The sequence below is a fragment of the Cucurbita pepo genome, chromosome LG01, assembly GCF_002806865.2.
Source record: "Cucurbita pepo subsp. pepo cultivar mu-cu-16 chromosome LG01, ASM280686v2, whole genome shotgun sequence".
In the NCBI taxonomy this organism is placed as follows: Eukaryota; Viridiplantae; Streptophyta; class Magnoliopsida; order Cucurbitales; family Cucurbitaceae; genus Cucurbita; species Cucurbita pepo.
This window is the reverse complement of record NC_036638.1, coordinates 16,572,937-16,703,576: the sequence shown is the minus strand read 5'-3', so window position 1 is coordinate 16,703,576 and position 130,640 is coordinate 16,572,937. Positions and strand designations below refer to the sequence as shown.

The 130,640-nt window shown below is 35.0% G+C and overlaps 10 protein-coding genes and 2 long non-coding RNA genes across 30 annotated transcripts; 8 read left to right on the top strand and 4 right to left on the bottom strand.

The window, feature by feature from the left end:
- The first annotated feature begins 833 nt into the window (after window positions 1–833).
- LOC111781259 (V-type proton ATPase subunit C-like) lies at window positions 834–4,892 on the top strand. The gene is made up of 11 exons (XM_023661759.1): window positions 834–1,079; window positions 1,169–1,237; window positions 1,417–1,544; window positions 1,658–1,757; window positions 3,129–3,196; window positions 3,269–3,410; window positions 3,636–3,752; window positions 3,852–3,977; window positions 4,062–4,145; window positions 4,226–4,305; window positions 4,662–4,892. The coding sequence occupies exons 1-11, from the start codon at window positions 966–968 to the stop codon at window positions 4,762–4,764; spliced, it is 1,131 nt and encodes a 376-aa protein (XP_023517527.1). The 5' UTR covers window positions 834–965; the 3' UTR covers window positions 4,765–4,892.
- A 2,562-nt stretch (window positions 4,893–7,454) lies between these two features.
- Window positions 7,455–8,545, top strand: LOC111811530. The gene is made up of 2 exons (XR_002817555.1): window positions 7,455–7,539; window positions 8,255–8,545. It is a non-coding gene; the product is annotated as an uncharacterized LOC111811530 (long non-coding RNA).
- Window positions 8,546–34,634: 26,089 nt separating this feature from the next.
- LOC111778280 lies at window positions 34,635–35,106 on the top strand. The gene is made up of 2 exons (XR_002812509.1): window positions 34,635–34,714; window positions 34,809–35,106. It is a non-coding gene; the product is annotated as an uncharacterized LOC111778280 (long non-coding RNA).
- A 17,334-nt stretch (window positions 35,107–52,440) lies between these two features.
- Window positions 52,441–77,603, bottom strand: LOC111811604 (zinc finger CCCH domain-containing protein 46-like). Its single transcript, XM_023698537.1, has 11 exons — window positions 77,591–77,603; window positions 73,183–73,187; window positions 67,797–67,802; window positions 56,486–57,230; window positions 55,833–56,003; window positions 54,970–55,155; window positions 54,809–54,888; window positions 53,692–53,931; window positions 53,485–53,602; window positions 52,920–53,081; window positions 52,441–52,833 (listed from the first exon to the last, which is right to left on the bottom strand). Exons 3-11 carry the CDS (start codon window positions 67,798–67,800, stop codon window positions 52,761–52,763), a joined length of 1,779 nt encoding a protein of 592 aa, XP_023554305.1. The 5' UTR covers window positions 67,801–67,802; window positions 73,183–73,187; window positions 77,591–77,603; the 3' UTR covers window positions 52,441–52,760.
- LOC111811595 (putative pentatricopeptide repeat-containing protein At5g08310, mitochondrial) lies at window positions 65,508–68,626 on the bottom strand. The gene is given in 4 exon segments (XM_023698528.1): window positions 65,508–68,256; window positions 68,259–68,393; window positions 68,395–68,478; window positions 68,570–68,626. Coding segments are annotated over 3 exon segments (2,637 nt in total). The 5' UTR covers window positions 68,455–68,478; window positions 68,570–68,626; the 3' UTR covers window positions 65,508–65,814.
- LOC111811612 (E3 ubiquitin-protein ligase RING1-like) lies at window positions 71,012–76,899 on the top strand. Of its 12 annotated transcripts, XM_023698607.1 has the most exons (5): window positions 71,012–72,246; window positions 73,860–73,905; window positions 75,550–75,622; window positions 75,977–76,048; window positions 76,635–76,899. In XM_023698607.1, exon 1 carries the CDS (start codon window positions 71,271–71,273, stop codon window positions 72,222–72,224), a length of 954 nt encoding a protein of 317 aa, XP_023554375.1. In that variant the 5' UTR covers window positions 71,012–71,270; the 3' UTR covers window positions 72,225–72,246; window positions 73,860–73,905; window positions 75,550–75,622; window positions 75,977–76,048; window positions 76,635–76,899. The 12 variants fall into 12 exon arrangements, with proteins under 12 accessions (XP_023554375.1, XP_023554392.1, XP_023554385.1 ...); XM_023698624.1 differs by lacking the exon at window positions 73,860–73,905; XM_023698617.1 differs by lacking the exon at window positions 75,550–75,622.
- A 3,951-nt stretch (window positions 77,604–81,554) lies between the features above and the next one.
- LOC111783450 (transcription factor TCP21-like) lies at window positions 81,555–83,277 on the top strand. The gene has a single exon (XM_023664414.1). The coding sequence runs from the start codon at window positions 81,725–81,727 to the stop codon at window positions 82,520–82,522; it is 798 nt and encodes a 265-aa protein (XP_023520182.1). The 5' UTR covers window positions 81,555–81,724; the 3' UTR covers window positions 82,523–83,277.
- Window positions 83,278–87,240: 3,963 nt separating this feature from the next.
- Window positions 87,241–97,885, bottom strand: LOC111788109. 5 transcript variants are annotated; one of them, XM_023668306.1, is made up of 17 exons: window positions 97,711–97,885; window positions 93,634–93,763; window positions 93,466–93,560; window positions 93,193–93,372; window positions 92,989–93,055; window positions 91,989–92,155; window positions 91,820–91,886; window positions 91,668–91,741; window positions 91,519–91,582; window positions 91,105–91,433; window positions 90,640–91,006; window positions 90,421–90,521; window positions 90,254–90,294; window positions 89,526–89,718; window positions 88,092–88,236; window positions 87,803–87,936; window positions 87,241–87,470 (listed from the first exon to the last, which is right to left on the bottom strand). In XM_023668306.1, exons 2-17 carry the CDS (start codon window positions 93,674–93,676, stop codon window positions 87,321–87,323), a joined length of 2,217 nt encoding a protein of 738 aa, XP_023524074.1. In that variant the 5' UTR covers window positions 93,677–93,763; window positions 97,711–97,885; the 3' UTR covers window positions 87,241–87,320. The 5 variants fall into 5 exon arrangements, with proteins under 5 accessions (XP_023524074.1, XP_023524102.1, XP_023524093.1 ...); XM_023668334.1 differs by having other exon boundaries at window positions 90,254–90,291; XM_023668325.1 differs by having other exon boundaries at window positions 90,635–90,998.
- An 884-nt stretch (window positions 97,886–98,769) lies between these two features.
- LOC111777864 (probable prefoldin subunit 5) lies at window positions 98,770–106,273 on the top strand. The gene is made up of 5 exons (XM_023657596.1): window positions 98,770–99,038; window positions 99,249–99,352; window positions 99,863–99,940; window positions 104,927–105,006; window positions 105,899–106,273. Exons 1-5 carry the CDS (start codon window positions 98,831–98,833, stop codon window positions 105,900–105,902), a joined length of 474 nt encoding a protein of 157 aa, XP_023513364.1. The 5' UTR covers window positions 98,770–98,830; the 3' UTR covers window positions 105,903–106,273.
- Window positions 106,274–109,306: 3,033 nt separating this feature from the next.
- Window positions 109,307–118,816, top strand: LOC111788066 (superoxide dismutase [Fe] 3, chloroplastic). The gene is made up of 8 exons (XM_023668219.1): window positions 109,307–109,475; window positions 111,975–112,070; window positions 113,748–113,939; window positions 115,080–115,251; window positions 116,221–116,294; window positions 116,370–116,396; window positions 116,494–116,517; window positions 118,397–118,816. The coding sequence occupies exons 1-8, from the start codon at window positions 109,383–109,385 to the stop codon at window positions 118,520–118,522; spliced, it is 804 nt and encodes a 267-aa protein (XP_023523987.1). The 5' UTR covers window positions 109,307–109,382; the 3' UTR covers window positions 118,523–118,816.
- A 2,993-nt stretch (window positions 118,817–121,809) lies between these two features.
- LOC111810137 (transmembrane protein 53-like) lies at window positions 121,810–125,869 on the top strand. 4 transcript variants are annotated; one of them, XM_023696752.1, is made up of 6 exons: window positions 121,810–121,884; window positions 123,025–123,193; window positions 123,292–124,169; window positions 124,282–124,387; window positions 124,869–125,074; window positions 125,457–125,869. In XM_023696752.1, the coding sequence occupies exons 3-6, from the start codon at window positions 123,421–123,423 to the stop codon at window positions 125,725–125,727; spliced, it is 1,332 nt and encodes a 443-aa protein (XP_023552520.1). In that variant the 5' UTR covers window positions 121,810–121,884; window positions 123,025–123,193; window positions 123,292–123,420; the 3' UTR covers window positions 125,728–125,869. The 4 variants fall into 4 exon arrangements, with proteins under 4 accessions (XP_023552520.1, XP_023552493.1, XP_023552509.1 ...); XM_023696725.1 differs by having other exon boundaries at window positions 123,289–124,169; XM_023696741.1 differs by having other exon boundaries at window positions 123,269–124,169.
- A 108-nt stretch (window positions 125,870–125,977) lies between these two features.
- Window positions 125,978–128,106, bottom strand: LOC111810160 (GEM-like protein 4). The gene is made up of 4 exons (XM_023696763.1): window positions 127,692–128,106; window positions 127,535–127,603; window positions 126,531–126,808; window positions 125,978–126,370 (listed from the first exon to the last, which is right to left on the bottom strand). Exons 1-4 carry the CDS (start codon window positions 127,831–127,833, stop codon window positions 126,194–126,196), a joined length of 666 nt encoding a protein of 221 aa, XP_023552531.1. The 5' UTR covers window positions 127,834–128,106; the 3' UTR covers window positions 125,978–126,193.
- Between the last annotated feature and the right edge of the window lie 2,534 nt (window positions 128,107–130,640).

Genomic DNA, 130,640 nt, shown 5'->3' with positions numbered 1-130,640 from the left:
AAAAAAAAAAAAAAAAAAAAAAAAAAAAAAAAAAAAAAAAAAAAAAAAAAAAAAAAAAAAAAACTTATTAGTTTTAATGAAAAAGAAAAAATTTATGGATTAACTTGTTGAGAATGCCTAATATTTACAACGCTTTGATAGTTAAAGGTCAAGATATTGCCGGACATTGATGGAAGAAGGACGAATGTTATGAGAGATTGGACCCGTTCATCAATCAAATGATCGGCTGATGGGGGAGTTTTGCCGTCGCACGTTCCAAGCCTGGGTGGCACTATGTAACTCAATCCGTGTTCTCTGAGAAATACCGGAAAAGAAAAATCTCTATTTGACAGGTTTCTTTCTCTACCTATGAATTTCATAGGACCCCGAAATGAGATATTGGAAGAAGATTTTGGCCTTTAGAATGACGGAAAGAGATCGAAGCTCTCTCTTCTGACGATGAGGAGCAATTTTGCGAGTCTACGAAGCTTTGTCTCACTGCTTCTCTCCTCTGAGAGTCGAGCCGATCAATTTCGATTTGAAGAAATAGATTGATATTTGAATAACTCTACTAAAATTTATTTAATAAACAAAAAAATATAACAAATATAACAATAGAATGATATGTTTTAGGAGTAAAATTTATTAATTTTTTAATTTTTCCAAAAAAATATTTTAAAACTTAAAAAAAAGAAAAAAAAGAAAAGAAAGGGAAATACCAAAAAGAAAATAAATATACGAATCATGGATCTAGTGTCTTACACGTCCATGGTGAAAACAGATCTGAGCCGTTGAAAAATCTTCAGATCTTGAGATGAAACTGTAAAGTTATTCCTCAGTAAAATAAAAAGATGAGAGAAAGGGAGAGAGAGAGAGAGAATGGGAGAGAGAAAGTCTTGATCTCTCGGCTGCAACAGCTTTTCTTTCTTCTCTGCAATTCTTCACTTCGTTCATACTTCCACAGCTAGCTTGGTAACAAAGCTGTAATGGCGAGCCGATACTGGATGGTCTCTTTACCCGTTCAAGGCTCCGCTTCTTCCCTATGGAATCGTCTCCAAGAACAAATCTCCAAGCACTCTTTCGATACTCCTCTTTACAGAGTACGCATTTCACCGCCGAATCAATCTTCAAATCTGTTTGATTTTTTGTGATTTTACTTTTTTATGTTGATGATTTTTCTTTTGTTTAGTTCAATATTCCTAATCTCCGCGTTGGAACGCTGGATTCGCTCCTTTCCCTTAGCGATGATCTCCTGAAGGTATTTCTTTCTTTCCTGTTTTTTGATTCAATTGTTGTCTATGCGTATTTGAATTTTCCAAAGCGATTTATTTTAATGTGGATTTTTAACTGAAATTTGGAAAAGAACTCTTCGCGATCTGTATGATTTCCAGTTTTTAGTATGGCATTAGATTTATCAAAATCCATTTCATTGTGTAGTCGAACAGCTTTGTGGAAGGAGTTTCCCAAAAGATCAGACGGCAGATCGAGGAACTGGAGAAGGTTTCTGGTGTGGAAAGCCACGGCTTGACGGTTGATGGAGTCCCCGTTGATTCGTACCTTACTAGGTAAAATGAGCATTTTTTTTTTTTTTGTTAAAAGATTTCAATTCGGTAAATTTGGTTCGGATTTTGTGGTCTCTTGTCTGTGTGATGTGCTGAATTTTGTTTGTCAATGGAAGGTTTGTGTGGGATGAAGCCAAGTACCCAACAATGTCGCCTCTGAGAGATATTGTGGATAGCATTCACACTCAAGTGGCCAAGATTGAGGATGACCTCAAGGTATCGTTTCTTTGCTTGAGCGGGTGCCTAGATTGAGATTGAAATGTGGTTATCACAAGTTTTGTTGAGATTATGGAAAAGTTTCTTCATAAGATTCCAAAATCCTATAGCAACGTAAAGCAAACTTAGAAAAAAGTTCATTATCCTCCATTTTTGCTATCGCCCTGTCTTATTTAATAATTTATTACCATTGTTAATATTTTAGTTTGATGAAGTAAGTATTTGTTTTTCCCTTGCCCTTCTTGGTTGTTGCGAATCATGATTTTCTTTGTATTTGTTGGTACTTCCGTTTTCTAAATGCATTACTGCCACCCCTTGATTTTCTTAAAATTAAAGAACATTCAAGCTTCTAACGGTTAGCTGTAAAAAATTTATACTACCATCTTAAGATTGTATTATTGAGGGGAAAAGAAAATCCCATGTCTTTCACCGTGAAGTAACTTTTAGGAAGTTCTTAAATTCTAAAAACTATCATGATCATATTAGAATAATCTTTGTCTCTTGACCTCCCTTATCAGAAAGGCATTAGCAATTAATATAGGATGAACTGCAATAGACTTTACAAGAGTTTGAGATGATGAGCAAGTGCAGAGGCTTCCATATGCAATGCAATTACTAAGGAAATTGAAGCACTGAAGCTTTTATAATTATTTCCTAAGAAGCATGGGCATGGATATGCGTGATACTTCATTTTTTAGAAATTTAAGATATGAACATGATAAAGACACATGTATTAAATCGAATATTTGAAATATATTTGAGTATTTTCATACAGTTCAATATGTTTTAGTTTGTAACAATGTGATATAATTGATGAAATATGCAATATAAGTCAGAGTGAGTTAATTATATGTTGTCCACTGTTATTACTTTTCTCATATATATATTTTTGTAATGTATTTTTCAAACATAAATAAATAAACAATTTAACACTTTTGTTCAAGTATTGAATAATGGTTCAACAAATATTCACAAGTGCCTGACAGACATGTAAGATGGTTCAGCAAGTCTTCAACATGTTTCCAGTATGTACGAGCATCCGACACATTTTGACTGGGGTTTGAATGTTAGACACACATTGGGATTGAACAACCAAACTGAAATGTCAATGCTTAGGTTTTACCATTGATTTTCTAAATTGCAGTAGTGTGCTAGTTTATTTTCAATGTAGACGCTTCTTCTCAATGGTGACTTAATGTATGTTTGATTATGTTGTGCTCTTCTGAAAATAGCTTACTTTACTTCCCCTGGGTACTAAACTATCCAAAAATAACTAAACCTTTTAGTTATCTGCTTCAAATATTTCAATTAGTTTCTGGATGCCTAGGGGTTTCAAATGGAATTTTCATTGAAAGCTATTTCTGTTGCTAGATTCGGGTTGCTGAGTACAATAACGTGCGGAGTCAACTTAATGCCATTAACAGAAAGCAAAGTGGAAGGTATGTATGCGTATAATCGATACATTTGTGTATATCTTATTTGGTGTTTCTAATGGAACTTGGTTTCATCAGCTTGGCAGTCCGTGATATTTCCAATCTTGTAAAACCAGAGGACATAATTACCTCAGAACATCTTGAAACCCTTCTTGTGATTGTTCCCAAGTACTCACAGAAAGAATGGCTATCTAGCTATGAAACACTGACTAGCTATGTGGTAAGTTTGCATTACTTTTAATTCCCTCTTGTACAACATTTTAATAGGATGGTAATTTTACATGGTAACTTTTCTATGGCTGACTAAGATTACGCTGGAGTAGGTGAAATGAACTACTGTAGATATAGCCTCCAATGTCGAAATGTCTTGGACAATAATGCTCTGCTGCTTCTTGTCTTTTGTTCGGTTCTTTTTATGTTCTCATAATTAGCTAAGCTTTTTTAGGTTCCCAGGTCTTCCAAGAAGTTATACGAGGATAACGAATATGCCCTTTACACTGTAACACTCTTTAGTCGCGTTGCAGACAATTTCAAAACAAGCGGACGTGAAAAAGGGTTCCAGGTGAATTTTTAATTCATTTTGAATAATCTTTTAAAACCCAACTATTAATATAGAATAGCTTTTCACGCCTAATCTCTTTTAATTTTTAATGTGCTGGAGATTCGTGAATTTGAATATAGTCCAGAAGCACAGGAGAGTAGAAAACTGGAGTTAGAAAAGTTGGTGCAGGACCAGGAAAGTATGAGAAGTTCTTTATTGCAGTGGTCCTACGCTAGTTATGCTGAGGTTGCTCCTTTTTCCAGATGTCCCTGTAAAAATGCATGCTATTTTCATTCGTTTCCTCTAATCGAGTTTCTTGCATAAACGCAGGTCTTCATTTCCTGGATGCACTTTTGCGCTGTACGTGTCTTTGCTGAGAGTATCCTGAGATATGGTTTACCACCATCCTTCTTGGTATGTATCTTGCATTTGCTCCCTGGTGTCTGCCAAGCATTTCCTTCTTTGACTCAACTGATTCCGTCAATGATTTGCAGGCATCTGTTTTGGCACCATCTGTTAAAAGTGAGAAGAAAGTTAGGTCAATCCTTGAAGGTTTGTGCGACAGTGCTAACAGGTACGTTATCGAGTATAGATCTTTTTCACGTAAAATTTATACGCAAGAGTAGATGATTCAGAAGTTTAGAATCAAAACAGAAGAAATCTGTAAACCTGGGGTCTAAAGTAGGCGCCATGCCTATATTCTAGTTTGTTTATGTGTCGCTGATTCGAACACAATCTAAGCACCTATTACCTTTCTCGAGATTAAAAGTTCAATTCCTCCACCCTTACTAAAGTCATTGAACTTATAGAAAGAAATAAAAAGTGCGTCTCGGTGTGAACGTCTCATGTCCATGTGGATTTTGTGTATTATATAGAATAGATCTTATAGATGTGGTTGCTTATGAGGCAAGTATTTTAATGATTGTGCAGTACATATTGGAAAACTGAAGATGAAGTGGGAGCAGGGATGGCTGGTCTTGGAGGAGAATCTGATGCACACCCATATGTGTCCTTCACAATCAATCTTGCCTAATTCATAAGGTTCGTTTGTTTGTTTGTTCTATATAGAGCAATAATAATAGTAGGGTGAACCAGACCTACATTTTATTATTTCACTCTCATATTCCTATTCCTATTCCTATTCCTGGTTGTTCATGAATAGTTGCATCTCCANCAATTCCATTATTTTGCACTCACAATATACAAATTCCAGAAGAGGACCTTTTCTTTTTCTTTTTATTTTTTTTGTGAAATATATTAAGCTTTACATATTTATTGGATTTTTTTGTCAATAAATCATATATTCTGAGATTTACTGTGCATTTCCCTCATTTCCCCTGTCAACATCCTCTCTGTGGAGACCCACTTTATAAGTTCTTTCTGTCCGACTCTAAAATGGCATCCTCCCTCATTTTCATGTTACTACCTTATCTATATCACATAATCTTTCCATTCGTCGAGTAACGATCAAACGATGTTAGGAGTTATTAAAAATTGTTTTTCAAACCTCATCGACCAATTTTTCTCTTTTGAAACCTTAGAGACGAAATAATAGATATCTTGTTCGAATCTCAAGGATAAAAAATGTACTTTGTGCAGCATTTTCTTGTTTAAATTACACTCTTTATGATGAATGTTTTGATGGAAGGCCTCTCCAGGAATTGACTGAATTTTTTAGTGTCGCCTTTAGATTTTGAAATGAAAATGAAAGAAGAGAACGAATATAAAAAATCCATAATATTTTAGAACCATAATATTTTAGAAGTTTAGCTCTACTCTCGTAAATGTTTCAACTACATCTCTTATATGTTACCATTTTATTTTTTTTTTATAATTCAAGTCTTTTTTATTTTGAACCAGTTTAAAATAGTAATTCTTGTGAGTTTTATCTGTCGTTAGGATACCAAAATATAAGGATGAACAATTTAATGCAATTTCATGTCTAAGCTATTATCATTATTACCAAAATATAAGGATGAACAATTTAATGTATGAGTTATTATCATTATTTTTGTTCAACCAAAAGTTAGTTACTATATACCATGTTAATTATTTTTAATGTTTCATGCAATAAAAATTTAGTTGAAAAAAAAAATGCATTGAATTGATATTAATCAAGAAATAAATTGAATAGGAAGAATGAAAATATATATTTTAACAAATAAGGACAGACATATTAGATTCATTTGTTGGTTCTCTCAATCGTATAAAGCTAATAAAGAACAAGGTAATGGTATTTAGTTATAACATTTGATAATATATCACAAATAAATGATTCAAGAATTAAGAAAATTTTACTATTTTTATATTTATTGTCGATAAACAATTTTCTTTGGTTCATTAATAGATCATTAATATGTCCATCCAAAGGACTATGTTTAAAAGCAAACATTAAAAAATAGCCATGAAGGGTGATAGTCTTGAGGGCGCATGAAGGCTGAGTTTTTACCCGAATCGACCTCTATTTGACTTTTGATTTTAGTACCAAGCCTATTATAATTTGAATTAGGTACGGCGAGAAATTTTCAAAAACTTGGAGCACCTAGCAAGCAGGAATAGAGTGTATGCAAAGTATGCACGACCAAGTAAGTAGCCATTCGAATTTTTCTTGAGCAATACTTGTAGAGATCACTAGGATGTGTTAGTTTACGAGCATAATCTGCAATATGTCGCCTATCAGATACATTTTAAAATAAGTGATAGGTTCAATCGATTCGATAAATTTTTGTATTTTCATAACAGTCATTAACCACGATGTAAATCCTTTAAGTATGAAGTAAATGAAAAGTTGATTAGTTCGTACTATTTCTAGAGTCTATATTACTTACCTTCATGATATGCCTATAGTTATGTTCATATGTGGGGGTGTGAATCTACTTAAAAGTCAAACTTAATGTCTTCGAAAAATAACTTTCATGGTCCCTAACACAATCCCTGTCGTGGAAATTAAGCAGGACCTTAGGGCATCTAGATATTTTAAAACATGGATTCTCATTTCAAGAACTCGCTAGATTTTCGTTGATCAATCAATAGCTTTGCCGCCCCTCCTTATTCTTAAGGTAAAGAAACAAACATGGTGGGGTAGGAGCATTCTCTCGAAAATCTTTTTTGAACTCAGGTTCAGTTCTTTAATTGCATCTTATGATCGTAGGGTGCTTGATGTACTAAAAGTGTTCTAGCTAAGGTCAACATAGAATCGTCACCGCTCTAACTCCCTATTCTTATACCAATACGTTCATGCAGGCTTTAATTAGGGATATAATACTACAAAAACGTCATAAATAGCATGAATCATAAAGATATGATCCTAAAACCCTAAACCCTAAATTCTAATACCACACCATTTTCTTTTTCAACCAATTGATATGATAAATCTCAGCAAACGAGCATGAAAACGATCGTGAAAAAAAAAACATCAAATACCACTTATTATTGATATGATATATCAATAATAGACCTAATAATAAACGAGATTTATTATTATCGTGTTATATTCGCATTCAATATTTGTCCGAATGTGCTAGAAATTTATGATAAAATATAAAAGTGGTTTTATTTTTCTAACTGTCCTAAGCTAAAATGAGTAACCAGTTGGCCTATTTTCCATATATTCCATATAGATTGTTCAATAAGATACGAAAATGATTGTATTTCCACGCTTGTAAACCACAAATCTGCCCATAAATACATGCTCTACCATCACAAATGCAATAACCCAAAACATCAATTTTGTGTATCATTCATTTAATTTCGATCGAGATGGCCAAGTTTTGTTGCTCCCTATTTTTCCTTGTTCTTCTCTTTTCAGGTTCGTTAAATCGATATCTCTGTCTTCGTTTTCAAATTATTAGATATGCATCAATATATTTAGATATCAGATTATCTCTATCGGTTACTCTTACTATTTGTTTAAAAATTTAAAAATTTTATTTTATTTTTGTGATGTCCCACATTGATTGGGGGAGGAGAACAAATCACCCTTTATAAGGGTGTGGAAACCTTCCCCTAGTAGACCCGTTTTAAAGCCTTGAGGGGAAGCCCGAAAGAGAAAGCCCAAAGAGGACAATATGTAGTGAATCTGGGTTGTACAGTCCATTAGAATCGTCTTCGATCGATGTAGTTTCACTCCCACAAGGGTGTGGAAACCTTCCCCTAGTAGACCCGTTTTAAAGCCTTGAGGGGAAGCCCGAAAGAGAAAGCCCAAAGAGGACAATATGTAGTGAATCTGGGTTGTACAGTCCATTAGAATCGTCTTCGATCGATGTAGTTTCACTCCCACAAGGGTGTGGAAACCTTCCCCTAGTAGACCCGTTTTAAAGCCTTGAGGGGAAGCCCGAAAGAGAAAGCCCAAAGAGGACAATATGTAGTGAATCTGGGTTGTACAGTCCATTAGAATCGTCTTCGATCGATGTAGTTTCACTCCCACTAACAACTTCTTAAAGATTTTGTTCTTATAGGTGTAGTTGTTGTTGAGTTACTGTTGATTTGTTGGATACTAACATTGATGGGTACCTGTGTAGCAGCCCATTCAGCAATTGGTGCGGCTAAGTTATTGAACGGATGCTCGCCGCAAGAGTGTCAGCAGAAGTGTGTACAAAAGTATCCTGGATCAACATCTCTGTGCGTCACAGCCACTGCATCAGCTTTTACCCTTACTTGCTATTGCTTCAACCGTTGCATTCAAAGCCCTTGCAATTCATCTTACCCTTGTTTGCTCTTGCTTCCACAGTTGCCTTAAGAACACACTCATTTTAACCTATTCGCCATGGGTAATAAAATGGTTGGGTGACCTATCGTATCATTTATTCTATTTATCCTACCTTCTTCTACCATACTTTGCTCGGGATACGAGTTCTCACACGAGAAAACCTAATATTCTTATTCTCTTGGGTGTTAAATTTAAATCACCATCTATATTAGTTTGTAATGCACTGTTGAAATGGTGATGTAATAAAATGAATGTAACGACCCATACCCATGTCCAAAATTTGGATCAGGATTAAGAATCTGGATTCGATACTTCATGATTCAAACATTTTCGTGCAACATTTTCCTGATATAAAAAAATAATTAGTAACTCCGACTTAGACCAACTAAATAAGTAGCTATACTATTGACATGGTTGGAAGAATTGTTTTGTTTATGATAATAACGTGACCAGTGGCCCTGTACGTGTTATATGTGAGATACGATTTGGTATGTGATGTTATATTATATTTCTCTATATGATATGTCAAATAACACTATGGTATAAATGAAATGTCATGTTATGTTATGTTAGGCTATGATATGCCATGATATGTTTTGAAATGAGGAAATCTATGATGCACAATTATCGAGTTTAATATGTGATGAAAGAATAGGGATTGTCTTGCATTATTTATTGAAAAGTATGGGGACCTCATGCATAATTGTTTGTTCATGTACATCGGGATACTTCTCCTTTATGATGAGTAGCATACACCATGAGACTAAAATGACCATTGTGTTTACGATACTACGACAGTTACTATTCCCTCTGGGTGTCCGACAACAACTCATCAGTGAGTGCTAGCCCAACCAGCAAGCATAATGGGTGTGCGAACCCACTTGGCGAGCCCACGTTTGCACGTGTGGGTCGTGTGTAAAGAAGTAATAGACATTAAATTTAGCCTAGACTGGAAAGCTACCTAAGAGAATGAAATGAAATGGAATGATGTATTAAATGATAGGTCTTCATGTTGTTTGTGATTGCATTTCCACCCTAAGAGTGGGGTCACTGACGGAGTATTTCTTAAAATAAGTTGTGTTAAAGACCAAGAAACTTGTGTTCGGGTAGTTACATTTTATTTATCTTGTCTTAGGTTAGATTAGGACATTGTGTTACGGTTTTTCTCGGTTTTATTTTCTAGTTCTTGGATACATGGTTTATTCTCATTTCTATATGTTATAGATTGATTTAAGAATTTTATTTTGGACGTGGTAAGTCCATGACATCATTTTTGAAATATTTTAAAGGAATGTTATCGCAATTAACGGTTCTGTAATGCCTATAGTAACGACTTCATTTCATTTAAAAAAAAAAAACATAAATGAGTACAAAATATTTAATAAATTACATAATTTCGTGGATACTAATAAATTTGTAAATAGTGTCATATTTAAAATTGTGTTTAATTGTTTATTATTTTAGCAATAGAAGATCATTTAATTGCCCATAAAAGAAATATTTGTAATAAAAGCTACCATAATTCCAAAAATTGGATCGTGCAAATTGATTGTGTTTCCATATGTATGTAAATCACAAATTTACTTATAAATACATGTTCTTTGATTCACAAATGAAATAACTCAAGACGATTAATTTTGTTTTATCATTGATTTAATTTTTAGGTTCGAGATGGCCAAATTTTCTTGCTCCCTATTTTTTCTTTTTCTTCTTTTCTCAGGTTTGTTCTTGATTTTTGTCTTCAAATTATGTTTAAAAATCCTAAACTTAATTTGCTTTTAGTTTTTAGTAGGTTTGTTTAAACATTTTCAAATTTGTGCAGCTGCATTGATGGTTCCTCGAGCAGTCCATTCAGTAGATTGTGAGGAGAAGTTGTATGACGGATGCCGACCACAAGACTGTCAGATGAGGTGTCTAGACAAACATCCTGAATCAACGGCTCACTGTGTGGCAGCCACTACACTTCCTTTTACTCGTTCTTGTTTTTGCTTCTTCCCTTGTGCTTAAAACTGAGTGCTTTTAATCATATCATATGATGAATGTAATAAAATGGTTGGGTGACGTTTTCGTTATTCAACACAGAGTTTAAGTTATTCTATTTATCCTATCTTCTTCTACCATACTATGCTCGAGTATGATTTCCCACGACAAAACTTAATATTTTTTCACTGCTAAAAAAAAAAAAAAAAAAAAAAGAATTCTTAGTAGTAAAGGGCTAATATTGGAAGAAAAAAATTGAAATACAACCAGAAAGGAAAATTAAGGGTCTCAAAATTGATAGTAACTAAATACAGGTGAGTGAATTGTAGGGCGCTATTAGGAGATAACTCCCTTGATAACCTATTAAGCTTTTGATTGTGTAAATCAATTACTAGTTCTCTACTAACACGGATTTGGAGGCAACTCCCTAAATAAGCCTTATAACGCCACGCTAATTCTGAAAGGGGTGACCCTCATGCCTGCCAACTACCGGGAATCCATGTGATCAATTGCCTCCTGTGTGCAAGTTTACGATCTAGAAGATTTGTTAGAAATCCCCTACTAATTTCCACACACGGTATTTGTGTTCGAGCCATTGACAAGGTGTAAATTTTATAAGTTTTGATATTTTTTACTATCTTACTTGATTGGAGTTTTGGACAAGAAGTTATGAAAATGAAAATAAATCAGAAAATTTATTAGAATATGGAAAATGAGTATGCATAGGGAAGATGACACAACACATCAACCGTGAACGTGTCAACTAGAGGGACAGATGCGCCTTTTCACAATCGCACTTTCTCGAGATATTTTTAAGTGATTGTGCGAGACTCACTCTCACCACTAAATGTGTCAGCCAATTAGCAATTGTCCCACCATTGGCAGGAGGACGTATACACATATCTTCTGTTTGAGAAGAAGATTATAGAACATGGTTTAGGGATATTTTTGAAACAGAGTTTGAAAGCAATGTTATAAGCTAGCACGTAAGAAAGACAACACAACAGTTTAGATAGCATAAAATTCCATATAGGAAAAATTGACGACTTGTCGTATATCCCAGAGTACATTTTGAGGCATTTCATGTCTACCCAGACATGATTTTGATAAAATGTCATACTATTTAAGAAAAAACAATAATGAAACATTACATCATGGAAGGGATAAAATAGTATGATATGAAGGGTTTGACATGAAACAGGCATGCGGCCACGGGAAAAATGTCTTGAACAAGCATGACTGGGACACACATCACCCATTGAAAAGGAGACGCGTAAAGACGCTTGCAACCATTCAAGACCCGACCTAGTCACCCATTCCATGAACCGTGCCCGAAAGCTTGAAATTACCAAAATATAAGAAATTACTAAAATGCTCTTATGATGAGATTTGTGATCACTATTGTTTTATGTACTTTCCGCTATGTGATTTGTGATCACTATTGTTTTATGTATTGTTTTATCTAAAGTTGTTGATTGTGTGCTTTGCTTTTATAATGAATTACCTGTATAGAGTTAGAATTAGGGTGCTAGAATTAGATTTGCCAGACGACGACCTAGGTCAGAACGCTTCCTGTAGGTTGAACATCTTATGATCGCGAGCTATAGTTAGAAGGTCTAGATCCTAGTGCTCCAAAATCATGAAAGACTCGAAGAGTCGGAACAAAGTACTCTGTAGTCAGAAGTCCACATTAAGATAATAATTTCCCTAGTAAAGCATGCACAAGAGAACCGAACTAAAGTTAAGGCGCTATAGCTAGAGCAGTTTAAATGTTGACTTTCATCAGTACATTTCAAATAGATACTGCACTCCACGATTGTGAACGGCGATCAAAGGTATAAACTTATGTGTACCTTGAAAGTGGATCGTCTCAAGGAGTTGTCTGTCCTAATCGATCCTACAAGTTTACGTGAAGAGCAAATCAAGAATGAATACTTATATGTCAAGAATGAATATAAACATGCTTAGTAAGTAGTTCTTTCACACGTCTCTAATAGACCTGAGTTATTTGATAGATCTATTAAACTTTTCATCGGTCTTTATCGGATAAACTAAAAATAATGTCATATTTGGAAATCTCTAATAATGAGTTGTTATTATTTTACAATTAGGACGTTCAATTGCCCAAACCAGAATTATCTGTTCAAAGTTTCCATAATTGACCACTTTCCTAATTGAATTGCTCAATAAAATACAAAATAAATATGTTTCCATGTTTCTAAATAACAAATTTGCATATAAATACACGTTCTTCATTCACAAATGAAATAACCCAAAAGATCAATTTTATTTATTATTGATTTAATATCTAAGATCGAGATGGCGAAGTTTTCTTGCTCTCTATTCTTCCTTGTTCTTCTTTTCTCAGGTTTGTTCATTACATATCTTTATTTATGTCTTTAAATGATGCTTAAAAAATTCTAAAGTTGATTTGATTTTAATTTTTAATAATTTTGTTTAAATGTTTTGAAATATGTGTAGTTGCATTGATGGTTCCTCGAGCAGCCCATTCAGCAAATTGTGAGGAGAAGTTGTATGACGGATGCCGACCACAAGATTGTCAGATGAAGTGTCTAGACAAACATCCTGAATCAACATCTCACTGTGTGGCAGCCACTACACTTCCTTTTACTTTTACTTGCTATTGCTTCTTCCCTTGCCCTTGAAATCGAGTGCTTTTAATCATATCATATGATGAATGAAATAAAATTGTTGGGTGACATTTTCGTCATTCAACACACAGTTTAAGATACTTTGGAAGATTGAACTATCACGTGAGATCCTTGCTACAAACTCCTTATTTAGATTATGTGTAACAATCAACTTTTCGAGAAACTTAAGCTACAAATTGCAAGTAGTAACACTCGACTTTTAAAAAAAATTGATAAACATTTTTCTTTAAATCAGTAGATAAAAGTGGAATAAGACGTCAAAGTATATGTATATATGAAAGTTACATAAAAGGGCTTGTAGGTTTCTCCTTGTAATTCAAGTCCTCGTCAATCTAAAAGGGCTCGTAGTCTATCACGTGAATAGGGTCTATTATATATTCTATGCGCATTGACACATGGAGTACATCATGCACACTTGAGAGCGAGGGAGGTAGGACCAGCCTATATGCTACTGGACCAATTCGCTCTAGAATTTCGAAAGGTCTGATGAAGTGTGGACTAAGCTTGCCTTATGCAAGAATATCAAAACACGTTTCATTGAAGCCACTCTCAAGAATACCATGTTCCCTACTTCAAATTTCAAACTCCTACACCTTACATCGTCGTAGATTTTTTGTCTGCTTTGAGCGCTGCAAATCCTCACCCTAATCTTTTGTTCGAAATCATTGGTGATTCGAACTAATTCAGGTCCCATTCGTTCTCATTCACCCACTTAATCCAAGCATAACAGAGACCTACACTACTTTCCATATAGCGCTTCAAACGGTGCAATTCCTAAACACCCTTAAGAATCTACTACACCTCCATGGTATCCAAGAATGATGAAGGTAGCTTCCATACCAGTAGTAGTTGGTACAGTGTCAACAGAGCTTTTACTTTCCTTCTTTCTTAGGTACTAGTAGTGTTAAGCTAGGGCTAGGACAATTAGAGTTGTGTGACTGAAAATTCGGTTGGATTACCTTACACAACAAATCTATCCTATCCTCACAGAGGATGTGAGATTATGCTAGTAGTTTTAATAACTGTCAAGCACATGTGAGCCGCTCCCCCAATATTAGGTGACTTAGATGGTTTTGTGCGAAAGGTTTGCAAGCTAACCTTTCATGGATGATGAGAGTAGGCTAGCACACACTATAATGTCCCTACCAGAGAGAGTTTTGCGACATAGCGTCTCAACCTAGAACACCGATTCTACACTGCTTAGGCAAAGCAAGCTACCTAAGTCTAGGAACAAAAAAGTAGTTCACTCCAGATATGAAATTTTTCGCGTAGAAGACTTGTGATGCGGGTGAACCACCAACTTGAATAGCATCGTCTTACAATTGAATTTAATTTTATATTTCATTTTGGTGTTATGTCTTGATCTCGATTTGAATTTTATCCGGTTCTATTTTTATTTTATTTTACTCTTTATTTATATTTGGTTTTGTCCATATCTTTTTAGTCCTAGTCCATGTTTTGAAGCCTAAAAACTCGAGTCGAGACATAAAAACATAACCTATGTTGAGAATGAATGTTTCATTCGTTGGAATAATCGACTTTTATTTTATTTAGAATTGAACAAAATAGAAAAAATTATGCAGACTTGAGAGAAACATTTTATCTTAACCCAAAAGGTCTAAACAAAAAAATGGGAAGAATTTTTGTCACTAATATATTTGAATATCTAATATATTAACATATAATATCGGGTTTAAATCAAATTTAAATATAATCCATACATATTTAATTAATTTAAATCTCATTCAAATTTCAAATATAGGTTTAAATTTTTATTTTTTTGATAAACATTAATTATTTTAATATTTAATGTATCACAACAATAAATATAACTTTGTTTAGGTATAATATATCTAAAACATTAACTTTTCATTTTAAAAATTCGAACTAAAAATATTTTTTCTTTTATATTTAATATATTAAATATTAATTTAGACATCTAAATTTTTTTTAACCAACTTAATGTTTTAGTATTACTCTAAATTAGCAAATAAACTTTATAGACCTACAAATTATAACCTCCAATAATACAAATTAAGTAATCAACTTCTATTTATTAACAATAGGCACTCCACTTATTAACAACAGGCACTCCACTGTAAACTTAAAGTTGCATTTTTATATATTATAAGATTAGTTGTGTTTATTGATATAATCATTACAAGAAAGTTAATCATTCACAAGTTGTTTGTAATTATAATTGGGTCACAAGTTCGTTTACCTTGAGTACCACTAATTCTGTTTGAATAAGTTATTTATGATCCAATCATAAAACACTTGGGCCAATGAGAGGGTGAGACCTCATTGTTCAAGTCTCGAAATCAGAAGTAACTCATCTACTTACCCTATGTGGGAATGAGTGAATTTCATCTCGTGAAGTTACGCTTTAAACTCCCTATTTGGTCTAGTTCCAAAAAATGAAAGACATATTGAATTAGGTACAAGAACAATTCTCACTCATACAAATCAAAGGACAAGCCCTCAGAGGCAAAAGTTTAAAAGTCATTAAGATTAAGATCAAGTCCATATGATCATTATATGGAATATCAATCTTTTCGAATGACGAATTTATAAAAAGTGATTAAATATTTTGTGGTTCAGTTTTATATAAACTCATTGTATACGAAATAAAATGGGTCGTATCAATAATTTGGATCAAATCATTTGCAAATATTAGAAAATGGGTCGTATCAATAATGTTTCTAAGATAAAACACCCAAATTATAGACCTAGTTTATTACTTGAATATAATTTAAAACTTATACAATTAATTACGAGGCTTTAGGACATACATCTCAACAACATAAATTCATATCATACTCGTGATTCATCTACTTGACGTGGTTTCTAGCCAATATAATGAATACGTTGTGCTCTGATGAATTAACTTAAAATTCGAAGGAGCAATTCATAAATCTTCATTCGAAGTAAATTCATACAAAGCATGGAAACACAACCATCATACATGCTTAAGTAACCCATAACCCTATTCTTAATGTAAGAGATCTTAGCCATTCATCACTTACTTATTCCACGTAACACCACTTCTAAAATCACGAAAAAGCTTGTGAAATACAATCACATGCTCAAAAAATTTATCAAAGCATCTCGCGAACAAGAGCATAGATGAAAGTTAATTAGGCTTAAATGGGTTAACAAAATCAAAGAAAAGCCGTCAATCATGTTTCGTTGTCTTAGTTATGCATATCTTCAACCTAACCGATCAAACATAGTATAACCAGTCATGTCTTAATCGATCCTACAAATATATGTGTAGAGGAAATCAAGAATAAATACTTATTATGTTTATGTATAAAAAAATAGTATCATATTAAGAAATGTTTTTAGATTTGATAGTATCCGTTATTATTTCAATATCCCATCATTCAATTGCCATAAAAGAAATATCGGTTAAAATTCTATCATAATTGGCCACTTTCCAAATTGGATTTGTAAATCACAAATTTGCTTATAAATACATTGTTCTTCAAATCACAAATGAAATAACCCAAAATATTAATTTTGTTTATCATTGATTTAATTTCTAAGATCAAGATGGCCAAGTTTTCTTGCTCACTATTTTTCCTAGTTCTTCTTTTCTCAGGTTTGTTCCTGATTTTTGTCTTCAAATTATGTTTAAAAATCTTAAAGTTAATTTTATTTTAGTTTTTAGTAAGTTTGTTTAAACATTTTCAAATTTGTGCAGCTGCATTGATGGTTCCTCGAGCAGTCCATTCAGTAGATTGTGAGGAGAAGTTGTATGACGGATGCCGACCACAAGACTGTCAGATGAGGTGTCTAGACAAACATCCTGAATCAACGGCTCACTGTGTGGCAGCCACTACACTTCCTTTTACTCGTTCTTGTTTTTGCTTCTTCCCTTGCGCTTAAAATCGAGTGCTTTTAATCATATCATATGATGAATGTAATAAAATGGTTGGGTGACGTTTTCGTTATTCAACATAGAGTTTAAGTTATTCTATTTATCCTATCTTCTTCTACCATACTATAGAAGTATGATTTCCCATGACAAAACTTAATATTTTTTCACTGCTAAATTAAACAAATAAAAAATTCTTAGTAGTAAAGTTGTAAAATTGGAAGAAAAAAATTGAAATACAACACCAAAGGAAAATTAAGGTAAAATGGTCTGAGTTAAGTTTCCATATAAAAAGGATTGTAGGGCGCTGTTAGGAGATAACTCCCTTGATAACTTATTATAGAGATTTGCAGGCAACTCTCTAAATAAACCTCATAGTGTCCCACTAATTTTGAAAGGAGTGACCCTTATGCCTGTCAACTATTAAGAATCTATGTAATTAATTGCCTCATGGGGCAAGTTTACCATCTCTAAGATATGTTAGAGATCCCCGGCTAATTTCCACCCACCCTATTGATGTACAAGCCATTGGCCAGTTCTAAATTTTATAAGTTTTGATATTTTTTACTATCTTTAGACATCATTATTTCCATCATCATCTCCATTTGAGCTTATCAAAAAAAATTAGAGAAAAATATGATTGTAAACATAGATTAAAATTCTACAACTTTAGCAAGAAACTAACTTGATTTGAGTTTTGGATGAGAAGTTATGAAAATGCAAAAAAATTAAAAAAATTATTAGAATCTAGAAAACGAGTATGCATAGGGAAGAGGACGACACATCAACCGCGAATATGTCAACTAGAGGGTCGGACGCGCCTTTTCACAATCGCACTTTCTCGAGATATTTGCAAGTGATTGTGCGACACCCACTCTCACCACTAAATGAGTCGGTCAATTCGCATTTGTCTCACCATTGGCTGGAGGAAGTACCAAGTTTTTTGTTTGAAAAGAAGATTTTAGAAAATGGGGTAGAGAGATTTTTGAAAAAGAGTTTTGAAAGCAATGTTATAAGCTAGCAAGTAAGAGAGACAACACAACAATTTAGATAACATATAACTCCATGTAGGAAGAATCGATGACTTGTTGTATATCCCCTAGTACATTTTGAGGAATTTCATGTCATGCCGGACATGATTTTGATAAAATATCATACTCTTAAGAAAATCAATAATGAAACATTACATCATGGAAACGATAAATAAAAGTGATAAAATAGTATGATATGATGGGTTTGACATGAAATAGGCATGTGGCCAGGAAAAAAATGTCTTGAACAAGCATGATTAGGATATGCATCACCCATTGAAAAGGACACGCGTCACGCTTGTGACCATTCGAGACCCGACCCACTTACCCATTCCATGAACTGTGCCTGATAGCCTGAACTGACCCATGCGCCACGTGTAATCATAAGAAAAATTGGAGGAAAACTAGCGCACTCGAGAGATCGGACGCACGCCGTTTGAGTTGTGCACGCCAACAAGAAGGAAACACATGTCGTACAGCTAGTGCATGTGCTCCTCTTCTGGCGCTTGACATACACTTGCATAGGGAAACCTTCAAGTGCTTAAATAGGCGCATGAGTGCCACTGTAACGACCCTAAATTTCCACATATCTCGAGTCGCTACTAACGTCTCATGCTCATCTATAATGCGGAAATATAACTCAACATCATTTATAATGGAAACATTGAAAAACGTTTAAAACAACTTCTTCCCTAGAAAACACAGCCATGCTCTTACATGTTTAAATACAAAATACTAAAATNCAAAATAATTTAAAACAATGAAATGCAAAACAACCTATTCTAACTTAAAACTAAGAATTTAAATATGAGTCTACCCTATGGACGTGCCACGGTCTCTGCTCGCGATGTCGCCGTCCTCCGTACAAGTGCGCCTTGCCTTTACCTGAAAAATGATGTGGCACACGGCCTGAGTATTTCAAGGAATACTCAGTAAGTGGCCCCACTATAGGGGGCCATGCAAATGCAAACACATGCATTATGAAATAGGGACCTATCTCTAATCATCTTAGGGGTGGCCTCCAGTCTCGGACAAATTGGATGTGTAGTACTTCCCTACACACGACTCACACGTGCGAGTGTGAATCCCCAGGGCGCTCACACAGCCCTTAGACCCTCTGGTCAAGCTAATCTGTAGCGACGTCCGGAGGTCAGCGGAACCCCATAGTGTCATGTGCCTCATGAACACCCTCATCTGTGTGCATTCGCGCTCATCATACAGTGTGCGTCCGCACTCATCATCTCTAGGGGAAGTAGCCCTATGCTTATGAACATACAATATGCATGAGGTCCCTCTAAATCAATCATAATGTCTCTTCTGACACAACCCTCTAGTCTCATCTCTTTGTTACTCTAGGTAACACATACTCGTGGATATTTATATTAATATCATTTTCACGCTCTTAAGGTTTTGTCCTATGTCGATCTAACGACATGATGCAATATGACACTCATCATCATATAGCATGCTCAATATGGAAAACATAATCATATTAAGGTAAACGTCACGCAATCATCATACTCATCATATTGCCACAAAATGCATCAAACATATCAAGTACGACATTCATCAAAATATATATATACTGCGCACATCATCAAGTATCGTAACCCACACATCATCATAACTCATACATCATCATAACTCATATACCGCATCGTACGACATAGTTCATACATCATCGTAACTCATACAATTTTTAGTCTATCTATAGTAAGGCCACTTGCCTGGTTGGCCTTAGCCGAAGTATTCCCTAATTTGATTAACGTAAGCTCCCGTTCCTCGAGAGTTGCTCCAAAGGTTGCTAAAGTTCACTTCATATCGAACCGTTCGTCACCTTTCGTTAATATTTCACATTTTAATTAATTATCCAACTAACAATGTGAAATACAGCTCTAAAACAGTCTCAGTAGAAACTGAATTCCACGTTTTCATTGTTTCTAAATTTTGGTTGGATAGTAAACTTAAATTGAAAATATGTCAATATTATTTCATGCTGCTGTTATAATATTATATTCTTTTGGTACAAATAATAATAATTTCTCACATCTTTCATTTTTCTTCTTTTTCTTTCATATAAATGACTATGCAATTATAAAACAATATTCAATCAATTTTGTTTTCTTCTCCTCTTTCGTATGACTATCAATTAACCTAAGCCATTTTCAATCTTTTTTTTTTTCATTCTCTTTCCTAATAACTACGGTCATTGATAGAAGCTATTTTCAATCTATTCTATTTTCTTCTCTTTCCTTGATGATTCAGATGCAATTGACAAAGCCATTTACAATCAATTTTTATTTTGATATCTAAAAATCTAAATAATTGAATGCTATCTCTTGCAAAAAAAAAATAAAAGAAAAGGAGATCAGTCTCTTTCCATTCCTATTAAATCTGCATCTCCAATNCCATTTTTTAATTCTTCTTTTATTGTCTTTGTTGTTTTTTAAATATGATTTTTTAATTTTTTCGATTATTTAGGTTTATTATTGTTTTTTTTTTAATAACTCTTTTAGTTTATTTTCTTTTCTCAATTATTTGTGTTCTGTGTGTGGTTTTTGGATTTGTTTTTCTATCTAGATTTCGGTACTAAACCTATTTTAGTCTAATAATATTTGTATAAACCGGTAGGAAGTACTAGCATGCGAGCATTTCTTATCTTAAGTTGTTAGAAGTTGCATGTTAAGGACTTTGGAATGACACTTTTGGATGAGTATATACTATATATATGTTAAAAAAATTACATTTATGTTTGGTAAAGCATGCACAAGAGAACCGAACTAAATTTAGGGCGCTATAGCTAGAGCAGTTTCAATGTTGACCTTCGTCAGTACATTTCAAGTAGATACTCCACTCCACGATTGTGAACGATGATCAAAGGTATAAACTTATGTCCCTTGAAAGTAGATCGTCTCAAGGAGTTGGTCAAACATAGCATAACCAGTCATGTCCTAATCGATCCTACAAGTTTACGTGAAGAGCAAATCAAGAATGAATACTTACATGTCTAGAATGAATATAAACATGCTTAGTAAGTAGTTCTTTCACACGTCTCTAATAGATCTGAATTATTGATAGACTTATTAAACTTTTCATTGGTCTTTATCCGATAAACCAAAAATAATGTCATTGATTAGGATTAATTAGTTGTTATTATTTTACAGTTAAGACATTCAATTGCCCAAACAAGAATTATCTGTTCAAAGTTTCCATAATTGACCACTTTCCTAAGTTTCCATAATTGACCACTTTCCTAATTGAATTGCTCAATAAAATACAAAATGAATATGTTTCCATGTATCTAAATAACAAATTTGCCCATAAATACACGTTCTTCATCACAAATGAAATAACCCAAAAGATCAATTTTATTTATTATTGATTTAATTTCTAAGATCGAGATGGCCAAGTTTTCTTGCTCTCTATTCTTCCTTGTTCTTCTTTTCTCAGGTTTGTTCATTACATATCTTTATTTATGTCTTTAAATTATGCTTAAAAAATTCTAAAGTTGATTTGATTTTAATTTTTAATAATTCTGTTTAAATGTTTTCAAATATGTGTAGTTGCATTGATGGTTCCGCCCATTCAGCAAATTGTGAGGAGAAGTTGTATGACGGATGCCGACCACAAGATTGTCAGATGAAGTGTCTAGACAAACATCCTGAATCAACATCTCACTGTGTGGCGGCCACTACACTTCCTTTTACTCTTACTTGCTATTGCTTCTACCCTTGCCCTTGAAATCGAGTGCTTTTAATCATATCATATGATGAATGAAATAAAATTGTTGGGTGACGTTTTCGTCATTCAACACACAGTTTAAGATACTTTGGAAGATTGAAATATCGCGTGAGATCCTTGCTAGAAACTTCTTATTTAGATTATGTGTAACAATCAACTTTTCGAGAAACTTAAGCTACAAATTGCACGTAGTAACACTGGACTTTTAAAAAAAATTGATAAACATTTTTCTTTAAATCAGTAGATAAAAGTGGAATAAGACGTCAAAGTGTATGTATATATGAAAGTTACATAAAAGGGCTCGTAGGTTTCTCCTTGTAATTCAAGTCCTCGTCAATCTAAAAGGGCTCGTAGTCTATCACGTGAATAGGGTCTATTATATATTCTATGCGCATTGACACATGGAGTACATTATGCACACTTGAGAGCGAGGGTGGTAGTACCAGCCTACATACTACTGGACCGATTCGCTCTAGGATTTCGAAAGGTCTGATGAAGTGTGGACTTAGCTTGCCTTATGCAAGAATATCAAAACACATTTCATTGGAGCCACTCTCAAGAATACCATGTTCCCTGCTTCAAATTCCAAACTCCTACACCTTATATCGTCGTAGATTTTCTGTCTGCTTTGAGCGGTGCAAATCCTCACCCTAATCTTTTGTTCGAAATCATTGGTGATTCGGACTAACTCAGGTCCCATTCGATCTCATTCACTGACTTAATCCGAGCATAATAGAGACCTACACCGCTTTCCATATAGCGCTTCAAACGGTGCAATTCCTAAACACCCTTAAGAATCTACTACACCTCCATGGTATCCAAGAATGATAAAGGTAGCTTCCATACCATTAGTAGTTGGTACAGTATCAACATAGCTATCACTTTCCTTCTTTCTTAGGTACCAATACTGTCAAGTTAGGTCTAGAACAATTACGGTTGTTTGACTGAAAATTCAGTTGGATTACCTTACACAACATATCCCTCCTGAGAGAGGATGTGAGATTATGCTAGTAGTTTTAATTGCTGGCAAGCACATGTGGGCCGCTCCCCCAATATTAGGTGACTTAGATGGTTTTGTGCGAAGGGTTTGCAAGCTAACCTTTCATGGATGATGAGAGTAGGCTAGCACACACCATAATGTCTCTACCAGAGAGAGTTTTGCGACATAGCGTCTCAACCTAGAACACCGATTCTACACTGCTTAGGCAAAGCAAGCTACCTAAGTCTAGGAACAAAAAAGTAGTTCACTCCAGGTATGAATTTTTTCGCCCAGAAGACTTGTGATGCGGGTGAACCACCGTCTTACACAGAATAGGTTTATTCCAGAGTGTTAACCCGTCCTTGTATTTGAGTTTTTTGTACTTGATTTCGTAATTGTATCTCAAACTCATTTTCTCGGTTGGTAATAAGCTTGAATAGCATCGTCATACAATTGAATTTAATTTTATATTTAATTTTTGTGCTATATCTTGATCTCCATTTGAATTTTATCCAGTTCTATTTTTATTTTATTTTACTTTTATTTATATTTATTTTTGTCCATATCTTTTTAATCCTAATCCATGTTTTGAAGCTTTAAAACTCGAGTCGAGACATAAAGACATAACCTATGTTGAGAATGAACGTTTCATTCGTTAAAATAATTGACTTTTATTTTATTTAGAATTGAACAAAATGGAAAAAATTAAGAGACTTGGGAGAAACATCTTGGCTCAACTCAATAGGTCTAAACAAAAAAAATGGGAGAATTTTTGTATAATATATTTGAATATTTAATATATTAAGATATAATATCTTGTTTAAATCAAATTTAAATGTAAGATAATTCATATATATATTTAATTAATTTAAATCTCATATAAATTTTAAATATACATTTAAAAAAAATTTATTGACATTAATTATTTTCATATTTAACGTATTAAATGCAATAAATATAACTTTTTAAGATTTAATATATCTAAAATATTAAATTTTAATTTTAAAAATTCAAACTAAAAATATTTTTTCTTTTATATTTAATATATTAAATATTAATTTAGACATCTAAATTCTTTTTTTCCAACTAAATGTTTTAGTATTACTCTTAATTAACAAATAAACTTTATAGACCTACAAATTACAACATCTAATAATACAAATTAATTAATTTAACTTCTATTCATTGACAAACAATGGGCACTCTACTATAAACTTAAAGTTGCATTCTTATGTATTATAAGATTAGTTGTGTTTATTGATATAATCATTACAAGAAAATTGATCATTCACATGTTGTTTGTAATTATAATTGGGTCACAAGTTCGTTTTACCTTGAGTACCACTAATTCTGTTTGAATAAGTTATTTATGATCCAATCATAAAACACTTGGGTCAATGAGAGAGTGAGACCTCATTATTCAAGTCTCGAAATTAGCATTTAAGAGAAGTAACTCATCTACTTACCCTATGTGGGGAATGAGTAAATTTAATCTCGTGAAGTTAGGCTTCAAACTACCTATTTGGTCCAATCCCAAAAAATGATAGACATATTGAATTAGGTACAAGAACCCTTCTCACTCATACAAATCAAAGGACAAGCCTTTAACGGCAAAGTTCAAAAGTCATTAAGATCAAGATCAAGTCGCATATAATTATTATATGAAATATTAATCTTTCCAATTGATGGATTTATAAAAAGTGATTAAATATTTTGTGGTTCAGTTTTATACAAACTCATTGTATATGAAATAAAATGGGTCGTATCAATAATGTTTCTGGGATAAAACACCCAAATTTATCCATATACTATAGACCTAGGTTATTACTTGAACATGATTGTAATATCAACCACATATTATTCAAGATTACATCAATAACTTTAGTGACTAATTTTAAATTGCAAANAACTAAAAATATTTTTTCTTTTATATTTAATATATTAAATATTAATTTAGACATCTAAATTCTTTTTTAAACTACATAGAATTGCAAAGAAACTTAGCCATTGGCTAAAGAAAAGCACAAATGCTTCTTTTAATATATTTTCCAAGTCTCCCTTACAAATACAACATATATGGCTTTATATAGCCTCAAAATGATATTAAAGGCATTCCAANTTTTTTCCAACTAAATGTTTTAGTATTACTCTTAATTAACAAATAAACTTTATAGACCTACAAATTACAACATCTAATAATACAAATTAATTAATTTAACTTCTATTCATTGACAAACAATGGGCACTCTACTATAAACTTAAAGTTGCATTCTTATGTATTATAAGATTAGTTGTGTTTATTGATATAATCATTACAAGAAAATTGATCATTCACATGTTGTTTGTAATTATAATTGGGTCACAAGTTCGTTTTACCTTGAGTACCACTAATTCTGTTTGAATAAGTTATTTATGATCCAATCATAAAACACTTGGGTCAATGAGAGAGTGAGACCTCATTATTCAAGTCTCGAAATTAGCATTTAAGAGAAGTAACTCATCTACTTACCCTATGTGGGGAATGAGTAAATTTAATCTCGTGAAGTTAGGCTTCAAACTACCTATTTGGTCCAATCCCAAAAAATGATAGACATATTGAATTAGGTACAAGAACCCTTCTCACTCATACAAATCAAAGGACAAGCCTTTAACGGCAAAGTTCAAAAGTCATTAAGATCAAGATCAAGTCGCATATAATTATTATATGAAATATTAATCTTTCCAATTGATGGATTTATAAAAAGTGATTAAATATTTTGTGGTTCAGTTTTATACAAACTCATTGTATATGAAATAAAATGGGTCGTATCAATAATGTTTCTGGGATAAAACACCCAAATTTATCCATATACTATAGACCTAGGTTATTACTTGAACATGATTGTAATATCAACCACATATTATTCAAGATTACATCAATAACTTTAGTGACTAATTTTAAATTGCAAATAAAATGATAAGATAAGGAATCAATACAAGGGGAATAAGATTCGGATTACCTTGTTGATCGAATATCTCAAGGCAAGAACACTTGATTGAGATTCGAATCACTCCACAAGCAAGATCGATCATGTCGAGCTTGAATGATTCTACATGCAACCTAAACTACATAGAATTGCAAAGAAACTTAGCCATTGGCTAAAGAAAAGCACAAATGCTTCTTTTAATATATTTTCCAAGTCTACCTACCAAATACAACATACATGGCTTTATATAGCCTCAAAATGAAACTATTAAAGGCATTCCAAAAGTTGTAACATTCATACTTAATGGCCATAATTAGCCATTATGTAAATGTAACCTAAAGTAAATAAAATGTCTTAAAATACAATAACTCTAAATTACTCTAAATTGTAACCCACCCAAAATTTATAACCGTCAAACTTCATTCCTCTTCAATGTGACCTCTTTTGATAATTTTGACAACATTTTCTTCACATCTTCATTGAAGTATATTGTATGAATGATGTCTCTTGGTTCATATCATACAATAATCAAAATTATTATTAAAACTTATACAATTATTTACGAGGCTTTGCTTTAGGACATACATCTCAACAACATAAATTCTTATCATAATCATGATTCATCTACTTGGCGTGGTTTCTAGCCAATATAATGAATACGTCTTGCTCTGATGAATTAACTCAAAATTTGAAGGAACAATTCATGAATCTTCATTCATATTAAATTCATACAAAGCATAGAAACACAATCATCATACATGCTTAAGTAACCAAAAACCCTATTCTTAATGCAAGAGATCTTAGCCATTCATCACTTACTCATTCCACGTAACACCACCTCTAAAATCACCAAAAAGCTTGTGAAATACAATCACATGCTAAAAAAATTTATCAAAGCATCTCAGGAATAAGAGCATGGATGAAAGTTAATTAGGCTTAAATAGGTTAAAAAAATCAAAGAAAAGTCGTCAATCCTCACCGATCAAACAGAGCATAACCAGTCATGTCTTAATCGATCCTACAAATATAGGGGTAGAGGAAATCAAGAATGAATACTTATTATCTTTTATATATAAAATATAGTATCATATTAAGAAATGTTTTTAGATTGGATAGTATCCGTTATTATTTCAATATCCAATCATTCAATTGCCATAAAAGAAATATCCGTTAAAATTCTATCATAATGGGCCACTTTCCAAATTGGATTGTGTTTCCATGTATGTAAATCACAAATTTACTTATAAATACATGTTCTTCGATTCACAAATGAAATAACTCAAGACGATTAATTTTGTTTTATCATTGATTTAATTTTTAGGTTTGAGATGGCCAAATTTTCTTGCTCCCTATTTTTTCTTGTTCTTCTTTTCTCAGGTTTGTTCTTGATTTTTGTCTTCAAATTATGTTTAAAAATCCTAAAGTTAATTTGCTTTTAGTTTTTAGTAGGTTTGTTTAAACATTTTCAAATTTGTGCAGCTGCATTGATGGTTCCTCGAGCAGTCCATTCAGTAGATTGTGAGGAGAAGTTGTATGACGGATGCCGACCACAAGACTGTCAGATGAGGTGTCTAGACAAACATCCTGAATCAACGGCTCACTGTGTGGCAGCCACTACACTTCCTTTTACTCGTTCTTGTTTTTGCTTCTTCCCTTGTGCTTAAAACTGAGTGCTTTTAATCATATCATATGATGAATGTAATAAAATGGTTGGGTGACGTTTTCGTTATTCAACACAGAGTTTAAGTTATTCTATTTATCCTATCTTCTTCTACCATACTATGCTCGAGTATGATTTCCCACGACAAAACTTAATATTTTTTCACTGCTAAAGAAAAAAAAAAAAAAAAAAAGAATTCTTAGTAGTAAAGGGCTAATATTGGAAGAAAAAAATTGAAATACAACCAGAAAGGAAAATTAAGGGTCTCAAAATTGATAGTAACTAAATACAGGTGAGTGAATTGTAGGGCGCTATTAGGAGATAACTCCCTTGATAACCTATTAAGCTTTTGATTGTGTTTGATCCAAAATCCTGACTCAGTGACTTTCTCAGGTTCTAACCCTATTTGTGTTTTATTGTTTCATCTAGTCTTGTTCCAATAATTTTTATGGTCTAGTCCAATCAAGACTTTCAACTAAGTAATATCACATCAATGGATTCTTTAGAATGCATGTGTTCCTCAAAGTTCCCTACCAAATTCTTAGATTGAATCAATTACTAGTTCTCTATTAATAGGGATTTCCACGCAACTCTCTAAATAAACCTCATAGTGTCAGCACTAATTTTGAAAGGGGTGACCTTCATGCCTGTCAAGTATAAAAATTTTTGAAAGGGGTGACCCTGTTGCCTCATGAGGGCAAGTTTACCACCTCTAAGATTTGTTAGAGATCCCCTGCTAATTTCCACCCACCCTATTGATGTTCAAGCCATTGACAAGGTCTATAAATATTGAACAGACAAGGTCTAAATTTTATAAGTTTTGATATTTTTTACTATCTTTAGACATCATTATTTCCATCATTATTTCCATTTGAGGTAAATTAGAGAAAAATATGTTTGTAAACCTAGATTAAGAAACTAACTTGATTTGAGTTTTGGATGAGAAGTTATGAAAATGCAAAAAAAAAATTAAAAAAATTATTAGAATCTGGAAAACCAGTATGCATAGGGAAGAGGATGACACATCAACCGCGAATATGTCAACTAGAGGGTCGGACGCGCCTTTTCACAGTCGCACTTTCTCGAGATATTTGCAAGTGATTGTGCGACACCCACTCTCACTACTAAATGAATCGGTCAATTCGCATTTGTCTCACCATTGGCCGGAGAAAGTACCGAATCTTTTGTTTGAAAAGAAGATTTTAGAAAATGGGGTAGAGAGATTTTTGAAAAAGAGTTTTGAAAGCAATGTTATAAGCTAGCAAGTAAGAGAGACAACACAACAACTTAGATAACATATAACTCCACGTAGGAAGAATCGATGACTTTTTGTATATCCCCTAGTACATTTTGAGGAATTTCATGTCATGCCGGACATGATTTTGATAAAATATCATACTCTTAAGAAAATCAATAATGAAACATTACATCATGGAAACGATAAATAAAAGTGATAAAATAGTATGATATGATGGGTTTGACATGAAATAGGCATGTGGCCAGGAAAAAAATGTCTTGAACAAGCATGATTAGGATATGCATCACCCATCGAAAAGGACACGCGTCACGCTTGTGACCATTCGAGACCCGACCCACTTACCCATTCCATGAACTGTGCCTGATAGCCTGAACTGACCCATGCGCCACGTGTAATCATAAGAAAAATTGGAGGAAAACTAGCGCACTCGAGAGATCGGACGCACGCCGTTTGAGTTGTGCACGCCAACAAGAAGGAAACACATGTCGTACAGCTAGTGCATATGCTCCTCCTCTGGCGCTTGACATACACTTGCATAGGGAAACCTTCGAGCGCTTAAATAGGAGCGTGAGTGCAACTTTTTAACTTGTTCGACTTCCATTTATTAGTTTTCTATCTAATTTTGGTACTAAACCTATTTTAGTCAAGTAATATTTGTATGAACGGGTAGGAAGTACTAGCATGGGAGCATTTCTTATCTTAAGTTGTTAGAAGTTGCATGTTAAGGACTCTGGAATGATACTTTTGGATGAGTATATACTATATATATGTTATAAAAAAAATTATGGTTATGCTTGGTAAAGCATGCACAAGAGAACCGAACTAAATTTAGGGCGCTATAGTTAGAGCAGTTTAAATGTTGACCTTCATCAGTACATTTCAAGTAGATACGGCACTCCAAGATTGTGAAGGACAATCAAAGGTATAAACTTATATGTACCTTGAGAGTGGATCATCTCAAAGAGTTGGTCAAACATAGCATAACCAGTCATGTCCTAATCGATCCTACAAGTTTACGGGAAGAGAAAATCAAGAATGAATACTTACATGTCAAGAATGAATATAAACATGCTTAGTAAGTAGTTCATTCACACGTCTCTAATAGATCTGAGTTATTGATAGATCTATTAAATCTGAGTTATTGATAGATCTATTAAACTTTTCATGGGTCTTTGTCAAACAAACTAAAAATAATGCAAACAAACTAAAAATAATGTCATATTTGGAAATGTCTTTAGGTTTAATTAGTTGTTATTATTTTTCCAACTAAATAGAACATTTGAGTGTTACACTGAATTAACGAATAAACTTTATAGACATTCACTGTAAACCTAGAGTTGCATTCTTAAGTATTATAAGACTAGTTATGTCTATTAATATAATCATTACAAATAAATTGATCCTTTGCGGGTTATTTGTAATTATGATTCACAGGTTGTTTGTAATTATGATTGGGTCACAAGTTTGTTTTACCTTAAATACCACTAATTCTGTTTCAATAGGTTATTTATGATCCAATCATAAAACACTTGGGTCAATGAGAGGGTGAGACCTCATTGTTCAAGTCTCGAGATCATCACTTCTGAGAAGTAACTCATCTGCTTACCCTATGTGGGAATGAGTGAATTTCATCTCGTGAAGTTACGCTTCAAACTCCCTATTTGGTCCAGTCCCAAAAAATGATAGATATATTGAATTAGGTAGAAGAACGACTGTCACTCGTACAAATCCAAGGACATGCCCTCACGGGCAAAAGTTCAAAAGTCACTTAAGATCAAGATCAAGTCGCATATGATCATAATATGAAATATTAATATTTTTTAGTTGACGGATTTATAAAAAGAGACTGAATATTTTGTGGTTCTGTTTTATACAAACTCAGTGTATACGATACTACCGCTTACATGTCTCCACATGAATAATTTGGATCAAATCATTTGCAACAATTACAATATGGGTCGTATCAATAATGCTTCTAGGATAAAACACCCAAATTTATCCATATACGGTAGACCTAGGTTATTACTTGAATATGATTTTCGTGTAATATTAACCACATATTGTTCAAGATTACATTAATAACTTTAGATTTTTTCCTACACTGAATAATTTTAAATTGCAAATAAAATGATCAAAATTATTATTAAAATTTTTATAATTAATTACAAGGCTTTGTATAGATCTGGACAACATGAACTCTTATCATACTCGTGTTTCTAGCCAATATAATGAATATGGCTCAAATGCATTAACTCAAAATTCAAAGGAGAAATTCATATATTCATTCGTATTAAATTCATACAAAGCATAGAAACACAACGATCATACATGCTTTAAGTAACCGAGTAACCCATAACCCTATTCTCAATGCAAGAGATCATAGCCATTCATCACTTACTAGGAAATGTTTTTAGATTGGACAGCATAATCAACCATGTCTTAATATGAAAGAAGTCAACGTGTGTGTATATGAAAGTTACTGTCAAAACAAATACATGGGATAACTTATACAAAAGTTAGTATACATATGATAAAATACAGAGAAATCAAGATATGACTTAGAACTATTTGACCTACACAATTCTACCGCTTTTGAATGCTTTCACCATGAACGGGATATTCAATTTCCATATGAAAAGGGAAGTAACGTAAATTAGTAAAAGAATACTCAATAAATAGCATATTTGTAAATGAGTCATAGTCTATAAAAGAATAACTCCTTTGGTAAATTATATAGGTTTTTGTTAGCCCTAAATCCTCGAACTCATGGGTTTCTCATGTTCTTGCCTTATTTGTCCCCAATCAAATAATGGACCTATTTGTGCCCAATCAAATAATGAGAAATAGGAGCTAGACTAGGTGATCAATAAAATCAGAACATGAGAAATAAGGTTGTTCGGAGTACATATGCTCCAAAGAGTTTTGTATGAGATTTTTAGGGTTAATTGATTGGCTCTTTATTATTGCATGAGTCGTATACTTAGGAATCATATATTGTGATGTGCGACTCATTGTAGTTTGAACTATTAAACATTGTCGAAAGCTAGTGATAGGTTACTAGTTCTCTGTTAGTAGGGATTAGCAAACAACTCCATAAATAGATCTCATGTAACGACAAAAAAATTTCTACTTAATTTAAGGTCGCTAGTGTATACGTACCATAAACATTGAATGCGGAAGACTTCATTTAAATTTCGTAAAACATAACCTTTAACTTAAAACACAGCCATGGACTTACGTGTTTCAAAAACATCTTTAAAACGACACAACAAAAGACCCAAAATAAAATAAATAAGCGTTTAAGTTTAAAACATCCTATTCTAGCCTAAGTCTAAGAAAATAAATACCACTATCCTATGCATGTGCCATGATCTCGAGTTGCGATGCCGTCGTCAGCCGTACAGGAATGTCTTGCCTTAACCTGAAAAATGTAATAGCACATAGCTTGAGTATTTAAAGAAATACTCAGTAAGTGACCCCACTATCGAGTGACCCCACTATCGGGTTAAATGCAACAATCACATGCAATGAAATGATGGGACCTATTTTTCGTTTCGTTTCGTTTTTCCTACGATGCTGTCCTAACGGGTAATCGTGGACGTGTACCATATACTCTACACACAGCCCATACGTGCGAGTATGGGCTCACCAGCTAGTTCGCACACCGCTGGGCCACTTTCCTTATCCGGTGGGCATACTCGAGGAGCCACTTATGTCAGGACCCGTTAAAACTAGTAACCGTCACGGCAGTACTATGCAAAGCATAACGATCGTTGTCCTGCCATTGGATGTACGCGTCCGTACCTTCGTGATGGGATAGGGGTATCCCCCCAGATGCATGAACACACATAATGCATGAGGTCCCCACTACTTCTACAATTTCATTATCCTTTAATACAACCCCGCTAGCATTAAGTACATATCATATCATTTTTCATATCGTTTCAGATATCGTTCATCATTCATATCATATCGTTTCTCATTCTTCCGTTCTCAAATCATACATAATTCTAACGGGGTTATATTTCATGTCATTTATCGTAATTTCATGTCATTCATATCATGCTGTATACACACAATTTAAGAGACCTAACATAACGTTCCATGCTTTTAACATAACATTTCATCATATACACATCATACCATGACATATTGCATCACAATGTATCATATCATAAACAAGTAATAATGTAAACACTTCATAGTCATATCATTCTCTAACTTATCATAACCTTAACGTTCTTATACCTATCACAACATATCATTACGTGAACGTACCTTTCAATGCATGAGCACACATAATGCATGAGGTCCCAACATTTTTTCGTTTTTATTATTCCGCTAGTGTTCTGTACATATCATATCGTTTTGCAAATCATTTCACGTATCGTTCATCATTCATATCATACCGTTTCTCATTCTTCAGTTCTCATATCATACATAATTCTAACGGGGTTATATTTCCTGTCATTTATCGTGATTTCATGTCATTCATATCATGCTATATACACACAATTTAGGAGACATAACATTTCATCATATACATATCATACCATAACATATTGCATCACAATATATCATATCATAAACATGTCAATTTATCACATATCTCGTACCATAACATATTTCATATCATTTTCATATTATATGACAACATGTATATATCCGTCATTCACATGTCGTATCGTAAACACTTCGTGGTCCTATCTTTGTCTAACTTATCATAGTCTTAACGTTCTTATACCTATCACAATCATGTCGTTACATGAACGTACCTTAGTCATATCATCATAGGAACATATCCTAACGCTATCGTTCTATCAATCTATCACACACCTATCCCTTTGTACCCATAACCTAACTGTATTCTTTTATCAGTCTCTCATATCCATAGCACTTCGGTATGTAACCTAACCTTAACGTTTCATGAACGTATCTTACTCCTATCGTTACATTTCGTTAATTCCTAAACTTTTTTTTTTCTTTATCTTTAATTCCTAAATTTTTAATTTTGTTCACATTTATTCCAAATTTCTACGGGATCCCTGTCTTCAAATCTTTCTTTACTTTATCTTTATGTTTCTTTTTCTTTTGTTTCCATGGATTCCAAATTTCTACTGTATCCTGTTTCCAAATCTTTTCTTATCTTTGTGTTTCCTTTTCTCTCATTCCGTTAATATTTAAATTCTGTTCACAAATTTGTTTGGCCATTTTATTTTTAATCTATTCCTTTCTACTAATATAAATTTACTAATTTACTGATCTAATATTACTAATCCAACCAGATTTACTAGAATTCATATAAATGATAGTTTTTAACTCAAAGCTAAATAATTGTTAGATTTAATGAACATCTAACTATAATTCATTGTGATTTAAAAAGAAAATAGGATAAAAGAAACTTAAGATTTAATATACATCTTAATCTATTTTCAAGTAAATCTTCATCAGTGAATCTCAACCGGTAGAGACCATTCTCATTTTTCCCCAAATTAAATCTGGTTGTTTTTTTTTTTTTTTTTTTTTTTTTTTTTTTTTTTTNGTGGGTTCAAGAGACATAATTGGGGAGGAATGAGAGGTTAATAGAGAAACTTGGGGAGGTTATTCTTTTTTTTTTACATAATTTTTTTATAATTATTTTTAGTTGTTTATTTATTGATCTATTTATTTATTATTATTATTTATTATTATTATTATTATTATTTTTTTTTTTTTTGGAGGCAGTTACAATTAGTTATTTCTCTTGCTCATGTGATATTGACTTAAGTTCATGATTGTTCCTTTACCGAAGTTGAAGCTCTGATTCCCACGAGCACAATGGTTCAACAATTGTACGTTATTATTCCATAAACTAGAGATACGTTTGTATAAAATTACCTCCCATAAAAAGTATATGTTATAAGAGTTATAATAATTGGCCTACTTTCCATATAGAATTGTCCAATAAAATACGAATAAGGACTGAGTTTCCATGTTTGTAAATCACAAATCTGCCCATAAATACAAGCTCTACAATCACAAATGAAATAACCAAAGAGATAAATTATCTTTAAGAGATGGCCAAGTTTCCAGCATGCTCCTTATTGTTCCTTGTTCTTCTTTTCTCAGGTTTGTTGATCATATATCATCTCTATTATGGACTTCAAATTATTAGATATCTCTATTTTTTTTTTTTTTTTTTTTTTTTTTGAAATTTTTGCAGTGGCATTGATGGTACCTCAACCAGCCTTCTCAAGAAATTGTGTTGACAAGTTGTATGAAGGATGTATACCCAAAGAGTGCCAGCAGAAGTGCCAACAAAAGCATCCTCGATCAACATCTCAGTGCGTGCCTATCCCTCCAGTTCCTTTTACCTACCTTTGCTATTGCTTCTACCCTTGCACTACCAACTGAGTGCTTTTAATCCTATCATATGCTGAATGTAATAAAATGGTTGGGTGACGTTTTCGTCTTTCAACACACAGTTTAAGTTATTCTATTTATTCTACTTTCTTCTATCATATTATGCTTAGGTATGATTTCCCACCAGAAAACTTAATATTCTTTTGGGTGCTAAATCTAAATCTAAATCTAAATCTTTAGTAATACGGTAGTAATATTGAAAGAAAAAAATAGAAATACAATACGAATAGAAAATTAAGAGTAGAATCGTTTTAGTCAAGAGAACTCAATAATATAAATAAATAATCACTAACAAAAACGAACAAGTTAATAATAAAATATAAGGAAAAAAAAACATAGAGGCATTTGCGCAAAATTAAGGTGTTAAAAAAAAAAAAAAAACAAAGGGAAGAAGAAGTGGGAGAGGAGTTTTGTAATAGGGTTTTTCCGCCCAACTTTGATTAGTAGGGAGGGGATTGTAAACTCTAGTTAACTTCTTAAAACTATTTATTAGAAATATAGTTAGTAATTTATTTCCGAGAATTGTTACTAGTTGCTTAACTGTGGACTAAAAAATGAGACGTTTAATAGTTGTTATTTTGAGGAGAAAGTTTAGAAAACTTATTAGTATTTTCTCCCCTATAAATGATGTATGCTCTATTGACAATAATGCTTTGTTGACAATAACATAGAGAGAATTGAAAAGCACACGTGTTTAATGTTTTTCTATTCAAAAGATCTCTCTACTGAGGATGTTCTTTTTGCTTCATTTATTTGGTTCAGTATATTTCGATCGTGGGTCATATCCAACATTTGGTATCAGAGTTAGGATGCTCTGTTGAGAGAATTGAAAAGCACAAGTGTTTAATGTTTTTCTATTCAAAAGATCTCTCTACTGAGAATGTTCTTTTTGCTTCATTTATTTGGTTCAGTATATTTTGATCGTGGGTCATATCCAACATTTGGTATCAGAGTTAGGATGCCGAAACAAATATTGTCGCGACACAAAGTCGCCGAACGAGATATGATAACGATTAAAAGCGAAAAGGAGGGGAGTATAATAAACCAGTACTCGTTACTTACGAAGAGTAACAACGCAGCATGGTCAAAAAAAATGTGTGTTAACTTACAAGCACAAGGTGTGTTTGAGATACCATCGAGTACAGTGAAGAAGTTGATTCGTAAGGATAAGATGGCTCTTGTTGCACTCTACAAAGCAATCCTAGAGGATGTTCTTCTCATGTTGGCAGAAAAAGGTCTCGGCAAAGGCATCGTGGGAGATGCTACAAATAGTGCATGGGGGAGTAGAACATGTCAAGGAAGCAAAGGTTGATCACCGTTCTTACAATGGAACAAGATGGATCATTTGCTTTGGATTTTTGGGATTTTCAGCGAGGGTTGACCGTCCTGAGATTTTTTTCCATGCGTTACATTATATACCCCTAAAAAGAACTTTTGTCCTGTAAAGTTTCAAACTCTTGTATCAACTCGGAGTATTTCTCACTTATCTCATCTTCCCGTTCTCATGTGACTTCTTATTATTTGTAGTTTCGCCACAGACGAGCATGACCGTGACAAACCCAACCCTTTATGTCTTTTCATATTCTAGTGTTTACTTTTGTATTTCTAAGAAGTACGGCGTTTAAGAAATATCATGTCTAGGCCTGTCAGACATGAAATGCCTCTACTATAGGGGATATGACTAGTTGTCAACTTCTCCCTACCCAAGGTTATATACAGTGAGCCGTTGTTATTTCTCTCTTGCTTGCTTATATAACGTCTCTTTCAAAAGTCTCTCTCTGCCCTCGTTTTCTAAAACCTTCTCTTAAAACCGAGGCCAAAGGCTCGAGCATATGTCACTTGACCGTAGGCGACGCAAGAACGAATTGGCTTAGCTCACTTGTCATTGGAAAGTGAGTGTCGCACAATCGCAAGTCCGCTGTCATCAAAAGTGCGATTGTGACACTTTGACAAAAGCAATATAGGTGTATAAGTCTTTCACTTCACGAGCTAGGATCCTTATAGGTTTCTCCTCATAATTCAAGTCCTCGTCAATCTAAAAGGGCTCATAGTCTATCACGTGAATAGGGTCCATTATATATTTTTTTAGCATTGACACATGGAGTACATCATGCACACTTGAGAGGAAGGGTGGTAGGGCCAGCCTATATGCTACTGGACTTATTCACTCTAAAATTTTGAAAGGTCGGATGAAGAGGGGACTTGGCTTGCCTTATGCACGAATCTCAAAACACCTTTCATTGGGCTCACTCTCAAGAATACCATGTTCCCTACTTCAAATCCCAAACTCCTACACCTTACATCAGCGTAGCTTTTCTGTCTGCTTTGAGCAGTGCACATCCTTTCCCTGATCTTTTATACAAAATCATTGGTGATTCGGACTAACTCAGGTCTATTAGTTCTCGTTCACCCACTTAATCCTAGCACAACGGAGACCTACACTGCTTTCCATATAGCACTTCAGACGGTACAATTCTTAAACACCCCTACGAATCTACTACGCCTCCATGGTATCCAAGAATGATAAAGGTAGCCTCCATACAATTAATAGTTGGTACAGTATCAACAGAGCTTTCACTTTCGTTCTTTCTTTGGTACCAGTACTGTCAAGCTAGGGCTAGGACGATGAGGGTTGTGTGACTGACAATTCAGTTGGATTACCTTACACAACAGATCCTGACAATTCAGTTGGATTACCTTACACAACAGATCCTAACAATTCAGTTGGATTACTTTACACAACAGATCCTGACAATTCAATTGGATTACCTTACACAATAGATCCTGACAATTTAGTTGGATTACCTTACACAACAGATCCTGACAATTTAGTTGGATTACCTTATACAACAGATCCTGACAATTCAGTTGGATTACCTTACACAACCGATCCTGATAATTCAGTTGGATTACCTTACACATGTTGGGTTTTATGTCCTAAAACTCATAGTTTGTAAACAAAAAGATATTCTATTTTCAATAAAGTTATTATTGTTGTTTATTCAGTAAAGATTGTTATTGAATAAAGTGAACTTTACGATCATTAATCTGAATCCAATAAACTAAGAACACTCTGGCTATAGTATGATTACTTGAACTATATGTAGAGACATAAGAGTGGATCAAGTTCAAGTATATAGTCAAAATGATCTATAGTATAAGGATAAGGCTGAGTACCTTATTCTGGGGACACTATGGATGCGGCCCACTTTTGTATATGATATAAACAATGTGATCACTAAATTGTACATGTGGAGACATGTGAGTGGGGGCGTCCTATGCAATGAGTATTGCATAAGATCGGACCATGAAGAAAACCACTCTCACTTTATAATGTCGTTTACTGTTGAGACTGATTTTCTTTTCATTCGATAACCTAGGTAACTCGGTTTTAATCCTGAGCTAACCATGAACTCCTGTTTATTCGGAATTATCCTTAGATTTGCAAGGGTGAGAGTGGCTCTAGTTCGCCGACTCAATAGGTCTCTCATTTCAGGGGTAAGACTGGGTGAATGGCTGGGGACGTGGGGTGCAAGACGGAATTCACTCCTACCCACTTTTAGGGATAGAAGAAAGGTAGTTCCCTTAAGCACTGACTCCAGGTCTTGAACAAGGGGCCCCACCCTCTCATTGGCCTGAGAGGGATTCGGTTTACTGGTTGGACCACAAACCAATTGTTTATTAGAGGATCAGTGAGACATAAGGAACAAGAAGTAACTTCAGGGGTAAAACGGTAAATTGACCCAGCTCTAGTTACGAACAACCTGTGAAGGATCGACTTACTAATCATGGTTATATCAGATGGACAGAAATATATCTATAGTGAGGGGAGTGCAACTACTAGGCTATAGTGGAGTGTCCTAGTAGTTAACGAATGTTGGTTAACCAGGTTAATGAGTTTAATCGGTTAATCTTGAATCGTTGGAGCCCATGATCTATAGGTCCATTAGGTCCCTCTGCTAGCTCATATCGGACTAAACCATAGAACAGTGTGACGAGTGAGTTCGAAGTGTTCGAATTCAAATTAGGGAATATGCGTTACATATATACGATATATTTAACCGCAATTTTATTTTATTTACGAAATAAACGAAAAGAGAGAATCTGAGATATTTAAATAAGATTTAAATATCTTAATCAATTATGTGTCGGAATTGACTGGGATTGGCATTTGAATTAATATTAAATATTAATTAAATAGTTTAATTAATTATTTAATGTTACTTTAATTTGAAATTCATTATTCAAATTAATTGTTGAATTAAAATGAAGAAAGTCAAAATGTTGACTTTCATCTAATTAAAATGAAGAAAGTCAAAATGTTGACTTTCATCTAATGGAAAAATCATGTTAGTGGAATTTTGAGGTGTCAAAATTTGGTTTAACCAAACTTGCATGTTTGTCAAATAAACCCCACCAGTTTGAGTGGAATTTTGAGTGTGAAAATTTGGTTAACTCTAACATGCATGCTTGCCACATAATCTCAAACATTTGAGTGGAATTTTAAGTGTCAAGATTTGGTGATCTCAAGTTTGCATGAACATGCAAACTTGACTCTTTAAATAGAGTGATCATGATACTTGGAAGGGATTCTTCATCTTGATGAAAAACCTCTCACAAGCACTCTCTTTCACGTATACAAAATCCCTCCCAAGTTTAGTCACTCACCGGATTCCACAATCCCGTTCTAAGGCCGGAGGATAGTGGAGAAGACACTAGTGGTGGTTCGAAACCGATTCGTGAGGAAAAAGAAGTTTGAACTACAAAAGGTTAGTATTCAAACTCATTAAGTTTTAATACTTATGAACATGCTAGTTATTTACTATAATTGATGTTCTAAAAGTGCCTAAGATCCAAATTGCTTCCGCATGTGTTATATTAACACCATCAACACCACAACCGATCCTGACAATTCAATTGGATTACCTTACACAACAGATCCTCACAATTCAGTTGGATTACCTTACACAACAGATCCATCCTGAGAGAGGACGTGAGATTACATTAGAAGTTTTAATAGCAGACAAGTAGATGTGGGCCGCTCCCCCAATATTAGGTAACTTAGATGGTTTTGTGTGAAGGGTTTGCAAATTAACCTTTCATGGATGATGAGAGTAGGCTAGCACACACCATAATTTCCACACCCGAGAGAGTTTTGCGACATAGCGCCTCAACCTAGAACACCGGTTCTACACTGCTTAGGCAAAGCAAGCTACCTAAGTCTAGGAACAAAAATGTAGTTCACTCCAAATATGGATTTTTTTGCCCAGAAGACTTGTGATGCGGGTGAACCACCATTGTACCTAGAATGGGTTTGTGAGCAGCTAAAGTATCGGTCGAAACTTTGGAGCACTTCTGATGCTCAGATAGAAATAAAGATTGTCTGAACTTCTTAGAACCCAGAGTAAAATCTTTGGATACCTAGTAGGATAAGGGTGCGATGAGAGCCTACAAGTAGGTTCCTTACTAAATATTTTTATACTCGCTTTTTTTTTTTTTTTGTCAGTGTTCGCAGGTTATCAGTTGTGGTGGAGGAGTGTTCGAGAGCTGTGCAGCCAGAGATGGGGTTATTCAAGAGAGTCAACTTTTCTCCATTTTTTATTTTTTAGTCAAGTGTTCGCAGGTTGTCAGTTGTGGTGGAGGAGTGTTCAAGAGTTGTGTGGTCAGAGATGAGTTGTTCCAGAGCCTCAACTCATCCTTGTATTTCAGTTTTTTTGTACTTTATTTTGTAATTGTATCTCAAACTCATTTTCCCTATTTAACTTGAATAGCATATCTTACAATTGAATTTGATTTTGTATTTAATTTTTGTGTCATGTCTTGATCTCAATTTTAATTTTAACGGGTTTTATTTTTATTTTGACTTACTTGGGAGAAATATGAAAAAAGTACTCTGTGGATCTTTAATCTACTTGCTCTAACTCCACCAACGATTGAATTTTCTCCATGAAGGGTTGGAGGAAGAGAGTTGAGAGAACTATTTTGGAGAGAAGTGTGGGATACATTTTTTTTTTGCTCTACCCCAAGGATCTAAACAAGACTTTGTGAGAATTCTCAGGTAATATATTTGAATATCTAATATATTAAGATATAATATCTTGTTTAAATTAAATTTAAATATTGTAAGATACATATATATTAAATTAATTTTAATTTCATTTTTCAAATATATATTTTAAAATAAAGAATTTAATGGATATTAATTATTTTAATATTTAATTATCAAATATAATAAATATATATTTGTTATGTTTAATAATATCTAATACATTAAATTTTAATTTGAAGAATTCAAACTAAAAATATTTTCTCTTTGATATTAATATATTAAATATTAATTTAAAAATTCCAACTAAATTCAACTGTTACTCTAAATTAACAAATAAACTTTATAGACCTACAAATTATAACCTTAGATAATACAAATTAATTAATCAACATTTATTCATTGACAATAGGCACTCTACTGTAAATCTAGAGTTGCATTCTTATGTATTATAAGATTAGTCGTGTCTATTGATATAATCATTACAAACAAGTTGATCTTTCATAAGTTGTTTGTAATTATAATTGGGTCAGAAGTTCGTTTTATTGTAACTACCACTAATTCTGTTTGAATAAGTTATTTATGATCCAATCATAAACAACTTGGGTCAATGAGAGGGTGAGACCTCATTGTTCAAGTCTTGAAATCAGCACTTAAAAGAATTAACTCAATTACTTACCGTACGTGGGAATGAGTGAATTTTATCTCGTGAAGTTACGCTTCAAACTCCCTATTTAATCCAGTCCCAAAAAATGATAGACATATTGAATCAAGTACAACAACTATTCTCACTCCTACAAATCAAAAGACAAGCTCACGGGCAAAAGTTCAAAAGTCACTTAAGATCAAGATCAAGTCGCATATGATCATAATATGAAATATTAATATTTTTTAGTTGACAGATTTATAAAAAGAGACTGAATATTTTGTGGTTCTGTTTTATACAAACTCAGTGGATACGATACTACCGCTTACATGTCTCCACATGAATAATTTGGATCAAATCATTTGCAACAATTACAATATGGGTCGTATCAAAATACTTCTAGGATAAAACACCCAAACTTATCCATATACCGTAGACCTAGGTTATTACTTGAATATGATTTTCGTGTAATATCAACCACATATTGTATTACATTAATAACTTTAGATTATTCCTAGCATGGATAATTTTAAATTGTAATTAAAATAATCAAAATTATTATTAAAATTTTTATAATTAATTACAAGGCTTTAGGGTATACATCCTGACAACATAAATTCTTATCATACTCGTACTTCATCTACGTGACGTGGTTTCTAGCCGATATAATGAATTCGTGGTGCTCTAATGAATTAACTCAAGATTCGAAGAAGCAATTCATGAATCTTCATTCATATTAAATTCATATAAAGCATAGAAACACAACGATCATACATGCTTAAGTAACCTGTAACTCTATTTTCAATGCAAGAGATCTTAGTCATTCATCACTTACTCATTCCACCTAACACCACCTCAAAATCACGAAAAAGCTCATGAAATACAACATTCTCAAAAACTTGATCAGAGAATCTCGGTTCAACAAGAGCATGGATGAAAGTTAATTAGGCTTAAATAGGTTAACAAAATCAAAGAAAAGTCGTGCATCATGTTTCGTTGTCTTAGTCATGTATATCTTCGTCCTAACCGATCAAACATGGCATAATCAGTCATGTCTTAATCGATCCTACAAATATACGTGAAGAAGAAATCAAGAATGAATACTTATGATCTTATGTACAAAATATTGTATGATATTAGGAAATGTTTTTAGATTGGATAGTATCAGTTATTATTTCAATATCCCATCATTCAATTGCCATAAAAGAAATATCAGTCAAAATTCTATCATAATTGGCCACTTTCCAAATTGGATCGTGTTTCCATGCATGTAATCACAAATTTGCTTATAAATACATGTTCTTCAATCACAAATGAAATAATCTAAAAGATTAATTTTGTTTATCATTGATTTAATTTCTTTGATCAAGATGACCAAGTTTTCTTGCTCCCTATTTTTCCTTACTCTTCTTTTCTCAGGTTTGTTCATAAGATATCCTTGTTTTTGTCTTTAAATTATGTTTAAAAATCATAAAGTTGATTTGATTTTTGTTTTTAGTAGATTTGTTTAAACATTTTCAAATTTTTGCAGTTGCATTGATGGTTCCTCGAGCAGCCCATTCAGTAGATTGTGAAGAGAAGTTGTATGATGGATGCCGACCACAAGACTGTCAGATGAGGTGTCTAGACAAACATCCTGAATCTACGGCTCATTGTGTGGCAGCCACTACACTTCCTTTTACTCGTTCTTGTTATTGCTTCTTCCCTTGCGCTTAAAACCGAGTGCTTTTAATCCTATCATATGATGAATGTAATAAAATTGTTGGGTGACAGTTTTTGTCATTCACCATACCGTTTAAGTTATTCTATTTATCTTACGAGTAATTGTCTTAGTTTGGAGACTCATTCATATAAATAAATACTTATTAACAAATACGACAAGTTAATTATAAAATATATGAAAACAAGTGATCATTGACATTTAAGAGTATTCATAAAGTAAAAGTGTTACAAAACAAACAAAAAAAAAAAAAACTATAAAGATATGAACTAAATACCATAGGAATAGGTTTGTAGTCTATAAAAGGATAGCTCCTTTGGTAAATTATATAAGTTTTTGAGAAACTATGAGAACTAGATTAGGTGATCAAAAGATCAGAACATGAGAAATAAGATTGTTTGAAGTACATATGATGTGCGACTCATTTTAATTTGAACTATTAAGTATATTACGACATAGTGGAAAGCTAGTGATAGATTATTGGTTCTCTATTAGTAGGGATTAGCGGACAACTCTATAAATATAGATCTCACAACGTTACACAAATCTTAAAGAGAATGACACTCGTGCCTGCCAACTATTATGTATCTATGTGGTCAATTGTTTCATATTGACAAGTTTCCGACCTAGAAGATTTATTTGAAATAAATTTCTTACTCATTTTCACCCACGATATTATTATGACACTGTATCAGCTGAGTCCGGCCAAGTTGAACCAATGACTTCATCGTCTTTAACCTTGGAAAACAAGATATGTATGTTGTTGTAGCTCCAACAATCTAGTTATTTCTCTTGTTCATGCGATTTTGACCTAAGTTCATGACGGTTCCTTCACCAAAGTTGAAGCTCTTGTTCCTACAAACACAATGGTTCAAGAATTGTACGTTATTATTCCATAAACAAGGATAAGTTTGTGTTAAATTACCTCTCATAAAAAGTATATGTTTTAAGAGTTCCAATAATTGACGTAATTTCCATATAGAATTGTCCAATAAAATACTAAAAATGATTGAATTTCTATGTTTGTAAATCACAAATCTGCCCATAAATACAAGCTCTACAATCACAAATGAAATAACCAAGAGATAAATTATCTATATCATTCCTTTATCAATCTCTAAGAGATGGCCAAGTTTCGAGTTCGCTCCTCATTGTTCCTTGTTCTTCTTTTCTCATGTTTGTTCATCAGATATAGTCTATTTTAATCTTCAAATTATTAGATATTTCTATTTTGATATATCTCTATTTTGATCTAATTTTTTTATTATTATTATTGTTTATCAAATTTTTGCAGTGGCGTTGATGGTACCTCAAGCAGCCTTTTCAGTAGATTGTGTTGATAAGTTGTATGAAGGATGTCTGCCTGAAGACTGCAAGCAGAAGTGTCTAGAAAAGCATCCTGGATCAACATCTCAGTGCGTGGCTGCCCCTCCCGTTCCTTTTACCTACCTTTGCTATTGCTCCTACCCTTGCACTAATAACTGAGTGCTTTTAATCCTATCCTATGATGGAAATGTAATAAAATGATTGGGTGACTTTTCCTTCCTTGAACCCACACTTATCATGATATATTAAAGTTTCTGGCTGAGATGTCAAATTGTTTTATTTATTTAAGGTTCATACAAATAAGGAATAATAATTAATAATAAAATAATAAAAAATAATAATTTTTCCTAAACTACTCTCCACTTACCCTCCTTCCTCTCTATCTCTCCTCAACCAACCCCTCACTCAAAATCCCAAATCAGGTGGCCTCGTAAATAAATAAAAAAATACCAATAACCAGCTTTACCGATAGAGGGAGAGATTTAATCGAAAAGATCTTGATTTGTTATTACTGTAAGTCATATTTCATATATTTTTTTTATTTATTCAATCATGTTACAAGAAATCACGTCATAATCAGATTTTCTTTTCCTTTATCTAATTATTCAAAATGAAATGTCTTATTCTCTGCCCAGTTATTTAGATTTTAGTTAGTATGTTAAGTTACAGGAAATAACTAGAATTAANCCTTCACCAAAGTTGAAGCTCTTGTTCCTACAAACACAATGGTTCAAGAATTGTACGTTATTATTCCATAAACAAGGATAAGTTTGTGTTAAATTACCTCTCATAAAAAGTATATGTTTTAAGAGTTCCAATAATTGACGTAATTTCCATATAGAATTGTCCAATAAAATACTAAAAATGATTGAATTTCTATGTTTGTAAATCACAAATCTGCCCATAAATACAAGCTCTACAATCACAAATGAAATAACCAAGAGATAAATTATCTATATCATTCCTTTATCAATCTCTAAGAGATGGCCAAGTTTCGAGTTCGCTCCTCATTGTTCCTTGTTCTTCTTTTCTCATGTTTGTTCATCAGATATAGTCTATTTTAATCTTCAAATTATTAGATATTTCTATTTTGATATATCTCTATTTTGATCTAATTTTTTTATTATTATTATTGTTTATCAAATTTTTGCAGTGGCGTTGATGGTACCTCAAGCAGCCTTTTCAGTAGATTGTGTTGATAAGTTGTATGAAGGATGTCTGCCTGAAGACTGCAAGCAGAAGTGTCTAGAAAAGCATCCTGGATCAACATCTCAGTGCGTGGCTGCCCCTCCCGTTCCTTTTACCTACCTTTGCTATTGCTCCTACCCTTGCACTAATAACTGAGTGCTTTTAATCCTATCCTATGATGGAAATGTAATAAAATGATTGGGTGACTTTTCCTTCCTTGAACCCACACTTATCATGATATATTAAAGTTTCTGGCTGAGATGTCAAATTGTTTTATTTATTTAAGGTTCATACAAATAAGGAATAATAATTAATAATAAAATAATAAAAAATAATAATTTTTCCTAAACTACTCTCCACTTACCCTCCTTCCTCTCTATCTCTCCTCAACCAACCCCTCACTCAAAATCCCAAATCAGGTGGCCTCGTAAATAAATAAAAAAATACCAATAACCAGCTTTACCGATAGAGGGAGAGATTTAATCGAAAAGATCTTGATTTGTTATTACTGTAAGTCATATTTCATATATTTTTTTTATTTATTCAATCATGTTACAAGAAATCACGTCATAATCAGATTTTCTTTTCCTTTATCTAATTATTCAAAATGAAATGTCTTATTCTCTGCCCAGTTATTTAGATTTTAGTTAGTATGTTAAGTTACAGGAAATAACTAGAATTAATGAGGCCAATATCTATCAACAGAAAAAAAAAAATAAAAAAAAAAAAAAAAAAAAAAAAAAAAAAAAAAAAAAAAAAAAAAAAAAAAAAAAAAAAAAAAAAGGAAGACAGTAAGTAAATACATATTTGGTGAAAAACAGATGGAATACATAGAGAAAAGAAGGAGAGATATGGAATTGATTATCTCTGTAATTTATTGTGAACATAATTAAAATAAAAAGATAAAGGGAAACACACCTACTAGGAAAGAAAATATATGGTAAATGTTAAAAGAGTTTTTAAATGCACCACATGAAAATGAAATTATAATAAACATTTAAGACTATATTCATGCAAAGCCTGTTCGCATAATGTTTATTACATGGACCAATGTAAATTTGAGAAATAATTCTATAGAAATTCGAACTTGAAACTAATGTATGAACTCACATGTAGGTTGACTTGGATTTCAAAGGATAGAATCAAACTTTCACTAAGGATAAATTTGTGACAACAACTTAAGCTAATCAATAAAATGGTCTTACTAATAGGCTAAAAATTGTATGAATTATGATGATGTATGAACTGTTTTGTACAATGTCATGTTAGTATGTGACCATATATGAGTTATGATGATGTATGAGTTGTATCGTATGATATCGTATACTGGTATATGATGATGTATGAGTTCTATCGTATGATATCGTATACTGGTGTATGATGATGTATGAGTTATGATAATGTGTGAGTTATGATACTTGATGATGTGCGTAGTATATATATATTTCGATGAATGACGTACTTGATATGCTTGATGCACTTTATGGCAATATGATGAGTGTGATGATTGCGTGACGTTTACCTTAATACGATGATGGTTTCCATATTGAGCATGCTATATGATGATGAGTGTCATATTGCATCATGTCATTAGATTGATATAGGACACAACCTAAGAGCATGAAAACGATATTAATACAAATATCCACATGTGTTACCTAGAGTAACAAAGAGATGATACTAGAGGGTTGTGTCAGAAGAGACATTATGATGGATTTAGAGGGACCTCATGTAGATTGTATGTTCATAAGCATAGGGCTACTTCCCCTAGAGATGATGAGTGCGGACGCGCACCGTATGATGATGAGTGCAAATGCGCACAGATGAGGGTGTTCATGAGGCGCATGACACTATGGGGTTCCGTTGACCTCTAGACTTCGCTACAGATTAGCTTGACTAGAGGGTCCAAGGGGTGTGCGAGTGCCGTGGGGATTCACACTCACACGTGTGAGTCGTGTGTAGGGAAGTACTACACATTCAATTTGTCCGAGACTGGAGACTACCCATATTATGTTAGAGATAGATCCCTAAATCATGATTGTATGTGTTTGCATTTGCATGACCATTATAGTGGGGTCACTTACTAAGTATTCTTCGAAATACTCAGGCCGTGTGCCACATCATTTTTTCAGGTAAAGGCAAGGCGCATTTGTATGGAGGACGGCGACATTGCAAACTGAGACTATGCACTTGCATAGTGTGGATTCATATTTAAATTTCTAGGTTTATGTTAGAATAGGCTATTATGCATTTCATCGTTTTAAATTATTTTGTACTGCTCCTATCTTCCCTAAATTTCAGTATTTCATATTTAAACACCTAATACTATGACTATGTTTTCCAGAGATGAAGTTGTTTTAAGCGTTTTTCGAAGTTTACGTTTATAAATGATATTTATGAAAGAGTTGTATTTTAGTATTATAGATGAGAATGAGACGTTAGTAGCAACTTGATGTAGAAATTTAGGGTCGTTACATCAACTCATCACCAACATCAATTACAAACATTAAATATTCTTAATTTTTTTTAAGAGTTGAGTTGGATGGTAAATCTATTTGCAAGTTGACTCCTCAAAAAAAAATATCGACCTACAAACCAAACCAAACTATATTTTCGATTTTTAAAAGATTTAACCCAACTCAAACAACAATAAAATCTAACTCAATCCAATTTTATGATTTGAGTGGGATAATTTAGATGGATCCGTTCATGAGTTATATGAACACATTTTCTAAATAAAAACTTAATATTTAAATTTGAATTCCATAGTTACTTGAATGTAAGAATGGAATTCTAACAACTTTGGATCAGAAATGTATTCCAGGCAGCATTGCAAGCTCAGTCCTCCCATCGTTATGATGCAATAAATTCTACACTTTTTGCAACTGTTGAAAGATATTATTGAAACAAAAACATAATTTAAGAGTACTTTTACTAATTGTGTAATGTTTTATGCACCAAAAAACTTAGAGATCAAAATTATTCATGTTAACACTCAAAAAAACAAGTCAATCCTTCATATAATCATAGCAACTCCGTTAAACTATTGGAATGACTTTTCTTCATCTCCTCTTGACTGTCAATCTTTTCCGTTTAGTTCTCATCCCAATCGAGGACACTAACATTTTACTAGAATAGTGCACTTTGGTCCAAAAAAGACCTATTATCATTTATATTTACTAGTTGTAGCCGAACAACAAACTGTCATCTTGCAAGTCCTAAACTTGTAAAGAGTGGTTATTGTCGTTCTCTGAGTCAGAAAAATACCAAGTCCATTTCTTTGGGGGCAACATTACGTTGCATTCCCAACGTCAATGGAAACCACATAAAAATTAAAGAATATTGAGTCAAATAACTTACCATATAACGCCTCTTGAAGGCATTCTCGACATAACACTGATACCGTACATGTTCTGCTTGTATTTCACTTGAAACCATTCATCTTTCAGAGACTATCCTCTGATTCTTCGTGATATTCCAAACTCATGTTGTTGTGAGTTTGAACAATGTAATGGATCAAGATCAACTCGGAAACCAGCTTCCTTTGCTGATATGGAGAGCTTGTGCAAAAAAGAATATTCCATGATCCTATGACATGGTAAGTGCCGTAAATAGATCTCTAATTAAATCTTACCCGTATTATGTATTCCAAACCATCATAAGTTCCGTAAAAATAAACCTATAATCTACTATATCTACAAGAATTGTAAAAACTATAACTCTAAGCCCTACTCTAATATTATCGGTGCAATTGATACCAAATTTGGTGAGTATGAACGGATTTGACTCCAAAGTCCATGTTCAAATTTCCTCCAAAATCTTGAATTTCGAGGTTAAGGCCCGGGGCCTTACCTGGACCTTCAACAAGCTTATCTTTGACACTCATTGTCTACTTGTGGCCCTTGTCTTGTTTATGTCTCATCTTCTCTTCAATGTCCACGGGTGTGTTAGATGATGTACCGTCCTCCTCGATCACATCATGACACTCGTCTAGATCCTAGTGTAGCCGGATGAACGCCACTTGAATGTCGTCGTTTCATTTTTCGCAACGTAAGGGTCACAACCTACTCTCTTCGTAGTAAGGTTGTGATACTTGTCTACACACCATCATTAATAAATAAAATAAAATAAATAAAAAATAATAATAAAAAAAAAATTAATAATAGTGTATAGAAATATACTTATTCACCCGTGTGCTAATGATCGTAAACAGAGTGAAATTATATCAAGACAGTCATCTCAAGCTAGTTCTCTTTGCTACTTCTCCGATCTAGTTTTCATTTTTAGTCTCGAATAAGTAATTTGATTATCATGTTAGTACAGTGAGTTAAAAGAAGTTTGAAAGAGATACTATAATGTAAAGTTTGTTTTGGACGTAGTCGCGTTCAAACACAGAAATTTTGGTTATAAATTTTTTTAATTCAAATAACCTTATTAAATAATGAACTCAATTTCATTTAAAGTTGGGTTGGTTTGGTTGTTCCAACTAGGTGTGTACATGGTTCGGGTCGGGTTGGGTTGAGGGATTTTTTTGAANCCATGATCCTATGACATGGTAAGTGCCGTAAATAGATCTCTAATTAAATCTTACCCGTATTATGTATTCCAAACCATCATAAGTTCCGTAAAAATAAACCTATAATCTACTATATCTACAAGAATTGTAAAAACTATAACTCTAAGCCCTACTCTAATATTATCGGTGCAATTGATACCAAATTTGGTGAGTATGAACGGATTTGACTCCAAAGTCCATGTTCAAATTTCCTCCAAAATCTTGAATTTCGAGGTTAAGGCCCGGGGCCTTACCTGGACCTTCAACAAGCTTATCTTTGACACTCATTGTCTACTTGTGGCCCTTGTCTTGTTTATGTCTCATCTTCTCTTCAATGTCCACGGGTGTGTTAGATGATGTACCGTCCTCCTCGATCACATCATGACACTCGTCTAGATCCTAGTGTAGCCGGATGAACGCCACTTGAATGTCGTCGTTTCATTTTTCGCAACGTAAGGGTCACAACCTACTCTCTTCGTAGTAAGGTTGTGATACTTGTCTACACACCATCATTAATAAATAAAATAAAATAAATAAAAAATAATAATAAAAAAAAAATTAATAATAGTGTATAGAAATATACTTATTCACCCGTGTGCTAATGATCGTAAACAGAGTGAAATTATATCAAGACAGTCATCTCAAGCTAGTTCTCTTTGCTACTTCTCCGATCTAGTTTTCATTTTTAGTCTCGAATAAGTAATTTGATTATCATGTTAGTACAGTGAGTTAAAAGAAGTTTGAAAGAGATACTATAATGTAAAGTTTGTTTTGGACGTAGTCGCGTTCAAACACAGAAATTTTGGTTATAAATTTTTTTAATTCAAATAACCTTATTAAATAATGAACTCAATTTCATTTAAAGTTGGGTTGGTTTGGTTGTTCCAACTAGGTGTGTACATGGTTCGGGTCGGGTTGGGTTGAGGGATTTTTTTGAACCAACCCAAAAGTTTGGGTTGGTTGGATTGGTAACCCAACCCAACCCAACCCGAAAATTTTCACAACTCAACCCAACTCAACCCGAAAATTTTCGAGTTGGGTTCGGGTTATTCCAAACTGAGAAGAGAAGTAGTGGAGAAGTCAGACGAGAAACACAGAGCGTGGAAGTTCGAGAGAAATGAAACGAAAAGTCGAGCGAAGAGACGGTCGGCGACGACGTCAACAAAGTCGAGTGGAGAAATGGGAGCTGAGAAAAGAGTCTAACAAAGAAATAAAGAGGTGACCAGCGAACTAGAGCGACGTCCGAGATGAGAACGACCTCAAGTAAAAGATGAACCATTAAGATGAGCATGGGAACAATGAGATAGATGAGGAGGGTGAAAGTATGCATCTTAAATTGAGAGACAATTATAATAATTAATCGGAATTGAAGGAGAGGGAGGGAGGAAGTCTGCACGTTGAACAGTGCAGTGCATGTACGCCGTGCCAACACGACTGATGGGCTGCGTGGGCTTGGGCTTTTTATGGTTTTCGGGTTGGGTCGGGTTGTCCCAATAATTTAAAATTTGAACCCGAGCCCAACCCAAACCTTATAATTCGGGTTGGGTTCTCGAGTTGGCGGGTTGAGTGTACACCCCTAATTTCAACTATTTATTCAACATTTTATTTTTCATTTGAACTCTATTAATTCAAAGTCTTTCCGACATTAGTTCTCGGGATGCTCGTGAAAACATTCTCCCTAAATTTTTCTCATTTTTCTACCTAGTGTTTCATCTTTTACTTTAATTTTACTCCCTCTTACTTTACATTAACCACAAAATTAATTAACAACCGTACACATTGTGAGACATTGTTATAATTAACAAACAAGTCAGTCCTGTTCAAATCAAATTTTGTAAACAATCTCGAACCGTCTCAAATCTAACCTTTAATTTTTTTTTTTTTTTTTTTTTTTTTTTGAGATAAATTAAATATAATTAGAGATAATAAACATGAATTAATAATTTCAAAATATTACAATTACTAATATCAAATTTACCAATATTTCTAATATCATCCAATTTTATCATTAACACTTCTCATATACAAAGATGACTGAATTTTGACCATGTTGGCTTATGAATTCACCTTGTAAGATTAATAATTTACATTGGTAAGAGAATTACAGTGCCCAAACACTCAAAACTTCAGGTCAATCAATGTCTCTGTCTCTTTTTACTGTTATTTTAAATGCTATTCCTGTGGTAATTTCTTAGATCCTTCGTACTGTGGGCTCTCTTAAGACACTTAAGGGAAGAGAAATGAAGAACGTAGAAGAACTTACATGATCAGCTAAATCCCGACTCGACATGTCGGTCCGCCCGTGCTAGCATACAACCCGATGGCTCCATGGCCAGAAGGGTACCTGAAAATTGATGTACTAATCTCAGTATCTGTAAGAAATGGTAGCTTAGAATATCATAAGCCTCAAGACATGGAAAAGTGGCCTACTGGCAGTTGAAGGATTTGAAGGGTGCGCCGAGGTTTGATGTCGAAGCGAAGGATGAAGCTGCAGAATGATTGTCGGTTGAGGCATCCGATTCGTCGACCTCGATGCCACTTGGCGTGTACGATGCCGTGGCGAAGGGACTGTCAGGGAGATTATGCTCCAAACTGCAACAAAACAATAATGAGTTTTTAAAAAACGGTGTTTGTAACCGTCCAAGCTCACCGCTACTGGCCGATATTGTTCTCTTGGTCTTTCCCTTTCGAGTTTTCCCTCAAGGTTTTTAAAACACGTCTGTTAGGGGGAGATTTTCACACCCTTATAAAGAATGTTTCGTTCTCCTCCCCAACCGATGCAGGATCTCACAATCTACCCACCTTCAAGACTCAGCATCCTAGCTGGCACTCATTTCTCTCTCCAATTGACATGGGATCCGTCTTTTTTTAGTTTTTAAGCTCAAATTTTGAAAACGTTTTCAAAAGTGCTTAAAAAGACAAAGAAACACATCAAGTGTCGAAACAAAGAACATAAAATGATCATCAACAACCACTAGATAGAACCTTATAGTACCTAGTTTCTTGCAAGTCGGTTTCCTTGTCATTGCTACTATCACTATCAGCTGTCGAATTTGAATTGATCATCACTCGTGGCTCAAGGTGAACCTCAGGTAAGCGGTTCGAGCCATTCTCTACAAACAACAAGAGGATTATCGAGCTAGAACGAACACCGACTAGTGATAATCAAACATGACAATGCAACAAAGAGAACATTATGTACCTTGGAGGAGTTGTGAGCTGGTTGGAATTGAATGGAAAAGAAGGGCTTGATTGAAGGGATTAGGAGTGTTAGTAGGGGAAGGAATTGGGCTGCAAATTGGAAGAGGAGTTTGCTGATGGTGAGGCTTTTTAACATCAGAAAGTTGCAAACTCATTACTCTTAAAGCTTGAAGCTCAAGAGCTTGTTCCTCTAGTTTCCTCCTCCATAGCATGTCTTGAGTGTTGTAAAACATTCTTGCTCCTATATTACAAAACAAAACAAGTTATCAACGTGTTTTCGCTCGTGATTGTGCGTGCAAGGACTCGGGAAACTCAAGGCTCGTGCAAGGACTCAGAATAACAGATACTAATACAAGACACAAATACAACACGTCTAGTTCCTATGTGTTTGGTATGACTACTAAACCTAACGAATGTTCGATTTTGACTTTATACAACTCATACCAGACACATACCTATCGTGACAATAAGTGACTAATACGTGTCAATGGGTATTAGAGTGTTCGAGTGTCCAACACATGTCGAACAAGGATATGCTAGCCAAACTGAAGTGTTTGTGCTTCTTAATGTTAGGAATACGGATCTCCACAATGGTATGATATTGTCCACTTTGAGCCATAAGCTCTTATGGCTTTACTCTGGGCTTCCCAAAAAGCCTCATACCAATCGAAATAGTATTTCTTATTATAAACCCATGATCATTCCCTAAATTAGTCGACGTGGGACTTTCATCCAACACCTCCCCTCGAATAAAGTACACCATTTGTTCGATACTTTAGTCACTTTTTGACTATACCTTCGAGGCTCACAATACTTTGTTCGACATTTGAGGATTCTAATGACATGGCTAAGTTTAGGGCATGGCTATGATACTATGATATTGTCCACTTTGAGCATAAGCTCTCATGGGTTTGCTTTGGGCTTCCCAAAATGCCTCGTACCAATGGAGATAGTATTCCTTGATTATAAACTCATGATCATTCCCTAAATTAGCCGACGTGGGACTTTCATCCAACACATAATATAAGACAATTATATAACCGTGCAAACATTTGGTTGAAACAGGGAATTTATGAACCTTTATACTCGAGCGGTCGGTTCAAGAATCGGATGCTTACCGAGATGGAGATCGTGAAGGTCTCTAGAATCGAGACCAGTTGGTGAAGAGAAATCTCCCCTATCCAATTGTTGTTGTTTCCTAATTATGGTTTAAGTTAGCCATGGAAGAAGGATTTCAGGGAAAGAACAAAACCAGAATAAGGAAAGGAAAGAACAAAACCTGAACTTGTCAGGGACTTTGCCCTTCTCCTTATAAGGCTTAACAAGAACACGAGAATCACAGACAAAGTGAGGGTTGCCCTTAGCCAGGATAAGCTTAACCGTATCTGCGTACACGAAAGTCACAAAGCCAAACATCCTCTTCTGCTGATATGGGATTCTTACGTCGTGAACTGGTCCATAAATGCTGCATAATTACATAAACAACCCTCCAATTAAATGTTGAATAATTTTTATAGTTTAAATCTTAGAAATAATTTCTTTTATGGAATATTCATAAAATTTATACCCATTTGATAACAATAATAAAATAAATTAATTTATAGCTAAATTATTAATAAAAATAAAATACTAAATTAATAAAAACACCCCTAAACTGAGCTTTCAAAAAAAATTTCGTACTCAAAAAATTTCTTATGGTTAGTTTTGGATCGAAATCGTTAATATTTTGTTTCAAAAATACCCTCGTACTTCTAAAAATGTTTAAAAAATACCATTAATACCCTTGAATTTTTTTAAAAAACTTCAAAATACCTTTTTTTTTTTTTACTTTTTTTTTAATTTTAAAAATTCTATTACCGATAGTATCACATTTAAAAAATATTCATAATAGTCTATGTTTTTAAATTTTTATAATTATTTATTACTGTCAAAATAACTTTAAAAAATTAAAAAATATTTTAGATAAAAGTAAAAAGTCAGTTGGTATTTTTATTAATTTAAAAAGATTAAATAAGTAAAAAAAATAAAAATAAAAATAAAAATAAAAAATTCAACCCAAACCAAACACTTGAGCTGTTTCAGACCAGTCCGATGATTACTTGAAACCATAAATCCAATCATTACAAAGCTACAAATTAGCACCTGAAATATTTGGACACATCCTCCTCTTTGAAACTGCTGTCTGCTGGAAATGTCAAATATATTTGTCTGGCTGCCGGATTCCCCATTCCTCCGCCGCAAAAATCCGTTCTTTCCAGCCGGAATCTCCCTGTGTTGCCTGATTCCTCCGCCATGGATAACCCCACCGCCGCTCTGCATACATTTTCACACCACAAAAACAAAATCCTTTCCATTTCATGTCTAAGCTCTTTACACAATAGAAATAATGAACACACACGTTACTAGCACATAATTGCTAGACTGTTACAAATGATATCAGAGCTAGACACTAGAGATGTGACAACGAGGACACTGAACCACCAAGGGAGGTGGATTGTAGGATCTCACACGATTGGAGACGGGAACGATCTTATAAGGGTGTGGAAACAAGTAATCGACAAATCTGAGTGAGTTTTATCTAGAACATATTCGACTATTGAAGCTTAAGCTTAAGTTCGTGTTTTAGTTCAATATGTAAGAATATAGATTCAAACTTTGGATTAGGTCTACAAAGATTAAGAAACGTTTCGGTACACGTGCTACAAAGATTAATGCTAAATAAGTAAATAAATTGATTGAAATTGAAGAATCAAATTCTAATTTAGCTAAAAAGAACAAAAGAATTGATAAGATACCTTCGCATTTCGTTTTGCTGTTGTTGAAGAAGCAAATCAGACGCCGCCGTCGGCGAATATGGAAAAAAGTTACCGTTACTATTAGCAGAACAACCCATTCCCAATCTCTGCGGCAAACCCGATTTCGACCGGAGAAGAAGACTATCAGAACAGTGGTCCACCATTTCCGCCCTTCCACCGCCGCCATCAGCCATCAAACTCACTTCACCGCCGCCGGAGTGAAAAAACCTACACCCACTTCCATTCTTACAAAACCCTCTCGCATAATACAAACACGGCCGCCATCCAAGCCCCAACCCTGATTCCTCAGCCCAATTACCCCCGCCGTACAGCACATCGCCGTCGGTCGGACTGGCTGGGAAATCCGCCGGATTAGTGTAAAAGAAATCTGGGTTTTCATTTACAGAGCCGTCGGTGAGGAAACAGAGGTGATCTTGAATCTGAAACTCATCAACAAAATCAGCTCCTCCATCTGGGTGATTTGAAAAGTTTGGATTTGGGATTGGAATCGAAAGAGGTGGGAGATTGATTCTGGGTCTTGAAGAACAAGAAGATGGGTTCAAGTTCAGCTCTGTTTTGGCCTTGAGAATCAAAGAATGGATTAGAGATTCAGGGCCAAAAGCTAATCGGATCATTTCTTTTTCGCCATGATCTTGAAGGAGGAGGAGGCCCATGATTTTCGAGGCATTTTCAGGGTCGAGATTTTGAACCCTTGAGAACACGATTCTTGTAGCTTCATAATCATNGAATTAAAGAAGCTTAAGTACTTAAAACAAGAACAAGATCAAGAACAGAGGTGTTCTAGCATTAAGCTTCAAACCCACAAATACTTCATAAAACAATCATAAGAACAAAATTTGTTTATCTTTCACTAAAACCCAGAAGAAATCATGCATTGAGGTTGGGTTTCCACCATGAAAAAACCCATAACAGAGGAAGAACAGAGGAAGAAAGTACCTTGGTTTTGGAGGAGGAAGAGGAATCAGAGGTTCATTTGGGGTTGGAAATGGGTAGAATAATGGGAGTCAAAGGGAATGAGTGAAGAAAAAGGGGAAGGAGTAAGAGAGTAATGGCGCTGCGTTTCTTATTGGGAGACGAGCTAGTGGGCATGGCCACACCAACAGTACCTGCCTTTTTATCAAGCTCCCCCCATTGCCCATGTGAACACAAGGATTGGTGAAACAAGGCCACACACCCACCCACACACACACACACAAGTGCTTTTGGCTGTGTGGGATGGGACAGGGGATGCTGACTATGAATCTTGTTTTTTTATTCGCTTCAACCCGACATTGTCTTATTTGAATTTTTAAAACGCATCTGTTAGTAACAAGTTTCCATACTTTTATAAATAATGTTTCGTTCTCCTCTATAAAAACTCTGAAATTTGGTGGTATGTGAGTAGAACCAAACACATACTGAAAGAACTATAAGCAATACGAACATGTCGTGAAGATGCAAGAAAATGTTAGGGTCATTAAGTAAGGCATATAGATAACAGGATCAGGTCGTAGGGGTATAGAAGAATGTAAGGATCATCAAGTGTTTGAAGTCGATGATTCAATTCATCACATAGCAATTATTGTACGGAAAAAAGTGGTTTCACAATATATGAAAATTAAAAAAAAAAAAAAAATTAGGGTTTTTTTTTTTTTTTTTTAATTTTAAGAATTGATATCAGATTGGGCACGTTGAGTTGCCCCCAATGTCTGACACATATCCAATGAATATCTTTCTTTAAAACTGATATTTGGAAAAATATAATTTTTTTTAAAATAATTTTTGGTTTTCCAATAAAGAAAACATGTTTCCAAAAGTCTTTTTTTATTATTATGTTTTTAAAAAAAAAAATTAACATATATGATAACTACTTTTTACTATAATATATTGGGAAAATAAAATAAATAAATAAATAAATAAGCAAAACTTATTTCATGATATTTTCTTTAATTTTCAATTTCTCGGAAAATTAAAATTTATACTTTATTTTATACTCATATTTATCTCTTTTATAATTATCAAAATATATATAATTTTTAGTTATTTTTCGCTAAATTAAGAAAAAAAAATAATATTTTATTTCAAAAATACTTTTAAATTTTTAATAGTATTTAAAAAATATACTTAAATTTTATAAAATATAAAAAATATTTAATGGTATTTTAAATTAAGACATTAATTTAAAAAAATTAATCAAACATAAACAAATTTAATCAACTACAAATTAAACCAAAGATAGATTAAGCATTTCAATTTCAGAATTTTAGGCAACTCAGCACTTCAAACACAGACTTATTAATCTCGTAGATATAGTTAACTTTAGACTTCGTAGCTTAATTCAGTATCTTACTGTCTTAAATCTCGGGAGATTATTAGTATCTTACTGTCTTAAATCTCAGGAGATTATTAGTATCTTACTGTCTTAAATCTCGGGAGATTATTAGCTTGAATGCATTACGTTTTGTAAGAACTTACGAACTTTAGTTAAATTTTAAGATATATGTTACTATATATTGTTGAACCTTATTACATATAATTCGAGAGAATGATGGATGAATAGTGACGTCGTAAGACTGGTTTGTTTAGATATATGATATTTACGACACTGGAACCAATATTGAGAATGAGATGAACACGTGAATTGAAAATTCTAGCTAAATTTTTTTTAAGAGTTGATATTATTCTAATAGTAAAATCACGAGTCAACTATAGTTAAAACTAGGCTAAATTAATAAAAATATTCTTGAATTTTTTTAATAACTTCAAAAACAACCTTAAACATTATTTAAAAGTTTAAGAATATCTGTACAGTTAGTACCACGTTTCAAAAATACTCATAAATTTTCAAAAGTAACATTAACAAGTTTGGAGATACTGTATGAAGTGTCAATAAATCATTTTCATCCATATATTGACAGTAAGAATTTTTTTTATAAAAGTAAATTACGTTAATATTACTTTTATCTTTTTTAACTTTTTAAAAATTTGAATGACATTAATGAAATTTTTTTAAATTTAAAGATATTTTTGAAATTGTCACCATCGCACTTTGATGGCAGCGGATTGCATTGTGCGACACTTATTTCTCAGCAACAAGTGAGTTAAGTCTATTTGTTCTTATATCGCTTACGACCAAGTGACGTATGTTCGAACCTCTGACACCGATTTAAGAAAGTTTTAAAAACAGGACAGAGAGATCTGAAGACAACAATTTTGGATTTTATGAATCAATGGTCGTAGAAGGTCCAACTTGATTGATTGGGGCGTGATGTCCACGCGCCAATTTGGGATTTTTCATTTATTATTATTGTAATTTGTTATATATAAAATTTGGATGTTTATTCATTGTCTCATAATTAGGATTATGAGTGAATAGCTGCCAATTAAAATATTTCAAACATTTCATTATCCCTATCATTTTCTTTTTTCTTTTCGTAATTTAAAAAATATATATTTAATATAACTCACTCTCGCATACGGTAGCTAAGAGATTCTACGTAACGAGCCAAAACAGATCATATCTATTAGCGGTGGGTTGGGTTGTTACAAATGGTATCATAGCCAGACACTAGGCAGTGTGGTAGCAAGGATGTCAAACCCTTTAAGAGAGTGAATTGTGAGATCCCACATTAGTCAGAGAGGGGAACGAAACATTCTTATAACGGTACGTAAACTTTTTCCTAGTATACGCATTTTATAAAACCGTGAAGCTGACGGGCCAAAGCAGACAAAGAACAACCAATTCCACACTCATGGTGAAGACTCACACGTTGATGAGATCCCACATTGGTTAGAGAGAGGAACGAAACATTTCTTATAAGGGTACGTGAACTTTTACCCAATAGGCGCATTTTAAAATCGTAAGGCTGACGGGCCAAAGCATACAAAGGNTTCTCCTACGACATGATTATGTTATTTACTCCTTACTTATTAGTTTTCAAAATTCAGATTCGATACATGATAACCCTAACATTTTATTANGGACAACCAATTCCACACTATGGTGAAGACTCACACGTTGATGCGATCCCACATTGGTTAGAGAGGGGAACGAAATATTCCTTATAAAGATACGTAAACTTTTCCCTAGTATACGCATTTTAAAATCGTGAGGCTAATAGACCAAAGCAGATAAGGGCAACCAATTCCACTCATGGTGAAGACTCACACGTTGATGAGATCTCACATTGGTTAGAGACGAGAACGAAACGAAACATTCCTTATAAGGGTACGTAAACTTTTACCCAGTAGACGCATTTTAAAATCGTGAGGTTGACGGCCAAAGCAAAACATTCCTTATAAGGGTACGTAAACTTTTACCCAGTAGACGCATTTTAAAATCGTGAGGTTGACGGGCCAAATCAGTGAGATCCCACATTGGTTAGAGAGGGGAACGAAACATTCCTTATAAGGGTACGTAAACTTTTCCCTAGTAGACGCATTTTAAAATTATGAGGCTGACGGGCCACAGCAGACAAAGGGCAACCAATTCCACGCTCATGGTGAAGACTCACACGTCGAATACGCACAAAACAAAATATATAACTCAACAGTAATTAACATGCATCTTCGACCAAAGGTTCGAATTCGTTAAAGTAAAATTTTGTTTGGATTAGTATCCAATCAAAATCCAAATTAGAAACAAAAGCATAGTTGATAATGAGTGTGGGAACATTAATGTGGGAAAATGCCCCACCACTATATTTATGCTTCATTCTCTATACCCCATAGTGTCCTTTTTGCCTTGTCCCACATTAAATAATTGCTTACATAATCATTACCATTAAATTTAATCAAATAAATATTCTATTTCAATTATAGAAATCTTATATAATATAAAGTTATGGGATCCTTCTTTTTGCTTGGATTCCTTATGGTTGAAGGAATGTAACAACTTTTTTTTTTTATATCGATGTCGGGAATAAATACTTAAATATTTTGTGAGGTAAATTAATCGATTTCACGATCTATACCCAGAATTCGAAATTTGGATTCGCCACCTGATTGCTTTGACGTTCTCCTACGACATGATTATGTTATTTACTCCTTACTTATTAGGTTTCAAAATTCAGATTCGATACATGATAACCCTAACATTTTATTGCTTAGAATTCAGATTTGGTACCTGATAATCTTTGTATTCATCTATGATATCGTCACGTTACTTACTCATTGCTTCTAAGAGTGAAGATTATCTCCATGTACCAACATGAGTTTTTTTAAGTATGTTTCGTTCTCACTCACATGCTTCTTAGGGTTTAGGGTTTTAGGGGTTTAGGGTTTTAGGGGTTATTTTTTTTTTTTTTTTTTTTTTTTTTTTCTTTTCAAAGAAAGTTTATTATACTAACATTTTCTTTATTTTCTAATTTACTTTGAAACATGAAATTTTTTAAAAATATTTTAAAACCATACTTTATATGAAATTTGGCTAAATTTTGTTAAAGTGCTTATAACTTTTTTAAAAGGTGCTCGATCCCATAATCTTAATGTGATGAATCGAGACCATATCCGAATGAGAGAGATTCTTAGGATAGGATAACTAAGAAACACGTAAAAGAATTTAAAGTCACTATCTATACCAATAAGGTGTACCTTATAGATAAGCATAGTTTACTTGAAATAATTATATGTTGAGTGATCTTCTGGGAATTTTCCTAAGATACATGCAAGTGAGAACAAAACATGCTAAAATGACACGTGTTAGTCTGTAGGGATAGTCTTTACTCTTATAAGCAAGAAGTGAATCTGTAGGGATAGTATTTACTCTTATAAGCAAGGAGTGAGTAATGATAACCATGTTGTAGGGGATGTCGGGGCCCATTAGGTGTTGAATTCGGATTTCGAATCCTAATTCGAATCTTGGACATGGGTCATTACAAATAGTATCAGAGTAGTACATCTCCCAATAAAATATGGTTCGGATATGAACCAAGGCAGAAGTTGGTGGACATGTGACACTCGAGTAAAGAGGGGTACATGAATAGAGAGATTCTGAGGATAGGATAACTAAAAAAAATGGAAAGTCACTACATAGACCAACAAGATACCCCTTCCTTTTTGGTGACTCAATCCTGAGAACTTCGTAGTTAAACGTGCTTTACTTGAATTATTGTTAAATTAAGAAATTCGGGTCGGGAACGGAGAATCGGAACATGAAGGGAAAGCATGGGCATTGCTTTCTCAAATGTCAGCTTTTGAAGAGAGATGCCCTCCACAAAGCCAAAATAAATGATGACTGAATCTCCCTCTTCCCCACCTCCTTTTTATCACAAAGATTTTTTTTCTTCTCTTTTTCAATTTACATTTTCGTTCCTTTTTATCACTTTTTCTGCGATATATTTGCAAACTGATGTAAAGAGAAAAGGTAATAATATCCTGATTGGACCCTTTGGGATGCTTCTGTTCCCTGTTTGTGGTGTTTGTGGTGAGTATCCAAAGGCCTTCGTGAGCTTTGAAACAACCTTTGGCTTTCAACTATATATAGCCATCAATTATTGAGGCCTTCTTCCCTGTGACAAATTCTTTTAATACCCTAATTTTCTATTGAAATAGAGTCGCTACCATATGTATGACATAACTTCTTTACGAACAAATATTCATTTAAAAAAAATATTAAGAAGAATAATGCTCCAATAATAAATGTAACTACCCTACGTAGGTTCCATGAACTTTGATGCGATCCTACTATCAATCATATATGGGTGCCATGCCTTTACCTAAATTATCAGGGTCATGTAATCCAAACACATGCAACATGTCACATTCTCTTAGGTGGCCTCCAGTCCGAGCAAATTGAATGTGTAATACTTCTCTATACATGACCCACACGGGTGAGCGTGAGTCCACCAGGTGGGCTCGCACACCTCCTGGGCCTGCTCGTTAAGCTAACTCCTCTAGGATGTAGCTAGACGCTCTAGGGTACAGCAACCGTCACGTACCATGCCAAGCATGATGGTCAACTCTATCTCATTTCATATAACAGGGAAGTATCCCGATGCACGTGAACATACAATTATGCATGATATCCCTATACTTTCCACTTTAAATAAATCATAGACACAACCTCATTCATAACTCCCATATTACACTAGGTAACATGCACACATAAACTTTCATAAACCATATCATTCATGACATAACTTAGAAGTTGTATATTGTAAAATTCCTCATTTCATTGTCAAACATATTTGTGTCATAGTACAAACTTGACATCTCATAACATAANATCCCTATACTTTCCACTTTAAATAAATCATAGACACAACCTCATTCATAACTCCCATATTACACTAGGTAACATGCACACATAAACTTTCATAAACCATATCATTCATGACATCACTTAGAAGTTGTGTATTGTAAAATTCCTCATTTCATTGTCAAACATATTTGTGTCATAGTACAAACTTGACATCTCATAACATAATATAATTCATCAGTTATAATATGACATACATTTACATTCTACATTACTGAGCACATTTAGGCATATTATATAACAAATCATATCATATCAACGTAACATATCATAACATCAAACATAAGAATCATATCAACATATGACACGTGCAGCGGCCACTAGGCACGTGAAAGGGGTGGATTGTGAGATCTCACATTGATTGGGAGGAGAACGAAACATTCTTTAGAAAAGTGTGAAAACCTCTTCATAATATACGGGTTTTAAAACCTTTAGGGGAAGCTCAGGAGAAAAAGCCCAAACGGGACAATATTTACTAGCATTGTCACATGATCCTAACAAAAACATATATCATTTGACATGCATAGTGGATGAGAGACAAAAAAAAAGAACCATTAAATTCCTTTGCTAGATCTGAAAAGGAGAACTTAGGATTTGAAGCCAAAATAAAAGTATAGCGTTAAAAAACAGCGTTCAATTTCAAATAAAATAACAAACAAAACAAAATAAACTAGTGCATTATACACCAATTTTTCCTCAGCATTTTCCACTTGCATTGCTTCTCTATCCATTAGGCTACGCAATAAAAATATATGTGTATATAAGGAAAAACAAATATGTGTATATATGGGAAAATGATAATCAATGTTGAAGATTGTTGGAAGGGAGTCCCATCACGTTGGCTAATTAAGGGGATGATCATGAATTTATAAGTAAGGAATACATTTCCATTAATATGAGGTCTTTTAGGAAAACCAAAAGGAAATCATGAGAGCTTATTCTCAAAGTAGACAATATCATACCATTGTGGAAATTCGTGCTTAACATGATATCAAAGTCATGCCCTTAACTTAGCCATGTGGGCATGATGACACGTGCCTAGTGGTCCTAACTAAGCCTTTAGAGCCCAGCATCCTCGCTGGCACACCGCTAGCAGATATTGTTTTTTTTGGGCTTTCCTTTCCGTGCTTCCTCTCCATANTAAAATAACAAACAAAACAAAATAAACTAGTGCATTATACACACCAATTTTTCCTCAACATTTTCCACTTGCATTGCTTCTCTATCCATTAGGCTACGCAATAAAAATATATGTGTATATAAGGAAAAACAAATATGTGTATATATGGGAAAATGATAATCAATGTTGAAGATTGTTGGAAGGGAGTCCCATCACGTTGGCTAATTAAGGGGATGATCATGAATTTATAAGTAAGGAATACATTTCCATTAATATGAGGTCTTTTAGGAAAACCAAAAGGAAATCATGAGAGCTTATTCTCAAAGTAGACAATATCATACCATTGTGGAAATTCGTGCTTAACATGATATCAAAGTCATGCCCTTAACTTAGCCATGTGGGCATGATGACACGTGCCTAGTGGTCCTAACTAAGCCTTTAGAGCCCAGCATCCTCGCTGGCACACCGCTAGCAGATATTGTTTTTTTTGGGCTTTCCTTTCCGTGCTTCCTCTCCATATTTTAAAACGCATCTGCTAGAGAGAGGTTTCCACACCCTTATAAAGAATGTTTCGTTTTTCTCTCCACACCCTTATGTTCATATTGCTATCTTCTGATTCTACAAATTTTATGAGTTATAAAGGATTGTGAAAACTTGCAGCTCTTCAGCCTAAATCACTAAATTATTTAGAAAGAAGCACACAACTTTGTTATCAAAAATAGAGAAAATAACCTTAGTTCTAAATGAATCCAACTATTTTAAGGATGACAGAACATGTGATGTCTACTATCAAATGAAGGTACCTGGAGTTCGGAAAATCGATACTCAGAGTCGAGATAGAAGTCTCAAACCAGCTGCTCGGTTTGCAAACATATCAACATTTCCCTTTGTTTTGCTACCAAAAGATCTATCTAATTTCCCTTTGATAAGGTAACAAAAAAGGCTTCAACTTCAGCTCTTGAGATCTGAAATGCTAATAGTCGGAATGCTGCCCTTTTCGATAAGAGATCTAACTCCCGAGCCAGTTCGTTCGTCTTCAGACAATTTAAATATTGCATCTCTTATAGTTACATAGTTTTTATCAGCTGGATCGGGAACTTTTCCTGTCTCAACCATCTTCTCTAGTATGTTAAGAGCCATAGGAAAGTTTTGTTTCGACACGAGAGCATTGATCAATGCAACAGAGACATAACTGTCTGGTTTCATTTCCTTTTCTTCCATCCTGTGGTAATAAACTAGAGCTTCATCGGGCCTTCCGCACTTACAAAGACCATGCACGATAGCCATGTAAGCTATCCTGTTCGGGAAGCACCCTTTTTGTTGCATTTCATTCCAAAGTATTTCGGCATCATCGGGCCTTCCAGAATTGCAGCATCCATCAATCAAAGTTGTGTAAGTGATGATGGTTGGTTCCCTGTTCTCTCCATTCATTCTGGAAAGACAACGGATGGCCTGATCAATATCTCCACTTTTGCACCATCCATCAATGAGAAGATTATAGGTGACAACCGTAGGAACAAGGCCTGCCACTATCATTTTGTTCAGAAAATCCTCAGCTTCGTTAACTCTCCCAGATTTACAGAGCCCGTTTATCAATACATTATAAGCAACCACGTCGGGTTGATAACCATGAGTACAAATGTCTTGGAACATCTCGAAAGCGCGATCCACTTCATGAATCTTGACTAGCCCATCCATGGCAGCAGAGTAGGCAACTATATCAGGTAGGAAGCCTTCACGAACCATATTTCCAAGAAAATTACAAGCTTCATTAACTCGCCCATTTTTGCACAGTTGTTTCACAAGAAGAGTAGAATGTTTTATCCATGGCTCGTGTCCGTGACCACGCATCTCCCTCAGTAATTCAGTAGCTCCCACAATATCCTCTCTTCTACACAGGCACCCAAATATTGAATTATGAGTAAAATGTGTAGGTTGAAGTCCTGATTGCTTCATGTCTCTTAGAATCTTATAGCTTTCCTCTAATTTGTCTGATTTGCACAGTGCATCAATCAAATTGTTATAAAGTAATTGGTTTCGTTTACAACCAAGTTGAATCATATCTTCAAACATGCTTAACGCTATATCCAACTTACCCATCTTTAGCAAGCCATCGATTACGATACCGAACGAAGCAGTATTAGGAACTACACTCTTAAAAGTTTGGTGGAGTTCACAAATGTGAATATCATCAGAATGAGACTCGCTTTCCACCGTAACCCCAAGCAAATAACAAGCTTTATCTAATGAGCCAACATTAACAAAACAAGTCAACACAGAATTGTAAAGCAAGATCATACCTTCATCATTCACATCTTTTGGTCTTTCCTCAAGTAACATGATCATAGCTCTTTCTTCAGAAGAAGATGCAATCAGCTTTGCGAGTATCTCGATGTCAGGCGTAATTCCTAGCAACTTCATCTTCCAAAACAAAGTCATTGCTTTCTCAAATGATCCCTTCTTACAAAGTCCTCCAATTAGCACATCATAGATTGAAATATCAGGAGGAAAACCCAGTTTCTTCATTTTCTCAAGCAACTTAATAGCCATATCTTCTCTGGATTCCTTCACAAAACCATGAATTAATGCATAGAATGTCTTTTCAGTCAACCAAGGATTTTGATCTCCTGTTCTTTCTATTAATTCCATTGCTCTATCTACCTCACCCCACTTGCTAAAAGCTAATACTAAGATAGAAAAGACATACCCATCAATCCACCCTCTCTCATGAATATCATTATACACATTTAAAGCTTTGTCAAACTTACCAGCATTGCAGTAAGCCTTCAAAACTGGTGTCAATGTGTACTTATCCACTTCGCACCCATAATATTTCATCTCCCTTAGCCTGTTCTCAATGGAATCAATAGCATTTGCTTTAGACAAAATCTCCAACAAACAGTTATAAGTATAACTATTTGGAACACAGAGACCCATAACTCTGACCTGATCAAACAAAAAGTTAGCTTCCTCAACCAACCCCACGCTTCCCAAACATCTTAAAAAGATTCCCAAAGCTCCAGGGGTCATCGAACAACGTGAGTTAAGAACATCCGTAGCAATGGCTCTCAGTGGGGCATTTTGTCGAGCATGTGATAGGATTGATGCAATGACATTGAAAGTATAGCAATTATGCCTGTAACCATGTTGTTTCGAAGCCCAAATGAAGAACATATGAGCAACCTTCCAATTCCTCAGGCCATTCAATACATTTTCAACAATCTGGGTGTTGAGCCTTGGAGCTAAGATTTTCAGCTCGGGATCATCAGGGGAAAATTTTCGTTGGCTAAAGAGGGAAATGAAGTTATTACTGATATGAGATTCGTCATGAGAAGGAAGAACATTGATCGCGTCTGAACAAATTGGTCTGTAAGATTGAGAAACAACAACAGGAGAGAGATTTTCACCGAAGATAACCGAAATAAAAGCAACAGAATTAGTGAAATTGACCGATTTCCAGAGGCTTTGATTGGCAAACGTGATTCTGGAAAGCGCCATAGGAACGGAAATTAGATATTCAAATTCCGTTTACACGAAGCTGAAGCTTGGATTCCAGAAATGTTTTGCGTTGTTCCATGTGGGCTCTTTCATTCTGAGAAGGATCCGCAGTAAAATCTGCGAAATTTGCGATGAAGTAACTCAGATGATCATGCAGATTATGAACTGAGAAACGATCTTTTAGCGACGCACAGATTGTTGGAACGACCTGGAATTTGCACTCCTGCGATATTCTTATTCTTCTTCCTCCCGGAGGTTTTTGGGCGCGATGGGCGTCCGGAATATCGATGGGATTATATTATAGGTCCAAAAATTAAAATTTAGAAAATTAAAAATGTTAAATTATAAAAAAAATACTTTTATTTAATTTTTGCCTAATTTATTTTCAATTTTAGTTTTATTTTTCTTAGACACGTGCACAGTTTTGGAATGACCCCTGTACAGCTCTCGAGCACTCCTCTGCCTCAACCAGCCGTTAGGGAAGGGGTGAGTATATATGTGATGTCCCACGTTGGTTGGAGAGGAGGNTTCAATTTTAGTTTTATTTTTCTTAGACACGTGCACAGTTTTGGAATGACCCGTGTACAGCTCTCGAGCACTCCTCTGCCTCAACCAGCCGTTAGGGAAGGGGTGAGTATATATGTGATGTCCCACGTTGGTTGGAGAGGAGGAGAACAAACCACCATTTATAAGAGTGTGGAAATCTTCCCCTAGCAGACACATTTTAAAGCGTTGAGGGGAAGCGGGAAAGCCCAAATAGGACAATATCTGCTACCGGTGGGCCTCGGTCGTTACAATTTAGATATACCTAGTAAGCAACCTAATTATAGGCTTTCTTCCCATCCTTAACCTAATAAGTTACCACGAGCTTTTTTTAGGTCCCCAAGAAGTTGGCCTAGTTCAGGATTCTTGTAACTGTAACCATATAAGATGATGACCCATTTCCTGATATCATCTACTTATGTAGTCCCTCGTCCCCTCTCAAGGCGGGTTTATTCTACATATACTAGTGGTTCTTCTTGTTTTCTACTTATGTAGTCCCTCGATCCCTCTCAATGCGTGTTTATATTTAGTAGTAGTTCCTTGTGTTCTCTACTCATGTAGCCCCACGGCCCATCTCAAGGTGGGTTTATGGGCTTTGATTCATTTCTGCATACAATAGGAGTTCATCATGTTACCCACTCATATAGCCTCTCGTCCCATTTCAAGAAAAGTTTACAGGTCTTGACCCGTTTCTACACAGTGGTAATTCCTCACATTGCCTACTCATGTAGTCTCTCGTCTCCTCTCAAGGCGGGCTTACGGGCCTTGGCCAGTTTCTGCACATAATAGGAGTTCTCATCTTGATAACTACTCGTGTTGTCCCTTGTCTCTCTCTCAGACTGGTTTACAAAGTCGTGGAGTCAAGCTTGACTCATTTCAACACTCAATAGTAACTCAAGTGGTTTCAAAATTATGTTAAGCTTGCTTAATCGTATTTAGATGTAGTAGATGTTTACTAGGTTCTTAAGGACGTCTAAGTGGTTTAAATCTCATTTCTTGTTTCTAGAACATTCGGGGCTAGTTCATCAGGCTAGACCAATCTTTTGGTGCACACGAGTCAAAACCTCTAATCGCTCACGATCCTAGGGTGCAAGGTCTACGAGATACGTATTGACATGGGTCAACATGTAAACCCCACTACCTGTAGCACCATAATCTTAACAGAGCTCTCTCATGTATGCTTTGCTAGGGAGATATTCCTATCGATCACCTAAGCACATAATTCATAATTTAAACTTCACCTTAGTCGTATCTAGGAGCTAAGGAGATCTATTAGATTCCTAGGACGACTAGGTGGCTTAACGCGGACTTCTGGTTCCAGGCTGCTCTGTTCTAACTCCTGAAATCTTTCTTAGTTTGGTAGCACTAAGGCCTAAACCCTCTAATCGTCGCTCACGATCCTAAGGTGCTCAAGCTACTAGATGCGTTCTAACTTTTAGGTCATCGTCTAGCCAGCCTAATTCTAACGCCCTTACTCTGTGCAGATAAATACGCTTTATAAAAAGAATACACAGTCAAACACCTTGAATTAAAACATACAATATCATGCAAACATACAAACAACTAAGCTCAATGGGGAGATTACATCCATCAATCACCCAGAATACAGATCACAATAGTCCATCCTTCCTTCTAATACAGCAGAAAACATATACAACATTAATCACAAATTTCACTATAGGGGCATATTGGTAATTTGTTACATCATATACTCATCAATATTATCCAACTCGTATTCTAGCTTTGCATAATACATTCTCACAAATCTCAACCTAGGGGCATAACAGTAATTTTTTCATAATATTACATACAACATGTACTCATCCAAAAATGCCCTTCTGAAGTTCTAAACATGCATTTTCTGACTACCTTAGGTAAAGAATGCCACGTTCTAGCTATCCCTATAAGTATTACTTGCCTAAAGTTCATGTGGTTACTTACTTGGTGAAACGTGCCTTCCTGAGCTAGCTTTTTGGCATGTTTGGAGTTCCAAAATTTCTGAAATTTCTCTGATAGTTGATCGAGTCGAAATAGGGCTTACATGCATTCCCACGCGCCCAAGGAGACGTCTATACACACGCGCCCAAGGTTACATACCGTTAATTCGAAGAGCGGGTTAGAAAGACAGTGAGGCCAAGGAATTAGGCCGTCCGTACACAAATCTCAATCTAAGAGCGATTTACCTGTAGAACAGATTCTTCCTCAGCCAATGGAGTCGTCGACGACGCCGACGACGACAACGACGACAACAAATCCGCCGTTCTTTGTCCATTGTTACAGCAATCTTCTTTTCGTCTCTTCGCATTCTCTAACATAAATCCTCCTTTCTTCTCTTTTTCTCTGCCAATCTCCTTCGGTTTACCTCAATGTCCTCCGCCGCCGTCGATAAGTCCTTCTTCTGCCACCAGTGTGATCGCGACGTTACTGTTGCTGTATCCAATTCCTTGGAGCCTTTGTGCCCGTTTTGCAATGAGGGATTTCTTGAAGAGTATGATACTTTCAGCTCGAATGCCAATCTTGATTCTAGGTCATTTTTCCTTCCCGATCCTTTTCGTGATTTTAATCCCCTTGCTTTCTCTTCTTCGACGGTCGTTGATCTTCAGAACCCTGGTTTATTCTCAAGAACTTTGAGTCCGGCTTCACAGCTTTGGAATAGGAATCAATCCGATTCGTCAGGTCAGCCGGAGCCCTTCGATCCCTTTGTTTTTCTTCAGAATCATTTACGGGGAATTTTCGACAGTGGTGCGGATGTTGTGTTTGAAATTCAGGGTCATCCTTCCCGCTCTGGCGTTTCAATGCCTCAAAATGTTGGCGATTACTTCATTGGACCTGGCCTCGAGCAGCTCATTCAATTGTTGGCCGAGAATGATCCGAACCGACACGGAACTCCGCCGGCCTCGAAATCGGCGATTGAGAAGCTTCAGAACGTGACTGTTACAGAGGATCTTTTGAATTCGGAAATGAACCAGTGTGCTGTTTGCTTAGATGGGTTTGAAAAAGGTATTGAGGTTAAGCAGATGCCCTGCAAGCATATATTTCACGATTATTGTCTTTTGCCTTGGCTTGAATTGCACAATTCATGCCCTGTCTGCCGATTTGAGTTGGCAACGGATGATTCTGATTACGAGAATCGAACTCGTGGTCGCCGGGTGCAGGCTAATGAATCTAACGGAGAAGAACCAGGGTCAGGAAACAGTGGAAGTAGTAGCGAGCGCGTTGAGAGGAGCTTTAGAGTACCGCTATGGTGGCCATTTGGGGGCCGGAACGATGGGAGCGGCTCTGGTGGTGGGAATGACAGTGAAGGAGAGGGTAGCCCGTAGGATAAATACTGAACATGTTCCGGTAACTTTCTCTCTTTGCTTTTAGTTTTGGCTTTTGCAGGCTTCTTGCTTTGCTGTTTCTTTCACAAGTCTTAGATTAATTGTTGCTGCTTGACTAATCTTGCTCTAACTCTCCATTGAAGAGCTTTCAAATATTGAATCTTTGTCCAAATTTAGTGGCTCTTAGATGCTGGACGTTCTTAAGTGGGATAATGTGTCCTTCAGTTCTAGAGTTGGCATTCATTATTTCACGTTAGCCTCCCCCATAGGCGGTTCTTGAGTGAAAGATAACGAAGGGCCTATCCGACAGTTGATTAATAGAACACACGGTTTCGTTACAGAAAACTTGTATGATAACTGTCTAGCCCCGAAAAAAGGAGAAAGAAAAAAGTTCATAGTATTTTTTCTTGTTCTGTTTTGAAGTAATTGCTCATATGGAACACTCTTTGTACAATAATATATTTGATATAGACTCAGAGTGAAAACAGTTAAAAAAATGCATATTAAATAAATTTGATGTTGTGCACTCGAAGAAATCCCAAGGTTGTTTTGCTCTCGAGCTGCACTGTTAAAGGTTATCTAATGCTTTTGCTTATTTGTACTGTGGAGAGAGCTTCAATTCGAGATGGAGATGATGAAATAAATAATCTATGGTGTTGGACTTATCAATTTGTAAAAAATGTAAACCAAGTATTATGCTTAGGATGATGCTACAAGCTATTACTAGTACCGTGTGATTAATAGGTATGTTTCTATGATGTATGAAAGGAATAAATGCTTGGAATACTGGATAGCCAACATGAAATTTTATTCATTAAACGATCTTCTGTGCGATGCAGAGTTTCTTGGTGGTATTTTATCCACAAAAAATTCTGTTGTAATTATAATCTTTTGATGATTATAGTAAATTATAATGCCATTCTGTTATAGCTGCTTTGGACGAGGGTTTTCTCTACACTCAGCCTCTAGGTTGTGCTCTTCCTCTATCTGAGATAGTTTCTTATGACAAAACAAAGATTACAAAAGATAGTAGTAGGGGAAATAAGACATCAACCCATCAGAATTTGAACAAGTCCACAAAAAAGAACTGAAGTATTGTGATTACAAAGACAGAGATAAGTAAGAGAACTGCTAATATCCCGAACTTCACTTGGAAGTCTTGACTTGCCCAAAGAAATTTTTGGGCCCTTCCTGATCATGCTTACCCATCTCTGTAACCACTTAAAGGAATGGCAATGCCAAATCTTTGAGGCCACCCTTTGGATTGCATCAAGAGTTTTGAGTCCTCTGCTTAGACTATTACATTTGCAACAAAAGAAAATATTGACTTTTGGCATTGAATTGCAATGAATCTTTCATTATCTACCTTTGACTTAAAAGTCATCAATGAATAGTGGATGAAGTTCTCCATCTTCTCTGTGTGTTTTGTTGTTATCATTTTTGGATTGATTCACCTGTTCAATCGTTTGGACTGGGGCCCTTTTCTGTTTTGTTAGGTGTTTTGTATGGCTTCTTTTCTGTGCTGTTGCTATTCTCAGGATCTTTTGTTTTCTTTGATCTTTCCTCAACGGAAGCTTTGACTTTTTTGTTAAAGAAAGTTAATTTGTTCAAATGCTTCATTTATCTCTTCTATAGTGCCAGGCTCGTATCACCTCTGCAAATAAGACATCTCACTCATGAGGTATGGCTTTTCCGCTTTAATATGAAGAAAACATCTCCTCTACATCTTTAGAAACAGCACGTTGCATTAAAATACAACTGTATTTTCATAGATTCCTCTTGTGTCCAACTCAAGCTCTTTTAAAACATTGTACTTTTGCTTTGACCCAAGAAGAGTGTGTGGCAATAGATATAGTTTGGTCCTTCTTCTCGTTGGCTGAAAGGAAAAACGGCTCGAGATATTAGAAAGTTGCCTCTGACTGAGTCGTAGTAAGCCCAAGCTTTAGATCGATTTTTTATTCTTATTTTGCCTAGTTAGTCTTCTTATTCTGATGAAGATGAATGAGCTATTAATTTGATTGAACTTGAATGAACATCATAGTTCCCTTGTTGTTGAGTTGATTCAAAAGCATTTGTGCAAGTGGCTTACGCTTCAAAAGTCAAAATGAAATATTAGTTTTTTCGCTCTCCTTTTGAGAAAGCTTGTGCCTTTACTAATGCTAAATTGTTCGAGTTTGTAACGTACCTGTCTAAGTTTTTCTTTCGAAGTTTCTGGTATGTATGTGGCTTTGCAAAGATAAAAAGGAGCCCTCGCACAGTCAATGTCTTGTGTTCCTGACAACAGTCTTGGCAACATTTTATAGGGGGTATAATTAGGTTGGTTCGGTTAAATTCGGGTGGAGACCGAGTGAATAACGTGTAACAGAAAGAGGATGTGCAGGGAGAGGAATGAATTGTGAATGTAATTGGGGAATGTTGTGAGTGGAGACTATGTGATTAGGACGTGGGCTTTAGTGAATACATGAGGAGTAATATATGGACATAGCTCTAGCATAGTGTGGTATCTTCCTGGTTAGAAAGGCTTGGCCTTTTAGTAGAGATGGGTGCTCTCAAATTCTCCCTTGGACTTGCATCTCTCTGCTACCTATAAGAACTGCTTTCTATTAGATTTTTAGACATTGGCTTAGCACCAACCAAACCGAACCGAACCAACGACTTTAAACTTACTGAACTGAATTGGTGCGGTCGGCTTTTTGGGGTTTTGGGTCTCTATTTATCTTAATTTTTAAATTTTGAGTTGCACCCAAGCATTTTGGATTACATAATAAAACTACTAAATTGACCAAGATCTGAGAAGCATAGACGAGAAGATATTGATGATAAGACACAGACAGGGTGACATTTTATTTCCTAAAAATTTAGATAATATTTGTTATTAACTATGATGTGGACATTTAGTATACATGATAAAAAGAGATTGGTATTTGTTAAATCTTTCTAAACTCCAATGCTTGTTCTGTGACTCAGAATTTGAAGACAATCCAAAATTGAATAATTTTCTTCGTAGTTTGAAGTAAGTTCAAAATAATTCATGCCGAGACGATATAATTAGAGTTGTGTGTACATGAAAAATTGGGAGTTGTGGAGCTGGTGATAGCTGGTGATGGGATTAATTTGTATGTGTGTAGGCGTGCGTGTTTTCGCTTGAAATGCTCAGTCATTTCCTTTTCTTATATGTCGATCTTGCATATGAAACACGTACGTTATGATATGAATTTTCTTTTGTTTCTCCATCACTAGTCTATTGGGGAGTATGGTAGAACAGGGTATTTGGACATGGGTTGTATATTATAAGGTTTTTGACTGATGGGTTAGGTTTATGCAGGTTGAGGTTACTGAATTGCTGTCTATTTTTGGTAGATAGGCTTCTTACTTGTTCTTTCGTTCAACATGTGGAGGTAGAAATTTGAACCTTTAAGCTTTTGGTCGAGCATGTTTTAACTCGATAGAGTTATGTTTAAGTTACCCATAAAAGGTATATATCTAAGTTGCATAAATATGAGTTCATGAGATGTATCTTTTATAATGTTATATCCTGATCTTTTGAATTCCAAATTCTTTGTCCACTGTATAAACCAAACATAATGTTCAAATTCGACATCAATCGTAACACAAGCGTCCCATATGGTGATTATCAACATAATCTATAGTTTTGTGTTAAGAGTTGATTATGTGGAGATTATGACATTAATGATATGAACATCCATGATTCTGGCAATTCCTGACCATTGTGTTTAATCTCTTGTTTTCAGGCAAAGAGGCTTTATTTTGAGGTTGTCTAACACGTTTAGAAGGAATTTCAGCTCCAACAAACACAAAAACAAGTCAGTGGCTTTTAGTTGTCTCTTTCTTTTTCCTTTTTTTTTGAAAATTTTGTTTCATACTGCCGACAGCATTATGTATAGATGTGTTTAGTTTCTATACAAATTACAAATATGTTTCTCAAATCTCTCTGTTTAAGATGGAGAGTGAATGTGGATAACTATCGGGTTCATATAGCGTTTTCGTCCTTGTAGTTTGAGTATTGAACTATAAGGCTCGTTTAATAATCGTTTTGACTTTTAGTTACTACTTTCACTTACGAGTTCTTTTCTTGAATTACCTGCTTTTTACGTATGTTTTGAAAAAACCAAACTAGATTTTCAAAGCTTCAAAAAGACAATTTCGAGAATTGTTCTATTATCATTCTAAAGGTCGATAGTCTGATCTCTCACTTAGTTTTTGGTAAAAATATGTGATAGTTCATCATTGCAAAAAAAATTCTTGCTAAGGAGTCTCAAATTTAGTATAATCTTGAAATTCTTTGACTTAGAATTCTCGAAAGACCCAAAGATTATGTCTGTTTGAGAGTTTTTTTTTCTTAAAAGTATCCGTCCTTGTACTTTCATAATAAAAGTTTCTTTCTTTCAGGTGTTTATCTCTTCTCGTTTGTCATTATTTCTTCTACATGGGAAGGACTATCGACACAAAAGGATGTCTTTGCCTTCATTGCACGTTCTCGATAAAGTTAAGATCTCATTGCATAACTTTTTTAGTAATCTAGTGGGCCTTATATCATATAATTGCTTCGACTCACTTATATCTAAAGAAATATTGTTTAGCATCCAAATTAAGCGATTATTGTTTGCTCATATGTCTGGAAATTAAATTTTCTAAATTTGTATTTTATAGTAAATGATGATATACTATAATCTAAATTAAAAAATAATGGATCAATTATTATTTTTTATGATATATAAAAGAAAGTAGAGATATATAATTATTACCGTATTATCTAGTAAATAATTATGTTCATTAAAGTCCAAAAATAAAAAATAAAAAAGTTAGATTGCGACCTTCATATTATCTCAATCTTTTTCATTAATTTATACAAAAAAATTCAATATATTATTTTAAATTGTATTTTTTCACGTTTTTTTTATTTGTTTTATTGATATATTCTCATTTTTTAGTTCTATGAGATAAGATAATAGATCCTCGATAATTATAATATCTTTAGATACTTTATTCTATAATATTCTTTTTGAAAAAAAAAATATTTATCTATTTATTTTATTTATTAAAAAAAATGAAGCATATCTTATACTTATTTTCTTGGTATAACTTTTTTACTTTTATGCAAAAAGTCAAATTATTTATTTATTATTTATTGTTTTTAATGTTTTTAAGGTAGAATGTTAAGGCCACAGGTAAAGAATATTATTTAAATGGTTGAATTAAGACATGTGGTGTTTAGTCAAACAAGTTTGATTACCGATTCAAAAGTTGTGATAAGCTTACCGAGTCAAGAATTTAATAAAGTTTTTAATGTATGAAGTGACAATATTGTAGGATGACATCTATTACAAAATTAAAGGGAATGAGACTAGGTTTTGGAGACTAGAAGTAGACTCGCTAAAAATTATTTAGATCATGGAAGTTAAAGATACCGTGTAGTGATAGGTAAGAACGTGGAAGTTAAGGATACCGTGTAGTGATAGGTGAGAACATGGAAGTTAAGGAAACCGTGTAGTGATAGGTGAGATCCAACACAGTAAACTTAGTTTACCAATTAACGAGAAGAATAGATGCACCCCATGTTGTACGACATCGAGAGGTTCCTAAGCTAGACATGGTCGAGAAGAGATGAGCCTCATGATTTGGTAATAGTTAACATAACGATCTCACCAGTGACGTGTAATGCTTACAAATTTAGATATTTTAAAGATTTATATTTAAAATAGTTGGATGAATTCATATATATATATATATATATATATATATATATATATATATATATATAATATCCCACAAATATAATTTTAAAAAAAAAAGTAATGTTTTTCCTTTTGGTCCACAATTTTAAGTTTTTCATAAATGAGAATTATATGGAAAAGGGCATTTCAGTCATTGGGACCCTTAGCAAATGGAAGAAGATAAGCCAAGTGGGCCTGCTTGGGCCCATTTGCATTTACAGCTCTTTTTCTCTCTCAACAAATTAAAAAAATAAATAAAAATGCCAAATTTATTACTCTTTTTTGCAATAATGGTCCAATTTTAATTTTAAACCTAATCTGAAAATAATTGATGGACTGAATTACCCCTCATCCAAAATAATTGTCCTTTTGTTTTTTCTACTTTTTGGGCTAAAATATGACATTTTTGTCATCATTATTATTAGTCAAAACCCGAGCTTTATGTTTGAAACAACCATCCCTTTCATTACCTGCTCGTTCCTTATAAAGATGTGGAAACCACTTACTAATAGACACGTTTTCAAAACTTTGAAGGAAATCAAAAAATATTTTTACGTGGACTGTTGGAATGACTCATGTTGGTCAGTGAAGATACTCGTCACTCTTAGAAGCAATGAATATATAACGTAACCATGTTGGAGAATGCTGAGGTCATCAGATACCAAATTCAAATTTTGAATCCCGGTTTGAATCGAGAATATAGGTCGTTACAATTATGCTTCAAACAAAACCTAATTAAAAAAAAAATAACGTTCTTACCTTTTTAATTCCTAAACATAATCACTTTTAAGTATGATTAATTAAGTAAATGAAAAATGATAATTGTGTGAGACAATGATTAATTCCGACCATATAAGTAATCAATGGCTATGATTAAATCAAATCTTTATTGTTATAGTTATCATATATGGACCAATCATGTCTTTCATATTTTAATCCGAAAAATAAATAGGTTTAATCATTTAATTTAATTTAATTTAATTTAATTTCCCACTAATGTATAATTTTAATTTTATTAAAAAATAGTACAAATGATTAAAGGAAATTGAAGATATTAAAGGGAATAATAAAATATAATTGGTAATGATTCGACATGAAATAATATTATATTACAAACTTTATTAAATTATTTCATTAAAAAGGGAACCATTGTAATGATTGTTAATCATTTGATAATCAATTTCCAAAACCACTTTTAGCTGATTCCTAAATGCTTCATCACTGCTCCCACTTTCTTGGATTTTGTTCTCATAATAATTCACAATAATTTTATTCATTAAAATATTATTAGTTTTCATAATAACTCGCTATCTTCCCGTTTTCTAGAACCATCTTCTCAAACTGGGGTCACAAGCTTGACCATACTTTGTCGAGAATCCAAATTGGCTTGACTCACTTGGTGTTAGGAGTGAGTATCTCACAATCACACGGTTTGTAGCCATAAAAAGTGTGATTGTTACAAGTGGTCGAGTAAATTAGGTTAACGAAACCAGAAAAAAAGAATGTTGTAATTGATTAAGGTTTAATGCACGGAAAAAGGAACATTGGAAGAGCTTTCCTTGATCGAACATCCAAAACTTCAGTTATTTTAACTATATCAAGTGGTCGAGACTCTACCGTTTATGATACCTGTTCATCGAACTTACTTCATTAATAGGTTAACGATTCGAGTTTGATCGTTATGGACTAGTATCGTAATCTAGTCCTAGGTATACTTGATTTTAATAGCACGTATGGTAACAACGAACATGATCTTTAAATTATATTTTTTTAAAACACCAAATTACTCGTTAAATTCTCAAAATTTTTAAACCAATTTATTATTTATGAGTATGAATATTTTAAAAATTGATAATGAAATTATTGGGATTTTTTTTTAAAAGTAAACTTATATTATAGAATTTAATTTCTTGCAATAATGAAATTTAAAGCTTTTTTATTTGAATTTTTTTTTTTAAAATGAAACTAAATTATTTTGTATAAGGGCAGGTGGCCCAATAATTTGGGCTCTCATTTACTCTTCCATGGACTTCCCATGTGTAACCCTCCCATTAGGGTTTTGACCATTTTCTTATTTACCTAAATTGACCTTATTTATTTTCGACATTTGTGTGAGATCCCACATCGGTTAGAGAGGAGAACGAAACATTCCTTATAAAGGTGTCGACAGCTCTCCTTAATAGACACGTTCTAAAACCGTGAGGCAATACGTAATGATCCAAAGCGGACAATATTTGCTAGTGTGAGTTTGGGGTCCTTACAAATGGTATCAAAGACAGACACTGAGTGTTGTGTCAGCGAGGAGACTGAGCCACCAATGAGGGTGGATTGTGAGATCCCACGTCGTTTGGAGAGGGGAATGAAGCATTCCTTATAAGGGTGTAGACAGCTCTCCTTAGTAGACACAGACACTGAGTGGTGTGTCAGCAAGGACGCCAAGCCACCAATGAGGGTGGTTTGTGAGATCCCACATCGGTTGGAAGAGGGGAATAAAACCATGAGGTCGGCGATACGTGACAGACGAAAACGAACAATATCTGCTAGCAGTGAATTTGTTGCGGATAGAATTACCATAATAATAATAATTAATGAAAAATGTTGACCATTCGTCTATTACCTTTTAGATTTATTTTATTATTTTTCAATATTATTTTAAGGTTACTCTTTTTATTTTATTAAGACCAAAAGCTTTTAAAAATATTTTCTCTTAATTTTTCTAAACATTTTTTAAAATTATTATTATGATGAGATTGATCATAATAATGGTGCCAAATAGTCTATTTTTTAATTAAAAATTTGTTTTATCGTTCTATTTTTTTGTTCCAATTTTACCCTTCTATTACACTTTTTATTTTTGTATATTTTTTTATTTACACGTGTGAATGGTATAATTAATTTAAATTATTTATTTTAAATAATGGATAATTTTATTGATTGAATAAAAATTATATAATTATAAGCCTCCAATAAATTAATAATTTATTAACATTGATATTTCTCCAAATGGAAGCATGGAACCGAATATTCAATTGTAGGTTCGGTTCTCGTATTCACGAGTCACTTTTTGCAAGTGATATGTCAAAGTGAGGATTTCACTAAAATTTATCCACCGTCGTTCGTTTGTGTTGGTCACAGTTCATCATCAAATTCGGTTGGTTATTTTTTTTACAAAATATATATATATATATAGTTTAAAATTAAAAATTATAATTATTAATCAAAACAAATATATGTCATAATTACCCGAGTTGTATTTTTCTCTAATTTTTATATATTTAAAAAAAATGGGAGAAATCATTTAAATGATTTGATTGTAAATAAAAAAAAATAATAATAATATTTTTATTCGATAAAACAATGAATTATTATTATTAAATTTTTGAACAAAATTAATTGTAACATAATATAAGATGCAAAGTAAATAAAGAAGCGCGTGAAACACAAACGCCCACCATCAAAGCAAGCAAGCCAGAGAAGCAGAAAATGAGAGATATGAAAGTGAGAGATGTGGGGCCCACCCAATGAGAGAGAAAAGAAAAATTAAATTAAAAAAAAAAAAAATAATAATAATAAAATAATAAAGAAAAGTGGAGGCAGCACCCATGTGCCTCCTCCTGTCTCCACCAGCTGCTGCTTCTCAATGATTAGAGCCCTCTGTTCCCAAACACTCCCTTCTTCTTCAAACGCCCAAATTCAGCAAAAACTATCTTCAAATCCTTCAAATCCGCCATTATCAGACCTTCAATTTCTTCAATTTCTTCAGCCATGTCTGGTTCTGATGGCGTCGTCACCCACAACAATGGCGCCATAATTCCCCACTCTCAACAGAGCACTCAGACCACCACCAACAATGGCGCTCTGCCTCTCAAAAAACCCCCTGCTAAGGACCGCCACAGCAAGGTCGATGGCCGTGGCCGTCGTATTCGTATGCCCATCATTTGTGCTGCTCGTGTCTTTCAACTCACCCGCGAGTTGGGTCACAAATCCGACGGTCAGACCATTGAGTGGCTCCTCCGTCAAGCAGAGCCTTCCATTATTGCCGCTACCGGCACCGGCACTACTCCGGCTAGCTTCTCCACCATCTGCGCCTCCCTCCGTGGCACTCCTGCCGCTCTTTCCTCTTCAGCTTCTCTCGACCATAAACCCCTTTTGCCTCCTGCCCCTTTCATTCTCGGTAAGCGCGTTAGACCTGACGACGATGCAGGTCATAAAGACAACGACGGCAACGGTGGCGGCGGTGGCGGTAATGGTGGTGGGGGTGCCATTTCTGTCGGCCCTTCTGTTGGTTCTATTATGGGTTCAGCTGCTGCGGGTGGATACTGGGCGTTTCCAGCTAGGCCGGATTTCGGACAGGTATGGAGCTTCGCCGCTGCTGCAGCTCCGGAGATGGTGATTCAACCGACGGCGATTTCTCATCAGGCGTCGTTATTCGCTCAGCAGCAATCAATTGGAGAAGCCTCGGCGGCGAAAGTGGGAAATTACCTTCCAGGTCATCTGAATTTGCTTGCTTCTTTATCAGGTGGACAGGGAAGTTCCGGGCGGAGAGACAACGACCACCGTTGATTTAATAATCCCGCCGTCGTTCACGGCGGCACTGTAACAATTCTCTCTCTCGTGGGTGTTCGTGTTCATAGAATTATATAAACTTCCCTTACCCTCTTCCTTGAATTTCTCTATCGTTTTCATTTCCCCTTCTGGTGTGGAGCTTAGAATTTTAGGGTTTTAGGGTATTGAATTCTTAGCTTAAAATGAGTTAATCTCTAGGGTTTTCTTCTTTCTTAAGATTGATTAGGGTTTTTCAGCTTAGAATCTTGAGGTTTTTCATTGCCAGAGGAAAAAAAAAAAAAAAAAAAAAAAACAAAACAAAAAGAAAACACAAAAAAAAGTGTGGTTGTTTTTCACAGATTTTGCTATATTACCCATAATTAGCAAGAACTGTGTTAATTTGGGTGTTTATTGATTCAAACCCAGTAAAGCTTTTTCTCCATTTCAATGGAAATCCATGGTTTGTGTATGATCCGCCATTGATGGGTTTGTTCAAGCTTTTCTTCCTCTCTGCAACTCCTCTGTTTTTCTGTAACTCCTCTGTTTTTCTGCACTCTGTAATTTTCTTAGTTCTTGGAAGATTCCACGCCATTTTCTCGGAAAAGAAAAGGGAATTTTCTGGGTGGGAAAATTTTTGGGGATAATTTCAGCTTTGAATCTCATGGATTCATTGGATTCTGAAACAGCCAATGAGTTGTATTCTTTTTTACACTCAAGTTTGTGCTCTGTTTTTTTTTTATTCTTATTCAATGCCATTCATTTGTATGCTCGTACACTCTGAGCTGCTTTCAATGCCATTTACTGTATGCTTCCCTTCTCCCCTTTCTCTTCTCAAATTATTCCAGGCTCGAACTAAGAACGCTATTTGTCGAAAATCCGTTAATCGGGGCGTTCATGGAAGTTTCGTACACTGCGGTAACATAGCTATTAAAACTATCAACTCGAGTATAATTCAAATGGTTGAAACGTGTATCATGAATTTAGAGTTTAGAAGTTTGAATCATGAGATGTACTACGAGAGTAGTGTAAAATTTCTGATAGCTCTTGCTAACTTAAACGTTGTTGTTGGTATGTTTTGATTGTATTTTAGATGAACGGAGTTGATTAATATTTTTAAATGAGTTAAATTGAAGTCAGAATTTTTAATTAAAAAAATGTAAAATATGTTTACGAAAATACTGTTGCCTGGGGTGTTAGGATTTCACAATTTTAAAACATGTCTCCGACCAAATGGGATCTCACAATCCACCCCTTGGGTGCCACCGTTCTAACTCACACACCACCCACCCGATGTCTAGCTCTGAAACCATTTATAACAACCCAAGCCCCTTTGGCCCATTACGATATTAAAACACATGGACTAGTGAGAGGTTTTCACACTTTTATAATGAATGTTTCGTGTCTCTCTCCAACCAACGTGCAATTTCACACTAATCTTCCACATAGTTTCTAAAAACTCAAATTTCAATATTACAACCCTAATCTTCCACGTTTGAAATATATAACAAAATGAGGCAAATCAGGGATCCGGGAGGTATCGAGGGCGAGGACGGAAAATGTAATCCCTGCCCTTGTTCCGGTTTACCTAATGGCTACAAAAACTCTTCCCACTCTTCCGACGAGGTAGGTCTCAATCTCATAAGATTAAAAAGACATCTTTAGAGTGAATACTTAATCGTCGAGATTATTTGGTCTTACCCTATCGGAGTTATCCAAACCCACTTGTTAGGTCATTATCATAATGTTTTTTTATGGGAAAAAAATGTCATAATTAATTAAATAAAAATATTATCATTTTCAAAACCATATTTTTGTCTCTGTGAATTTAAGATGACCATTTGACTTGTTAAGATCTTTGTACAAATCCTTAAAGATGATAAGGGCTAGATTTGGTATTTTCTAATTTTGTTTATGTTTTTTTTATTATTATTATAAATTAAAAAATATTGCTTTAATATATATATATATATATATATATATATATATATGTATGTATGTATGTATGTATGTATGTATGTATGTATTTTTAATTTTCAAATATATTGCTAAAAAAGCATGTTGGAAGGTTGTTCATTCATTTAAAATTATTATTTATAAATTAATGGGTTTGTAATAATGGAGGGTTTTAGTGATAAAAAAAAATGGAACATTCTTATTAAGGGAAAATAGTAATTTCATAAAAAATAAATTTTTATTTGGTAATTTAGCCTGACAAGTGTCACGGTCGTACATTTTTCAATTATGCAGTGTCGTGATATTGACATGCTCACGATAAGCTTTGAGGGAGACTAGAGCGCTTATTAATTTTTCACTTGTCTTTGTGGCTTCGTCGAACCTTGGGCGAGGTTTGTCTTCGCAAATCAAACACAACTTGTGGGGAATCCATGCTTGCTCAGCTACACACGTTGCCTGCTCGTGTAGGTTCAATTTTCTGTGACCTAACTAAGTTGCCTCTATACTAGGCTAAGTCATTTGACTCGACCTTGCCTTTACTTGGGGCCAAGAATTTTTATGGGTTACGTTGCATCTCATACTATCATCTTAGTTCCCAATTGACATGGTTATCATGTTTTGATGTCATCTCAAGTTCTGGGATGTCATTGGTCAACTTTAGCTTGTTTGGTCATACTCAACGAGAACGAGTCTATGTGTCGTTCATAACATTGGGACATCCCGAACATTCATCCATTGAGGTTCTATGATCCAACCTCCAACCCATCGGCACACTCATGTCTTCCGACACTATCTTTGAAAGACCCATTTTAAACATTTTAAAGGAAGTCACCCAAGATACTCGTCTTGCAACGCTAACCCTCACTTAAGGGTCATAGTTTTGCTTGTCGTTACGTGAGGGTTAGAACCTACTCTCTTCATAGTATGATTGTGACATTCTCCTCCATTTGAACTAGTTATCATACTCAATGACTTTCTCGAGAGCACAATCACTCCATGAATTGGGACACCAAAACACTCCCCACAACAAATTTTGGCAATAAAAATTAGAGTGTTCAATAAATTATTAAAAAACAAAACTAGAAATAGATATTATAACAATCTCAATTTTCAAAAAGGAAAAATAAGAAAAGCCAAATATTTGTGAAAAAAAAAGACTCTACCAAAAAAAGGGTCTTTTCTTAATTTATTTATTTTATTTAATGGTCCCCAAGACTTCATTATATTTCAATTTTTGACCTCCCCTTCAAATTTGATTCATTAATATGGTAAGTGTTTGATTTTTTTCCTATATTTGTAATGTTATTTTTAAACTTTTTTTATATAAATATTAGGTTTTTTTTTGGTTTGGATGTTTGTGGTTTTAAAAGTTTCTATTTTGGGTCCGTTTTTATTTGATCCTTTAAAATTTTAAAATCTTCAATTTGGTCCTCGTCGTTTAGTTTAATGAGTTTCAACCTTCCGCTCTAATATTCTCGAAAGAAATCACAAGAACCCAGTTAATTTCTTCATTCCTATATTCTCGAAAGAAATCAGAAGAACCCTATTAGTTAATTTCTTCATTCCTATACGGTTAGACGTGTCGTATTATAGTTTATCTATATTCAAATGTCTACGCAAAATGATTAAATTTAGAAATTTAACCCGTAAAATATAAGAATAAAATCGATAATTTAATTTTGATTAAAGTAAAAGTAAAATAAAATAACTTTTAAAACTCTTCTAGGTACTTCCCATGCAAATTTATAACGAGGAATCAGATAGATAAGGGACAGCAGGACCCCAATAATTGGGGAGGCCCACAAACATAACTCCTTTATTTTTTCTATTTTTTCAATTTATTTTTTTAAATAAAACATTTATTATTATTATTATTATTTATTATTTTTGCAACAATGGCCCACCAAATTAATTGGCGTATTGAGAAAGTGGGGGAAAGTTTTAATAAGTGGGGACCATCTTGGGTCAAAAATCTTAGTTCTTCATGGCTCTGAATCATCTTTAATGGGCCCATAGGCCCACTTTTAACAAAGTGGGCCCAAAATCATTCTCTTGAATCTCGTATCCCAAATTTGTGGATATGGGCCACTCTTTAATGGGCCCATGAAAGCAGGTAACCCTCACTTGATGGGCCCTTCTTAATGGGCCCATGTGTGAAAGTGGGCCAACCCTACACTGGGCTTTTGGTTCGTTGACTTGTATTTGTTAGCCATGGCAGTGGGTTCCAGACGATATTCTTGACTTCGTTAGTTAAAGAGTCATTCGTCCATTAAAATCCAAATATACTTATAATTTGATTAAATTGACAAATATATTGTAATTATAATAATTAACAAATCTTAATTTGATTAAATTGACAAATATATTGTAATTATAATAATTAACAAATCTCTACGATGGATGTAGTTTCTTCACAATCACACTTTTAATGACAGCAGACTGTGCAACACTCACTTTCCAACTACAAGTGAGCTAAGCCAATTTGCGTCGGCCAAATGAAATATGCTCGAGCCTCTGACCTTGGTTTTAAGAGTAGATTTTAGAAAACGAGGGCATAGAGAGATTTTCGAAAGAGACGTTATATAAGCAAGCAAGAGAGAAATAACAACGGCGTATATAACCTTATGTATAACCTTATGCAGGGAGAACGGTTAAAATTTAAAATCACTTCCAAATATGGTGTTGGGTAATATTTAAAAGTACTTTTGAACAAATATTAAAACATGTTTTTTTATTATAAATCTTATTTTTGAAAGGGTGACCCACCAAGAATTGAACTAAAATAATGTTAAAAGTCATGCAATGAATTGACTATGGATAAAATTCACAAGTAAAAAGAATAAGAGAGGAAAAAGTGGAAAATTCAAAAATCAAATTTATATTCATCCCATCTATGAGGGTCATCCTCATCGCTTTCATTTTCATCAGCCTTTAATGGACTGTGAATTTCACCAATACATTCTTCCTTTCCTGTCTCCTGCACTTCTTCTCCTTCAGGTTTTGCCACTTCCTCCTGTTCATACAAAACCATTTTCTTTTCAAAATTAGCTCCCAAACAACATCCTATTCCAAGAACCAATAGACGGTCCAAGTAGAAACCGGAACCAAAATTTGACGAACTCAGACCAAGCTGAGTCGATATTGATATATATATATAACTTTGGATATATATATATAACGCGGATCAGGGTGCGGTCAGGGACATTGAAAAAAATTTAAATGACATTTTTTTTTATGGATTCAATTAAAAAAAAGTAGTTAAATCACTGCTGAACCCAAAAGCTTAAGTTGATAGGTCACCGTAAATTTCGCTGGTCACAAGTGATCAAGAGAAAGAAGACGTACATTAGTTTCAGGAGACAACTCTGGGAGTTCCTCATCCCCAGTGTTTTCAGTCAGTTCATCTTGATTGGACTCTTGTTTTGCCTTATTAGCAGCTTCTTTCAGCTGCCCAATCAACGATAAAAATTGGGTGTGGTCTGCAAAAAGTTTTGACTGTAAGGCCATATACCCAAACCAACAGATCATAAAAAAAATTAACAATACAAACGGAGGACAGAATTACAAGACAAAGACATCATTAGCCATATTGCATGAAAAGATCAGGAGAAAGGGCAAATAAAATAAGCATTACCTGTGGCACGATTAGTTACAGCATCAGATAAGCGGAATGGATGATGGCGTTCTTCATTTTTGAATTTTAGTTTAATTTGGTGGCGTGTTTTGCCTGGAAACAACTGTTGTATCATACAAAAATCTGTTCCGAATTGTCGAACAGCCTAAAAGGTATGTGAATAAAGAGTTTAGTTCGATGCTAGAAGAAAACAGACCATAAACCCATCCAATTGGTTCAAGATGATGACATTCCAAATACCAACATGTTTAACCATAGACACAAAGCAATTTCTTTAATAGGAAATTGACAAGTTTCAAAGAAGACACAAGGTTAAAAACACTTTTTTGGTCTTTATAAGTTGTAAGGTGACAATTTAGTCCTTCACAAAGACAGAATCAAACTACAAAAACTAAATTACTACATAAAAAAAAGATCCATACTTCAAGGACTAAATCATAACTTCTGTTAGTATCGAGGACTAAATCATACCAAATTTTTACTTAATATAGTCCCCAGTGACTAACTCATTACAAACTTTTAAGCACAAAGTCGAACAAATTTTAAAAGTATAGAAACCAAATCGTTACCTACTAAGATTCAATACTTTAAGGCAACAACCCTAAGGCCAAAAGGATTACAAAAGTTTTACTAATTGTCTCCAAGGCCAAGGCTTGAGTTTTTGGAGTGGTGGGGGGAAGGCAAATCTTAACCCTATTTCCCGGTTATTGAGCTTTCCTACCATCCCCCGACTAGAAGCTAGAACCTCTCCAAAAAAGACAACGCTGTTCTTCACTATAATATCACCCTCTAAACCATACTCTTCATGCCCGCATATATGATGCCATATTATTTTCTTTTATAGAAAACGGGTCTNAAAAAAAAAAAAAAAAAAAAAAAAAAAAAAAAAAACCTGAACTCACAGAAAGAAACTCAACTAAAGAATGGGGATCAATCAAATAAAATGAGACCAAAAGTATAATTATTGTCGTCGGAATCCAAAGAGAAACATAGCACCTAATGAGGAACAGATATCACTAGGGTCCCTTTCAATCCCTCAAAAGGTCCTACTACTCTTCTCTCCCCATAAAAGTCACACAACCCACAAACTCCCGCTTGCCACAAAATCTCCTCCGAATCTAGAAGGTGGATGGAGAAGGGTCCCCTCAATTAATCTAACTAAAACCTCAAACAAAACGATAGCCAAATACATTAAATATAATCATATAAGTAGAACATCCATCTCAAGACAATCTAACTTTTTTAATTCTTTTGCACTCTTATAGGGAAAAAACTCACGATCGAAGGAAAAAAAAAATTCAAAACCAAGTTAACTCAAGTTTCAACCAAGTCCAAGAAACAAGCTGAAAGTTTTCGCCCTTCAGGACAAGCAGAATAAATAAACATCAAGTAGGAATATGAAAATTCTTGAGGAAAAAAAGGAGGTTTAATTACCTCATAAAAACGCTCTGTATCGTGCTTTGACCACTTTATACGTGGTGTTTTGTCCATGAAAGAATGGTAATTAAAGTAAGCAGAAGTCATGTCAACTACATCAGGGGTTTCCTCATCATCGGTACCTCTACCTTGTTCAGAAGCAAGGCTTTCCTCTCCATCATTGAAAATTTCCTCACCGGCAGTGTCAGTTCTGGCATAAATAAACAAAAAGGAGTAAAAAAGAAATCTCTTCTCACGACATCTCAGACAAAACTAAAATACCATGAAAAGTAAGTTCCTTGATTTCCACAACACTAATACAAAATGTTTAAGCAGAGAAGCTTTAACCAGCTTTTTAAAAATGCATTCACTGGAATTTTCCAAATTACCCAATTTCCAGCATCTCCTATCTACCCTCTAGAGATTGGCGCTCCCCTCGAACAAATCCAGAATTTCATCAAATTTTCTCACCTTCTCATTCAAGGAGGATTTTTTTCTTACAATATTCTCCAAGATCCATTTGTGCTAACATGAAGCCTTCTTTGTAATTTATCTTAAATTTAGGCTTACCCTCCCCCCTTTATATTTATATATTTCATCTCATTCACAAAATAGTGCTTTATGATTCATTACATAACAATTGCATCTATCACTACACATTTAATTCGTTTATCAAAAATAGTGACAATAAATTCATTATAAACAATTTATAGAATTAAAACAAAGATGACGTGAAAGTTTTGGACCTCTGATTGGTTGCTGATTTTCTCATGCTTGCCTCTTTCTTCTACATTAAAAATAGTAGACCTCATCTCGTTAGTAAACATGAGACAGAAAATAGCTAAAACCCACCAACCAAAGAAATAAAATCATCAGTTCTGTGAACTTATGAGGTACGAAAAATAATATGTACCTCTAACTTCTCCTTGTACTCGTGATAAATAATGAGATCCCTAAAACTTATCTTTTGAAAGTCAATTTCATCCTCCGGAGTTTCCAGCAAAACCTTGTTTACTGTGAAGGCAGAAGATAATTAACGATCTGACAAAAGCATATTCCATTCCTTCATTAACTACACATAGTGATTGTAAGAGATTTAAAGCATAGGCCGCTAGAGAAATAGTTACCTTGCCTTCTATTCCGACGAGTTGAATGGGAGAACTTCTTAGGACGCTTTTCGGCTTGCGTATCGGGAACTGATTTATTAGCCTGCTTGCGCTTCCGAGCTGGTTTTTCACTATCACTAGATGGTTTTGAAGACTTTTTTGAAGCTTTTTTTCCTCGAGATGGGCCAGCTTTTGAGGTTTCATTGGGGAAATTCCTATTCTCGTCAACACCATCTTCTGGCTCATCAGGTTGATGAGAAACCTTCTTTCTCGACTTCCTCGAAGTTTTGCTCTGCTGGATTTCTTCACCAACTTGGGAGAACATCTCTTGCGGCTGAGAAATATTTGATTCCATTGAAGGTTTTCCTTCGCCAGTCTTACCACTCTAAAAACCTCAATTACAAAAATAACGTGTTAAAATAAACAAACAGAACTGCAAAAACTAAAAGCTATTGCATATTCAGTTACACATTTCAAGTCATTTACATTACCACTTCTCTTGACGGATCTTGATCATCTGAATTAAAATCATCCACCAGTATGTCATCGTAAGAGTCAAATGCTAATGGCTCTACATTAACTGGTGCTTCAGTATGCTGGTTGACAGGAGTGTAACCATCAAAGTTGATCGATGAATCATTCAGAATGCCATCAAAATCAGAACCAATTGAGGTGTCATGCATGCACCTAGTATCATGAGAAATAACTTGTGGAGATGGTGGAAGCATGTCAGAGATTTCAGGCTGAGATATTTCCATGCAAGCGTCTTCTTCTGCAGTTTTTATTTTGGGCTTTGTTGTATAATTGCAAGCAGGTTGTTCTGAAAATAATAAGAATTTAATTAAAGCGTAATATTTCCAAAATGATACAACTATAACACAGAAAATTGGTTGAATTTGTCTTACCAGATGGACTAGTGTCTCCAGAACTTATTGTATCCATGGTGATATCAGCCCCTGCCCCACGTTCCTGAAACCTTAACCATACGTCAACGAGTGAAGAAAGATGCTTTTAGAATAAATAACTTCACTTGTTGACGAAACCAGAATTTCACCTCGATTTCCAACCTTTGTTTATCCAGATCTCCATCCTCACTGGAGATGGATGCTTGGTTAAGGCTTGCAGGATCTTTAAATGTATGAGAACAAACATTAGAACAAGCACAATCGAGGAGGAAATGTGAGATAAGAAATGTCAATAACTCACCTGCTTCATTCTTCGGTTGGTTATGAAAATCATCTAGGTATTCCAATTCGTAAAATATATCAATATTCTGAAAATAAAATTACTATTAGTACAGAATTGAGCAAAAGAAGATGTACTTAGAACCTTAATTCCTCAACCTAGATTTAATACTCGAATAATTAGCACATACCTCTTCTGGAATTTTGCCATCACTAAAATGTCTGTCCTCAGTTTGAATTGATCCTAGTCCACTTTGATCCAAAACCGTAGCCTCATGAGCTGTAGAGGAACTTGGAGTGGAATAATTCAATATTCCCGTATTTTTGGTATCAGTCAATTTTTTCACTCCAACTGGATCTAAGGAGAAAGTACGAGATTGATTGGATCAGTTACTTCATCATCTTGAACATTAATGGAATACATGTGTCCGTCACAATGAATAACAAGACTCGGATATTGAAATATAAATATTAAGCACAACCATACTTGAACAGGACTTATTCTATAGGTTGTACAACTGTGTCCTTGAGTTTGAAAGAAAACACAGCAAGTCTAATTCAGAATACTAGCACCCTCCAGCTCAAGACTAAACCACTACAATATTACTTCCCCGCAAGACCAACCCTCTGATTTATAACAAATATTACCAATAGATCCCAACAAATACCTTGCTAGTTCTTATCCTTTGCTAACTGTCTTTTTTGGGTCATCGTACATGTCAAGTTGAAACCCATACCATTCAATTCGCAGTAGAGTTATATTGCAATTTGCAAGTGCTTGGATGATTGGAAAGAACGTTTCATAATGTAAAATAATATATTTGGATAAATTACAAAATTGGTTCCTGTTCCCTGAAAAATATTCAACTAGATCCCTACGGTTTTAGAAGTTTCAATTTAATCCCGAGGATTAACTTTAATTTGGTCTCAATGATTGTGGTTAATTTTAGGGACGATTTGTGAAGATAGAAATCATGGGGACCTAAATGAAATTTAATCATAGAAACTAAATTGAAATTACATCCAAACCATTGAGATCGAACTAAGACTTTGCCCAAACTATAGAGACCAATTTTATTATTTCATCTAAGTATTGAATTGTCGAAGTTATCACATCATCTTATTTTCATTTCATCTTTCAAATGTACCACATCATGCAAATTCCAACGAATGGTTTAAACTAGTACTTACCATCGGTAGTAGAGCCCGAAGGAAGAATACTGCCACAAGAATCAAAATCAAGCTGCATAGAGTCTACCTGGAAACAACAAATGTCCCTACCAAATCAAACTTACAAATGAAATAATATATAGTTGTACTAGAATAGAAAGATCCATGTGGCCAACTTTCTGGTGTTTTGGCACTAAACAAGGTCGACAATAATAAGTGAATTACCGTTTTAGCACTTTCCACAGAGGGAGGATGTGAACTGATGAAATCAGATCTTGCGGTAGCCAAGAGCAAATCATCCTCAGATTCCTTGTTCTCCTCTATCACAGGAAGTTGGGATGACGATTCAATTGATTTTGTATTTCCTCTACCGTCGTGACAAGATTTAGCATCTGAAACTGTTTCCTGCAAACAAAGTAGATTCATAGAAACATTTTCTCAGAAATATCCCACAAAATTAATCGTCCATCACTCAGGAAGATACTACACAGGTCTTACCTTCTTATCCTGAGAATGAGTACACGATTGTGGTGCCAAAGTTGGCTTTTTAGGACGTGGTTTGATCTTTGGTTGAAATCTACTCCCAGTTCGGGCTGCAAAAAACCAATATCAATAACTCACTATCAAGAAAATAAAAATGCACAAGCTGATGTATCCAAAACTTACACGAGACGCTAGGATCAGAAAGAATGTCATCAAAAGGGTCCATAAATGAAGCCTTGAGTTTATCCAACAGCAACAAGAAGCCTTCGGATGATACAGAAGCTTCTGGTTCCTTTTTAGTATGTAAGAAATCCTAAGTAAAAATGCACAGATATGTTTAGGGACAAATAGAGCACATAAAAAGTGCAAAAGGATAATTCAAGCTGGGATTTGTGGAAGTGGTTACCAAGCACAAGAAGAACACTAAAGCAAAATTACTTGGTCGTTAGGAACAAAAAAGAGTAATTGCTAAATATGGGACAATTATATGGGGGCTAAATACATTTAGGATGGTTAATTTATTGGACATTCTTTTTCTTACAACGTTTTACAAATGTCTAACATAGTGAATTTGATTCTCACAACTCTCACTACAAGAAAGTTGTGAAAATATAACAACACCTAAACTATAACATGCTGGAATTTTTCTTGCACCATCCTCGCTGTGAGAAAGTTGCAAGAAAAACTAAAATGCTTTAATTGTATGTTGTTGGAACTTTTCTCGCTGCTAATTATATAAATAAGGACTAACTGCACAATCTAATACAAGAATTCATAATCTAACAACCAATCGGAGACTCAATGAGGTGAGCCTTAACAATGAATCAGTTGTGATCATACATTCTTGAAATGTTCAACTACCAAATTTAAGTGTAGTAAATGAGTTGATTCATGGTTGAATAAGCTACTGATATTATTAGGTTCTTTTAGTTGTATAATTGTATTAGCAGCAGTTTGTTACAGAGGCAGGTTGTTCTTTATAAATATGTAACCCTGTTCGTGCAATTAGTAATATTAATAGCTTAGTCATTCAACCATTATATTAGTCTCTCTTATCTCTAGAGCTCCTTACCAACAAAGGGAAGGCAATTGGTCGCGTGAGTAAGGCATGAAGCAAATTACTCATGTAACAACTTATTCTGACCTCTTCAAGTTACACGAATTACTGACTTGTATAAATGACTTAAATATTTAGGCAGTTCACTTCTGAGAGTATTGCTTTTTCTATAATTCTTGTCATTGGGCCATTTCCAACCTCACCATTTTTTTAATTAAAGCCATTTATCATCATGTGCTCGCAACAAACTTTGTGTAAGGCTAATGAACCAAAAAGCCCATCATAAGATCTAATCAAACTCGTGTAACAACTTGATCAGACATAACATTTCAACTACAGAAATTACAAGGAAGAAAATGAAAGGATAATGTAAGATCTCTGAAAAGACTACTTAAAATCACGATTTATGTAAATTCAGCTAATGAGATTAAAAAATATCTTACACTTGCAAAATAATGTGAGAAATCATGACAAAGGGCATAATCAAGCACCCTACAAACAAATCAAAGATAAACATCCAACAAAAAAGAAAGGCAAAACAAATTTAAGGAAGAACAACATTTAGCATAGAGATTTTGCGCGTTCTCAGTTGCAAAAAAAAAATGTCACAATCAAGTCCCAATATACAATAAATAGTTAAACAATCTAGAATGGCAATAATAAAAGTACAAAAAGTAAAAAAAAAAAAATTGCAACTTTGCATTCTGTTTCTTTCTCGCACATGCAATCCAATGTGAGAATGAGCACACAAAAAAGCCTAACAACCAAAAACAAATCTATGGAAGAACAAAATTTACCATACAGATTTTGAGCAATCTCAATTGCAAAAAAACGTCACAATCAAGCTACCAATAAAAAATTTATAGTTAAAACATTACAAATTAACAATAATAGAAGTACAATAGATCAAAAATTGACAAGACACTTTTGCATTCTGTTTTTTCTCACACATTCAATCCAATGTGAGAATGAGCATAGAAAGAAAAAGCTAACAACCAATCGTTCATCGTNAAAAAAAAAAAAAAAAAAAAAAAAAAAAAAAAAAAAAAAAAATCAGCAAACAACTCACATTTTTTTCCTCAGGATATACTATATATGTAAAAGGCACTATAGAGGAGAAACTTGTTCTCCCCACTTTGCCTTCTACCTTTTAATAATAAATCTATTCTGCTCTTTTTTTTTTTCTTTTTTTTTTCTTTTTTTTTTGTTGAAGATTATCAAGGGTGTTAGTTAAAAATGATAGATCAGAAGCAAGTTTCTAGGTAGAAGTTGTTACAATTCTCAAAGATTAAGAACTTAAAAGGACTGGATAGAGAACACGAAGAGATCCTCAAAATGAGTCCAACTTTGAGAAGCTGCAGTTTAGTAACCCTCTGGCCATTGCACATGACATCAAACCACAAATGTAGAGTCTCATTGAATTGTATTTGAACATTAATTATGGTTTTAGATATTGTTTCTAAAAAAAAAAGGGAGACGAATTGAATCTACAAATTTATAAATCTTAAGGAACAGCCCATTCCATGTTTCAATGCTTTACCATTCGATTTCTGTTGATGTCAAGAATCCACATTCTCATTTTCCTCATCTAGATAATTCATCTTCCTCTATCTAGCAATATATTCTTCATATTTAATCTTGATTTTAGTCAATTTGTGGAAATTTGCAAAGAAAGGACATAATTGAAGGATTTAAAGGGAGGGAAGAAGAGGCATCATTACCCATATTCAATATGTTGATGACACGCTTCTTTTAAGTAAGTACGATCCGAAAGCTTGCAGCTATTTTTAAATATTTTTGCAAAGGCATCTGTCTCACTATCAATATGGAGAAACAACCTTGATTGGGCTGAATGTCAATAGACAAAACTAGTAAAGAAACTTTACTCCTAGGAAGCTGGGAAGGACTTTTGCTCATCTCTTACCTTGGAATGCCTATTGGAGATAATCCCAATAACATTTCCTTTCGGGACCCAGTAATGGACAAAATCAGGAACAGATTATTAGGAATTTCCTTCGGGAAGGGGTCAATGAGGAAGGAGGAAGCCACTTGGTTGGCTGGAGAAAGGTTACGGATCCTTTGTTGTGTGGTGGTCTAGGGATAGGTGATCTGAGAAGGAAGAATTCAGCCCTTTGTCTGAATGGTTGTGGAGGTACGTGCATTTTAAAGGTGCCCTTTGGAGAAAGGTTATTGAAAGCAAAGTTTGGTAAAACTAAAGGGTAGAGGGTTTCTTAATAACAGCAAGAAGCTTAAATACAGCCCCTGGAAAAAAATATGCAAAATCTGAGAATAGTTCCTTTTAATTCAATTGCAAGAAAAGAACGTCTTTTCAGAGTTTGCTACGAACACTAAGCCAAGTGGTCTAAGGTTAATTTTTACATCTCGTCAGTAGTCAATAACTGCTTAAATACCTTAGACAGATTGCAACGAAGACATCCTCATATGGACCTTTCCCAAATATGTGCCTCCTTTGCAACCAAAGTTCTCAATCCAGCAGTAACCTCTTCCTTCATTGTCCTTTTGCTTGTAAGGGTTGGTGTTTCGTCCTAAATACTTTCAATTTGGCTTGGTGCTCCTAAACTTTAGTTGATGGTCTTTCTGAATTTCTCTCAGGCTGTTAGTTAAAGAGAAAACTAAAATTTTATGGTTGAATTCTTACAGAGCTCTTCTTTGAGCTTTATGTAAAGGAGGGAACAGCAGATGATTTTCAGAAAACTCTTCCTCAAGCAGTTTCTTTTGTGGAAGAGTACACTTTACTGCCTCTACTGAGAGTGCTTTACACATTTTTCNTTTTTTTTTTTTTTTTTTTTTTTTTTTTTTTTTTTTTTTTTTTTTTGTAATACACAATGATTGTTCATCAATCTAGCTTGGAGGACTTTTATGTTGTGATCCTCCGTTTTGGGCTTAGGGATTCCTCGTCCCTGATGCATTATGGCTGTGTTCTTCCTCTTTTGATAAATATACTATTTCTTTTTCTCGAATTGTATGGCTGATTCATGTCCGAATCAGAACAACCAACACGCAAACCACGTCCCAATTTGCCACACGACTGTTTTTATTTACGCTGCTATTCAGCCATTGTTATGCCAAAGAAGAAATAAAAACAAAAAATAAAAAAAGAAACATTCGTTCTTTCATTAGACAAGTGCTAATTTGTGTTTTCCAAGTGAGAAGAAAAACACAGATGGAAACTGCCGGAATACCTGTAAAACAAGGGAGTAGAAAACCAGTGCCAAACCCTAGGATGAAGGAGGCTGCGGCGCCACAAACGGAATAAACACGATGGCGCTGGTAGAAGTGAACGGTAGAGAAGCGGCGGCGACACCGAGCTGCTGCAACGGAGGAGGAGAGGGCGCGAAGAAGTGGCGTGGAACAGTTTATTTTATTTTACGAAGTGGGCTCAGTCTTGTTTTTTTAAAGCAAAAAAGTGGGCCGATTTAACGGGGACGTGGACTAATTTTATTTTCTTTTTCTATTTTTTTTTCAATAATAATATATATATATATATATATATATATATATTTTTTTTTTTTTTTTACTTAAGGATAAATTAATAAAAATATTTCAAAACTTTATCTCTAGTTTAAAAATATCCAATTTTCAAAAAGATTTGATAACAGTTTAAATTTAAAAATATTATTTTCCCTATTATTGTTTTATTTCAAAAATATTGATAATATTTAAAAATATATTTGAACTTTAAAAATTCTGGTGGTGATTCCAATATATATATCGAAAGTTCTGTGTATAAAAAATATTCAAAAAAAAATTTAAAGTATAATTAATAAAAAGTAAAAAGAAAATTTAATATGATCATGAACTAAAATTGTTTATCTACGTCTCATAAATTAATTATATATGAGCTTTTAAATATTATTTTAAAAATTTATAAATATTTTTTTAAATATTGTACTAATGCTAATAATATTTCAACCTTTTTGTTTTAAAATTTTAAGGATATTTTTTTAAATAAATTATTAACTATTTATATTTTAAACTAATTACAAATATATTTTTTAATGGATTTAAAATTTATAAGATTTATGCCTAGCATTTAAAAAAAAATATAAAGAAAATCATTTTTATTTTATTTAAAAAATAATCTAAAACTTTTAATAACCATTCGAATATACTTTAAACTTTTTAAAATTTTATTAATATCCTTTTTAATTTTTTTTTAACAAATTAAAAAAAAATATTACTAAATAACAATAATAATAATAATACTTATAATTATTTCTAAAACATATTACTAAGAGTGTCTATTAGAAAGCCATCCGACTCGCGGGTTGTAAAATTGAATCCAAACGCCAAGGTGAATCAATGGCTTCGAGAAAGGGCGGCAGCGGCGGCGAAGGGGTGCGATCGTTGGAGTTGGAGAAGATGAGTGTCGAGCAGCTCAAAGCCATCAAAGAACAGACTGACATGGAAGTCAATCTCCTTCACGATAGCCTCAACAACATTCGCACTGCCACTTCTCGTCTCGACAATGCCTCCGCTGCCCTTCACGATCTCTCGCTCCGTCCTCAAGGTTAGCTTCTCTCCATTTCTGGAAAATTAGTGTAAGTTCGTGTGTTTGGATTCTAATCGGTGGCTCCTCGTTTGTTGTTGTGCGTTTTTGCTTTTTCGTTGATTGTCTGTTGTGCTTATTCGTTCAGATAGTGCCTTTTGTGTTTGCCTGATCGTGTATCGGTTAGTGAGTAGGTTTTTTTTTTTTTTTTTCACAAATATTTATTTTTAGGAAAGAAGATGTTGGTGCCTCTTACTGCGTCGCTTTACGTGCCTGGGACGCTGGATGACGCCGATAAGGTCTTGGTGGATGTCGGAACTGGATACTTCATTGAGGTCAGTTTGGTGGACTTTGGGACCTTATTGCTTGGTTGCCATTCTTCAGTTCTTGATTCATTTTTTTCTTGCATCCACCGTTAGTTCTTTTCACCAAAAAAAAAGTTGAAATCTATTTGGTTTTTACTTAGATTTCATTCGGCAAACGAGATCGGTGTCACTGAAAATTTAACTTCCTTTTCCAACAAATGGCTATTGTACTTGACAATATGTTTTTAATTGTGCCTTTTATTGAGTGAGACAAGCTGTTTTTCTCTGGCGACTTACTTGCAGATTTACCTTCTATGTAGGGTACTTATTTATATCACTTGTTCTTACCTATCTGAAATTGTTCTGGTTTATTAACACTAATTGTTGCTGATTCTTATCATCAGTTAGGATCTTATGATTCACTGTGTAAGAATTATGATCCGGCTTTGTCAACAATAATATAAGTTTGTCATGTATTAAATTTTAATGTTGGAAATGTGTTTTCATGACTGTTCTGAGTTGATTTGATGGTTGAATCAGAAAACAATGGCTGAAGGAAAAGATTACTGCGATCGAAAGATCAAATTGCTAAAGTCGAATTTTGACCAACTAATCGAGGTATTGTGACTACTTTCAAGTTGAATTTTTAATCAAAATTTTTACAAGTTAGAATGCTAGTGCAAGAAATGTTGATTTCTGAACCAGATATTGTAATTCCTTATTGTTACTTCTGCATCTTTGTTTGTGAATGAAATATTATACTTGGTAAAGAATTAGGGGAAGTTCAAGAAAGGGAGCACCGCTAACTGAATTTGAAATGTAAATAGTTGAACGCCATCTACTCATCTTTAACAAAAATATCTCTCTGGACATTCTTTCTTTTGTGCTTGGGTCTAACTAAAGAGCTTATAACTTATCGTTCTGGTCAATGCTGAATTGCCATCAATCTGTTTGTAATGGGCAAATAATCTTACTGAAAAACATTTTTTTGATAGGAAGCATAGAACCATTTCATTGATGTATGAAAGAATACAAAAGTAAGACCTATCTATGATAGTTACAAGAAAGATCTCCAATGAGATAAGAGCATCGCTAAGTGATAATTCCAAAAAGCAGGGGATAAAATACGCCTAGATAAAGCAAAATATGAAGCAGACTCAATGGAGTTTATATTCTAATGCTTATCTTTAAAGACCAAGCATTTCTGTTAAGTCATAAATTCCAAGAAAGGCATAGATAAAATGGAGCCAAAAAAATCTTATTTTCCTTCGTAAATGGGTGTCTCTTGAAAGTCAAGTTGAGCAAGGAGAAGATATCACAAGGTCAAGTGATGTAAGGACCAAATGTTTGTTATAAGAAAGACCAAACAGTGGAGGCAGAAGCACAGTTGCTGAACAAGTGAATCAGGGACTCATTATCCATGTAATATAAGAGGCAGCAACTTGGAGTGGTAGCCTGCCAAGGGGATTTTCGTTGTAAATTGTCAAAGGTGTTGATACAAGTACGTCTAAGCTCTAAAATAAAAATTTGACTTTTTTGGGAGAATGTCCTTTCCATAACTGTTGATGAAAAGCCAAATTGGTCAAATTACCGGTGGATGTGAGCTTTTGGGTTGGTGAACTGTTAGAAAAGACCCCATCCTTTTCGAAACCCAAAGCCCATCTATCATCTTGATCTTTGAGCATGGAGGTCAATAAAGGATGAGATAGGGAAGCCCATTCTTCAGTTTAAACTTTATCAAGTCATGATTAGGTTCCAAGAACCAACCCTTTGATTTCACAGATCAACAATAGTTACCTCTTCTCTAAGAGATAAATGATAAAGAGAGGTATACTTTCACTGTAAATTTTGTTCTCCCAGCCAAACATCTTCCAAAACAAAGCATTACCTCCCTTCCCAATTCTGACTTCTATGTGATTGTGTACTAGCTCTGCAAATTATGGATAGATTTTCATGGTCTCTTGGTTGTCTTCAAGAAACACTGCTCAACTTTAAGTTGTAATGGCTAGTTCCATGTTTTGCAGCAATAATTTTTTTGCCAATGATCATTTTTATCCTAATAAAACCTCTAATTCCAAGAGGGAGATGTTTCATTTTTGTATGTCAAAAATTCCCTATCCACCTTCTTCAATAGGGGATTGTATAACTGGCCAGTTTAGGAGATGGCTACCCTCTTTTGTCAATGTCTCCCCTCCACAGAAAGTCATGTACAACTTCATAATATATTTTGTGACCTTTGATGGAGCAAGAAAAATGCCGAAATAATATATAGGCAAGTTTGAAAGCATAACTTGGATTAGAGTGTGTCTACCTCCTTTAAATATATGAGAAGCCTCGGGTTATGCAAATATTTCTCAACTTTCTCAAAGACAAGAGCCCAAAAGTTAATAGTGCGAGGATTACCATTCAATGGATGACCCAAATATGTAGTTGGCCAACAACCAATCCGACAACCAATGGATGAGGTAGAACTTCCTCAGGAGAAGAAAAAAATATGGTGTCATCTACAAATTGAAGGTGGGTTGTGGAGATTTTATGTGGTTCCTTGCCAACGTGCAAACCTTTATGTTCTGCCAATAAGAGCTTCTACTAAGACAATCAACCACGGGGATAAATAAATAAATAAAAAGGAGAAAAGGATCTCCTTGGTGAAGGCTTTTTGATCCTCAGATTTTACCTCTAGGCTTACCGTTGTTAATAATGGAGAAATTAGTTGATGCACCCCCTAATCCTTTTCCTCCAAGTTTGTTCAAAGCCCTTAGCTCTAAGAGTATCCTCAAGAAGTTCCCAATCCACCATATTGAATGCCTTCTCTATATCAAGTTTTATGACCACTCCCCTCTTTTTCCTTCTATTCCACTCATCAATGATGTCGATGGCAATAAGGGAGGCATCAAGGATTTGACAGTTGACCACCAAAGCAGATTGGTGATCTGTAATCTTATGTGAATTTTGTAACATTGGATTGCCACCCAAAATCTAGTTAGGGTGACAAAACATATATAAATCGTTAAGCTCATTCCAAAAGAACTCCCTATCTGCTAAGCAATTTGGGCCAAAAACCCATCAAAATATGAAGCCATCGGCAAGAGAGCGATGAATGGATAGAGAATAAAAACCTTTAACCACTTTTAGGGCATTGAAAGAGGATTCTTTCCAAAGGATGACACCTGCAGAAGCACCATGGCATCAGGCCATGCAATGTTACGAGAGCTTCAAAGTGATTTAATAAACCTTCTTTTGATGACCTGTGTGTTTTTTTTTTCTTGTAAAACGATGAGGGTCGGATTATGTAACCAAAGGAAATCTTTGATGAGGGCTCTCTTTTTCCAAGAACAAAGGCCCTTAACATTCCAAGTGATAAAAATCATCCAGGTGAAGTTGACCCTTCATCCTTGTTGATGTGACCACTACTAGGCTTATTGTAATTAACTGAGAATTGTAAATATTGCATCTCCTTCACCCATTTAATTTTTTCTTTGTGGCCTTGGAGGTCAACTAACTAAGGGAAAAAGATAGGCAGATCATAGCTTGGCACCAATCTGTGAGCCATCCCCTTTACCCAATTCATTGACACCTTCTGCAATAAAATTCTCCTGAGAGCATTCAACAATACAAAGTGATTGGTTCATCTCTTTAGGTCCCCTGGGCACTAGAGCAGGTTCATCAACAAGATGAGGTAAAGGGTTGAGGATGGGAGTTTGTTGTTCGAGGGGTAAAGCAAAAAGACTAGAAATAATAGGGAGGATTTTATGGGAGATTTATACAAGGATTGGTTCTATTAGGGGCAGCCTTCAGTCGATTGAGAGCATGATGAGGAAAGATAACCATTTGACTCTCATAAATATGGATTCACAGTTTGTGGAAAATTTGGTTCTAGTGAGAAGCATGGTTTTGTTTGTTGTTAATGGTACTGGGTTTTTAGTTGAAGAGATGGTGTTGGTGTAATTGTAAAGGAGAAAGTGATTTTGGTGTTCATTAAAGGTTGTGGGAGGTATCTTATCCAAAAAAAAAAAAAAAGGTTGTGGGAGGTATGATGTATCAGTAATGGAAGCAATGGTGTCAGTATTAAAAAACGGTTCAACGAGTATTTGTGGCTGGGGGAGAAATTTTGGGAGATGTGTGAGAGATGGCTAAAGTTGAAGGCTCTGTGGTATGAAAGAGGGAGATGATGTATGGTGCCCCGTTTGGTAGTCTTCTTGTGAGTTGCGCATGGGAATGGACCATGTGTGGGTCATGTTCTATAAAAGACAAAGATCGATTATTACGTTCTATGATCCACTTGCAGTCGCACGCCTGACCCGTTCCCCTTTTTCTCTTAGAGAAGTAGTTAAGCTTCTTCCACTCTAGTCCTCAACGTATAATGCAGTTCTCCTTGCCGACCAGTTAGAGTAACTAGTTTAAGTAGAAAGGAAAACTAAGCTTTTCAAAACAATTCAATCAAAGTAAATAGTTTAAACCTTTCCTTCTAAATTTTATTTCTGAGTCCATTTTATCTAAATTAAATTTGTTGAACTTTTTTAATTGTGTTCAATGTTAGTGTTGTGTTTATGCATATTGGGTTAGCTATTCAATATTTATACTTCATGGTTTATACATATACTTGGACATTTTAAAGCATTTTGTGTTCATCGTTTAGGAGTTATAACTTTATGGATATATTTTGNGTTTGTGGAAAATTTGGTTCTAGTGAGAAGCATGGTTTTGTTTGTTGTTAATGGTACTGGGTTTTTAGTTGAAGAGATGGTGTTGGTGTAATTGTAAAGGAGAAAGTGATTTTGGTGTTCATTAAAGGTTGTGGGAGGTATCTTATCCAAAAAAAAAAAAAAAGGTTGTGGGAGGTATGATGTATCAGTAATGGAAGCAATGGTGTCAGTATTAAAAAACGGTTCAACGAGTATTTGTGGCTGGGGGAGAAATTTTGGGAGATGTGTGAGAGATGGCTAAAGTTGAAGGCTCTGTGGTATGAAAGAGGGAGATGATGTATGGTGCCCCGTTTGGTAGTCTTCTTGTGAGTTGCGCATGGGAATGGACCATGTGTGGGTCATGTTCTATAAAAGACAAAGATCGATTATTACGTTCTATGATCCACTTGCAGTCGCACGCCTGACCCGTTCCCCTTTTTCTCTTAGAGAAGTAGTTAAGCTTCTTCCACTCTAGTCCTCAACGTATAATGCAGTTCTCCTTGCCGACCAGTTAGAGTAACTAGTTTAAGTAGAAAGGAAAACTAAGCTTTTCAAAACAATTCAATCAAAGTAAATAGTTTAAACCTTTCCTTCTAAATTTTATTTCTGAGTCCATTTTATCTAAATTAAATTTGTTGAACTTTTTTAATTGTGTTCAATGTTAGTGTTGTGTTTATGCATATTGGGTTAGCTATTCAATATTTATACTTCATGGTTTATACATATACTTGGACATTTTAAAGCATTTTGTGTTCATCGTTTAGGAGTTATAACTTTATGGATATATTTTGGGTTGTTTTGAACCATATTGGGTTCAATGCTTATAATTTATGCATATATTTGAGCTTTTTTAAGCATATTGGGCTGCCCTCGGTTATAACAAGAAGTAAATGTATATTCCTTTGCTAAATTCATGCAGGTTGCTGCTAAAAAGAAGAATCTAGCAGATGAAGCTGGGGTGATCTTACAAGCAAAACTGAAGCAGATGGCTGCTACAACATAGGGAAATGTGNATCTTATCCAAAAAAAAAAAAAAAGGTTGTGGGAGGTATGATGTATCAGTAATGGAAGCAATGGTGTCAGTATTAAAAAACGGTTCAACGAGTATTTGTGGCTGGGGGAGAAATTTTGGGAGATGTGTGAGAGATGGCTAAAGTTGAAGGCTCTGTGGTATGAAAGAGGGAGATGATGTATGGTGCCCCGTTTGGTAGTCTTCTTGTGAGTTGCGCATGGGAATGGACCATGTGTGGGTCATGTTCTATAAAAGACAAAGATCGATTATTACGTTCTATGATCCACTTGCAGTCGCACGCCTGACCCGTTCCCCTTTTTCTCTTAGAGAAGTAGTTAAGCTTCTTCCACTCTAGTCCTCAACGTATAATGCAGTTCTCCTTGCCGACCAGTTAGAGTAACTAGTTTAAGTAGAAAGGAAAACTAAGCTTTTCAAAACAATTCAATCAAAGTAAATAGTTTAAACCTTTCCTTCTAAATTTTATTTCTGAGTCCATTTTATCTAAATTAAATTTGTTGAACTTTTTTAATTGTGTTCAATGTTAGTGTTGTGTTTATGCATATTGGGTTAGCTATTCAATATTTATACTTCATGGTTTATACATATACTTGGACATTTTAAAGCATTTTGTGTTCATCGTTTAGGAGTTATAACTTTATGGATATATTTTGGGTTGTTTTGAACCATATTGGGTTCAATGCTTATAATTTATGCATATATTTGAGCTTTTTTAAGCATATTGGGCTGCCCTCGGTTATAACAAGAAGTAAATGTATATTCCTTTGCTAAATTCATGCAGGTTGCTGCTAAAAAGAAGAATCTAGCAGATGAAGCTGGGGTGATCTTACAAGCAAAACTGAAGCAGATGGCTGCTACAACATAGGGAAATGTGTGACCATGTAATATGTTTGAAGGTAAACCTTAGGGGGAAGGTTCATGTCATATTTGAGGTGTTGGTAGCTGTAAACTTCTTCTAGCACTCACTGGATGATTAGAAATCCAATTTGTCGTGTACGGTGACTAGCGCGGGTACTAGCGCGGGGACGAAGATTTCGTAAGGCCACTAGAACCCATAGAAGGAAAGACTTAGCCACTCTGTTTTTCAACCCATCATATATAAATGTTATCTCATGAATTTGTTTTGGTAGAATTTTGCCCCATGAATTTCACAGGTAGAGAAGTAGTTTTTCCAGAGTGTATTAAGATTTATTCTCTTACTGAACTTTTTGATTGGAGGAACTTGCATTTTCTCTATCTTTAATCCATATCTTTGAGCAATCGTCGAGCGAACCCAATACAGTCGAAGATTGCTCGAAGCAAGCTTAGCATTAGATGTCGTCTGGTACCTCGTTTTGTTATTTAAAACCAGTGGTAGCACGAAACATGTTAGACTCGAAAATCCCCCTTCTTCAAAGATATTAATTCAATACATGTGGTATAAGAATTCAACNAAGCTTCTTCCACTCTAGTCCTCAACGTATAATGCAGTTCTCCTTGCCGACCAGTTAGAGTAACTAGTTTAAGTAGAAAGGAAAACTAAGCTTTTCAAAACAATTCAATCAAAGTAAATAGTTTAAACCTTTCCTTCTAAATTTTATTTCTGAGTCCATTTTATCTAAATTAAATTTGTTGAACTTTTTTAATTGTGTTCAATGTTAGTGTTGTGTTTATGCATATTGGGTTAGCTATTCAATATTTATACTTCATGGTTTATACATATACTTGGACATTTTAAAGCATTTTGTGTTCATCGTTTAGGAGTTATAACTTTATGGATATATTTTGGGTTGTTTTGAACCATATTGGGTTCAATGCTTATAATTTATACATATATTTGGGCTTTTTTAAGCATATTGGGCTGCCCTCGGTTATAACAAGAAGTAAATGTATATTCCTTTGCTAAATTCATGCAGGTTGCTGCTAAAAAGAAGAATCTAGCAGATGAAGCTGGGGTGATCTTACAAGCAAAACTGAAGCAGATGGCTGCTACAACATAGGGAAATGTGTGACCATGTAATATGTTTGAAGGTAAACCTTAGGGGGAAGGTTCATGTCATATTTGAGGTGTTGGTAGCTGTAAACTTCTTCTAGCACTCACTGGATGATTAGAAATCCAATTTGTCGTGTACGGTGACTAGCGCGGGTACTAGCGCGGGGACGAAGATTTCGTAAGGCCACTAGAACCCATAGAAGGAAAGACTTAGCCACTCTGTTTTTCAACCCATCATATATAAATGTTATCTCATGAATTTGTTTTGGTAGAATTTTGCCCCATGAATTTCACAGGTAGAGAAGTAGTTTTTCCAGAGTGTATTAAGATTTATTCTCTTACTGAACTTTTTGATTGGAGGAACTTGCATTTTCTCTATCTTTAATCCATATCTTTGAGCAATCGTCGAGCGAACCCAATACAGTCGAAGATTGCTCGAAGCAAGCTTAGCATTAGATGTCGTCTGGTACCTCGTTTTGTTATTTAAAACCAGTGGTAGCACGAAACATGTTAGACTCGAAAATCCCCCTTCTTCAAAGATATTAATTCAATACATGTGGTATAAGAATTCAACGACTAGAAGTTGAGTGAATTAAAGACTAGAAGTTGAGTGAATTAAAGACTAGAAGTTGAGTGAATTAAAAACAAACGACTCAAATTAATATTTAATATATTAGATATATTAAAATAAAAATATATTTCATTTGAATTATTTAAATTAATTTTTAATACATTATATAGATTTATTCAAAACTAACTGTATTTTTTAAAAAATAAAAATAAAATATATATAGTTATTTTTTTAAAAATAAAGTAGAAAATTAAAAGTTACTTTTATTAATTTAATCTATTATTTATTACTATATCTATTCTTAACAGAATTCTTATCCCTTGGCCGGGTGCATATAGCGGGAAAACAGAACTTTCTTCTTCTTACACTGAGACTAGGCTGAACATCGGCGGCAACATTTCGCTCACCAGTAAACTTGAACTACAGCTCTGTAATTTCCCAAAAACGTGACGAAAAACTCTTCTCAGTCCCACCCATTTTTCCTCCCTCTACTTCAATCTGTTCGGTTTCCGAGAAAACGCGAAGAAATAGCACGAACCCATTTCCAGTAGGTGCAATCGACTACCCTTTTGAGATTTTTTTGGGTCAAGGGAAATGGGTTGTGTTTTATTTGAAGAACTTGGCTTTTGGGCTTGTAGAAAATCGCATGTTCTATTTTCGTGCAATCGTTTCTTTTGTGTTCTTTTGACTGGATGAGAGAGTGTCACTGTATTGAGAAGATGACCCTCCATATCTGTTTGATTGGTGATGAAATGTTAAGAACAACGTTTTAATTCTCTACGTCCTGTAATCGAAGTGTTCGATTTTGAAATTGGGAAATTCTTTTGGTAGCAAGAAAACAGTGTTTGGTTTTTATTAAGCATGAAATGCACATAAGTTGTTTGAGTTAATGCCTTAATGAAACTAGACATCGTGAAATTAGTTTGGGTTGAAATTTTTTTGTTTGTCATTAATTCTTTGTGGTCTGAATTCAGTGTGTTACGTTTTTCAGACGGCTGCAGCAGCTAGTGAATATTTAGTTGCTAGAGATACAGAACAATGATTTCTTGCTACAATCCTCTGAATGTTAACTCTCAGCTTCTGCTGTGCAATTCTTCCCAGCAGTTAAAGAGCGTCAAGCATCCTTGTCTGGTACAGTGCCTTTCCTTGATATTCTCTGATTAATGCTTGCTTTGAACTTCATATAGTTTACTTTATTCATGTGAATTCTATCATTGAACGATTATAGAACGCAATAGTTCCTCATATGGAAGTTACTTTTGTTGAGGATTGTTGGAAGGGAGTCCCACGTTGGCTAATATAGGGAATGATCATGGGTTTATAAGCAAGGAATACATCTCCATTGGTATGAGGTCTTTTGGGGAAACTAAAAGCAAAGATATGAGATCTTATGCTCAAAATTGACAATATCATATCATTCTGGAGAGTCGCGATTCCTAACATGGTATCAAAGTANATGAGAGAGTGTCACTGTATTGAGAAGATGACCCTCCATATCTGTTTGATTGGTGATGAAATGTTAAGAACAACGTTTTAATTCTCTACGTCCTGTAATCGAAGTGTTCGATTTTGAAATTGGGAAATTCTTTTGGTAGCAAGAAAACAGTGTTTGGTTTTTATTAAGCATGAAATGCACATAAGTTGTTTGAGTTAATGCCTTAATGAAACTAGACATCGTGAAATTAGTTTGGGTTGAAATTTTTTTGTTTGTCATTAATTCTTTGTGGTCTGAATTCAGTGTGTTACGTTTTTCAGACGGCTGCAGCAGCTAGTGAATATTTAGTTGCTAGAGATACAGAACAATGATTTCTTGCTACAATCCTCTGAATGTTAACTCTCAGCTTCTGCTGTGCAATTCTTCCCAGCAGTTAAAGAGCGTCAAGCATCCTTGTCTGGTACAGTGCCTTTCCTTGATATTCTCTGATTAATGCTTGCTTTGAACTTCATATAGTTTACTTTATTCATGTGAATTCTATCATTGAACGATTATAGAACGCAATAGTTCCTCATATGGAAGTTACTTTTGTTGAGGATTGTTGGAAGGGAGTCCCACGTTGGCTAATATAGGGAATGATCATGGGTTTATAAGCAAGGAATACATCTCCATTGGTATGAGGTCTTTTGGGGAAACTAAAAGCAAAGATATGAGATCTTATGCTCAAAATTGACAATATCATATCATTGTGGAGAGTCGCGATTCCTAACATGGTATCAGAGTCATGCCCAGAACTTAAGTTGTGAGCCTCGAAGGTGTAGTCAAAAGTGACTCAAGTGTTGAACAAAGGGTGTACTTTGTTCGAGGACTCCAGAGAAGGAGTCGAGCCTCGATTAAGGGGAGGCTATTTGAGGGCTCCATAGGCCTCAGGGGAGGCTCTATAGTGTACTTTGTTCAAGGGGAGGATTGTTGAGAATTGTTGAGAGGGAGTCCCACGTTGGTTAATTTAGGGAATGATCATGGGTTTATAAGTAAGGAATACATCTTCATTGGTATGAGGCCTTTTAGGGAAACCAAAAGCAAAGTCACGAGAGCTTATGCTCAAAATGGAAAATATCATATCATAGTGGAGAGTCGTGCTTTCTAACAACTTTGTCTTTTAACTGTTGAGGATTGTTGGGAGAGGAGTCCCGCATCAGCTAATTAAGGAGTAGCTCATGAGTCTATAAGTAAGGAATATTATCTCTATTGGTATGAGACCTTTTGGGAAAACTAAAAGTAAAACCATGAGAGCTTATGCTCAAAGTGGACAAAATCTTACCATTGTGGAGGTTCGTGATTTCGAACATTAACTTCTCCCTCCCTCTCTCTCTTCCCCATTGCTTGTCTGCATAGTCTCCATTCCTTGTTTCTTCTGCATTATTATGAATCACATCGATAATATGTGCTATTAATATTAAAGAGACGATATATGTGGAGTTCGGTGTTGGGCCAATGACCTATGTAGTCCTGTAATTCTTCAGGTACTATATTATTCCCATTTAAGTTTGACATAAAAACTTTCCATATGGGAGATATAGACACATTGACCTTCTCAACCAAGTTCTTATATTCAGAAAAATTGTGCATTTGAAAGAATATTTCGTTTCTAACCAGATGTTTGTTACTATTTAAACACGAAGTTTTGAACTTATCCGATTCCTATGGTTATATGTTTTGGCTGCTAACGTTAAGTAAGCAAAATAATTTTCAGAGGAACTTTAATGTTATCAAGGTAGCTCATCTCTCTTCCTCTCGATCTTCTTATAACAGATTCAATTTATATTGTAAATCGAACGTATTTGATGTATCTGTTTTTCTTCTTTTTCAATGCAACTCTCCCAAAGAGTTGCTGCGAGTCTTAGTTCCTATCTTGTAACCGTTTTCACATCTCGGAAAATTGTCAATATCTTTATTCATGCCGAAGGCCTTTAGAGAGCGTTTTATTTGATCATCACACATGTTTGTTCTTTGCAGCATCGTAGTAAGTTGCATAAGAGAAGTTCTGATGTAACCACAAGAGGAATGAAAGTCACTGCTTATTATGGCTTNAACTTTGTCTTTTAACTGTTGAGGATTGTTGGGAGAGGAGTCCCGCATCAGCTAATTAAGGAGTAGCTCATGAGTCTATAAGTAAGGAATATTATCTCTATTGGTATGAGACCTTTTGGGAAAACTAAAAGTAAAACCATGAGAGCTTATGCTCAAAGTGGACAAAATCTTACCATTGTGGAGGTTCGTGATTTCGAACATTAACTTCTCCCTCCCTCTCTCTCTTCCCCATTGCTTGTCTGCATAGTCTCCATTCCTTGTTTCTTCTGCATTATTATGAATCACATCGATAATATGTGCTATTAATATTAAAGAGACGATATATGTGGAGTTCGGTGTTGGGCCAATGACCTATGTAGTCCTGTAATTCTTCAGGTACTATATTATTCCCATTTAAGTTTGACATAAAAACTTTCCATATGGGAGATATAGACACATTGACCTTCTCAACCAAGTTCTTATATTCAGAAAAATTGTGCATTTGAAAGAATATTTCGTTTCTAACCAGATGTTTGTTACTATTTAAACACGAAGTTTTGAACTTATCCGATTCCTATGGTTATATGTTTTGGCTGCTAACGTTAAGTAAGCAAAATAATTTTCAGAGGAACTTTAATGTTATCAAGGTAGCTCATCTCTCTTCCTCTCGATCTTCTTATAACAGATTCAATTTATATTGTAAATCGAACGTATTTGATGTATCTGTTTTTCTTCTTTTTCAATGCAACTCTCCCAAAGAGTTGCTGCGAGTCTTAGTTCCTATCTTGTAACCGTTTTCACATCTCGGAAAATTGTCAATATCTTTATTCATGCCGAAGGCCTTTAGAGAGCGTTTTATTTGATCATCACACATGTTTGTTCTTTGCAGCATCGTAGTAAGTTGCATAAGAGAAGTTCTGATGTAACCACAAGAGGAATGAAAGTCACTGCTTATTATGGCTTGAAGACGCCCCCCTATGAACTTGTAAGTGATCAACCTAATGGTGTGCGTACTTATTTTGCAACTAAAGTCCCATGTTTTATGGACTGTTTCTTGCAGATATTTGCTTCTTTCTCATAGAATTCCAATGCTAGTCACTTGATGGTCAGAGATATTTAGATGTCATTTTTAGAAGGAAACATATCTGATAAGCTTTGATTTTCGGCTAGCCTGGCACTAACTCTTCGATGTAGTTCTAGATCGCCAAAGGCAGACTTGCAAAATCAAGCTTTATGTTTTTCCATTTACCTTTAAGAGTCTTGTCTCTGTGAGATCCCACATCGGTTGGGGAAGAGAACGAAACATTCCTTATAAGGATGTGAAACCTCTCCTTAGCAGACGTGTTTTAAAAATCTTGAGAAGAAACCCAAAAGGAAAAGCCCAAAGAGGACAATATCTGCTAGCGGTGGACTTGGGTCGTTACAGTCTCAAATATCATTGCACACCTTGCATGATATTGAAATTGTGTCGTTCCATTACAGCACTCCTGTAAACTCTTGGTCCTGGAATTTTATTTCCGTAAACTAGGATTCACAGAAAACAGGTTTAATAGATAGTAGTACAATTAGGACCCACATAAAGCAGGTTTAATTTACTGGCGTTAAATGTGAATGTAGTAGCCTTAGTATTCTTGTCCTGTTTTAAAATGTGCAACAAGACCTGAGATAGGTCAATTAAGATGTGGTGACCTCAATAAGGCACCTATCCTCTTCTTTTCTTCTTTTCTCTCCTCTCATGAATTTTTTTTTACTTTTTTGGCATATTGTACACCTAATCTTGCATTCATGTGCCTTATGCTTTAACAAACACCAATTTCTTGTATTTATGTGTAATGGGGTCCTTTTTAAATCCTTCATTTTTGGGGTGGATTGCTTATCCCATGTTATTTGTAGCCATCTTTTCTCCTCTTTGGATCATAGACCATATTTGTGAGATCCCACGTCGGTTGGAGAGGAAAACGAAACATGTTTATAAGGGTATGGAAACCTCTCTCTACCAGACTCGTTTTAAAAACCTTGAGAGAAAGCCTGGAAGAGAAAGTCCAAAGATGATAATATTTTCTACTTGGGCTGTTACAAATGGTATCAGAGTCAGACACGGGTGGTGTTCCAGTGAGGACGCTAGGCCTCCAAGGGGTATGGATTGTGAGATCCCACATCGGTTGGAGAGGAGAACGAAACATTGCTTATAAGGGTGTGGAAACCTCTTCCTACCAAACACGTTTTAAAAGTCTTGAGAGAAAATCTGGAAGGGAAAGCCCAAATAGGACAATCAATATCTACTAGCGGTGGGCTTGGGCTGTTACAAATGGTATTAGAGCCAGACACTGGGTGGTGTGCCATCGAGAACGCTAGACCCCCAATGGGTGTGGATTGTGAGATCTCACATCGGTTGGAGAGAAGAACGAAGCATTGCTTATAAGGGTGTAGAAACCTCTCCCTACTAGATGCGTTTTAAAAACCTTGAGTGAAAGCCCAGAAGGGAAAGCCTAAAGACGACAATATCTGCTAGCGGTGGGATTGAGCTGTTACAATATTAAGCCTACAAATTTCGACCAAACGGATTATAAATTTGTCATATTTGTAGCATTACTGGTAAGAAGTGGATATATATCTAACAACATATAACACTGCTATGTTTCATTTTGCTCTCTACTTTCAGGATGCTTTAGAGCCATATATGAGCCGGAAGACGTTGGAGGTTCACTGGGGTAAACATCACCGTAATTACGTTGAAGGTCTAAACAAACAACTGAGCCAAAATGATATTTTATATGGCCACACTTTAGATGAACTTCTCAAAGTAACATATAACAATGGAAATCCTTTACCTGAGTTTAACAATGCTGCCCAGGTACTTCAATGTTAATCCATGGTCTACTTCAAATTATTTGGCTAAAGTTAAACCTTCGTGATATTCTTGTTGACTCATTCATTGCAAGTCTTTTAGTTACTTTTTCAAAAGCTACTTGACCTTACCTGATTGTTCCTATTTGTGAGACCCCACATTGGTTAGAAGGAGAAAGAAACATTTCTTATAAGGGTGTGGAAACCTTTCCCTAGCAGACGCATTTTAAAACCATAAGGCTGACGACGATATGTAAGGGGCTAAAGTGGACAATATCTGCTAGCGGTGGGCTTAGACTGTTACAAATGGTATTAGAGCCAGCCACCGGACGGTGTGCCAGCAAGGATGCTGGGCCCTTTAGGGGGTGGATTGTGAGATCTCACATTGGTTGGAGAGGAGAATGAAACATTCCTTATAAGGGTGTGGAAACCTTTCCCTAGCAGATGTGTTTTAAAACCGTCCGGTGATACGTAACGGGCCAAAGCGGACAATATCTGCTAGTGGTGGGCATTATCCCTCTTTTTTTTAAAAAAAAATATATTGGGACAGAAGGATTTCTTTGAAGCATGATTACCAGACTTGGTGTTCAATACTCTAAAAGGGAAAAAGGGGGGAAATAGGAGTTTAGTATAGCATCGCTATCCTGTTAGTTGCTACATATGGTGGCTGGTGTGGATAGACGAAGAATTGAACGTTTAGACAATTCTTTTAAACAATAAACAAAAAGATTTCAAACTCCATGAAAGGAGTGATATAAGAACAAAACTAAAAAACAGATATAATGAACTCAATAAACGATTAAAAGGGAACTATAAAAGCATGCCAAATGAAACAAAGATCTTGCTAAGAAAAATCCTTTAAACTACAGAATCAAAAACGATCCGACCAAAGAAGAAACTTGTCTTAAAAATTTCCTTATTTCGTCTCGATCCGAATTTCTTAATAAAAGATCTTTGATCTCATTAACCCATAAAAGACGAGGTCTTGTGCGCAAATGTCCTGTGCGTTCTACATCATTGTATGAGATATAGAATTGTTTTTTTTAGAATGGATCTTGAAAAAACATGTCACATTTGTAGATTTTGTAGTAACGTGTATGATAAAGTTCGGGAAGTGCACGATATCATTTCCTTTATGTATGTTCAGGTCTGGAATCATGACTTCTTTTGGGAATCCATGCAACCTGGAGGAGGAAGCATGCCCATACTTGGTGTTCTACAACAAATTGAAAAAGATTTTGGTTCTTTTACCAATTTCAAGGACAAGTTTATACAAGCATCTCTTTCACACTTTGGTTCTGGCTGGGTTTGGCTTGTTTGTAAGTTTTCAGACATTGATTCAACCTTTTTAATTACTGCTCTTTAACACCGTTATAATAAGTACTGTTTGGTGGAAGTTTTTGAGGAGTTCTTTCCGGAATGTTATTTTGACTCAACTTAGTGGCTGTTAGTGCGCTTATCATATTTTATAGTTTGTCTCCTTTTGGACTCGCTCCTTGTGAGATCCCACGTCGATTGGAGAGGGGTGAAGCATTCTTTATAAGGGTGTCGAAACTTCTCCCTAACCTCTCCCTAGTAGACGTGTTTGAAAACTGTGAGGCTGACGGCAATATGTAATGGGCCAAAGTAGATAAGATCTGCTTGTGGTGAGCTTGAGCTATTACAAATGGTATCAGAGCCAGATATTGGGCGGTGTGATAGCGAGGACGCTGGCCCCCAAGGGGGGTGGATTGTGAGATCCCACATCGGTTGGAGAGGGGAACGAAGCATTCCTTATAAGTGTGTGGAAACGTCTCCCTAGTAGACGCGTTTTAAAACCATGAGGCTAACGGCGATACGTAACGAATCAAAGCAGACAATATCTGCTTGCGGTGAGCTTGGGTTGTTACAAATGGTATCAGAGCCAGACACTGGGTGGTGTGCCAACGAGTACGTTGGCTCCCAATGGGGTGGATTATGAGATCCCACGTCAGTTGGAGAAGGGAACGAAATATTCCTCATAAAGATGTGGAAACCTCTCCCTAGTAGACGTATTTTAGAACCGTGAGCCTGACAGCGATACGTAATAGACCAGTCTGGGAAATCTGCAACCATTTATGGTTGATATTAGATATGCAAACGTTATTATCTTCTTTCTACTGCCATTTCCCCCTTCAAGTCTATGATCTAAAGCTCGACAAAATATCGTGCCGATCGTTTTTCTATATTCGGATTGAGAGTTCTGTTTCATGACTGATCATTTAACCCAGTCTACTTTGATTCTCCTGAACCGTCATTCATTGTATCAGTAAAGAGACAAGAAAAACGACTCGCTGTGATCACAACTTCGAATGCGACAAGCCCGCTTGTCTGGGATGACATTGTAAGTCAATGTTCGATTTTGAGTACAAGGTTCTTTTATTCCCAGAAATTTGATTTACCATACTTTGTTGTGCAGCCAATCATCTGCTTGGATATGTGGGAGGTATGAAATTCTTTTCTTTCTTGATCAAATATAGGTTATGTTTCTTCAGTTGAGCTGATCATAGATGATAACATGTCGTTGTTTTTTCCTTCCCCAGCATGCTTATTATCTGGATTACAAGGTATGAAACTCTGTCGGAATGCCTGTCGTATTTAATTTATTGCTTAAAAATATCATTTTAGTCCTTATTCTTCTGAACTCATTCCATTTGGGTCTCTGTACATTCAAATATCCAAATTTAGTGTAACAGCTACCACTAACCACCACTAACCGATATTGTTTTTTTTTTTACTTTCTCTTTCCAGCTTCCCCTTAAAATTTTTAAAACGTGTCTGATAAGAAGAGGTTTCCACCCCCTTATAAAGTATGTTTTGTTCCCCTCTCCAACCGATGTGGGATCTCACATTCCACCCCCATTTGGAGCCTAGCGTCCTCGTTGGCATTCGTTCCCTTCTCTGTGGCCCAGCGTCCTTGTTGGCACACTGCCCAGTATCTGGCTCTGATACCATTTGTAACAGCCTAAGCCCACTGCTAGTAGATATCGTCCTCTTTGGACTTTCCCTTTCGGGCTTCCCCTCAAGATTTTTAAAACGTGTCTGATAAGGAGAGGTTTCCACACCCTTATAAAGTATGTTTCGTTCCCCTCTCCAACTGATGTGGGATCTCACATTCCACCCCCATTCAGGGCCTAGCGTCCTCATTGGCATTCGTTCCCTTCTCCATGGCCCAGCATCCTTGCTGGCATACTGCCCAGTGTCCAGCTCTAATACCATTTGTAACAGCCCAAACCCACTGCTAGTAGATATCGTCCTCTTTGGACTTTCCCTTTCGGGCTTCCTCTCAAGATTTTTAAAACGTGTCTGATAAGGAGAGGTTTCCACACCCTTATAAAGTATGTTTCGTTCCCCTCTCCAACTGATGTGGGATCTCACATTCCACCCTCATTCAGGGCCTAGCGTCCTCATTGGCATTCGTTCCCTTCTCCATGGCCCAGCATCCTTGCTGACATACTGTNGTATGTTTTGTTCCCCTCTCCAACCGATGTGGGATCTCACATTCCACCCCCATTTGGAGCCTAGCGTCCTCGTTGGCATTCGTTCCCTTCTCTGTGGCCCAGCGTCCTTGTTGGCACACTGCCCAGTATCTGGCTCTGATACCATTTGTAACAGCCTAAGCCCACTGCTAGTAGATATCGTCCTCTTTGGACTTTCCCTTTCGGGCTTCCCCTCAAGATTTTTAAAACGTGTCTGATAAGAAGAGGTTTCCACACCCTTATAAAGTATGTTTCGTTCCCCTCTCCAACTGATGTGGGATCTCACATTCCACCCCCATTCAGGGCCTAGCGTCCTCATTGGCATTCGTTCCCTTCTCCATGGCCCAGCATCCTTGCTGGCATACTGCCCAGTGTCCAGCTCTAATACCATTTGTAACAGCCCAAACCCACTGCTAGTAGATATTGTCCTCTTTGGACTTTCTCTTTCAGGCTTCCCCTCAAGATTTTTAAAACGTGTCTGATAAGGAGAGGTTCCCACACCCTTATAAAGTATGTTTCGTTCCCCTCTCCAACCGATGTGGGATCTCACATTCCACCCCCATTCGAGGCCTAGCGTCCTCGTTGGCATTCGTTCCCTTCTCCGTGGCCCTGCGTCCTTGCTGGCACACTGCCCAGTATCCGGCTCTGATACATTTGTAACAGTCCAAGCCCACTGCTTGTAGATATTGTTCTCTTTGGACTTTCCCTTTCGGGCTTCCTCTCAAGGTTTTTAAAACGTGTCTTCTAGGGAAAGGTTTTCACATCCTGATAAAGAATACTTCATTCCTCTCTCCAATGATTCAGTTAGTTTCTACGGTGCTTATTGTTAGTTTGAAGTTAACTTTTATCGAACTTAGTAAAAGAAAAGTAATAGTTCCATTCAAGAAAAGGCACAATGTGATTGATTATCTTTCCAAAATTTCTCTAGTTGATCATTGATTTGTATTTGTATCATACCTTGACACAGAATGATAAAAAAGAGTATGTCAATATGTTCATGGACCATCTCGTATCGTGGAATGCAGCGATGGGGCGTATGGCTCGAGCAGAGTGCTTCGTGAATTTAGGCGAACCAAAAATTCCTGTAGCTTAATAACATTCATTGATACTAGAGGTACTCGCAAACGATCCAATGAAGCGACCAGGGAAATCTCGAAGCCTTGTGTTTTTCTTTTATCGAATCGGGTTGTAGGTTTGACAAGTTTTGTTCTCTACATAAGATTTCCGTCATGATTTTGTAGTAACATGAAGGATAGCTTCCTTAGAAATGTATAGGAATCTTCAAACATGTCATTTTCGTAATTAAGCGTTTTTTCATATGTATTAAATAACGTCTTGAGATCTAACTTATATGTGTTGGATAAATAGCTCACATCTTCGTATCCAACCGTCATCATTATCATAGGTTTTTGTTTTAATGTATCTACTTTCTAAGTGCTTTTTTTTTTTTTTTAAGAAAACGACTTTTATAGAGTTTCGTGATGTATAAAAAAGACCAAAATACCCCCACACCACTGTCTCCCACCTCGACGACCCTATGCACCCTCCACCAACGACCACATCTAGCAATTGTCGTTGATGACTATATCTAGCGACTGACAATTTTCGAAGACCATTTCTAGCAATCTCTCCGACTATGATTGACCGGTCATAATATCTTAAATACAATTATAATAGCTTTCATAGTCATCCTTTATGGTAATTTAACCTAAGTAAAAATATTTTGAATATAGAATAAATAAAATAAATTAGACTTAACTAAACCCATAATTATAATCAAATACTTACACAATAATAAACGCATTAAATTCAATTAAAGAATTAATATATCAACCACAACCTTTAATTCTAAATAAGTTCGCCCTAATTAATCAGGTAATTAATCATTAAGGTAACTAGAAACACGTAATTTTACCGGACTTCATGTTAATTATCGATAATTGATTGGGTAAATAGCCACCAAAGACACTAAAAGTAGGTAATCATAAAAGATTTTATGGTAATTACACGATATCTGATCGGATAATTAGTTACCAACGTCATACGGAGTGGGTGATCGTAAATGACGTTGTGGTAACTATAAGTTGTGTGACCAGGTAATTTGCCACCAAGGTCACCACGCAGGGTGAGCCTTTGTCCTATTGTCTGATTCTAGAAAATGAATCAATGTATTGTTTTTTTGTCATGATGAATGGTCCATAATTGTTTAGAATTGGTTCCAACGTACACGTTGGAACCTAATAATTCAATAAGGTCGTGTGACGCCAACGATTAAAATGAGATTAAAAAAAAACTAAGACTAAAACATACTAATAAGTCTACAAGTGAGCTACTTACCGAGTATTATGATACTCATTTCAAGTTGAGGGGATATGGATTTGAGACGGATACGAGCCTTGTATAGTTTATAAAACTCGTAGATTATATATATATATATATATATATATATATATATATATATATTTTAAAGAATATTTGATGGGACAAAATTTTGATTCTTTATGGGCATATGCTTCACCCAATCCTCTTGAAGCATGGGAATATTCCATGAGAATATATTTTCACATATTCCAAAAACATTAATTTTTTTTAAAAGAAAAAAGTATTATATATATTATTTTTAAAAATACATACAAATAAAAGTAAAAAAAGTAATAACAAATTTTATTACTCTTTAATTTGAAAATAGATAAAATTTCATTCTACATCGGGATCTCAAAATGAAAGTTTTTTTTATCTTCCTTAAAATGGCGTAGAAGGTCTTTTAGGGTGCAATATGTTTGCATCTCCTAACGCAACATTGAAGTGGTCTCGGGCAAGGCCATTATGTTGTCAAGGTGCTATTAGTCCTAGCTGACACCGACAACGAAGAGAAAACAATTGAACCAGAGAAATGAAAAAAGAGGTTATTCGTAATCATTACAAGACGACTCAGCCTCCCGAACCAGATAAGCCAATCTATTTTGTTTTCTTGTATTTGTTCGATTTTGTAGTTAAATTAAGACATATATTTATAATTAACAAAATCACATTTAAATTTAATATAGTATTGTATATAACTTAATAAATTAAAATATATATTGAAATAATTAGTTTTATTGAAAATACCTTTAAAAATATGCTTTAATTATACCTAAACTCATTTAATTATAATTTATAAGTTGGCAAAAATTCCAAATTTACCCTCATTTAATGGATGTAGAAAGTGGTGAGGTGCATGCCTAGAACCTCATAATTTTATTATAATTATTTGAATAAAAACAAATTGATTACCTTATTAAAAGCTTATTTTCTTTTAATATATGTAAATATATAAACAAATGATTAAATCCTTTCGTCTAGGTGGTAGCGTTTTTTTGCTCGGGTTATATTTTCGATCCAATCTTCATAAACAAATTTAAAATTTGTGATCCTAGATAAGATTGGTTCCTCCCGAAACCTCCTGGTAACCCGCTCTCGAAATGTATTATACTCCTAATGTCTTAGGGCATCCCGATAGTTATATACTTGTTAATCCAAATATAGTGGGTTTCGACTCCACGCATCAGCTGATACCTTTCAAAGAACTTTCTTAATAACATGACTCGTTAACGTATATAAAAAAATAATAATTTTTAAAGTATTATAATTTTGACAAAAAAAAAAAGGTCAAAAGTTCGAAGCTTGAGAAAAATAAAACATTATAGTTGAGACAGACTAGAGACTAAAGATGTGTGACAAATAAGATAATATCCTAATGTTTACTTTTATTCAACACTCCACCAGGGGTTCGTCGAGTTTGACAAGTTTGTCGTGTTTTCCATTGTCCTCGTTGTGGTTTGTTTTATTTCTATATGCAACTCGATGATTCAAGTCGTATGTCTTTTGTTCAGCTTATTTCCTAATCGGAGTGAGAGACAAACCCCTCCAAACGCCCTAAAATTGGATTGAATCTATTGTATGAGATCCTCGGGATATGGCTCGGGAAGCCCAGGCAATCTGTTACTATCAATCAGGGTCAAGAAATTTGGGAATGTTTCATTTAGATTTGAAGTTTTTGGATATGAAGGTAATGTTTGCAAGCGGGGCAGCTACTCTATCGTGGACAAACCGGAAACCCGACTCTCGGTGGTGCATAATTGTCTGGGGATGATGAAGGTGGGGAGAATATTTCTACTATTTTCCATAAATTTTAAAATTACAATATATTTTTCAAATTAAATTAGAATTTTAATCCTCAGCCAATCTTGGAATAGGATTGGGATTTGAAAAAATAAAATAGATTTTTAAAAAATAAAAAAGAAAATAAATATAAATATTGCGGAATTTTCGTTCCTCACCGTGCTCGCTTTTCTTCTCTGCCATTCGTTTGTTCGTTCGATTCGTGTTCTTAAACGTAATCAAATTTCAGAAAAAACAAGTAACAAAGCAGTGTTTTGCTTTCGAGATTTCTCTCTTTCCTTCTCTCCTTCGACGGTATGTTTTGTTTTTGTTTTGTTTTTGTTTTTGTTTTTGTTTCTCTCTATGGACCTGCATTTTTCATTCTTCGATTCGATTTCATGTTCTGTGATTGTAGTTTTTGTGTTCCTGTTCCTGTTTGTTTTCTTGTGATTTTCTCTGTTTTGTTCTGATTTCGGGCTTATCCGTCGACGAGCGATTTTCGCGTTTTTCCCCTTTCTCGATTGATATTCTGGTGTTTCCCTTTCGGGCGGATTGAAGTCCGATGATAAGATTTGTTCAATGTCGATTATTTCACCTGATTTTTATAGATTCTGTTGCAATGGATTGAAATCTGTTTGAGGTTGAATTATAGGGTAATTTGGAGGGACGTGGCCTCCGATACCGATTTTACGACCCGGTATTAGTTTATAGGGAGGAATGTTTTTTGTAATTTCAATTTGTTAGTAGGTCAGGACCAGCGCATTGTGGAAAATTAATGTTCTTTCTCCGATTTGACCGTCTGTACTACAGAAAGAGAAGCACCCTGTGATTTTCTACGGAATTATTTGACGAATTAGTATCAAATTTTCTAATGTGAAAACATTAAATTGATTTGTTTGAAGTACGAGGGGTGATTTTCTATTGAATTACTTTATTTTTTGAGACCCGTTTCCAAATTCTCATACAGAGTTTGAAAATCAACGGGGGGGTTTTTTCCTGACCAAGTCAGCGTGGGATTATGACTTGTCGTGCGAAACGTGCGTCGTTTATCTGCCGTTCTTGTAGGGCTTGAATAGATTCATCTTTTTTGAGTTTGAGGTTAGCGTAGTCGATCCGGATGGTTCTTGCACTGTTTATCAAATTAATTTGTTTACTTAGATTGGAAATTAATCGGTATGTTTGTTGTCTGGTCCACTTTTTCATTCTTCTCAACATTTGTTATGGACGGCAACGCATAAGTTACACATCCTTATCAATGGTCTCTTCTTTGTGGGGCTTCTGGTTTTTCTGGAGTTGTGTCGCTATCCTCACCGAGTTCTTTGGCTGGAGTCACAACACGTGGCGTCAACTAATTCTTTTTCCTTTTTCTCTTTTTGGGGATGTTCCCAATTCCTAGTTTAAAAATGTAATGCAATTTAATCGTAACACTTGGAGACGTTCCTTTTCCTGTTTCAGGAACGTGCGTGGGTGGGAACGGGAAGAGGGCTTGACCAAACCCACCATTTTCAAGGAAACTTCTTGGACGGTTTGGTTCGAGGATAAACATAAGATCCGGCTGTCAAAGTAGGTGACAGCCTGATTTTCTTGAACAGTTTCAAAGATCTATTCGAAGATCCTTTTTCTTGTGCGTATGACCAAACTTTGATACTTGGACCTCCCTTTTTATATGTGCATCTTGTTTACTCATTAACGCGTTCAGTTTTTTATTTCTTGGTACAGCAGGTGATCTCATAGAAAGGCCCCGCTTTCTGGGTCGTCTACATCTTAGATTGCTCGACCGTTGGTTTTTGCTTAATGTTCTTTCAGAGTTATCTGCGATTGGCATGAGATATTTTGATTTGTGTTTTAGATATGGGTTCCTTGTCCGGAATCCTTCAACGACCATTCATTGCTGTAACTGCTGTGGCCGTTGCTTCTATTTCCTCTGACTTTTCAGATAAGTTACCATCTCAGAGACCAACAGAGGCTGCTTCTTCTTCTTCTTTTTCAGATTTATCCCATAATTCAACTTTAGATTTCTTAAAGGAATCAAGGACGTCATTTGCTTTTGTTTCAAAGCTTGAAAACTTATCATTTGTCACCAAAATTCATGCACCTGTCCTTAAGTTTAGCTTTCCGATTCCAACTACCAGTTGCGACTATGTTAGAAACTTGCACGCGTCTTTGGTGTCTTCCACCGTTCTCTCTAATTTATATCAGTCAGCTGCATTGACCAAGGCATCAAAACAGGTTGCACCTTCACCTAAATTTTCTTCCCCACCTTCTGAGGTTATGTACAGATGGCATTTACCAGAGCCAACTTCTTTAGATATTAGCGGTAGTTCTGCTTGTTCCGTGGCAAAATCTAGGACGGTGGTGGTTTTATTAGGATGGTTGGGAGCAAAGCAGAAACATTTAAAGAGATACGCCGAATGGTATACTTCAAGGGGTTTTCATGCCATTACCTTTACTTTTCCAATGGCTGAGATACTCACGTATCAACTTGATGGGAAAGTTGAACAGCACATTGACTTGCTTGTGAATCATCTTGCTGATTGGTTGGAAGAGGAGCACGGAAAGAACCTGGTGTTTCACACTTTTAGCAATACTGGATGGTTAACGTACGTTATTTTTTCCCTCTTCATTTAACGTGCACACAGAGTGATAGCACCTTTGGCTTTTCTTGAACAAATTTCTTTATGTGATTGTTCCTTTGGATTTATCTCGATGCAGTTATGGAGCTATTCTGGAGAAGTTTCAGAAGCATGATTCTTCTGTAATGGGAAGGATTAAGGGCTGCATTGTAGATTCTGCCCCTGTTGCAGCTCCTGACCCTCAGGTAAATGGCGGCCTTGATGTGACAGTATTGTTCTTTGTCAATGAGATGTTACTATTGCATCATTTTGACCCCAGTTCCCTTTCTTTTCATTCAAAAATTTGTAGCTCGCCGTTACACGCACCACAATAAGTAACCTTGAAATATGAAGCTTTCTTTGATCATGGGATGACCATCAACCTATCCCAAACTCAGTCACCATCGCATCAACCTATCATAGAATTATATACAAAAAAACTAGAGTAGCCATTTTTACCTTGCATTTCCTCTATATATCAAGTTATAGATAAGGATAAATTTTTGTTTGTTCAACTCCTTATTTTCTCTATGAATTTAGAGTTAAGAATACCTTTTTGTTGGTCATTTAGATTTCTACCGCCTCTTTTATTTAGAATTGTAGGCCGTCTCTGTGTTTCTATTTGAGTTTCCTGTTGAAGAAATTATGAGAGGAAGTGTTTGTTAAATTTTGTTAATGCTTTTGTAGGTCTGGGCATCAGGCTTCTCTGCAGCCTTTTTGAAAAAGAACAGTGTAGCAACAAAAGGATTGGCAACCTTGGACAGCACAGGGATGGAAGTACCAATCAGCAGTAAGGAAGATATCGTACCTAAACCTGCAGTTACTGAAGCAGCACTTCTATTAGTTTTGGAGAAGATTTTTGGTGTTGTTTTGAAACTACCGACCGTGAACAGGTAGTTCCCCTTTTAAAAGTGATCATTATAACCAATATATACTAAACAAATGCAAGAAAATGATCCACATTGATTGGAGAGGGGAACGAGGGCCAGTGAGGACGCTGGGCCCCGAAAGGGAGTGGATTGTGAGATCCCACATCGGTTGGAGAGGGGAATGACATTTCTTATAAGGGTGCGGAAACCTCTCCATATTAGACCCGTTTTAAAACCTGGAGGGAAAAGCCTAAAAACAACAATATCGATAAGCGGTGGGCTTGGGCGGTTACAATAAGCATGATAGTTTCGTTTCTTTTTACAAATATGTTTAGATTTTTTGTACTTCATTAACCAACCAGATCAAGAAATCTAAAAGACAAAAGTTGTCCTGTTTTTCTACTAGGAGGCTATCTGACGTGTTGGACACGTTATCATCGTCACAACCAAGCTGCCCTCAACTGTATATCTACAGCTCAGCAGATCGCGTTATCCCAGCCGATTCTGTGGAATCATTCATCAAAGAGCAACGACAAGCAGGACGAGAGGTTAGAGCTTGCAATTTTGTGTCCACCCCTCATGTAGATCATTTTAGGAATGACCCAAAACTATACACTTCTCAGCTTAGTCAGTTTTTAGCAGACTGTGTGCTTACTTGTTGTAGAGAGTCCCGTTAGCTCAAATTTGAGTTGGTCGCTCACCATTTTACCCGATTCTTTTCTTCTTTTTATACAACATTGTTCGTTCTTGTATACATGTGAGAGCATGCAAAAAGCCAACAATTCATTAGTTTTCAATATAGATCACTGTTCAATTGTATTTTTGTGGTGTTGATCATTCTTGACTTATGCTGGTGTGTGCTAGAACAAGAACATGAGTGTGTATAAGATGAACAAGATAGGACGAAGTTAAGTGTAAAACTTTACATAACAACGAAGTAGAGTTAATTTGGAAGCGAACACCGAACCTATATATAACATATCAACTTATATTGACACTAGTTGAATTTGTACAAATTGGATCTTATCTATCTATCTAGTCTTCCTTATCTCCAATAATTAAATTAAATATGAAGCACAAGAAAAACAAAAGAAAAGAAAACACTTCTACTTAACACATTTCCCCCAAGTACCAAACTTATAACTAGCAGTTAATCTTCCACTCCTGTTGAAGAAATCTGAATGTTTTTTGGAAATTCTGAAACCCCATGAACCAGAAATCGAAATTATCCACTGTTACAATCTCTAAGTACTTCTGTGAAGGCTTCATCACATTCTTACTTTGATTCACTCTCTCTATTCTTCCCACTGGAATCACCACCTGAATTTGTATCACAAAGAGTTCAGAAAACACGATAGAGGCTGAGCGAAATCTTAACGAGGGACAAAAAACGTTCGAATTCGGCAAAAGTAGAGAAAAATCTTTGGAATCATAACATTCTTTAGCTTAGTTTTGTGTTTAAGAGAGAGAGAGAGGTGACCTTGTAATGAAATTTTAGGAGCTCTCCAGTTGGGGAAGAGAGTTTGAGGGATTTGTCACTGCAAAAGGCAAGTTTGTGCGTTGATATGAAGAGAAGACCTGAAAGAGGTCCTGCTGTGGTTGACAAATGGCATTGACAAACCTTCAATAGCTTCTCTCCTTCTTTTAAACTAAATAGCTGCTTTCCTTTCCTCAATCCACCAACTTGAAGAATCTTTGCTCCTAAACTCAACTTTCCCTTCACTGTTTCTCTGATCTTTTGTCCTAATCTCACTGCAGCTGCACAAACCAAACCATACAGACATAAGTTCATCTCGAGCAATCATATTTGAACTGTGAACTGTTTAATGAGACGTCGAAATGTCTAAGTTATAGGCCTTATAGATTTATCGTTCGTAATCTGCCTATGCTCTCGGTCAAAAGGTCTGAGATCCAAACCCTTTATCCTACGTGTAGTTAAATGAAGGATAATAAGAGTTGCCCGTCTACGAAAGATCAAAAAATGCATTCAAATTCAGTGTTCTTTTACATGCTTGGATCACTTCATAATTATGCTCGTATAAGAAGATTTGTTGCTATGAATGATTACTGTTATGACAACAAGCTTCTCCATTATAACCATAACAATATCAGATCGTCCACTTTAGACTTTACCTATTGTATAATTGTGAGATCTCGCATCGGTTGAGGAGGAAAACGAAACATTCTTTATAAGGGTGTAGAAACCTCTCCCTAGCAGACGCGTTGTAAAAACCTCGAGGGAAAGCTCGAAAGGGAAAGCTCAAAGACGCGTTTTAACAATATTTGCTAGTGGTGGGCTTAAGCTGTTACAATAATGCTATCCTGAAAATGCATCACTTCAATATAGAGGCTGTTCTCAGTCATATACTCGAGATCACCGATATGAGACTATCTTCGTATCACAGATGTATGAATTTTATAAACAGATTCTATTCACTCATTCAGTCTAATGAAGAAGCAAAAACAAACAAACAAAAAGCTTACCATGTTGTCTAACTCCATCGACAAAACTCCCAACCTTCTTCCCCCTGCTAACAACTGCATCCTCTCTACCTGCAAACATTCACAAAATCCTCTAAATTCAGTCACCATTTTCTCTCTACAAACACATAAACACCTTAAAAAAAGACAGAAGTTTTACATTGTTTTGCCCGAGGTTCACCGTCGGGGGACTGATTACCGACCGGAGCAGGGAACAATCTCTTCAACGACTTCTCAGCCGGCCGAAAAGCTGCCATACCAAACGGGATCCCAACGACGTCTTGCTTCATCAAAGCTTCCATTTTCCTCTGCTTCTACTTGTTAGTATCTGAGGTAAAAACAGAGGAAAGATTGGTGTGAATGATCAACATTCCTCCAATTCTCCACAGATATATAGAGGGAGTGAAATGGTGAATCTGAAACTTAAAAGCTAACAGCTGAGTCATCCATGGCTGTCCTCCAAGATTATTAAAAGAACGGATCTCTGTAAAAGAGGGAGTTTTAAAGAAAAAGGATGATAAAAGGAGAGGAGATGATGTTGGGGAAAGCATAGTGGAGTTGCCTTTTAGCAAAACCCTTAAAATGGAGGCTTTCTTAACAAGAGGGTTTCTTGTTGTGCAAGCATGTATGCATTTATAAACTCTTTATTTTTTGAAGGGATTGTATTTATATGTTTGTGTAATTTGGGAGCTTCATTTGTTTATTATTTATTATATGTTTTAGGTCCCATGTACAAACAAATCGCTTAATTTATCGAGCACTTTAGAGATAAATTTTTTAATTTTTCGTGTATAAAATTTTATTTCCGAGCTAGTTGCCTTCAATTTTGACACGTGTAACAATTTTTGCATATTATGGGCAATTTTTGTATATAAAGTTTTATTCTCGACCTGTTCACTTAATGGGCAAGTTGTTGGTTCAATCCATCAAGGAATCTAGCCATTGTATCCTGCTCGTCTTCATCCATGCATGCTCTATCCACCTAATCACCTGTCCACTTAATGTGATGTTCCACAATGATTGGGGAGGAGAACAAACCACCATTTATAAGGGTGTGGAAACTTTTCCCTAAAGCCTTGAGGGAAAGCTTGAAAGGGAAAGCTTGAAAGGGAAAGTCTCAAAGAGGACAATATCTGCTAGTGGTGGATCTAAGCCATTACAAATGGTATCAAAGCCAGACATCGAACAATGTGCCAACCTTCTTTGTTCCCCGAAGGGGGGTAGACACAGGATGCTGGCCCCAAAGTGGGCGGTGTCCAGTAAGGATACTGGCCCCAAAGTGGGGTGGATTTGGGGGCGGTCCCACATCGATTGGAGGAAGGAAATAGTGCCAACGAGGACGTTGGACTCCGAAGGGGGGAGGGTGGATTGTAATGTCCCACATTGGTTGGGGAGGAGAACAAACCACATGGTGTGGAAACCTTCCCTTTAAAGCCTTAAGGGAAAGCCCAAATAGGACAATATCTGCTAGCGGTGGATTTGGGCAGTTACAATTAATTTTTAGTACATTCTATTTTCAATATTGCTAACTTGAGTTCTTTCGGTATATAGGTGATGATTTTCCTGATTCGATGATGTTTTATACATTTGAGTTTTTCAATTATTTCAAAATAACTCACTAAAGCAATACATCAAAAGCTATCATGAAAAACGATCATATATATATTTCAAGGTTGTCCTTAGCTTCACACAAAATTTTGACCTTTATCCGTAAATAACTATACATATAAAGTTGCAACTTTCGTAAATATTTATGTTATATTTATATTTTAACAAAATTAGAATTCAGCGTAATTTTAAAATAATAAAAATTAATAACAAAAACCCTAAAAAGGTATTAAAGTTATAAAGACAAAATTATAAATATTTTAGATTTAGTAAACTCTTAATGCAAAATCTCTTAAAAAATATTGGAAAAACTTTAACCTTCAAAGACCATATTTTATAAGCATTAAAGTTGCAACTCTTCCTCTTTTTCTACCAATAATAGAAAAAAAGAAAGCCACCCAATTTGCTAATGCCATCCACTTGCTAAAAACAATATTTATATCACGTGCATAAATTTTAGGTATCGACGCGCATAAACGAGATGAGCAGATAAAACTATTTATAAACTTTATGATTAAGTAATACTCAAAGTAATAATGATAGTGTTACGAGAACATAGTTCAGCTCGTTAAGATGTTGCTCCATGTGTAGTGGAACTAAAAACGAGATCAATTCGTAGCAATATTATTCAAAGTGGAATTCTCATTTCGATCAGAAAACGAATCTAATATATTCAAGAAAACCAAATGTTTTAAAGGAGTCGTATTACCTTGATCAATGGACGTATGTTGCTCCTGCTTTACCTTTGCCTCTTGTGAAAAAGAAAGTCTCCTCGTGATAGGCCCTCTTAGCTCTCGAGCGTCTTTTGTCAATCAAGAAAGGTACACAATAGTAATACAAATCAACAACTACGATAAAATTAGACTCATAAGATGAGCGGTCACAAAAGCGATTTGTATGACAGTTAATCAATGTCTCGTAAGAAGAACGGTGAGAATAAATCAACTCAATTAATTTTAGAAGTTAAAATTGCAATACAAAAAGTATATAAATATGTAATTAGATCGTCACGTCAAATATTCGATTTTATATTATATAATTAATCTGGTTGTTTTATTTTCATTTATAATCTATTTTTAAAAATAATCTTAGTTAAATTTAAAAAAAAAATTATAATTTTTAAAATTTGAGTCTATTTAACATAACTCCAAAGTTTAAGAATATGTTAGATATTTTGAAAGTTTAGAGACTTATTAGACACAAAATTGACACAAATTTCTTCTCTCTCTATTCTTCACTTGGGAGAAGGGGAAGCGAGAAGCAGGACGAAACCGAAGGGAGAAAAGTCGTGCAAGATCACAGGATATAACAAGTAGACAACAAGATTGTAGTTTTTGCATGAATTCAAACTCTAAAAATCTCGTCAAACAAGAGATGAAATTCACGAAAGAATTCGAACAAGTCCAAGACCTGAATATTCAAAGACCTTCCCTGTTTCTTCTGACCGTAAGTCCTATCGATGACTTGTCCCTTTGAATGTTACCAAGTCCGAGAAAACAAC

Bases quoted from the DNA above. Each gene is read 5' to 3' on its own strand.
- LOC111781259 (XM_023661759.1), top strand. From the start codon at position 966: ATGGCGAGCCGATACTGGATGGTCTCTTTACCCGTTCAAGGCTCCGCT. The intron at 3,978-4,061 runs GTTGCTCCTTTT...GCATAAACGCAG, and splicing joins CCTACGCTAGTTATGCTGAG to GTCTTCATTTCCTGGATGCA. The intron at 4,146-4,225 runs GTATGTATCTTG...AATGATTTGCAG, and splicing joins GTTTACCACCATCCTTCTTG to GCATCTGTTTTGGCACCATC.
- LOC111811604 (XM_023698537.1), bottom strand. The intron at 55,156-55,832 runs GTGCTAATTTGT...GTAATTATGCAG, and splicing joins GATGTGTCCAAATATTTCAG to CATTTATGGACCAGTTCACG. The intron at 54,889-54,969 runs GTTTTGTTCTTT...AACCATAATTAG, and splicing joins AAAGTCCCTGACAAGTTCAG to GAAACAACAACAATTGGATA.
- LOC111811612 (XM_023698597.1), top strand. From the start codon at position 71,271: ATGTCCTCCGCCGCCGTCGATAAGTCCTTCTTCTGCCACCAGTGTGAT.
- LOC111783450 (XM_023664414.1), top strand. From the start codon at position 81,725: ATGTCTGGTTCTGATGGCGTCGTCACCCACAACAATGGCGCCATAATT.
- LOC111788109 (XM_023668306.1), bottom strand. From the start codon at position 93,676: ATGGACCCTTTTGATGACATTCTTTCTGATCCTAGCGTCTCGT. The intron at 92,156-92,988 runs GTAAGTACTAGT...CTTTCTCCTTAG, and splicing joins TTCGGGCTCTACTACCGATG to ATCCAGTTGGAGTGAAAAAA. The intron at 87,937-88,091 runs GTAATGCTTATT...AACTTTTTGCAG, and splicing joins TGTAACTAATCGTGCCACAG to ACCACACCCAATTTTTATCG.
- LOC111777864 (XM_023657596.1), top strand. From the start codon at position 98,831: ATGGCTTCGAGAAAGGGCGGCAGCGGCGGCGAAGGGGTGCGATCGTTG. The intron at 99,039-99,248 runs GTTAGCTTCTCT...ATTTATTTTTAG, and splicing joins TCTCTCGCTCCGTCCTCAAG to GAAAGAAGATGTTGGTGCCT. The intron at 99,353-99,862 runs GTCAGTTTGGTG...TGGTTGAATCAG, and splicing joins GAACTGGATACTTCATTGAG to AAAACAATGGCTGAAGGAAA.
- LOC111788066 (XM_023668219.1), top strand. From the start codon at position 109,383: ATGATTTCTTGCTACAATCCTCTGAATGTTAACTCTCAGCTTCTGCTG. The intron at 115,252-116,220 runs GTAAGTTTTCAG...TCATTGTATCAG, and splicing joins TGGCTGGGTTTGGCTTGTTT to TAAAGAGACAAGAAAAACGA. The intron at 116,518-118,396 runs GTATGAAACTCT...ACCTTGACACAG, and splicing joins CTTATTATCTGGATTACAAG to AATGATAAAAAAGAGTATGT.
- LOC111810137 (XM_023696752.1), top strand. From the start codon at position 123,421: ATGGGTTCCTTGTCCGGAATCCTTCAACGACCATTCATTGCTGTAACT. The intron at 124,170-124,281 runs GTACGTTATTTT...ATCTCGATGCAG, and splicing joins AGCAATACTGGATGGTTAAC to TTATGGAGCTATTCTGGAGA. The intron at 125,075-125,456 runs GTAGTTCCCCTT...TTTTTCTACTAG, and splicing joins AAACTACCGACCGTGAACAG to GAGGCTATCTGACGTGTTGG.
- LOC111810160 (XM_023696763.1), bottom strand. From the start codon at position 127,833: ATGGAAGCTTTGATGAAGCAAGACGTCGTTGGGATCCCGTTTGGTATG. The intron at 127,604-127,691 runs GTAAAACTTCTG...GAATGTTTGCAG, and splicing joins TGAACCTCGGGCAAAACAAT to GTAGAGAGGATGCAGTTGTT. The intron at 126,371-126,530 runs GTCACCTCTCTC...ATACAAATTCAG, and splicing joins TCCTAAAATTTCATTACAAG to GTGGTGATTCCAGTGGGAAG.